Source organism: Eptesicus fuscus, chromosome 5, assembly GCF_027574615.1.
Source record: "Eptesicus fuscus isolate TK198812 chromosome 5, DD_ASM_mEF_20220401, whole genome shotgun sequence".
Classification (NCBI taxonomy): domain Eukaryota; kingdom Metazoa; phylum Chordata; class Mammalia; order Chiroptera; family Vespertilionidae; genus Eptesicus; species Eptesicus fuscus.
Genome location: NC_072477.1, coordinates 43,825,253 through 43,967,998, shown reverse-complemented (window position 1 = coordinate 43,967,998; position 142,746 = coordinate 43,825,253). Strand labels below are relative to the sequence as shown.

The 142,746-nt window shown below is 49.6% G+C and overlaps 1 protein-coding gene across 9 annotated transcripts; it reads left to right on the top strand.

Annotated features, from left to right (window-relative positions):
- Positions 1–28,827: 28,827 nt before the first annotated feature.
- Positions 28,828–109,788, top strand: SMAD6 (SMAD family member 6). 9 transcript variants are annotated; one of them, XM_054716108.1, is made up of 7 exons: positions 28,828–30,799; positions 38,705–38,761; positions 40,460–40,551; positions 42,394–42,471; positions 42,604–42,728; positions 43,583–43,786; positions 47,054–47,236. In XM_054716108.1, the coding sequence occupies exons 1-7, from the start codon at positions 29,986–29,988 to the stop codon at positions 47,061–47,063; spliced, it is 1,380 nt and encodes a 459-aa protein (XP_054572083.1). In that variant the 5' UTR covers positions 28,828–29,985; the 3' UTR covers positions 47,064–47,236. The 9 variants fall into 9 exon arrangements, with proteins under 9 accessions (XP_054572083.1, XP_054572082.1, XP_054572081.1 ...); XM_054716107.1 differs by lacking the exons at positions 43,583–43,786; positions 47,054–47,236 and adding an exon at positions 108,828–109,277 and having other exon boundaries at positions 28,841–30,799; XM_054716106.1 differs by lacking the exons at positions 43,583–43,786; positions 47,054–47,236 and adding an exon at positions 108,828–109,440 and having other exon boundaries at positions 28,842–30,799; positions 42,604–42,667.
- Positions 109,789–142,746: the final 32,958 nt, after the last annotated feature.

Genomic DNA, 142,746 nt, shown 5'->3' with positions numbered 1-142,746 from the left:
GGATAATGCATTATATCAAGTGGAGTTTATCCTGGGAATGAATGTAATTCATTGTATTAACAGACTAAAAGTTAATAACCATATAATCATTTCAGTAAGTGCAGAAAAAGCATTTGACAAAATCCAACATTCATGCCTGATAAAAACTCTCAATAAGTAGGAATAGAAGGGAACTTAGCCTTATTAAGGGTGACTATGGAAAGTCACAGCTACCACCTTAATGATGAAAGACTAAATGCTTTCTCCCTAACATCAGGAACAGAACAGGGCTACCCACTCTATTTCTATTCAACATTGTACTATAGGTTCTAGCTAGTGCCGTCAGGCAAGAAAAAGAAATAAAAAGCGTCCATATTGGAAAGGAAAAATGGAGTCAGCTGCAGCTGGACTACAGGCTTTTCTGGGCCTCTGGGGAGAGTGGCAGTGTGTGTGTGTGTGTGTGTGTGTGTGTGTGTGTGTGTGTGCGCGCGCGCGTGCACGCATGCAAGTGCATGTGCACATATATGTGCCTGTAGTGTTATGTTGGTGCCATGGCACCTTGCTTCTTTGAAATATCCCTTAAGATTATGGGGTGGAAAGATGTACTTCCAAGATTTACAGACATGACCCATGCAATTCCCCACAGTTTCTCTCTTAGGTCTCAGACTTTTTCTTAAAAATTCAAATGGCTTTTACACTTTACTTGTGCTATTTCAGTAAAAAAGGAATATTTTAGGTAACTTATGCTCAACAAGTCTTTAAAGTGGGGTAATGTTTAATGTTTATCTGAATTCCAGGTTCCTGGCCACCTGGATAATGCAAATTCTTCACTGTGAGAAGCAAGACCTTGAGAATGAGCACACGATTCAGAGCGTGTGCATGTAAGTAAGCTTCACGCGAGATGTTCCTCATTTCTCTGAGCCTCGCTTTCCCACACTTCAAAACAGGAATGAGAATCTCTTCTCGGCTAGCTGCTCAGGATTAGTGAGATTGATCACAGGTGAAATGCTCTTAGGGGCCACTCTTCTCTTGCAAAGTGGTCGACTGCAAGTCCTTAGCCAGCCCCCTTATGTTCTCTTCCTTGCAGGTCGTGAGGGCCTTCTCTGAGGGAGGCCTGTGCCTTCTCCCTGCCCCAACCCTGGAGACCTTGAGGGAATTGGGGCCGTATGTCCCGCTGAGCAAGTCTTTTGGGCTGCTCCAATGGTTTCACAGAAATTTAGGGCTGCAGAGGATTGAGGAACACGCTGAGAAACATCTGTGTAATAGAATCATCCCCTCCCCCCAGATGTCCACATCCTAATCCCCAGAACCTGCAAATTTGTTGGTTTACATGGAATTGGAGAATTAAGATTGCAGCTGACCTTAGGTGGGAAGATTATTCTCAATTATTTGGATGGGGCCAGTGTAATCACATGAGTCCTTAAAAGTGGAAGAGGGAGGCAGAGAGAGATGACGAGGGAAGCTGAGTCAGTGTGGTGCAATGTGAGCAGGACTGGATCCGTGTTGCTGGCTTTGAGTTGGAGGAAGAGCCCAGGAGCCCAGGAACGCAGGAGCCTCTAGAGCAGTGATTCTCAACCTTCCTAATGCTGCGACCCTTTAATACAGTTCCTCATGTTGTGGTGACCCCCAGCCATAAAATTATTTTCATTGCTCCTTCCTAACTAATTTTGCTACTGTTATGAATTGTAATGTAAATATCTGTGTTTTCCGATGGTCTTAGGCGACCCTGCTAGGGTCTTATTGACCCTGTAGAAGCCCCAGTAGATTCAGGGGGACAACTCCTCCGTGTCTGGCCCTGAGGCACCACAGGCCTCTGTATAACCAGGAATATATGCTGGCCAGTCCATGAGGAGGCCAGAGCTTGATCCTGGCTTCAGCCCCACCTAGGGTCCCAGTGGGGAGCAGCCCTACCAGCTGCTGCATGGGAAAGAGCACTGACTTTGAAGTCTGGAGGGCCTGAATCCAAATCCTGGATTTGCCCTTTACTAGGTTTATGACTGTGGACAAAACTCTTAACCTTTCTCTGCTTCAGTCTCCTAATCTGTAAAATGGGGACAGTGGTAGGTACACACCTCACAAGGCTGTTAGAAAGATTAAAAGTGTTCATGTGAAATGCTTAAAAGAGTGCATGACATAAATGCTGAAGAATGTGTTATAACTAATATACTTTGTATTAATATGACCATGGCATGGTTGCTGTCTTTAGAGGGTGAACATCTAGAGGGTGGTGACACACTTAGATGGGCTAACAAGCACAGGGATGGGATGGGGAGCAAAAAGCAGGAGGGAAGAATCCTTTCTCTTGGGCTTGGGGGTTCAGGAAAGTATAGAGATCTAGCGAGGCTTGAGCTGAGTTGCACCAGCTCACCTCCACATTCCTGTTCCTTTAGTCAGTCATTCAACAAATGTTTATTGAGTCCCTACTGTTTGGCAGGCCCTGTTCTGGGAGCTAGGGACAAGATTGAGTCCTGTCTTCACAGAGGCTAAAATCTGATGGACAACTCAGATAATAAAGATCAACAAAGAAATTCAAAATGTCAGGGGGACACAAATGCTCTGATGAAAACTACAGAGGGTGCCCTGGCTGGTGTGGCTCGCTCAGTTGGTTGGGCATTGTCTTGTGTACCAAGAGGTTGCTGGTTCAATTCCCGGTCAAGGGCACATACCTGTGTTGCAGGTTGTGGGCTTGATCCCCGGTTGAGGGCGTGCAAGAGCCAGCCAATTGATGTTTAGCCCAATTGATGTGTTCTCTCTCTTTCTCTGTCTTTCCCTCTCTCTCTAAAAATCAATGAACTATTTTTTAAAAAAAACCAAACCACAGAGGGTAAGGGGTAGTATGCATAGGGAGGGACTTTAATGCTGGATGGTGAAGGATGGGGTAAGACATTCAGAGAGTAAGAGTTGAATCCCAGCTCTGCTGGTATTGTGAGGCCTTCTCTCTATGCCTCAGCTTGCTCATCAGCACAATAGGGATAATAATAGTATCTACGTAAACGGCTGTGAAGAGGATTACATGAGTATCTGTGAAGTGCTTAGACAGTGCCTGGCACATTAGTAAGGGCTAGCAATGTTTGCTGTTTCTACTTTTCTAGCAAAGGAAATAGCAGGGCTGTGAGGCGGGAAAGAGCATGGAGATCAGGAGTAAACATGGGGAGTGTGGCAAGGGATGGAGCTAGGAAGGCAAGGATATGGATGAGTTGAGGCAGCTTCTTGCCCCCACTGCATGGCCAGACCTCATCCAGGTTCGTTAGCCCCCTCCACTGCTCGGAAGCTTTGGATGGCCCTGCCAGTGGCTCAGTGGTTGAGTGTCAACCTATGAACCAGGAGGTCACAGTTTGATCCCTGGTCAGGGCATATGCCCAGATTTCAGGCTTGATCCCTGGTGTGGGGCATGCTGGAGGCAGCAGATCAATTAGTCTCTTTTATCATTGATGTTTCTATCTCTCTCTCCATCTCTCTTCCTCTGTGAAATATATAGCTTTGGATGACAGGAGAAGGGCTAGGGCTTGATTCTATGACAGTACGGAGCCATGTATGATATTTTGGACACAAGAAAGATGACAGTTGTGCTTTAGGCTAGAATCGGGGAAATTACAGATTACAGCGGTGGTTCTCAAATTTGAGCATGCATCATAATCACTTGGAGGGCTGGTTAAACCAGATTGCTGGACGCTGCCTCCAGAGTTCCTAAGAATTTGCATTTCTGACAAGTTTTCAGGGGATCCTGCTAGCGCTGGTCTGTGTATTGGGAAACCACTGGAAGCTTTGCTAGAGGACAAGAGTAGGGGTGGGTAGACATCTCCCTAGGACTTCCAGGCACTAGCAGTGGAGAGAACTCCTCGCCCCACCTCTTGTAGGTCTCCCACAGTTTTCAAAGAACAGGACAGCGAGATCAGGCACAGCTCAAGGACAGCTGACCCCACCCCACCACAGGTCCCGCCTCCCCATACTGTGTTGGTTTCAGCTGAGTCACGCGTGTGTGGCCACCAGCCTGGCTCTGTTGGTCTGGCTGAGTCAGGCTGCGGCTGCCGACATAGTGGCTGAGGACAGCTGGGAATGGAGACAGGGAGAGGATCGAGAGGGCAGAAGGATGCAGCCGGTTGGGGAAGGAGCACTGAACCAGGAGCCTGCCAACCAGGCTTTCCTGGGTCCTAATCTTGAAGGGCTGTTTGGCCTAAGGCAGTGGTCGGCAAACTCATTAGTCAACAGAGCCAAATATCAACAGTACAGAGATTGAAATTTCTTTTGAGAGCCAAATTTTTTAAACTTAAACTTCTTCTAACGCCACTTCTTCAAAATAGACTCACCCAGGCCGTGGTATTTTGTGGAAGAGCCACACTCAAGGGGCCAAAGAGCCACATGTGGCTCGCTAGCCGCAGTTTGCCGACCACGGGCCTAAGGGAACTTGCTGAAACTCTCAGGGCTTCATTCATTCAATGAAAACAGACTGTAGTCGTGGCTGTGCCAGGTGTGGGGGATGTGGTAGTGAACAGAACCCAAGTGGCAGTACAAGTCCTGAATCACAGCCTTCCATCCTACAGACTGGGTGACCTTGGGCAAGACACTGAACTTCTCTGTACTTCGGTGTCCTCACCTATAATTTGGAAGTAAAACACCTGCCTCACAGGGTTGTGAGATTTAAATGAATGCATACTTCTGAAGTCCTAGGAAGAGTGCCTATTAAGCACTATTATTAAGTGCATAATAAGCGTCGGTATTAGCTGTTATCATTGTTATCTTCACCCTCTTGGAGCTTATATTCACAGACATATCTTATTTAAAATTTCATTTCCATTATGAACTGACATAAAAAAATATAAACACTGTGTCTCCATCACCCTATTTAAGAAATCTTATATAATAAAACCTAATACGCAAATCGACCAAATGGCGGAACAACCAGTCACTATGATGCACACTGACCTACAGGGAGCAGATACTCAATGCAGGAGCTGCCCCCAGCCCGCAGGCCCCAAATGGTGGCAGCGGCGGGGCGGGGGGGGGGGGGGGAAGGGGGGGGCGGGTGGCACAGCCGGTGAGCGGGTGGTGCCAAGCCAGCCAAGGTGGGTGCCAGCGGCCACCCCTCCACCCCCCGCCCCGATTGCCCTGCCGGTCGCCCCACAGATTGGCCCTGATCACTGGCCAGGCCTAAGGACCCTTTAAAATGCTATAATGCTAGTAAGTATTATAAATACATTTCTCGCTGCTTGACTCTAGTCAAGCCTTGATACATGCCCTGGGAACCTCTAGAACAATGGTTCTCAACCTTCCTAATGCCGCGACCCTTTAATACAGTTCCTCATGTTGTGGTGACCCCCAACCATAAAATTATTTTCGTTGCTACTTCATAACTGTAATTTTGCTACTGTTATGAATCGTAATGTAAATATCTGTGTTTTCCGATGATCTTAGGCGACCCTGCTAGCGGTTCTCACAGGTTGAGAACCCCACAGTTTGAGAACCGCTGCTGTAGAGCCTAAGACCATCGGAAAACACAGATATTTACATTACGATTCATAACAGTAGCAAAATTACAGTTATGAAGTAGCAACAAAAATAATTTTATGGTTGGGGGTCACCACAACATGAGGAACTGTATTAAAGGGTCACGGCATTAGGAAGGTTGAGAACCACTGCTCTAGAATCTCCTGCCTCCAACTCATTCTCTACTGGGCTCACAGTCTGTGAGAGATCCAGATAAACACAAACTGGATCCTGCCATAACCCTGCTTGAAAATCTCCACCTATAAGATACCCCCCACCCCCCATGACATCCCAGCCCTTCACTTCTGACCCCCATTGACTCTTCCTGTTTGGTCTCTGCCACCCAAGACCAAAGTTCCCCTTAACATTTCTTAAGCATCCCTGGCTTTTTACATATGTCATCCCCTCTGCCTGGGCTCCTGTGTATTTCTTGTTCTCTCTTCTTCACTCACTCCAGGAACCACCCTTGGGTTCCCCAGGCTCCCTGAGCACTGTCCCAGTGGTGTGTGTTTGTGTGTCCTCCCCTAGACGGCCAGCTCCTGACAGCAGGCCCATGGCTGACGCATTTTCATCTGCTCCTAGGGAAGGAAAGGCTGGCACTACTACCACACAGTCGCAGCTGAGTGTGCTTGGGGCACTGTGCTGGGTGTGGTGGGGTAGTCATCCAGTGACTCCAACACCGTCCTTTTCAAGGGGAGCTCACAGTTCATTAGCTGTAAAACACATATGTGTTGGGGAAGAACACAAAGGTCATTAAATGTGTTTCTCACCTTAAAGACACTCCAGCCCAGTGTGACTTCCTCCACAGTGCCCAGCCTCCCCCTTGCAAGCCCTTCCCTGCCCCTGGCCCTGCTCCTGCCCCCTTCTCCTTTTCCTCACGAGGACTGAATCTTCCCCAGGGACTATGATGTGGGACATGCAGTGACCATGTCATGGCTCCAAGAGGCTTGTGGTTTTGGGGAAACCAAGTGGATGCCAAGCCTGGCTCCAGTCAGCCTAGCCTCTAGGAGCAAAGGGGAGGTGTTTCCAGAGTCAGGGCTCCCAGCCTATTTTCTTCCTGTCAGATGTATATGCCAGGCAGATTCTCTTCACAGAGAGCGAGGAGCCCAAGTCTCCATTTAAGTAAATTGGAATAAACTGTGTGCTCAGATTCCAGGGAGACAGCTGGGTGCCTAGGGCAGGGGTCAGAGTCGGGAAAGAGGGACACTTTGAATTTTGTATATGTTCACATCTGACCTACATTTTTTAAAAATGAAAACATATACTGGATGGTAATCAAAAGAATTGGGTTCCAGTATTGCAAATACCAATTACCAGCCTGCTCACCTTGGTCTCTCGAGCCTCACTTTAATAACCACCCAGTTCTTAAGCTCAAAGAGTAGGCACAAGGGAGACCTTTGTAAACTAGACAGGCTGGGCGCACTTAATTATTATTTACTCTTCATTCAGTTCATCTCAGTAGACAATAACTGAGGCCTCTCTATTGGCCACAGTGTGTGGGTCTCTGTGCAAGTGTGGGTGTGTATGTCTGGGCATGTGGGTCTGGGTGTGTGAGTGTCTGGACATGTCAGGGAGGGGTATGGGGTGACTATGAAGCTGACCATCGTAGGGTCCTTGCTCCAAGGAGCTCCTGATATAGCAGGACAGGTAGCCAAGTAAACAACTTCCTCTTTCTCACTCTTGAATTCTGCTAAGGGACACATAAAGGAATGAAAACCGTGGCTGCACAGAGGAGCGAACATGAATTTAAAGAGGGGCCTTTGCATTGGCTGTTTCCTCGGCTTGGAATGCTCTTCCCTCAGGATCCCCAAGACCCACCCCCTTGCCTCTTTCAGCTGTTTGAACAAATGTCACCTCTCAAGCGGGCCTACTTGGCCACCCCATAATAATAAATAGCAGCTCTATCCACAGTCCCCAAGCCCATCCCAGCTTTAATTTTAGCCCAAACTCTTATTTTCAATCATAGCATTTACCTATAATAAAACTAAATTAAAATGCTATATATTTCGCTCATTTGTTTTGTCTGTTTTTCTCATTTCCTTCATTAGAATGAAAGTTCCATGAGGGAAGGGACCATGCTTGCAGTGTTTACTGCTATGTCCCAGCACCTAAACAATACCTGGCACAGAGTATACACTCAGTTAAGTATTGGTAAATATGGAGGTGGTAGGGTAGGTGTTCAGGGGCGGATGGCAGCAAGGCCATGGCCACGCCGGGGAGGTAGCCAGAGGGCCGCGGCTGCAGCGTGGACGCAAGGCGCACTCTGTGATGTGGTATCTGAAGGCGATGTGGAGGCAGTAACACGTCACTGGGCACAGGGAGGAAGACGTGGCCTAGAGAAAACCTCAGACGTTTTGGGGGCTGTTCTACGTGAAATTCCAGCTCAGTGCCCATCCTTTCCCACTGGTACTCTGAGAAGCAGAGCCTGTTGATATGGGGGAGGGAGAGTCAGGGGCCTCATTGCTTTGTTGGATTAAGTGATGGTAGACCCATTCATCAGATCTGGAGGTCCCTTGGCTAGGAGAGAGTGTCTACTGTGTGTGTGTGTGTGTGTGTGTGTGTGTGTGTGTGTGTGTGTGTCTATTGCACGCACATATTTAGAAGGGAGGAGGCAGCAGAAGTCCCTTTGATGATAGGCTGAGTAGAGATGTTGTGTGAGTCTAAGAGGACAGATAGCAAGATCCAGGAACAGAGCACTCTCAGGACCAGGGGCCAGAGAAGAGGTGGAGCAGGCACTGAGGCCTGTCTGGGAAGGGCCTCGAAGACCAGTCCAACGAGTCAGCATAGAATCCTGGGGGCCTTGGGGAGCACACCAAGATCTGGAGCTGAGAATAGGGGGTGGCAAAGCCAAGAAGCTATATTCAGGAAGACTTGCCATTCAGGGGTCTTTGCCAGTGTGAGCTGCCCAAAGGGGAGGAGGAGGCATGCTCTCTGAGTCTTGTAGACAGAGGAGGGGGACAGAATGGCCATTTCACTAATTTTTTTCCCCACTCATAATTAATTCATTCACTTTATTAAGCACTTAATGTGTGCTGGACTCTGTGCTGGGATCTGGGGATGCCATGAGGAGTTAGTCCTGAACTTTGACCCCATGCAAGGGAAAGGGTACCCTAGGAGAGATGTGACAGCTTCAGGGACCCTGCAGTTGTGCCCAGCTGAGAGACCAGAGAGGGTTCCCTGGAAGAGGAGGCATATGAGCTGGGCACTGAGTGATGGCCAGGGGTTTGAAAGTCAGCTAATCAGGAGGGGAAGATTTACTCAGGAGCTCCTAACTAGGGATTTTTAATTCACCTAGCAACTCTCAGAGAAGGTAGTGAAGGCAATGGTGGTGACATTTTACATATAAGGAAATAAAGATCTTGGGACCAAGCCCAGAGAGGATAAGTGCCCAGCCCCAGGTCACCAGCTTAAAAACAGCAGAGTTGGGACTGGAGCCCAGGGCTGTTGGACTCCCAAGCAAGTGCTCATCCTGCAGGCTCACAGTGGCCTCTGGTTATTCTGAGTTCCATTCACTGCTGTTTACTAGGGTGCTGTGAAGGAGCTGTTAGCCAATGTTTAACCCCCAGGATCTTAATCTGCCCTGCCAGACCCCTGAGATGATCCAGGACATGGACCAGTGACCCAGCCCAGGCTCCATGGTGGTTGGCTGAGGGCAGGCAGTGGCCAAGGTAGAAAAGGATGCATCAGACTTTGAGTCTGAGGGCTGGGGGCTGGTCTCAGCTGTGTTATGTCCTGGCTGTGCAGCCTTGGGCAAAGCATTTCATCTCTCTGTGCCCTTCAGTTTCCTCCTCAATCAAATGTGAACACTGTGCACACCACTATTCCCCACCTCCAGTCAGTTGAGAAACTGAGGACATAATGGGCTTGTCCCTCCCAAAAAACAAATAAACAAACAAACAAACAAAAACAAAAACACACAAAGTTAGCTGTTATTATTTTAAGGGACTGGGTCAGCTGTGCCACTAAAATAACGACAAGGATGTCACTACCCTGCACCTACTGCAAGCTAACCATCACTGAGCCCTTGCCAGGCCCAATGTAAAGTGCTTTATGTGCACCCATTCGTTGAAGGGAGGACGATCATCCATATGTACGGTCTGTAAAGATGATGATGATAAGATATCTTGCAAAGCAATGTAACTAAAGGATTCACAAGTCTTTGAGAGCAACTGGGAGCTTTGCAGACTGTGTGCCCTGGCCCCTTGGCACAAATCTGGGCCTTTGCTTCTTTCAGTGGAGTGGCCAACATCCTCAGCACAGGCAGCCAGCCCCCACCGCAGCCCCCAGCCCCTGGATGAGGTGTTTAGGCTCCAAGCCAGGCCAGCCCCAGATTCCTATTCCGGAGCAGCTCTGCTGCAGCCCCAGGAGGGCAGCCAACAAGGGGCCCAGCAGCTTATCGCTCCACAGAGACTCTCCAGCGGGCAGACTGTCTCCGCTGCTGCTGAGCCGAGCTGATAAAGAGGACAGACCCTTGTGTTTACTGTGGCTGGGAGAGTGGGGCCTCCTGGGGGCGGCCCCAGCTCCTCTGGGAACAAACTGTCTGTTTGCTGAGATACCATCGCATTCCTGCAGCCAGGGCCACCCCAGGATGGATGGGGCGGGGGTGGGTGTGGAGATGGGAGAGGAGGAGGAACTATGACAGCTGCTGGCCCTCTGTTTCCCTGGGGCCCACACTGAAAAGGCCTGCACTGGATCCTCCAAGGAGTCTATGGTTTTTAGGCCTGGTTGTCAAGCACTTCATAACGGTCATTAATAGCCAACATGGGCACTTCACTCTAGAGTTTACAAAGCCTTTTCTCAACATTTATCTTTTTTGCTCTCCTAGATAACCTCCCATTTAGGTAGTCTGGGTTAATGTAGTTTCACAGGAGAGAGATGCCAAGAAGGCTGGAGCAGAGGCCTAATGACATAGCCAGACTTTGGGGCAGAGACCCTGAATGATCTTCAGCTGACCAGACCAACCCACAATAATAGCAAACACTTATAGAGTACTTATGTGTAGCAATCACTGTCGAAAACATGTTAAAAATATTAGCTAATTTAAAAAAATATTTTTTAAAATTTATTTCAGAGAGGAAAGGAGAGGGAGAGAGAGATAGAAACATCAATGATGAGAGAGAATCATTGACCGGCTACCTCCCACACACCCCACACTGGGGATCTAGCCCACAACCTCGGCATGTACCCTGACCAGGAATTGAACCATGACCTCCTGGTTCATAGGTTGACACTCAACCACTGAGCCACACCAGCCTGGCATATATATTAGCTCATTTAATCTTCACAGCATCCCTTCTGAGTTAGGTGCTATTATTATACCCATTTTACAGATGAAAAAATTGAGACAAACACGGATTAAGTAACTTGCCTAACTCACATAGGCAGAAAATGGGAGGGCTTGGATTTGAACCCTAGCAGTAAGACTTCAGAAGCTCCATTTGAACTAGTGTGCTACATTGCCAGCTTAAAGTTAGGTACTAATGTAAATATTTCTACCCTGCTTACAACTGCAGAGGCAGCCTAGCAAAGGGAAAGGCTGGCTTTGGAATTTGACTTGGGTTCAACTCCCAGGACTGATGCTAATGAGCGCTGAGGCTGAACCTCATCTTTCTGAGCCTCAGTTTCCTCCTCTAGAAAGAATAGCATCTGCTTTAGAAGTAGGTGTGAGAGATGTATGTGAAGGGTGTGGCACACAGTAGATTTCCATTAACAAATTACTATTCATACTTTTTCAGCTGACTTGGGGAGGTGGCCTGCCCAAAATTGAGATTTCAGAAGAGTATTTCTTAAAGGGGAGGCCCAATCACTTAGCTCTGGGAACACAGGGGAGGGGTGACATCTAGTTGAAGGGATGAGATGACTTCATAGGAGGCAGCATGAGCAAGTGCTTGGGACTTTGGCTTCAGAGTTGGGCAGACTTGAGTTCAAATTCCAAAACCCAGTACTTATTTGCTGGGTGGCCTTGGGAGATTGCTTAACCACTTTGAGTCTGCAAAATGAGAACGCTAATAGAACCTTCTCATAGGGTTGTGAAGAATAGATGAGATCATTTCGGGAAAGGAACACTAGGCACACTGACAGGCACATAGTGAGTGCTCAGCAAATGCTGCTGCCATTATTATTCACTAGGGGCTCAATGCACGAATTCGTGCACCTTGAAAGGAACTTTGGGCCATGAGGCTGTGGTGGGCTCAGGGGTGGGTCTCAGCCCATCCTCTGCTCCCCTGCCTGGCCCCTCCCACTGTGGCCCCCAGTCCCCTGTCTGCTGGCAGCCTCCACTCCCGCGGCCGCCACTCCCATGTGCTGATGATGCCAGCCCCGCTGGCGCAGAGCAATTGGGGCCGGCACCAGCAGCAGGTGCGAGTGCCGGGAGGGACTGTGGCGCGTGGGAGCAAAGAATTTTCAGTAACCACCAGAGGCTTGCCCCAATGACAGCAACCAGCACCCTGCCTTGGTCTGGCACCCCGCTTACCTGCTCCACCATCCCATCGCGGCCAATGCCCACCATGTTCTGCAAGTGCCCCCTGGTGATCAGCACACATCATAGTGACCAGTTGTTTGGTTGTTCGGTTGTTCCGCCATTCGGTCTATCTGCATATTAGCCTTTTATTATATAGGATGGTGGTGGGGGTGTGAGTGTGATAGACAGAATAATGACCCTCCCCCAAGATGTCCATGTCCTAGTTCCTGGAACCTGTAGTTATGTTAGATTACTGGGAATTAAGGTTGCTAATCAGTCGACCTTGAGATGGGAGATTATCCTGGATTATCTGGGTGGCCCAAACTAATCATAAGGGTCCTTAAGTTTATAAGTGGAAGAAGGAGGCTGAGAGAGTCAGTCAGAGTGATGAGAGAGAAGGACTCTACCAGCCATTCCTGACGTTGAAGATGGATGAAGGGGCCATAAGTCGAGGCTTACAGGCTGCCTCTAAAAGCTGGAAAAGGCAAGGAAACGGCTTCTCCTTAGAGCCTCCAGGACGGTATGCAGCCCTGCCAGTGCTCTCACTTTAGCCCAGTGACACCCATTTTGGACTTCAGACTTTCAGAACTATAAGGTAATACAATTTGAATTGTTTCAAGCCATGAAATTTGTGGTAATTGTGACAGCAACAAAAGGAAAACTAAGTGTAGTAATTTGTTATAGCAGCAAAAAAGGATGTGAGTTGGTCCTTGAAGACTGGCAAGATAACAGGCAGAGATGGGGCCAGAACACACAGGAAGCAGGAACTGTGTACCCAAAGGTCCTTAGGCTAGACAGCACAAGGCATTTGGGGGGACCAGTGGGAAACACTGTGGGTCTTTGCAAACAATGGACATGATTCTCCACCCTTTCCAGTATCTTCTTTACAAGGTAACTGGGCAGCTCTTCGGATTAAGGGATGGAATCTATTTCCCCATCCCTTGAATCTGCATTTGGCCCTATAGCTTGCTTTTGCCAACCATATGCAAGTTCTGAGCCTGGGCCTCAAGAGGCATTGCACAATTGTACACTCACCAATGCTCTTCTTAGAACCCTGCTGCCAGTGTAGGACCAAGCCCAGGTGTGACAGGCAGCCTCTAAAATGGCCCCAATGATCCTCACCTTCTGGGATTAATATCCTATGTAATCCTCTCCCGATGAGTGTTGGCTTGGACCTAGTGCCTTGCTTCTAACGAATAGAATACAACAAAAGACACGAAGTTATGAAAAGACTTTGTGATTCTCTCTCTCTCTCTCTCTCTTCTCTCTCTCTCTCTCTCTCTCTCTCTCTCTCTCTCTCTCTCTCTCTCCCTGGCAACCTTTGAGGAACTCCAATTGCCATGCTGTGAGTGGCCTATGGAGAGGCCCATGTGGCATAGAGATGATGTCTCTGGTCCACAGCCAGTGAGCACCTGAGACCTGCCAAAAGCCACACGAGTGATCTTTAGAAGCAGATCCTCCCCCATCTGAGCCTTGAGATGACTGAAGCCTAGTCAATTCCTTGACTGTGCCATGTGAGAGGCTCTGACCCAAAGATACCCAACTAAATGGCACTTGGATACCTGACCCACAGAAACTGAGAAAATAAGTTTGTTGTTTTTAGCTCTGTAATTTGTTACACAGCAATAAATAACCAATACATCACCAGACTAGTCTGCCAGATGATTAGTGACATGTGACCCGTCTTTCACCCAGCCAACAGTCAGACGACCACCAGACATGTGAGGCCATCCTAGACCACCCAACCCCAGTTAACCTGTTAGCTGCTTGTAGACATGTGAGTGAGCCAAGTCAAGGTCTGCTGAGACTGGTTCAGATCAGCAGAACTTTTGGCTGACCTTAGACTTGTTAGCAATAAATACTATGTTGTTGTTTTAAGCTACTGAGACTTGGGGTGATATTTTTAACCCAGAAATAGCTGATATAACCTGCATAGCCAGAGGGTTTTATGTGCAGTACAAAGTGAGCCTGGGTAGCAGGGTAGGGGCCTGAATGTGGAGGGCTTTGATGTCAGATTAAGGCATTAATTTGCTGGCAATAGGAGGAGGTACTTGAGCAGGAGACTAAGATCATGATCAGAGCTGTGGTTAAGGATTTTCCTGTGGCAGCATGGAGGCAGCATGGCATGACTCAGAGGCAGGGCAATCATTTCGGAGGTTGCTGTCATGAGGCAGATAAGCAGAGATGAAGTCCTAGACTTGGGTACAGGGTGAGGAATGGAATAGAGAGAGTAGAGGTGGAATCAATGGAACTTGTTCTGGATTGAGTTGAGGGCAGGGCAGTGGGAACGTGGAAGCTGACACCCAAGTTTTGATCCTGAGAGGCTGAATGGTTGGTGATGCTGTTGACAGAGATGGGGAAGTCAGCATGTGGGGAGGGGGAGTAGAGAGATGCATGGTATTTGGGACAGACTGAGGGTTAAGTGCTAAAGGGACCTTCTGGAAAGAGGCCCAGTAGACAGTGATTCAAGACTGCAAAGGGACCTTTATCCCCAGCCTGGTATATCAGTCAGGTCTGGGGAAGGGTAGAGAATAGCACATTCAGACGGGGCAATTGAGAAGGGTGGATAAAGGACTACTTACAAAGGTGCACGAAGAGTTTGGGCATTTCAGGAGGGGCGGTGGAGTAGCTTGAGGCTAGCAGTGGTGGGGAACTATTACCCCATAGGTCTGAGGAGGCCCCAAAGGAGGGAGCAGGAACCAGAACCAAGAGAGGGTATGGTATGGAGAGTCTGGCTGCCATACAGGAACTCTGGCCTACAGCAGTAAATGCAGATAATCCATGGCAACCCAGCAAGGAGGACACAGGGAAATCAATACCCTGACTGCTCCCTCTTTCTGTTCTGGGCACACTTTCTGATCTCCCCATTGGCTGAGTCCAACCTGAAGTTAGAGAGCAAGGTGACCTATTGCTGCAGGTACACGACAGCCTCACAGGACACAGAGAGGGTGGAGAAGGGCAGGGATGAACAGATGACAACTAGCCCCTAACAAATGACATTTCCTTAGCTTAAGTCAATCAGTGACCCTGTTCTGGTAAGTGAGATTTGAGAGCACATCTGCTAGGGAGTTTCTGAGCAACGGTTCTTTACTCTTAGGAAGTAGACAGCAGGAACGGTCTTCTTATTGTGTTTGATTTGATGCCTGAAACTGAAGCAGCTATTTTGCACCTGTGAGGAAAACTAGCCTAAGGCAACACCAACCCGCTGAGGATGGATAAGCAAAGAGACGGAACAAACTGGTCCTTAAGGACTTTGTGGAACTTTTCCAAGAACCTGTCCTACCTATAAGTTATTTATTTATTTATTTATTTTAAAAAATACATTTTATTGATTTTTTACAGAGAGGAAGGGAGAGGGAGAGAGTTAGAAACATCAATGAGAGAGAAACATAGATCAGCTGCCTCTTGCACAACCCCTACTGGGGATGTGCCCGCAACCAAGGTACATGCCCTTGACTGGAATCGAACTGGGGACCCTTCAGTCCGCAGGCCGACGCTCTATCCACTGAGCCAAACCGGTTAGGGCTATAAGTTATTTTTTTAGTGAAGTAATAAATGTTCTTATTTTTGAACCACTTTGAGTTAGACTACTTGTAGCCCACAGCTTCCTAATGGGCACAACTGCCATCCACCATCTCCAAGCCCATGGGCGAGCATTCTTGGTTCCCACAGACTCCCACTGACCAAGCCCTCCTGCTGACCATGAGCTTGAATAGACTGTATCAAATTCAGTGCAGAGTTTTAAATGCTTTTCTGATCTGTGATGAAAGAATCAAAAATGGGAGATGGACCCTCTGCTAGGCTGCCCTATAGCCAGAGATGGCTTCTGGTGGTGGCACTGACCACAGTAAAGAGACTTCCATGGAGGCAGGTGGTATAAAGTAGTTGTAGGGCACAGGCCTGCTGCCTGCCAACTGTGTGACTTGGGGCGAGTTAGTTAATCTCTCTGAACCTTGGTTTTCTTACTGGAGGAGGTAAGGGTTGAATTATGTAAAAGAAACAAACCCTGATGCAAATCCTAGTCCTGAGAGGCTGCCCTCAAAGGATTTCATCCTTCTCTCCTTTTTCCTTTCTCCTGCTGGGTTGGATGTGAGGGAGGTTAGGAAGGGTCCAATGGGATATCAGAAAGAGAAACAATCTAATCAGAAGAAGGGCATGAGCTCCCAGATAGCAGTGATTTGACTTAACTCATACAAGGGCCCTCCATGGGTTTGATGTATGAATGTATGAATGAAAGAAAGAATGAGTAAGAGGGCTAGAAACATGGAGAAATTTTACCCCAGAGAAAAAAGGCTGAAGGAAGGCTTTGTAAAATTCCACTGATCAATATTCAGGGTGCAGATGGCAGGCCTGTCAGGACAGGCTAGGTAATGTGGTAACAGACATCCTCAAGGCTCATGGCTTTACATTCGTCTTTATTTCTTGTTTAGACACTAGTTGGTGGGTTATCAGGGTGCTCTGTTCTTCACAATCACTCAAAGATCTAGATGAAGGAACCGCCATGTTTACAGGCTTCCATAATAACAGCAGCAGGGAAAAGAGTATGTTGCAAACCCAACACTGTTTCTTAAATCACCTGCCCAGGAGTGCTTCACATCACTTCTGCTCATATTTCATTGACCAAAGCAAGTCACATGGCCACGCTTGAGTTGCGGGGGGTGGGGGTGGGGGTGTAGAAAAGTACATAGAATCCTACTATGTTCCCAGTAGGACTGGCCGCTTGTCAACAGTCCTAATAACTGCCATCGATGGAATAGGCCAGACAGGCGCTTGGGCTGGGTGTGCGTCAGATGTGGTTTGTTTGGCCTGTTCAGTATTTTAAATCTTTTTATAAGGTTTCCGACATTTATGACATTAGGTATGTCACCAGCAAATCTGTATAAAAAGTTGGATAATCTGGTGATAGTGAGCCCAGTTGTATTAATTAAGATCAAGTTGAGCAGATGATAACAGAAAAACACCAAATACTAGTAACAGTAGCTTAAATAAAATAGATGCTTCTTTTTTATATAAAAGGATCCAGGAGATAAATAGGCAGTCCAGGCCTAGGGTGGTAGATTAAAAAAGATCATCAGGGGCACCCTGGCCAGTGTTGCTCGGTGGTTAGAACATCAGCCTGAGGACTGAGGGGTCTCAGGTTTGATTCCTAGTCAAGGGCACATACTTGGGTTGCAGGTTCAATTCTGGCCCCAGTCAGGGCGCATGTGGGAGGTAACCAATGGGTGTATGTCTCTCACATTGAAGTTTCTCTCCCTCTCTCTCTCTCTCTCTCTCTCTCTCCCCTCTCCTCCCTCTCTACCTCCCTCCTTCCCTCCCTTTCTCCCTTCCACTCTCTTTGAAAAGCAATGGGAAAAATAGCCTCAGGTGAGGATTAGCAAAAACAAACAAACGAAATTTGCCCAGCTGAAAATATATCATCATTCTGCTATTAAAGAGGAAGGGGGAGAACTGAGGTTGCCATAGGCACTTAACAGTCTCTGTAGTCCTGATTGTCTGGAGTGAAGTAACAGGTGCCTTGCTTACATTGGGCCTGAGTTCACCAACTTGCCACAGACCCCACCACTCCCTAATGCCTCTTCAGCACTCAGTGTCAGTAACTATTTACCATTGGGTTTGTGCTGGCTTTTTAATTTCTCAGTGAAATTAAAAAGAGGAAAAAAACTTGTATACCTATGTCTCCATTAAAAATCAAAAGAACAAAAGATATACCAAGAGAGTCATGTGTTTTAAGAAAAATGAGAGTGGAAGTATACTTATTTGGGGAAGAGAAAAATATTCCTAGCTGTATATCATGCAAACAAGATATTGAAAAAAAAAATGCACCTTAACACACCATTATGAAACAGCTTTACTCATCACTCTGGCCTGGCAGGTGTTTTACTAGTTGTGCAGCTCCCTGGGAAGACAGTGGGCCTCAGATTTCCCTGGTTCGGCACAGCTCAACCCTCTTCCTAGGAAAACAGTCTCATTTTGTCCAACCTCTCTTACCCCTCATTTGGAATGATCTTGCCTTTCTTTGTATTCAGGGCTTTTTTTTTTGAGCAAGTTCAAAACCGTCTCTCAAAGTTCAAGATCATTATAACAGGCAAAAATGCAGTGAAATAGCACACCACTGTCAGTTAATTACTAAAAATCCTTTAATAGCTGACATTATTATAAATTATATACCCATTATGACAGGGACAATTGGGCTCTGTTTTTCTTGCCCTGCATTGGAACCCCAAACAATGCCGTCTTGTTGGGGAGAATGACCTGGATGCACTTGGAACCAAGTGGGGAGTTTACATGGGCTACCTATGCTGACCACAGCAGCCTGCGGGCTGGGGACACCCTGTTCCTGGGTGGGAGTGAGGTAGTGGCCTGACGAGGCTTCAGAAGCAACCTTCTCTCCATCCCCCCTGCCTCCCCACTGCCATGTCTACAAGAGTCTCTTCCCCCTGGGCCTCCCAACTCTCTCCGCCCTGTTCTCTGCTCCTTTCCCTGTCTAGGCCCAGCTCAAAGAGCCCCTCTTCCAGGCAGCCTCCATTGATTCTCCTTCAAGTTCCAGACACATGGTAGGTTGGTTCTCTTTTGTTTCGTTTTCATTCTTTTTTTTTTAATCCTCACCTGAGGATATTTTTCCATTGATTTTTAGAGACAGTGGAAGTGAGATGGAAAGACAGAGAGAAATATTGATGTGAGAGAAACACATTGATTGGTTGTCTCCTGCATGAGCCCCCACCAGGGCTGAGCTGGGGAGGAGCCTGCAACCGAGGTACATGCCCTTGACCAGAATCAAACCCGGGATGCTTAGGTCTGCAGGCCGATGCTCTACCAACTGAACCAAACTGGTTAGGGCTGTTTTCATTTGTTTTTGAATCAGATACCTAAAGTATACGTTTTAAGTGTAAACCTTGATGACTATTGACTTATGTGTATGCTAGAGGCCTGGTGCATGAAAATTGTGCACTTGGAGGGGTTTCTCAGCCTGGCCTGTGCCCTCTTGCAGTTCAGGAGCCCTTAGGGCATGTCCGACTGCCGGCTTAGGCACTGCTGCGGAGGCGGAAAAGGCTCCCGCCACTGCTGCTGCACTCGCCAGTTGTGAGCCTGGCTTCTGGCTGAGCAGCACTCCCCCTATGGGAGCACAAGGACCACCAGGGGGCAGCTCCTTGATTGATCATCTGTCCCCTGGTGGTCAGTGCGTGTCATAGCGACCAGCCATTCCACGGTTCGGTCGATTTGCATATTAGCCTTTTATTATATAGGATTGCATAATCGCCCTTCCTAACCAAGACGTAAAACATGGGTCCTCTCTTAACTCAAATATGTTCCTGTGCATAAGAATCTCTGGTTTAGTGGGTCTGGGATAGCCCAGGAGGACAGATTAACTGCATCAGGATCTTTAGGCTGAGGGGCCTGCAGCCCACCCTTGCTGGGGTAGGTCCTGTATCTTCTTCGTTATTGCCCCCTTAGGTGAGGGTATAACCCTTAGAGGCTATCTGGTCCCTTTATCTCAGGATCCAGTAAGGTTCTGGGCACCCACAGGGTTGGATCCAAGCTGGTACAGTTTGAAGCTGTGCAATTTAGGAGGCTATTTTTAAGAAAAAGAATACTCTTTTGGGTGCAGAGCCTTGGACAGACCCCTCTACAAGTGACATTTGCCCTTTTTCCAATCCACCCCTGGCAACCATTGAGAGTTTGTGGTCTTAGATGTTGTCAGGGTGAGAAGTTGTCTGATGGACAAGACAGGTTATTCTCCAGCTCACCCCTCCATCCATAGGAATAGCCATGGGGATGTTTAGCCTTGCCCATATTAGGATCACTTGGGGGAACTTAAAAAAACAATATACCGGCCCATAGCAGATATTCTGACTTATAATTGGTCTTGACTGAGGATTGAGTTTTAGTACTTTTCAAGCTCCTAGGAGATTCTAACATAGTCAAGGCCAGTGGTCGGCAAACCGCAGCTCTTTGGCCCCTTGAGTGTGGCTCTTCCATAAAATACCACGTGCGGGCGCGCACATACAGTGTGATTGAAACTTCGTGGCCCATGCGCAGAAGTCGGTTTTCGGCCTGGGCAAGTCTATTTTGAAGAAGTGGCGTTAGAACACTCAAGGGGCCAAGGAGCCACATGTGGCTCTCGAGCCTCGGTTTGCCCACCACTGGTCAAGGCCAAGAACCCCTGAGCAGTGTCCTGACTCTTAACCTTTATCTGCTCCGCACTGACACCAAGAGAAGCCTGGTGACTGTACCTTCCACCACCACCACCTTCCTTCCCCTCTCCTTCTGAGGGGAGGACTCCTGGCTGTGGTCAGTGTCATCAACACCAGCCACATCCCTGGCCCACCTCCAGGTGCTTCCTCCATCCTGGGGACAAATTAGGGATTTGTTAAGCACCTTACGTTATTTCTAATCCTCACTGCAACACTGCATTTCAGCAGGGAGGAAACAGCTTGGGAAGCCTTGTGATTGCCTTCAGAGCCCCAGTGGGAATTGCTGGAGCCGGATAAAGCCCTCGTGTATTTCCCTGGCCAGGCTGCTCCTATTTATTGAACACCAGCCAGGCCCAGGTCACAGGCCCAAGGCATAGGCCAGGGCAGACTTATCCATTAGACACAGCAGACACAGTAGTACCTAGGGCTCATGATAATTCTAGGGGGCCTATGAAATGTTTCAATTTTGTTTGAAACCAGAAGAAAACAACAACAACAAATAATAACAAGAAACTCAGCCTGGGTTACGTTGATCTTTATGCCAATACACTTGTAAAAAAATATATGTATTTCTTAATGGAAGAGGGACCCATGTAGCCAAAACTGCCTAAAGCCCATGGAAGTCATGGTGCAGCCCTGCACGCAGTCATGGGTTCTGGAAGGCCCTTCCCAGAGCATGGCTAGTGCTAGTGGGGATTAAGGCAAGAAATGTTTATCACATACCTCTGTACGCCTCGCTCTGGGAAGTAAACAAGAGCGTAAAGCCTGCCTTGGTCTGGCTCGGAAGAGAAGATATACACACAGGAAGCCAAGAACAAGACAAGGCAGGATGCACTCTCCAACTGTCGTCAGTTCTTCCATCTCTTCTTGTTTTTGTCATTTCATTTGTCACTTAGGTCCTAGTTCCAGGTGATTGAACTGTTTCATGTATGTAATTATTCAGTCAACTAGTCTTTTGCTGATTTATTCCTTTATTCAACAAATGTTGACTATTTTAAGAATATATTTTTTATTTTTAAACTTGATTTCTTTTGAATGGCTAGTTCAGCCGATGGTGCAAACTTCAGAATGTACTGAAGAGTACACATCAAGAAGGCTGGAGGCAGAGGGAGAAGTGGAGGCTTCTTTTTGCTAAGCCTTTGGTCCTGTTTGGACTTTGTATAAGGTGCAAGTATTACCTACTTAATAGAATGATTAAAACAAACAGTCAAGCAAACAAAAAACCCTAACTATGGGCTGAACGGTTAATCTCCCTCTGATCTGGCTTCCAGCAACCTGGTCCCACCCCAACAGACAATTATCTTTCCCAGTTTCCAGTGTATCTTTACAAAGACATTTTATGCAATTGCAAGCATATATGCTTTGTAAAAAAATTACACAAATTGTAGCATACTATATACATTGTTGTTAGCCACTTAGTATTCTGATCTTTTGATACTGAGGGCTGCCTCATTCTCAATAGCTGGATGATCTAACATAATCTATTTAACTAGGTCCTCTATTGATAAAGGTGGTTTCTAGTTTCTTTCCTTTTATTATAAAGTAACATTCTGGAGCATAACTCCCACTCTTTAAGATGTGCATTATTTAACGGTATAAAGACACGATGTCACTCCTGTGTAAGCACATCTGTATGGTGTATGTATTTATTAAGTGGAATTGCAGCATCAACAGGTGTGGGTGTTGCTGCAGGGACAGGAACTTCCTGTCCCTGGCACAACTTCTATAGGGAGACCAATTTGGCCCTATTTATCAAATATTAAAATCTCTCTCCCCACACAATTTCCAGAGTCCCTCCTGGGTGCTAGGCCAGGGGTTCAGACATGAGGAGCACTCAGGCTGTGCTCTAGTGGCTCTCAGAGGCAGACTCATCATTTCCAGCCCTGGGAAGGAGAGATGTATAAATGCCAGGACAGTGCAAGGAAGACAGACTTGGGCCTGCCCTTGGGAAGAGAGAGAAAAAAAATGTTTCTTAGAGGAAAAGAAGGAAGGGCATTCCAGGTGAATGGACCAGCATGTGCGAAAGCGGAAAAGCCGGGTTCCCTGCACTAAATAACTTTGGCCAGTAGCAAGTGCCCCATAGAAACATAACCAAGCACCAAGATGAGCCACATCCCTGGGCATCATCTCTTAAATGAGAGGTCCTGTATTACCCTGAGGTGGAGGGGAGTGAGCCTCTTCCAGGGCAGGGGAATGGGGAGTGGTCAGGTCAGGTCTGGGGTTGTGGTCTGATGCTACCTACTCACAGCAACAGTGGCATTCTTTAGAAGTCTCCCATTTCTGTCCAAAACTCATAGGAACTTTGCATTCTATTCCCTAATATATCTGGGTTAGCTTTAATATTACAAATGAAACATATTATAAATATAATATACAAATAAATTTCCCAACATCTTTGGGTAAAATTAGTTCTCTAGAAAAATCCTTTGACTTCAAGAGCCACCCCCGGACCCCACCCAGATTGAGAAGGATGCAGGTAATTCAATTTCACTGTAGCAAATCCACAGCTCTCACCTTGACCTTTGTGCTACTGCTTCCAGCCCTCTCAACAACAAGGAGGCTCTCTATTTATCTGATCATTGGGTGTTGTCCTCTCCTGTGGCATCACAGCAGAATGACAACAGCAGCTTTAAATGCTTTACATTTTGATCTCAATCAATACTTGCAAAGACCCTATGAGGTAGGTACTGTTATTATTAAGCCTATTTTACAGATAGGGAAACTGAAACTCAGAAAGGATATGTAAAGTGACCAAGGCTACTGTGTAAGGGGCAGAGCCAGGATGAGGACCTAGACAGTCTGACCCCAGAGCCTGTCCTCTTACCTCCTGCACTACCTGCACTGCTCAGCTGGGGGCGAGAAGCCTTAAGTACTGCGATAAGGGGCAAGGAGGCCTGGGAGTCAGCAAACCTCTGCTCAATTTGCTGCTCCCTCCAATTGACCCTGTGATCTTGGACAAGCCATTCTCCTTTCCTGGTCCTAGAATCTACCCAGGCTCCTCCTTTCTGCCCCATTGTGCCCTGCACTCCTGAAAGGTTACATAGATAGTAGAGGGTTAAGTGCAGCCCAGGAGGTGTGACCAGTAGCAATTGGGAGGGAAGTTTCTGTTGGTTCCCTTACCTAGCCCACTTTCCTTCTCCAGGTCACGTCCCACAATGAGCTGCTGAGTCCTACAGTGTGTCAGAACTTTACTCATCTAACTCCCACCTTGGTCAAACAGGCACATTTTATAGATGAGGAAACTGAGTCTCCTACATATTAAGTAGTTTCCAGGGTTAGTTTAGTGGCTTAAACTGGTAATTAATGATGGACTGCATTTCATATAACCAATAATAGCTACCATTTATTGAGCACTTATTAGATGCCAGACACTGTGCTAAGCATTTTAATCTTCAAAACAACGTCCCAATATTATTATTACCAGTTAAGTCTCAGGCTCCAACTCTGTAATCTACAACATGGGAATAATAATAGTGCACTATTGGGGATTATTGTAGGAGGTGAAGGAAGTTGCCCAAGTCCATAAAGCTAAGAGGTGGCTAAGCAGGATTTGAACACAGGTCTGTTGGGTTTAACAAAGTAATGGTTTAGAACCATTCCTCTGTATTGCCCAAGCACAGGCTCTGTGGAGTGGCAATAGTGAACCAGAAGTCCATTCAGAGAGGCTATGGTAATGGTAATTCTCTCTGAGGGAAAGTAGTAAAAAGTCAAAAAATAAACAAGCCTAAAAGTGGGTGAGATTAGGGATTGGTTAAACCAGTATTCCCAACATTTCATGTATCCTGGTGGTTCCTAGGATAATTTCAGGTGATGCAAAGATAAACATATTTTATATATTTATTTTAAAGTGGTAAGTATAACTAGCACATTTGTGACTTAATGGAGATCACTGCTTACGATAAGGTTAAATACATGTGGTGAGTTGATTTTAAAAATTAAGTGAATAAGCATCAATAACATGTGCATACTGTTCAGATGTTCTCTCACACTCTCGGATATGTAACAGCAAATCATGCTGGTTCTATCTTCAAATACGTTCACTTCTCCCCATCCCAGTAGGGCCTCCCGTGGACCACAGCAACAGCCTCCTTCCTACTCCACTGGCCCTCTGCGGCCTATTCTTCACACGACCACTAGAGGGAGCCAATTAAAACAAAGAGGAATCATGCCCCAGGCCAGGAACCTTCAGGGGCTCCCCAGCCCACTCAAAGGACAAGCCAAAGACCCAACAATGTCCAGTATGAACCTACTATCTGCCCTCCAGTATTTCTTCCATCTCATCACATCTTTGTTAGTTTTGGAACATGCTGGGCATGCTCCCACTTCAGGATCCTTGCTGTTCTCTGCCTGGAACATTCTCCAGATAGCATCATAGTGATTCGCCCATCACTGTCAAGACCTTGCTCAAATGTCACCTTCTCAGGGAAGCATTCCCCGCCCACTTTCCCTGAACCACACATACCCTCTCCTAACATTCCTCTCTCCCCCTCTCTGCTTTATTTTCGACCTTTGCACCTTGACCTTCCAAAATACTTTATACCTGATTACTTTGTTTATGGTCTGTCTGACCTCCTACTAGACCCCCTGGAGCTCAGGGATTTTTGTGTTTGCTTACTGCAGGATTCCTAGCACCTAGAACACAGCCTGTCATACAATAGGAGCTCAATAAGTGTTTGCTGAGTGAATGAACATAAAGTTCCATTCATGCACATATGCATTTTTCAAGAGAGAGAGTGAGAGGGTCCATAGCATTCACCAAAGTCTCAGAAGGGTAGTCTTACCACCCAAGGGTCTCCCAACTCCCCCATTTTGGGCCATGTTGGCCAAGTAGATTTACCTTCCAAAGGGGTCAACTTAGTCAGTTGGGGCTATAGTTATTTCCCACAAGAATTAGTGAGTCGGGCCCTTGTTTATTCACCAGTCTCCTGTAAAGTGGGTTAGGATGAATCAGTCTCCCTGCCCATCCATTTGACTGTAGTGAGAAGTGGCCCCGACTCCCTCTGTGATAGCTCAGTTCATAACCGTGGCCCCTAGAGCCTGCCTCTTCCCACCAAGAAGTAAGTTCTGCCTTGTAATTTTCTGTGTCATGCCTTTTATCTTTCCAGCTAAAGTGGAAACTTCCCAAGGGCAAAGAACCACATTTTCTTTTCTAGGAACAGGCAATAAGAAGATGTACACTTACCTCAAGTAGCCCTGGGTTCAAGTACCAACTCTGCCAACTATTGGCTGTGTGACCAGAGATGAATTCCTTAACCTCTCTGTTTCCTTCTCTAAAAAATCTGACCTAGTAAGAATAACTTCTTCATTATGTTGATGGGGGCACTTGATGAGATAGTGCATGTAAGTGTTTGGTACAGGATGATAATGAGCATGGAGCTTGGTGAAGTGAGGGATTTCAATTCAACCACGCAACAAATACTTACTGAGTGCCCACTATGTGACAGGCACTGTGCTAGTGACTGGGGTGGGGGGAACAGGTCAGGTGCTGTCTTATGTGAGTTCGCTTCTTTGAGGGTACAGACAGAATGGCATCAAATGGCCTGCTTCTGACTCTACTTCCTCAGTGAGCTGTGGGCGGCCTGTGCCTGAGAGTTTCAGCAGCTCTCGGAGCTTGCTTTCTAGAAGCAGAGGAGAATGACAAGGAGTTGTATGGTTCTGAATGGTGAGAAGCACTGTAAAGGGGAAGCACAGGATGCTTTGCGGGGGGGAGGCGGGGGGAGGGAGAGAGAACTGGAATGGGGGAAGGGTGCGGATTTGAATCTGAGGGGTTAGAGTTACTTCTTTGTGATTTACTTTGTTAGTGACTTGCTACAGGCACCTGAGGAGCAGCAGCTGGGACCCCACTTTCCACCTCTCCTACACCCCCAGGGAATTGGAGCTGGTTCTCTAGGAGGGTGCTGTTAGGCTGTAGGTCAGAGGCCCTGCCCTTCTGGGCCCCTGCTGCACACACCCTCTAGTGGTCATAATGCAGCCTGTGCTAGGCTGGATGGGCCCTGGGAATCCAAGGACCTTCGACTGACCTACTCTTCCCTCCCTGATGCTATCTCCCCTCAGAAGCGTCTTCCTGTAAGGCTGTCCTAATTTTGGTAACCACCTCCAGCATGATTCCTGTTCTCATTTCACAGAGGAGTACCCCAAGGATTCAGAGCTGAGATAGGTGAGGTAGGCTCAGTACTGAAGTTAGGCCTGGATGACTCTGGGTTCAGCACTCTTCAGGCTCATCCAGCTGGCACCTCCCCTCCCCCAATACCACATCTCTGGGTGAGCAAGAGCTGAAGCCATACTTGATCCGAGTTACTGCCCAGGGAAGAAGGCTGCTCTCCCAGGAAGGCCACTGCTTCAGACTCCACCTGACATCCCTCAGAGCAGTCCCTCAGGAACCCTGCAAAAAGGGATGCTATAGTATCTCAGGGAGCTATGGGGACAGAGGGGAAGGAGCCACAGTTCACAGATTTGAGCATTTGTGGAAGCTGGTCACCCACCTCCGGCCTGCTGTCCCATTTCCTTTGCTTCTCATTACACACACACATACCCTTTCCTCCAAACTGGCTGGGTTCAAATTACGCCTCTGCCACTAACTACAGGCTTGGGCAAGTTACTTAATGCCTTTGCGCCTCAGTGTTCTTATCTGAAAACTGGTGGTAACAATTATACTTACCTCCAAAGTTGTGTTGTATGGAGTCGGGGGCCTTACCCTATAACAGTGATTCAGCGGGCCCAGTGGATCACATTTGAAAAATCACTGCCCCAAAGCATGTGCTCTGACCTACATACCACTTCCTAGCTGTTGGGGGTGAGCATCCATACTAGTTTATTATGCCCCTCTGGTTTTATCATTTTAGCACTCTCAACACTATTTTCATTTCAACAGCAAATTGAAAGGGCAAGTTCCTGTGCCTCAGTTTCCTCATCTGTAAAATAGAGATAATAGTACCTAATCAGGGTTGTTGTGAGAATTAAATGACTAAAATCTTTGTAATGCTTCCAACATTGCCTTGCCCATAGTAATGACTCTATACAATGAGCTATTATTATTGTAATCAACAGCCAAAATAGCAAGTACCCTGATAAGAAAAATACTTTACATTACATTGAATTTCTCCTTGTATTTTAAGATGCATCAATTTCCCCGAGGACCGGAAGTGACTTAAAGGGGCTTCTGGGGTGCGCCCCCCCCCCCCCGCCATTACCTTGTCTTCTGGGTACTGGTTACACAGGTATTGTGTTCACTTGTGAAAAATTCATCCTGCTAATCACTTGCTATTTGTGTACTTAAAATGCACTATCTCCTAGGATCTATATGTGTCTGAACAACGCAAGGCAGTCTTCATTCCCATTTCACAAACAAGAAATTAAGGCCAAGACAACTATTTTGATTTGGCCAAAGCAGTAGGGGATGAGGGTGGGGGAGCCTCTCAGCCCCGTGCTCCATTCGGGAGAGCAACTGCCTCTACCAGGGAGCGCGGTGCGAAAAGTACCTGGCTCCAGGTAAAGCTCGCCAAATGGTTCTGAGCCCTTTCTGCAAATCCCCCTTTTGCCCCAGTGTACACAGGCGCCGGGTCGGGTGCTCGCACCGACGCATACTCGCAGGGCCAGCTCTACGCGTGGGCACCCGGAAGGGGAACCCCCAAGCGGGAGCCCCGAAGGCGCCCAGCCCCGGGCCAATGGGAGTAGCGGAATTTCTTTCATTCAGTGAGGGGCCGGCCTCCGGCTCCTGCCCGGAAAGGGGCGGGGCGCCGTACCGGGGGCGGGGCCGCCGTGCTCCGGAGAGAGGGCGGTGCCCGTCCCGCGGTCGGGCCAATCGGCGCCGCGCCCGGAGGGGGAGGGGGGACCAGGCCTTTTTTCCCTCCGCGCGGGACCAATCCGGACTTTACAAGCTTGAACTTTTGCCACCCACGGACGAGCGAGCGCGCCCGAGGAGGTACCCCGCCGCGCCGGCTCCAGGGCCTGGAGCGGCCTTAACCCTTCCCGCGCCGGGCCCGCAGACGCCACCGCGCCCCCAAGCTCGTCCCTGACCCTGCAGGACCCCGTCCCCAAGGCCGTCCCCATTTCAGTGGTGAAATGTCGCTGGAGAAAGCACGACCTCTACCCACACCCCTCTCCGGGGTGCAGAGAGTAAACTGGGGAAGGGGGAGGAGGAAGCATCAGCCCTGAGGGGGCCCGGGAGCGCTGGCTCCGAGGGAGGGCTGTGGCGACCGAGAGGAGCTCGGCCGACGGAGACGCTCCCTCCTCTACCCCACCCTCAGCAACTCCTTACCTCGGGCCCCGGCATGCGAAGCGTCCCACGGCACCCCGTTTGGCCCAGTAGAGCGACCCCTGACTTTGCTCAGGGGATGTGGAGACCTCGGCCATCACGGAAGATCCCACTACCCCACCAAACCAGCACCCCCTGTTCCTAAGAGACGCAAGCCAATAAGGCTCACACGCACACCCATTTTTATTAGCATTCCCTGTGATGGAGTTTGCATCAACTCTAACGTGCAATGTGTGTTTGTAAATTTGTGCCCCAGCCAGAGATAGGCAAAGCGCCCCGTTTGCGTCCGAGACTCAGTGGGTTCGTGGAGCCCTCGCGCCACCCGCCCGTGGTTTGTGTAACCGTGTGTTGGGTGTGTGCGCGCGCGTGTGCTCGCTCGCATCCGTGCCCGCGGCGCAACGCGAGCCCGAGAGCGGGCGGTGGGGGCAGTCAGGCCCGGGGCGGGGGTGCCGGGGCGAGCACGGGGCGGGGGCCGGGGTTCGGCCCGCCCCGGGAGCCGGCCCCTCGGAGCCGCGGGCCCTGCAATGGGACGTGTTCTCCTTTAAGAGTTAAGAAACTTGAAACCTTGTTTGCGCAACAATCAGCGCCGCGGAGCCGCCAAAGTGTCTAGACTGGCATATGATGGGAGGCAGCCAATGACTCCGCGGCGCTCCTCCGGGGGCCCTCAGTGTGCGTTTGAGGAGAACAAAAAAGAGAGAGAGCCGAGCGGGGGAGCGAGCGAGGGAGCCGAGCCGAGAGAAAGAGCCGCCGGGCGCTGCCTCGCTGGACTTCGCTGGGACCGCGGGGCCACCGGGAGGCACTTTTTGTGGAGGGGGGAGGGGGAGCGACCTCTGCAGCCGCGGCGCCCGGGGCGTCCGAGCGCCGTGTGGGGTGGGCTGCGACCTCTGCCTCGGTGGATTGCATTTTTAATTAAGGATTCCCAGCAGCTCTTTGGGATTTTTACAGTTTCCACTCATGTGTTGACACTCGCGTTTGGGAGAAACTCTTAAGTGCATCTAGCGCCTGGGACCTGAGACGGAGTTGGCCTTTCGTGCATGCAATTCCAGGGATTTTGGGTTTGTTTGGGGTTTCTTTTTCTTCCATTTTTTTTCTTTTTGCAGGGAGTAAGACGAAAACAGAGAGTTTCAACAAGCCTGCCTTTCGGATCCTGCAGGAAAAGCCCATGTAGTTAAGCGCTTGGGTTTTACAGGCAGGGCTTCCCAGGCACATTTGGGGGGTTCGGCGCGAGCGCTTTGTGCTCATGGACCAGCCGCGCAACTTTTGAAGGCTCGCCGGCCCATGCGGGGACTTTTTGGCGGCGCGCCGCCTGCGGTCCCCCTCAAGCGCCGGGGCTGGAGTTGCTGAGCAACCCGGCCACCGGGGTCCATGTAGCCGCTGGCCGGGCGCAGACTTCGGCTCGGCGTGCGCGTGTTCCTCGCCGGCCCACCCCGGCGAGCTCCCTCATGTTGCAGCCCTGCGGCGCCCCTTCGACGACAGGCTGTGCGCGGTCTGCACGGCGCCCGGCGGCGGTGCTTCATGTGGGGCTGCGGCCCGCGCAGCCGGCGCCTCGCTGAGGGAACGGACCCGCGGTAACCGGAGACCGCCTCCCTCCCACCCCCGGCGCCAAAGGATATCGTATGTTCAGGTCCAAACGCTCGGGGCTGGTGCGGCGACTTTGGCGAAGTCGTGTGGTCCCCGACCGGGAGGAAGGCGGCGGCAGCGGCGGCGGCGGCGACGAGGATGGGAGCTTGGGCAGCCAAGCTGAGCCGGCCCCGCGGGCACGAGAAGGCGGAGGCTGCGGCCGCTCGGAAGTCCGCCCGGTAGCCCCGCGGCGGCCCCGGGACGCGGTGGGACAGCGAGGCGCCCAGGGCGCGGTGAGGCGCCGGCGCGCGGGGGGCCCCCCGAGGCCCATGTCGGAGCCGGGGGCCGGCGCTGGCGGTTTCCCGCTGGACGTGGCGGAACCGGGAGGCCCGGGCTGGCTGCCCGAAAGTGACTGTGAGACGGTGACTTGCTGTCTCTTCTCGGAGCGGGACGCTGCGGGCGCGCCCCGGGACGCCAGCGACCCCCTGGCCGGGGCGGCCCTGGAGCCGGTGGGCGGCGGGCGGAGTCGCGAAGCCCGCTCCCGGCTGCTGCTGTTGGAGCAGGAACTCAAGACGGTCACGTACTCGCTCCTGAAGCGGCTCAAGGAGCGCTCGCTGGACACGCTGCTGGAGGCGGTGGAGTCCCGCGGTGGCGTGCCGGGCGGCTGCGTGCTGGTGCCGCGCGCCGACCTCCGCCTGGGCGGCCAGCCTGCGCCACCGCAGCTGCTGCTCGGCCGCCTCTTCCGCTGGCCTGACCTGCAGCACGCTGTGGAGCTGAAGCCCCTGTGCGGCTGCCACAGCTTCGCTGCCGCCGCCGACGGCCCCACGGTGTGCTGCAATCCCTACCACTTCAGCCGGCTCTGCGGGCCAGGTGAGCGCGCTGCACCGGGCGAGGGACGGGCTTGGGCTCGGGGTCCCCCTCCGGTCCCCTTCCGTGGCCTTTTTATATCGGACACCTCGGGTGGGCAGAGCTGCGGTGCTCCCGTGGGTGCCCCTGGGTGGTGGGAGCTTCAGTGGAGGCGCCTCACCCTGGTCCTGCCGGGGAGGGGATCTGGGCACACACATCAAATGGCAGCTTCATCAAGGCACCAGCAAACTTAGAAAGGGTCACGGTGGAGTTTTCTTTATGTAGCTTCAGGCTCCAACTTTACAGGGAGAAGGTAGGCCCTAGGAGAAGCCAAAGATTGCGATGGGGCCCCTCATTTACCCCCAGTTTGTGCTCAGGCTGAAGCATTTGTGTGCATACGCCTATACCTAAGTTGTACTTTCTTACAACCAAGTGCAAGTATATGTTGTGAAATTGGGTGTAGACAATTCGTGACTTGAGTCAAAGTGTTTGTAAATTGTCCCATTTGTTCCTTTGTATACTTTGGAGCAAAGCTTTTTCAGGGTAACCCCTCGCAAAGTGGATACCGCCCTCTTGACTTGATTGCTCCCAGCACCCCTTGGGTGTTAAATGTGAGGGCCCTCCATCATCATCATTCTCATTTCTGTGTCCAGCTTTTGTGTCCAGTGGAGGGTCCTGTGGGCATTGATGAGCAGGTGAAGCCAGGTATTTTATGACATCTGAGGAGTGCTCCCTGTCTTTGTCCTCTTCCTGGGACTTCCCGCACTCACATGCCATCCCCAGCCCAGCTCACCTGAGGATGCCCTGGGTGCTTTAGCAGAGGTGAGGACAGGTGGAAGTTCTTAGCAGGTCAGAAGCTTGCAGGAACACACATTTTAACCTGTAGCATCTTTGAGGTGTATGCATTTTAGGTGGCTTTGGAGGTTCTGCAGGGGTGTGCCTATCAAAAAGTTAATAGGCTGTTGGGTGTTGGAGGGCTCTGAGTTTCTCCAGTCTGGTCCCTCTGGAGCCAGTGAGCACCCAGCCTGAGGGTCCATAGAGGGTCAGATCACAGGTCTCCTGACTCCCAATGTGAAAGGGGGGGGTGGGCCTATGAGTGTGCCTGGGGGTAGTGGCTGGAGGGGAAAGGAAGGTGCCTTGGTGGCTTACTGAAGGGGGTTGTGGAGAAAGGCAGCACTGACCTGGCTGCCCTGCTGCCCACATGGGTTGTCATTCCAGGCCTGATTGAGGAGCTTTGACTGTCCCTGACCTGTGGCCCACGGCATTCTGTGCCCCTTGTTCCTCTTTCTCACAGCATCCCCTGGAAGTGGCTTCCTCCCTTCTGCTAGCCTCTCTCCTCTCTGCCTCTGGGAAGGGGTCCCTCTCTGGTCATTATTGTTTAGTGGGAGATAACTGGTGGGCCCACTCTGCTATTTTAGAAAGTCCTGGCAGGTATTTTCTCTCTCACCATGGCAGTCTGCCATCACATATTTGTTGAGCACTTATTCTGTGCCAGGCACCGTGCTGGATGCAGTAGCAGAGAGAGTGGAAATATGAGTAGGATCCCTGCCCTCAAGAAATACAGTCTTCCAGGGGAGTTGGGGTGGAGATGGGGGAAGAAGGGCCAGGTCAGGGGTGTGAACTCTCAGAGCACTATGGGGTGTGTATGTAACAGGGTCACCTCCAGGAGCTCCATAGTCCTGACCTGGAGCAGGCCTTGGAGAGTGGGTAAGGGGAGGTGGGCATTGAGTAGGAGGAGAGGGGCAATTGAGAGTCAAGATGCCAGCCAGGCAAGCTCAGGTGTGTGGGTGGGAAGGTGGGGAGGGAAAAAGCTGGAGACAACAGAGAGGACCCTCCCTTACCAAGGATGATGGGTGGGTTGTCCCTACTCCTTGTCTGAGAAGTCATCTTGGGTGTATTCGAGTTTGGTGGACTTGGGCAGGTACACGTTGAGGGACAAACTGCAGTGGGATGGTGCTTAACCACAGACTTGGTTCTAGGCTCGGCTTGGCCAGTAACAGGACTTGACCTTGTATGAGTAACCTACCCTTCTCGTCCCTACTCGTCAGTGGGGGTGGCTCCAGGAATATTCTCCACATCTAATTCTAGACTAAGCACTGGCATTTGACTCTCTTCCTGCTCCCAGAAGGAGGCACTATTGCAGGGGCTATGTCTATTCTTTCTCTTCCCCAACCCAAGGGGCTCCCCCTTTTAAGTCTTCCTGGGGGCTTTTGGGAGGACTGATGGTCTTGGAAGAGTTTCAGGTGGACCCTGTTGCTTCATTCCCCTGCCTAATGGCATGGGCCGTGGAGTCTGGGACTGAGAACTGGGGAACCCTTTGCTGCCCACCCCACCCCCACCAGCTGGCCGCCAGCCTGGCTCCCAGAGCTGGGCGGGTGCATAGCTGGAGCTCAGTCGTGCGAGTCCTGATAAGGAGACTGCTCCTTCCAGGGCTCTGGGGAAGAGGGCTGGGGCACTGGGGCAGACAGACAGCTAGAGAGTACACCGGAACACCCAGCAGGCCAACGGAGGGGCACCCACCTGGTGCCAGTCACGTCAGTGCCCCCTAATCCAAACAGGGATCCCCAGTGACAGGAAGTCCCTTTCTGGGCAGTGCAGACCCTTGCTGCTCAGAGCAAACCTTGTTCCATCCAGAACTTGCTTTGGCGCATTGGGGCCAGTTCTCTTTGGGTGTCTTCCCATCTGTAAAGTGGTAAGGGTAGACAGAAGCCCTGAGGTCTGATGGGCAACACTGGCCTACCTCCCCTGCCCTGCCCTGCCCTGCCCTGGCTTGTCTCAGAAAGGGGGTTCCCTCTGCCCAGCTCTGGTGCTTCTCCATCCCCCGTGGGAGTCAATCCCTAGCACTCCCTCCCTCTTGTGTGTCTTTTGTGTGTCTTTCTGTCCAGGGAAAAGCCAGTTCACTGAGCTTGGTGCCTATGTGGACGGAAATGTGGAGAAATACTTTAATCACAGTTCCAACCTGTGTTTATAGAGCTCCTTTCTCCTGCAAGTATCCATTAACTTTGGAATAAATCTCCTGCTCTTTGCTTCACCACTTTTTTTTTTCTGTAATTATATTCAGTAAATTACTATTATCCAAATTGCGCCAGGGAAAGAGACAGAGCGAGAGAGAGAACTTCTAAACGACTGTAGGAGGCCGCCTAGGAAAACACAGGGTTCCCAGGCCAGGACTATAGGAATTAGAATGGGCTAGAAAGTTTTCCTTTTATTTGGCCTGGCATTATCCCTTTGAAATGAGATCAATTTCAAGTTGGGCTTCCAAGCCCCCGCCCCACCCCTCTGGCCTGCCCGCCCTGCTCCTTGGAGCTCCTCCTTGGAGGTGAGGAAGGGGTGATAATGTGCAGTTTGCCTCTTGCTGGCGCCAGCCGGCCGAGCTGTTTATCTGGCTGCCGGGGGAATCTGGGCAATTAGGCTCCGCCGGCCTTAAAGTGCCAGGAGCTCCCTTTTTGTGTCTCCCACCCTGGGGCTTGGGGTTGAGCCTAAGGCTTCTGGGGGAGGAGAGGACCAGCCCCGGGAGACTACCTCCCCGTCCTCGGCCACCACTTGGTAAGGTGGAAGCTGGGAGGCTCAGGGAGGTCTATGGAGCCTTTCCTAAGCTAGAGGCTGAGCTGCAAGGATGGGGGTGGAAAGTAGTGCCCCAAACGGAAACTTGACCAGCCACTGAGAGAGGCTGTGAACTCTTCCGGCTTTAGAATTAGATAGATACCAAAAGGCCAGGTATCCTCTGGGGACTAACCCAGAGGCAGTCTGTGCTGAGCTGAATTGAGCATTAGTCTTCTGGTACTTTCGGCCCCTGGCTGACTGCTCTCTCACTTCTGGAGGAAGTTGGAGGAGATTCCTGAAGTTGATACCTGAGGCTAGATGTCTGAGGGAACTGCAGTTTCTGATCTTTCTGCCTCTCTTTCTCCTCCCTCTCATTTTCTCTCTTTCCCATTTTCTCCCTCCTTCCTCCGTGTTCATTTCTTTCATATGGGTCTGCAGGACTCTAAAAGTTACTATTTTTAAATAACACGACTTTTGCAAGCATTAAGCTTCTAAGAAGGGAGTGAACAGAGGGTCTGAGGGCAGCTCACACCTTTCTTATCTAACCTTTTGTTTTATATATCAAGTGTTTGACCCGAGTGCCCACCTTGCTCACCTGATTTAATGTCCTGGAGCTCCATTCTCCCAGATCCATGGGGCCTGGATATATGGAAGTGGAGGTGCCAGTTAAAGGTTACCCAGGCCTGGCGGGTGTGGCTCAGTGGTTCATTCCTATGAACCAGGAGGTCACAGTTTGATTCCCAGTCAGGGCACATTACAGGGTTTCGGGCTCCATCCCCCCCAGTAGGGGGCGTGAAGGAGGCACCTGATCAATGATTCCCTCTCGTCAGTGATGTTTTTCTCTCTCCCTTCCTCTCTGAAATAAATAAAAAAATATATTTTTTGAAAAGGTTACCCAGTATTGTTCATAGCATTATTCATAATAGCCCAAAAGTGCAAACAGCCCAAATGTCCATTAGCTGATGAATGGATGAACCGAATATGATATAGCCAATGGAATGTCATACAATGGAATATCATTCAGCTGTAAAAAAAGAATGATATGCTACAACATGAATGAACCTTAAACACATAATCCTAAGTGAAAGAAGCCAAGACACAAAAGGTCATACATTTGTGTGAAATGGCCAGAATAGGCAAAACCCCTAAAGAGAGGAAGTAGATTATTTTGATTGCCTGGCATTTGGAGTTTGGGGGTGATGAAAATGTTCTATAATTAGGTAGTGGTGTTGGTCTCACAACTCTGAGTATATTAAAAATCACTAACTTGTATACTTCAAAAGAGTGAACCTTAAGAGTATGGATGATAATTCAATTTTTCAAGAAAAGGTAACTTGATACTGGTCCCCAACTGGCCTCCCCTTTTGTTTAATTGAAAGAGTAACTTGGACTTTTCTATGTGGCCTTGGGCTGGTCCTTTATCTTGCTGGATCTCAGTTGCCCCATCATTTAAAAGAAGTTGAGTTGGGTGAACTCCAAGAAGTTGAGTAAGGCAAACCTCTGACATTCTGATTCCTCCTGCTGGGGGTGAAGTCTATAGGCCTTCGTACTTTTTCACTTGCCTCGTATAGAAGTGAGTAACTAGCTTCCAGGCCCTACAGTGGTTACAGTTCTGTGCAAACTGCTTTGCTGGTGCAAATGGGGGCCTGGGAAAGTCTTTCCTGGGAGTTTTGCAGTTCCCTGCTAGCTGGTGTGTCTGACATTTCAGGTTTGTAGATGCTTTCTGTCTCACTCATGTCATTAGAACCCTGCCAGCTCAGGTGTGGCCATGGGTGGCAGGTGTCTCCTGCAAGAGACACTGAGGTTGGTGACGGACAGTGGCTTGACTCACCACTGTCCACTTCTGCCCAGTTTCACTTTTGGGGACATCTCTGGGGGGCAGCTGTACAGAGCCTCCCACCTTGTGTGGCCTGGGCCTCGGCCTTTCAGATTTTTGCCAAAGGAACCCTAACACGGTAATTGCAGTCCTTCTGATAAGTTAGTGGGGTAGTGTGGAAAGGGCCTGAGGCTGGGGGTCAGTAGACCTGGCTTTTGGCTCTGGCTCTGCAACCATCTCCCTATCTGGCCCTGAGGGAGTCACTTCCACTGTCCAGGCCCCAGCCTGCTGTCCAGTGGGAGCACCGGCCTCATGTCTCCTTCCCCGTGGAACTCTAGCCCTACCTGTGTTTTGACTCTTGTCCTGAGAGGCTGGCTCTCACTTAGGTCTGGTCTCTAGCCCCTCCAAGTCCTGAGGACCAGTAGATGAGGTGACTCCTACTGAAGGCAAATAACTCCCCTCCTTGAGTCCTGGTTGGGGTCTCCCATGACCACTTTGGCCCTTAAGTCCTCTTTATCCACACCTTTGTCCACTGATGCCCCCAACTTGACCATTATCCTCATAACTGTTGTCTTAGTCCACAGACGCTTACTGAGCACTTTGTCTGCAGATGATGCGACTTAGCTGGGATGAAGTGGTGGAAGATGGGGTGCCTTTTGATTACCTGTCTCGTTGGGGTGTAAAGCAGAGTCAGCCTGGGCTCAAATCTTAGTTTTACCATGATTGGCTGGGGGACACTGGGCAAGTCAGTCTTCTCCTCTGTAAAATGGGAATATTGACCATTTTGTCTCTGAGAAAGGATAAAATAAAAATAAGTGCCTGATGAGCAACTCTGTACCTCAGGTCCAAGAGAATAAAATACAATAAATGAAATTGAAAATGCCTGGCATGGAGGCACAGGGTAGGCTTTCAGCAAACATTTGCTTCTCTCCCAGTAGCTACTCCATGATTCACTTCTCCTTCTCCCTGAATACTGTCCACAAAAGATTCCCTGTTTCTAGACCTCAGAGCCTTCACTTTGTTGAAATAATTTCTGGCTGGAAAAGCCAGGGTGGGGAAGAGCTGAAGCTGCATAGGGTGTATGGAGCAAAACAAATGCTCCTACAGCTAATTGTGCCTTATTATAATTACGAAAAACACTTATTACCCCTTGTGTCATTACTGATACCTGCCTAATAATAGTTATTACCACTTTACTACCACTGAGAGTTTGTTTTAGTTTGCGATTTGATGGTGTTTAGTTTCATTTAGGGAAAATGAAGGGTCATTTCATTCATGCAAATTGTTACTTAGTTTAGCAAATTGTTACTTCCCCTAAAGCAAAAGGCTAAGGAATTCTTCTGAAGACAAAGTATATGTTTTTAAGGAGGAGTATTTTAGGCAAATGAAAGGAAACCAAAAGAAAAATACCGTAGACAATAAGGAATCACACAGGGCCTGAGCTGGAAGGCAGTGGAGAGCTCGTGTCCCACCCCTTTGCTAAGTGGGGGGACTGAGGCCGAGGGCTGGCAGTGACTGGGTTAAGGTCTCACATCTGGGTAACTGAATTTGGCTTCTCGGGTCCCATCCAGCCTTGCCCTCCTTGCCGCAAAGAATGCTACTTTAATGCAGCTTGTTGGGAAACGAGCTTCTCTGTCTGAGTCTCTGCACTCAGACTCAATTCTGATGAGAGTTGCCAAATTTAGCAAATAAAATTACAGAATGCCAATTAAGTTTGAATTTCAGGTAAACAACACATACCTTTTTAGTATAAGTATGTCCCAAATATTGTGAGGGACATACTTATACCAGAAGCTATGCCACGGAAATCCAAAAGTCAAATTTACCTGAGCATCTGGTATTTTATCACGCAGCCCTGGCTCTGGCTTTTCCCTGCACCTGTGTTTCTCATTACAATAATAACAGTTAAGTGTTTGTGGAGGTATTTTTCTATAGTACCAAGAGTTGTGCTAAGCGTTTTATATACATTATCTTCTTTCACCCACCTGGAAAACCTGGGAGGTCCATATGATTATTGTCACCGTTTTATTTATTTTTATTCTTAAGAAATGTTTTCTTATTGGTTGATTTTCTTTTCTTTCTTTCTTTTTTTTTAGAGAGAGAGAAAGGGAGAGGGAGAGAGAAACATCAGTTGGCTGCCTCTTGCATGCCTCCTAATGGGGATCAATCCTGCGATCCTGCAACCCGGGCATGTGCCCTGACTGGGAAATGAACCAGCAACCTTTTGGTGCACAGGACCATGCCTAACTAACTGAGCCACACTGGCCAGGGCTAGTGTCACCATTTTAGAGCCGAGGAAACAGGCTCAGAGAAGTGAAGTAACCTGCCCAAGGTCGCACAGCCAAAGGTGGCAGAGCAGGGATTGACCCCAGGTCTGGACCCTATGCCTGGGCCTTACTGCTGAGCAGTGATGTTCCAGTGGATTTGGGCAGCAGAGGTGATGGAGAAAAGGAGGGTTTCCTGTGAGCTGGGTTTATTACAGGAGGGAATCAATAATCAAAAGCTTGTAGAAGAATCCCCAGTGTGACCTCTCCCACCCTGGCAGTGACATGCTGTCTCCTGTCTTCCAGAATCACCACCACCCCCCTACTCTCGGCTGTCTCCTCGCGACGAGTACAAGCCACTGGGTAAGTGTGTCCTCCTTCTGACCCTGGGGGAGGTGTGTCCGTCCCGGGTGCCCCTTCATTCCAGTGCCCAGCCTCCGAGCCCAAGGGCTGGAGTGGGGGGGAAAGCTGGCCTGGCTGCTTCTGAAATGGGGTGAAGTATTACAAACACACCCTCAGTGGGGCCGAAGCAGACAGCCTCTCCAGTGGGCTATTTACATCTTGAAATTCCTCCGCTCATCATTAACCTCTCTGTGACCTTTAAAAATGGGCCTGTGGGAGATGAATGGGTTTGGACTTAAGCATCTCATTGGAGGTGGGGTGGTATTTGTCTCTTTTCCTTTCTCTCCCTCCCCCAGTCTTAGATTATTCTCCTTTAGTGTGTATTAATTGTTACTATGACAAATAGGTTGAGCAAGAAGTCCCTGTTGAGAGGAGCTGTAGGTTTTTCAAACCCTTTTGAAGCCAAAAAGTTTACCTGGGCAGGAACAACAGTTTGAAACGTTTAAGAAAGCATTTGCATTGGTACATAAAGCCCCTGGCACGGTGGTCACGTCCTTTTAGACAGGTCCCACTCAGAGGTAGAATGTGTTCTCTGCAAACCTTGGGGCGAGATGAGCAGCTCGTCTCCTGTGTAAATGTGTGTGGTTTTAAAAGGGGAGATGGCTTGTTTCCTGGCCCTGCTGTTTCCTCCAGTGGAGAATGCTCGTGGTGCGGTGAGTTAATTTGGCCTTAGCAGCACCAGGAGAGCAGCTTTGTGACCCAGACGGTTCCCGTGGGACTTGGTTAGGCTTTAAAAGTCAGATGGCGTGGCAGTGATGCTAACACATTCCACCAAGTGACCACAAAAAGTGTGTTTTGTTTTGTTTTCGGTAAAGGCTCTTCTCAATAGCGTGTGTCAGCATTATCTGGGAGGTCCCTTCTAAGTGTCGTCGGCTCTCAGGCATCCAGCCCCGTTTTCCTTGAGGCCCTCCTGTGGAGTCACAAGTGCCCACCAGGTCCCTCCAGGAGCGTGACCTCCTCTGTCCAGGAGGACGGAGGGTGTCCCATGATGGTGTGTGAGTCAGAGGCTTAGCGATAGCAAGTTCCTCATTGTTTTTCTTGACAGATGGTCATCCCATGGATGGAGCAGCTTTATTTAGTTTTCTGGGGAACTGGAAAGGTCATCTGGTTGGACTCTGTCACTTCATAGATGGGGAAATAAAGTGAAGGATAGGGAGGGCCCCCCAGCTAACGAGCATCAACCCAGCGCCGCCCCCTTTTCAGCTCACCGGTTCCCCCTTCTTCCCTCACAGGCTTGTCTCAGCATTTCCTAAGTTAACATAATTGCACGAGTCACTTAGAAGGTCCCTAGTTTCATTAGAGAAAAAAACACACCCTCAAATGTTCTTAGTAAAGTAGTAAACTCAGTTTGAATGTCAAGGATCATTGCCCTGAGGGATTGTGGGTTAGCCTGGGATGAAGGACACCACTTAGCCCTGCAGAGTGACCATTTGGAAGTCAACAGGTGTCCTCGTTATTTTACGAATGGGACAACTGAGGCCTAGAGAGAGGAAGTGACACTTGCTGGTGGTCATATAGCTCAGGGGTCTGCAAACGACAGCTCACCATCTGTTTTTGTATGGCTTGCGAGCTAAGCATGGTTTTTACTTTCTTAGATGGTTAAAAAAATCAAAAGAAGAATAACATTTCATGACATGTGAAAATTGTATGAAATTCCAGTTTCAGTGTTTGTAATAAAGTTCTTCTGGAGCACAGCCACACTCACCCGTTTCCACATCGTCTGCGGCTGCCTCCACACTGCAGTGGCAGAGGTGAATAGTTGCAGCAGAGATTGTATGCCTTGCAGGTCTGAAAATACATACTATTGGGCCCTTTGTAGAAAAAGTTGGTGACCCCTGATTTTGCTAAGAGTAGAGGTGTGACTTGAATCTGGGGGTTCCGACTTCTGGCGGGGTCTGTCCTTGGGGCTGGAGCCGTGATGGAGATGGGGAGCGTTCTTTTTCTACAACAGCCCGAAGACACTTCAGACTTCTAGGGCCTCACTTAGAAGCACCAGATGTGAGGGTTTGCAGAGTGCATTATGGGGACTTACTAGCTGCAAAAGGTAGAAACTGCCTGTTGTTGTCACTCCTGGGAACCTCACAAAGCTGTCTGTGTTAGTTCCGCAGGGTTCACTGAGAAATGGGGTTCAGCCTGTGATAATGAGACTCGGGGTGCTGCACACTTTGGGAACATTAAGTATTAAAAGGAACAATCTTTTAAGAAGATCCCACTGAGGCATTGAGGTTATTTTTTTTTTTAAAGAGATTTTTCCATCTGTCCTTATTTTCCTCCAAATACATTTTACCAGCAGATAACTTTTTCATGCCCTGATAAATAGTTCGAGTTATTTTTTGTATTATTTTCTTTTCCTTGCATTGTTGCTTTTTCATAAACAAAAAGTCAGTTCACTTCTAAGCCTCTGTGATCACATGATTCCAAAAACAAAATAAAACTCAGAACACCCAGTCAGCATCTGGCAAGTGGGAAATAAAAAAAAAAAAAAAAAAGAGGCCAAATTGGTTAATGTTTCATCTTCCCGCTCTCCCAAGCCATGTGGTAAAAGGAAAAAAAATAATCCTGCAGGATCGAATGGAATCCTAGCTAGCGAGGGCCTAGGCCCTAGGCTAACCGTTTGTCCTTAGGAATCCCTAGCTTGGGTGCCTCTCTTGAGCCAGGTGGGACCAGCTGAACCAGACCTGGGTTGTGCTGGGTGAGATGATGAAAGTGCTGCAGACCTCACAGGACATGCCTCTTCCGACTCCTGGACAGGCCTGTCCCTTAACAGGGACCAATACCCCATCACTGGTAGCAGGAGGCACAGGCCCAGGAAAAAAATTTTCCAAGTCTGCCTGCCCCAAAAGGCATTGGCTTATTAAGCTAGCAGCTCAGTGTTCAAAAAAGTGCAAAAGATTTTCCTTTTCCCATCTAACGGCACTGCAGACAGGGGAAAACAAATAATGCACGCCATATGAAGTACTTAAAACTACTCACACAAAAATGAACACCTTAAAGAAAACACAGTCCAGGCATTGAAAGTCGCTCTGTGAGCAGGCTGGAATGTTAGGGAGTGGAGGAGGGGAGAGGAAAAAAACTTAATCTGGGAGCAAATGTTTGAGCCCTTAATTAGAGGGGTGTAAGCGGGACAGAGGGGGATGGCTGGTAACTTGTTAAAACAGTTTCCCCAGCTCCAGCGAGAGGAAGGAAGGAAGGAAGGAAGGAAGCAAGAAGGAACAACTTCAAGAATTTTAATGGTTGTAATTAAGTATAGCAACTATGAATTGTTTAGGGGCTTAATTTAACCGTACCCAGGGAGGCTCCAAGTTGCTACATGCTCAGTCCCTACAACTTGGGTTATTTCTGTGGTCAGAGCAGTTGCAACTTTTTCAGGTGCCAGGGCTGCAGTAGTCGGCATTTTCCAGGAGAATTCCAGGGCTGGCTCGCCTGGTCTCATACAAGTATGGGACAGGGTTACAGAGTGGCATCAGTGGGGAGGGACACCCTGCCCTTTGCAAGCACTTGTGTGCACACACGTGCACACAGATGCAGGAGAAAGCCGAAACGGCAGGCACACCCCAGAGCCAACTAAGTTTTCTTTCTCTTTCCTCCCGTAGATCTATCTGATTCCACATTGTCTTACACTGAAACGGAGGCCACCAACTCCCTCATCACTGCTCCGGGTGAATTCTCAGGTTGGCATTTTTTTCTTTGCACGCTGCCGTTGTGTTGAACTTGACAGAGGGGGACAGATGGGAGCGGTGCTGGATGGAGGCCCTTTTGATATTCCCACTCCTTTTCTTTCCCCCTTTCCTCCCAACCCTTAGATGGGAAGACTGCCCATCTCTTCATCACTGGTGTTCTTGGGGTTAAGAATGAGACCTAAAGATGGTAACCTAAAATGTCTGTCGATCCACGTTTTGCCCAATTGTCTCTACCTTGTCTTGTGGAAGTGAGTAAAGCCCAGTACAGCTCTTCATCTCTCATTTTAGCAAGGGATCTTGTTCTCCCAGCTGCTGTGAGGCAGCAAATGGATGTGTTTGTATACATTTCTCTTCATGGGTTTCTCCTTCCATCCCCACTCTGGGGAAGGAGCTATGTGAAGTGTCAGAAGAGGGGGAAATGGAGTGGGTGGAACAAGCTTTCAGGAGGGTCTGGTAAGGAGGGTGTTTGCCAGAGGCCAGTGGTTTCCCTGTCCTTCCTTGAGCAGTGGATGCTGGGCTCGTTTGCAGAGAGAACACTAGTTTGGAGCTCCCACCCCTTGCAATTAAGAGTTGGCCATAGCGACATTCCAAGAATGTCTGAATCAAGCTTTCCATGAGAAATAAGACGGTGGTGGTGACTTGGGGGCATAGAGGGCCAGGAGGGACTTGGGTGCCAAGGTCTGTGGGACCCTTTGGGAAAATGGCAGGTGGTGCGCTATGAGGACAGCTGGGCCTTGTGGCCTGGCCCTATGCTCCATGAGGTGACAGCCCCCCAGGCTGGAGCTGCATGGCTGGATCTTGGCTTGAGGGCTTCTGTCTGCATCTGAGCTGTCTTTCCTCTACCCCACGCCCAAGTCATAATAGCAACCACAGTGACCAGAGCTATTAAGTGTTTACTTTGGGCCATGGCCTGTACTTGGGCCCTTTACCTGTATCATCTCAGAATAGCAGTAAAGGAACTTGGCCAGGGGCACCTAATAGCAGAACCATTTGTCACTGTGCTCCTAACCACTGTTCTGTCTTGTCTCCCCCCTCCCGTGTCCCCCCCCCCCCCACACACACTTTTCTGCATGTACCTCTGATAAACTGAATTTACACAAAGTTCTGCCTGTCATTCTTGCCGCATTCTCCCCATGACTCTACACGAAGCTGGCTGCCTGGCCACTTCCCATCTGCAGACCCTAACCCTATCTATTCTCTGTTCTGTCACAACCATGGGAGATCACAAGACTACATCTGTTTCAAGGATAAAGAAACTAGAAGCTGGAGCAGGAAGTGACTTGTGGAGGGTCACATGGCCCAGCTGGTACTGGGGACTAGGTCTTCTGGATCTTACTTGCCTTTTGGTTCTGGTGGTCCCTCTAATGGGGTCACTTTGTTTTCTTCTCTGCCTTTTGGCCCTATTTGGTTATACTGCCTTTTCCTGAAAGACCTAACCCGATGAACACAAGGGGTAAACATTTTGGATGTTAGGGAGTGGAGGAGGGGGGAGAGATAAATCCATCTTTTTTCCTCTGTGACTGTGGGGATGAAAGCTACATATAATTCTGAAGATGAGGATTAAAAGTATGTCTGAATGCATGCTTCTGTGTCCCTGACAATCTTCAGAGTGTGTTTAATTTAGTGGATCACATTAGCATTGGTTGGATGGATAGGTAATTTTTTGACTTCCCCCTACCCTCTATCATTAATGGTGGAAACTCCATTGTGTGAAAATGTGTTACAGTTTATGGTGTATTCATAGTCATAGTCTCTTTTAAAAAAATATTTTGTTTGATTTCAGAAAGTAAGGGAGAGGGAGAGAGAGATAGAAACATCAATAAGAATCATTAATCGGCTGCCTCCTGCAGGCCTCCTACTGGGGATCAGGCCCGCAACTCCGGCATGTGTTCTGACAGGAATCAAACCGTGATCTCTTGGTTCAGAGGTCAGTGCTCCACCACTGAACCAATGTGGCCGAACAGTCATAGTCTCTTGATTTCTGTCTTCTCAGAGTGGGCCTGGTGTGTGGCTTAGGCAGGAAGGAGCAGACTCCATAGCACCTGTTCGAGGCCCCTCACCCATCTGGTTTCCAGGAGAGAGCGCCTCTGGAGGCTGGGGGGTCTTTGGAGACCCTGGGGCCATTGTGTTTGGCTGCCTTTGGGGTCCAGTGGGTCCCTGTTAGTTATCCCAGAGCAGTTTTTGGTCCTGGCCACTGAGAAGGCCCCTGCTGCTCTCTCCTGTGGGCCAGGACTTCATGGTTCTCATGAGAAAATTTGGCATCCAGTGGCTTTGTAATTCTAAGGGGTGATGGAATTGGGGAGGAAGTTTGTGATATCTGATGGGGGAATGATTAAATGGGGTCTGATTGTGGTCATCCAGGCCCCTTCCAGGGACCACATGCGTTTCCTCCTGCTCCAGGGTTTCACTTCACTCTTCAGCTTTTCCAGTTTACTTGTGCTGTGAGAGTCTGAGGACTAATGGCCTGGCACTGCCCCGCCTCCAGGGAGCTCACAGACTTGGGGCTGTGGTGGCTGTCACACTGAAGGACAGGCTCAGGTCGGGAAAAGGCCCAGAGCTGTGCTGGTCTCTGGATGATGAAGGCAGGCGTCATCCTGCAAAGATGGAATGCAGGGTTGTGCCCAAGGACAGGGTGGGAGGCGAGGTGGGAAAGGTGAGGGGAAGAATGTGGGCCAGGGCCAGGGACAAGGTGTCTGATATTCAAGGACAGATAATACTGCTGTTGGTGACAACTGTTGACATTTATTGACACTCACTACTTAGCACTTTGCTAAGTGCTGATCATTCTTCATCTCTTTGACTCTGTCACAACTCAGATTTGATTCTCCCTATTTTATAGGTGAGGAAACTGAGGCTCATTGTTGGGCCAGCTGCCCAAATTCACAAATTTGTAAGTGGTAGATGTGGGATGGGAGCCTGAGCAGTGACTGCCCAGCTCTCCCATCCTGAGGGCCCTGCCTAGCATTCTACAGCAAGGGTTCCCATCCCCTACTGGGAGTCACACCGGGGTGGGGGGAGGGGGGGCAATATAGAGTGATCAAAGGAGCCTGGGGGCAGCCAGTCCCAATTTAAGTACCAAGGATAGGGGTGAGGAGCTGGCTAGAGGCCGGGACTCTCTGTGCTCTTCAATGTCACCACCAGGCAAACCTTGCAGACCACCCAGAGAGCTGCCTCCGTCCTCTCAGCTGCCCAGCCCACTCTGTCTCCCTTTGTCCTGAGAGCCTGCCCCTTCTCAGTGCCTTGGGATGGGTGTCCTGCTGGAGTGGGGTGTTTGCAGCCCCACGATGGAGCTGCCCTTGTTTGCCTTGCACAATGACCATCCCAGCGCCTGGCTTGGGGCTGTCTATTTTTATCCAGTCCAAGGCCTCCGCTTCACTTTCCCGTCCTGTTGTTGAGGCCACTTTAGAAGGAATGGTGGGAATTTTGAGGCTCAGTCACAGCCAGGCAGGCAGGAACGCATCAGTGGGGGGTGGGCAGGGCAGGGGTGGCAGACCGGAGACCGTCTTGTTTTAGCTCTCTGCTGAATGGTTGACACGATATTCTCATCTCATATCTACATCACCTCCAGATTTAAATCCTAGAGCCTTGACACTCTGGGTTCCTTGCCTAACTCAGGGCCTGGGGCGCTTTCCCCCTAACTGTCTAATGTCTCCTCCAGCCATCTTCCTCTCTGCAAAATCTCCACCCCTTTCCTGTTTCCTTGATTTTAGTTTAGTTCCGGGAGGAAAAGCAAGATTAGCTAGTTAAATTCATACTAAGGTATAAGTGGCTGGTAGGCAACCCTTCTTAGCAATGTAAAGGCAGAATATGCCGTGATTCAATGAATTACAGGATGAAGGGCCATGTGGGAATGGCCATTCTGAGGAGGAGGGCTGAGGGAAGAAGGCAGGTTCTCTCAGCTCTTCAGTGCTCTAGGTTAGAAAAACAGAAAGAGCAGAACACAAGGAGCTTTGTGCTCTGTGAGACAAGGAGCAGCCAGGCCAGGCTGGGTGCTGGGTGCTGAGTGAATGAGTTCTGGGTCCTTTAATGAGAGGCTGAGTAGTGGGGCTGCTTTAGAAGCTAGACCTGCCTGACTCCATGGAGGTGGTGCAGGCTTCTTCAGGATCCAGTGACTTATCGCTGGTATCTTGTTCTAGTGCCTATTGGGTGACAGTTCCGGGGCTTTATTAAGCACCCACTGTATGCCAGCCATGTTGTAAGCTGCCTGTCATGCGACTGGGCTGTCCCTTTTGCTGACCTAGGATGTGTGTACTGGATCTCAGTCCTTGCAGCATACTGGTTTCTTTAGAGCTGCACCAGCAAGGGCAAGCCCCTCATTTTAAAGAGAAGGCCTGGGGAAGAAAGAAACACGTGGAGAGTGGGGTCTCAGCTGTATTTCCTCCACCAGTCAGACTGTAAGTTCCTTGAGGGCACAGATCCTTCTCTAGGATTCTTATATTTTGTAGGTTGGGAACAGAGGCTCAGAGAGGTTAGGAGAGTGGCTGAGGGCCACACAGCAAGCATAAGCAAGCAGAGCCAGTTTACAACCTAGGTGACTCCATGCTGCCCACCCACCTGCCACCTTTCCTCCCAGTGGTCCCTAAACAGGTACCTTTTGGAGTCGATGCTGTCTGATGTTCATCTTTAGTGCCTACAGGAGCTGGGAGAGGAGTGCTGAGCAGTATTGTCTCCTGCTGTTTCCTGATTCTACGGCCCAAGCATGCTCCCCTCAGATGCCCTCATCTAACAGGTCCTTGAGCTCTTCGTTCTCCAAAATGCTCAGTTCAGTTCAGTCAGTGTGTGCTGAGCCTCCATAGCAAGGTGGACTGAAGAGCATGGACTGTGCACCAGAGGGCCCTGGGTTCAAGTCCCAGCTGTGCCTTTTCCTGTTGTAGGACTTTGGGGCAGCCAGGCCCTGTGCTTAGGTCTGGGGGCACAGAGATACAAATTATGTCATCTCTGCCCTCAAGGTACTCACAGACAGGTAAAGACAAACAATAGTAATGAGAAGTAGTGTAGAAACGGTCCAGAGGAAGAAGGGATTAGTGATTGACTTGGTGTGGTGGGGAGGTAGTCCAGGAAGACTCCCTGGAAGAGATGACATCGAAGTTGGTTTTTACAGGATGAATAGGAGTCTACCAAAGAGACAAGGTTTGGGTGTGGGAGATGTTCCAGGTCCAAGAAATAGCACGTGCAAAGGCCTGGAGGTGTGAAGACAAGCCTGATGTTGAGAAGCCCAAGGATGTCAGATGGGCTGCAAAGCAAAGCATCAGGTGTTGATGGGAGACAAGGCAAGGGGAGGCCAGGGCCTGGGTAAATCTGTTAAAAACTGTAATACCCAGAATGCACAGGTAAGTGTCCAGCTTGGTGAATATTTACAGACTGATCACACCCTGGACAACATTGCTGTGCATGACCATGCTCAATCCTGACACGTGAGAGTGCTCATTGCCTATGGGCCTAGGGCTGCTGCATGTCCAGTGAGTGGGCAGGGGGTAAAGTTTTAGCTAAAAAGAGGGTTTTGTTTGGTTTTGGAGGGCAAGAGGATGTTTTTCCTGGAGTTTGGGCCATCTGGTGTCCTGACACAATTAGATAGGAACCTAGATTAGTCCCCCTGGGTTAAGAGCTGACCCTTGGGTATGGCCCATACCCACTCACTCTACCCAAGTCAGGCTCCGGTCTAGAGGTGGTGGACCCTGAGCTCCTGGGCCAGGACCAGCTTGCAGCTTCCAATTCAGAAATGGCCTCAGACTCCTTGCCTTCTCTTGGTGTGGGGGTGGGGGAGAAGGAGCATTTGGAACTTGCATCAAGCCTCTGCCTTGCGTTTTTTAGCTTTGACCAACCAAAGGAAAAAAGAGCCTTCGTCCCTCCTTAAGACCTCCTGATATTTCACAAAGGGACCCATTCTTCCTGGGCCGGTTGTGTAAAGTTGGAGTAGAGGTGGTGAGGGGTGAAGGGCAGGAGTGACAAAGGTGACTTCAGCAGTCCTGGGAGGAACAGGTAGTGGTGGAGGGGTTCTGGGCAGCCTGGTTGGCCATGAAGCATACGGGGTTTACCACAAAGCTAGAGTGGGTTCCAGGCTTGGCTTTGCCTGTTCCCCTGCTGTGATCTCAGGTAAGCTCCTCACTCTCTAATCTCAGTTTGCTCAACTCTATGTGGGGGCCATTGGGTCACTGATCTCAGGGGCTCCTTGATGCTCATGTGTTCTAGGCAGAGGGTACCAGGTCCTGAGCCCTGAGGGGTTGTGTGGAGAATTGGGGCTTCTGGCCTACAGCATCTTAGCTTGTCGTCATTGTTCCAAAGCAAAACTAATGTCTGGGACAAGACCATGTGGAGGGAGGGGAGGATTGGTGTCCTGGATTTCCCCCTTTTCTAAAACACTAAAGCTTAGGAAATGGAGTGGGGGTACCCTGGACCGATGAAGAATCCAAGGCCCAGAGAGGGAGACGGACTTGCCAGAGGTCACCAGTTTCACATCCTCTGGATCTCTGACAGAGACCCCAGGGCTGGTATGTTTCCTGACTGTAGGCTTTGGGGTGACAGGTCCATGTATTGAACATTTGTTAAGAACCTACTGTATGCCAGTATCAGGTGATACAAAGTGAAGAACGCCTGGACCTTACCCTGGAGGAGCTGATGATGGTCTAGAAGGGGAAGTAGACAGCAAGCAAAGAATCGTGAGTGATTGTGTTAAATGCCGTGGAACTGTGGGCATGGTTTAGCATCAGCACAGAAATTAGAGCAGGAGACTCTGTTGGGGTGGGAATGGCAAGAAGACAACAGGGTATAGACAGCCTGTCAGATAGAAGGAACAGCTTATGCAGAAGCAGGGCGGTGTGCGGTATCACCATGTGTTCTTAGTTAGTTTGTGGCTAGAAAGTTAATGTGTGTGAGATGGGAGAACAGGAAAAGGTGAATCCAGAGAGCGTATCTTGAACTGGTTGGAATGGGCTGGATGAGAGGGACTGGTCCCTGGGGCCAGGGAGACTTTGGGATGTACTTGGTCCTGCAGGGCCTTGGACCTTGTCAGGCATCCAGCATAGGGCCTACTGCCTAGACAGAGGTCACTGTGGAATAAATAAATGACTTTTTGCCTGGGACAAAGGATCCTGCTCATAGGGTGGTTGCTGAGAGATCCAGAGAGAGAGAACATATAAAGACAGAAAGATCATAGCACATATTAAAGAATCATAACTAACACAGCTCTGAGCCAGATACTCTCTAAGTGCGTGTTGTGCACGCATTCATTCATGGAATCCTCCACACAGCTCTTATGAAGTAGTTACTTTTTTTTAAAAGATTTTAAAAATTGATTTTTAGAGAGGAAGGCAGAGAGAGAGAGAGAGAGAGAGAGAGAGAGAGAGAGAGAGAGACACCATCGGCTGCCTCTTGCATGCCCCTTGCCAGGGATGGAGCCAACAACCCAGGCATGTACCCTGACTGGGAATCGAACTGGCAACACCTTGGTGCCCAGGATGATGCCCAACCAACTGAGCCACACCAGCCAGAACTGAAGTAACCACTTTTATTAGCCATGTTAGAGGAGAAGTAATTGAGGCCCAGAGAAGTTAAATAACTTGCCCAAGATCACCCAGCTAGAAATCAGTAGGACTAGCATTAGAACCTAGTTAGTCTGGCCCCTGTTGGGTTCCCTAGTGTCTGGCATGGTGCCCTCTATGTCCCCTGCAAGATGTAGGACTCACACAGTTCTGGCTCCTTGGGGGCTTCTGTGTCCCTGGTTACCCCAGATTCAGTATGTACACTTGTCACCAGGCCCCACAGCAGCTCTGTTCATAGGACGGTTGCTGGATGAATAAATGAATCACTCGTGAGATGGTGGGTGGGTGGGCTTCTGAGAGGGAGCTGTTGGGCTGAGGGGGAGCCTGTTCCTGTCCAGGGCTGCTCGACTCTGAGTTGGAGGCAGATGGCCCCTACACTTTGGGCGGCCTGCATCACGGGGGGAACCGGCAGGTTTTCTCAGGAGACCTGAAATTCCAGAAAATGCACTTGGTTGCATCCAGCCTAATCACAACCATCTGTCTGCCAGGCCCCATGGCTCGCCCTCCTCCTGTCTCTGCTGGCACGCTTTCCCGGGCGTCTGTAACAATCGGGAGCTGCGCTTGAAAGTTTCCTTGTCGGGGTAGAGCGGCTGTTGCCAAGAGCTTCTTCTTTGATGCAAAAAATATATCCCGAAGGTACTTTGTCAGATGTTTTTATATTAAACATTCTCCCTCCGTGGTCCTTGGCCGCCAAGGGAAGCAGAGATGCATGACTTTTCCAGTTGCCCTTGTGGAAAGAATTCCTGGTGTCCACAGGCCTTCCCTCACACACCCCCAAAAGTCAGGGCCTGGCACCCCCAGCCAGAGTGAGTCAGGCCTTGGGGGCTGGCACTTCTGCAAAGCAGGGGCTGCCGTGGCCTGAGGGACGGATGCTACCCTCACCCTGGGGTAGAGTAGGTCTCAGGTCTGGAGCAGACACCCAAGCCACCATCTCAGACTGTAAAGTGAATCACTGCAGAGAGGAGAGGGTAGCTCAGAGATAGGAGCCCGGAAGCCATCCCGATCTCCCTGAGTGCCCAGGGTTGTGCCAGCACTGGGCAGAGCTGGGAGAGGTGGGAGCTGTCACACAGTCACGTGGCCTGAAATCAGGAGGGATTGGGCCAGGGGTCTCTGTGGCTCCTCAGCAGCCCTGGGAAGCAGCTAAGGGGAGGGGCTTTGCTAGCCAGATGTGATCCGTGGGGTATGTTGGGAGAGGGATGGAGGCAGAGTACAGCTGTTCTGGCTCACACTCCGGTTTCAGCCTTTTGGGCTGAATGGGGTGAAATGGGGCATCCAGCAGGCACCTTTGTAGACAGGCTGTCCGCATCAGCCATCAGGGTGTGTGAGCCCCAGGAAGTCCCCAACTGTCTCCCCTTCTGCCTGTCTTTACTCACCCCCTCAGCCCTCTGCCCACTGCTTCATGTCGGGCACGGAGAGCCTACCTTTCTCAGCCTCTGTGCCGGGGCCCAGCCTTCCACTCAGTGACTGTGTGGTTTTCTGCCGACCACGTGTCAGCTCTGGCCCTTAGATTTTAGGTCCCTCCCAGGCCTGCCCGCAGGGTCACAGGAGAAGGGGGAACACTGTTGCCAAAACAAGGACTCCAGATTGCTCTCCGAGGGCAGATGTTGGGAATGGGGCCGGGGATGCTTGACTCTGAGGGCAGGGCCAGGGTCTTCCCCACGTGGCGCCCAGCTCCGGGCCTGGTGTGCAGGGGATGTTGGGGTTGTGTTTGTGATTCGTAGAGAGGCCGCGGCTTCTCCACACCCTTGACTCTCAGCTCATGTTGTCAGTCTCAGGCTCCCGGAGACCCTGGTTTTTCAAGGTGGAGGAGCCCTATCTCCAGAGCCTCTGCTGCTGTTTGACCCGAGAGAGGAGCTGAGGTGGGTAGAGAGGGCGCAGGTGTGAGGGACACGGACTCAGTCTCCTCCTACCAGGCTGCTCAGCTGTGTCTTAACTGCCAGCCCCCTTCCTCACAGGGCAAAGGCTGGAGAGAACCCCAGGAGCTTCCTCTTAAGTCTCAAGGAGTGACACACCTGGGGGCCAGGAGACCCAGGTTCCAGGCCTGATCACGTCTTTTTGGTGATCTCAAGTTGTTCCCACGCAGCTCCTCCATCTGTAAATGGGCCAATCAGTCTCACTCATTTATCCTCAGCCCTCTTTGCACAGAGTCCCGTGCAGACTTTTTAAATGGCTGAGACCCCATTCCAGAAGTGGTTGGGGAAGACTGGGATTCAGGATTTTAAAAATTTCCCCAAGTGATTCTAATATGCAGTCAAGGCTGAAAACACAGGTCTGAATAGACCTAGAACCTGGGACCTAGAGCATCCAGCCATCTTCCCCTCAAGGCAGGAGCCTTTTCTGTATCCGGGCCCCAGCCTGTACTTTGTCATTTCTGGGTACAGGCACACGTGGCATCTTAGAGCAGCCTGCTTTGTGAGCTGCCTGGCTCTGGTCCCTTCTGCTGTGATGTGTGTTCTGGGGTTTAGCGGTATGTGAGCACCAGTGAGGTCACGTCGGACTGTCCCTCTGAGGGTCACCAGGTCCCTACATGTTTGATTCTTGCCACAACCTGGTGTTGTACTTGCAGTTTTCAGGTGAGAAAGCTCAGCCTGGAGGGTGGTAAAAGTGATTTTCAAAGACACTCGGTGGAAGGTGAGCGTGTGGAGATGTGGTTTTTGTCTTCGCAGGAAGGAGGGTTCTCTGTGATTGCTCTCGGAAGCTTGGCCAGCCCCACCTGAGCTCTTATGCCCTCCTTGTTATCTTGACACCTCCCTTGGGTCTCAATAGCTTTACTAAGAATTAAATGAGCCACTCAGCTCTGTCCAGACCTGCTTCTAGACCTTGGAGTAGTAGGGTGTGTAGTAAAAGGTACAGATGACAGGGGGATGCTGGGGATTCAAGACTCAGGGGTGAAAAGCCCAGGCTTTGGGGCCAGACAGACCTGTGGTCTAATTCACACAGCCTCCATTTTGCAGCCTCACTTCACCCCACTTCTGACAAGTGGGCTGGGCAACACCTCACAGGTGCTTTGGAGATCCCGTAAGTACCGTAGATAGCACAGTGCCTGGCACACACCCAGTTTTCAGTAGGTGGTAATTAAGTGAATTGGTAACCAAGTATTAGCATGAGGAAGAGAATGGCATGAAGGAGAAGATATGTTGGAATCTAATGTAACCCTAGAGCAGTGGTTGGCAAACTGCGGCTCGCGAGCCACATGTGGCTCTTTGGCCCCTTGAGTGTGTGTGGCTCTTCCATAAAATACTGCATGCAGGTGTGCACGTACAGTGCGATTGAAACTTCGTGGCCCATGCGCAGAAGTCGGTTTTCGGCTCTCAAAAGAAATTTCAGTCGTTGTACTGTTGATATTTCGCTCTGTTGACTAATGAGTTTGCCGACCACTGCCCTAGAGAGAGGCAGGTGAATGCTGTTTCCAAAGTGAAAAGTGTGGGCTGGGAGCAGAGCTAGAACTGAAGGAGGAGGGTTTAACCAGGCTGAGAGGGAAGGGCACCCCAGGCCCGGGGAACTGCTGGGCAAAGGCAAGGTGATGCGAAATGGTTGTTCTAGGAAGGGGAGTGATCCTGGCAGGGCCGTAAGAAGGGAGGCCTAGAGGGAGGGCCTTGAATGCCACGTCAGGAAGGACTGGACTTTCCTCTGTGGTGGGCCACAGCTACATGCCCCAGAAGTCCTTTTGATTGATAGGTAGATTGACTGCAGCCTTATAGAGAATAGGTTTGTATGAGCCCAGAGTGTAGAGTTCTGTTTGCTTAATGTAAACTTTTTATTGATTACAATAAGCATGTCAAACTCGCTGGCTGCGGGCCGCATGCGGCCCACAACAAATATTTTTGCGGTCCAGCCAATATAACAGTATGTAAGAAACGTTTTAATAAAAAATTCGTAACATAATTTTTACAATGTCCTGTTGCAAACCACCACAGGCCCCTTGCTCAGGCCGCCCCACGCCCCAAGGGAACCCCACCCTGATCCGGGACACCCTTCCGGGCAAACCAGCTGGCCCCCACCCCTGTACCAGGCCTCTATCCTATCTAATAAAAGAGTACTATGCAGATTGATCATCACTGCAACACACAATATAGCTGCCCCCATGTGGTCAAAGATCCTGCCCCCATGTGGACACAAGATGGCCAGCAGGAGAGGGCAGTTGGGAGGCACCCGGCCTGCAAGGGAGGGCAGTTGAGAAGGACCAGGCCTGCAAGGGAGGGCAGTTGGAGGTGATCAACCCTGCAGGGGAGGGCAGTTAGGGGTGACCAGGCCATCAGAGGAGGGAAGTTGGGGGCAAACAGGCTGGCAGCAGAGTCGTTAGGGAGTGATCAGGCTGGCAGGCAGAAGTGGTTAGGGGCAATCAGGAAGGCAGGCAGGTGAGCAGTTGGGAGCCAGCAGTCCTGGATTGTGAGAGGGATGTCCGACTGCCCGTTACCGGCAGTGGGACATCCCTCGAGGGGTCCCAGATTGGTACAGGCTGGGCTGAGGGTATTAATAATGAACTACAACGTTCGCTAGTGACTGATCACTATAATGGTGTTGCATTCATTTCCCTCCACTATTTCTCTCCACTAATACTAGCAGTGAATATTTTAGCAGCCGATTGCCACGTCATTAGTCTTGTACTGACTTGTTTGGTGTGCGTAACAGGAAATATTTTGCTTTCAGAGAACAAGAAAAAGAGGTTTATTTGCATTACACTTATTAATTTGTGCAGTTATTCAGTGTCTGGTAAGTTAATGTTCAAGAAAAAATATTAATTTTTATTAAAATATCCTACTATTTTATGTGAACTATTACTCATTTATTTCAGCTCTTTGTTTTCAGCATGTCTCTATCGAAATAAACCTACGTTTCTATGAAAATTGAAGCTTTTGTTTTTTGCGGCCCACATAAACTTAACCCTTGTTTATTTGGCCCGTGTCAGCCGTTGAGTTTGACATGGTTGATGTACAATATGCAGAAAGCACAAACATCACAAGTGAACAGTGTTTTCAGACCAAATGTATTTGTGTAACTACTGCCCAGACCAAGAAACAGAACACTGTGTCGGAAGCCCCCTCTCAGGATCCCTTCCAGTCACTCCCCAACACCCGCCCACCACCCTCCCTGGGCAACTAAGCTCTATTCTGACCTGGAACACCATGGATGAATTTTCCTGTCTTTGAACCTGGGACAAATGGAAGTATACACTGTGTTCTTATTTTTTCTTTTATTTGTGATATAATTGACATAACGTATTAATTTCAGGTGTACAACATCATGATTTGATACCTTATATATTGCAAAATGATTACAATAATAAGTTAACTGCCATCACTACACAGTTACAATTTTTTTCTTGTGATAAGATCTCTCAGGATCTACTCTTAACAACTTTTGTATATACACGTGGTCGGCAAACTGCGGCTCGAGAGCCACATGCGGCTCTTTGGCCCCTTGAGTGTGGCTCTTCCACAAAATACCATGGCCTGGGTGAGTCTATTTTGAAGAAGTGGCGTTAGAAGAAGTTTAAGTTTAAAAAATTTGACTCTCAAAAGAAATTTCAATCGTTGTACTGTTGATATTTGGCTCTGTTGACTAATGAGTTTGCCGACCACTGGTATATGCCATACATCTGTGTTAACTGTAGTCACTGTGCTGTCAATTACAACCCCGGAACTTACTTACCTTATCCTGGCAATTTGTACCTTTTGACCACCTCACACACACACCATTCCCTACCCCACCTCTGGCAACACCAATCGTCTGTGCTCTTTTGTATGTTTGCAAAGCCCCTCCGTAGTGTTGGGACACCTGTGATGGCTCATTCATTGCTGGATAATATTCTCTGGGCACAGACCTCGGTTCTCCTACTCTAATGTATGCATTTCACTACTAAAGGGCACTTGGGTGGTGTCCATTTTCTGGTTCTATCCATGATGTTACCATAACTATTCCTGGGCAGGCCTTTCTGTGGACATAAGGACACACTTCTCTTGGGCGTATACTTGGGACTGGATGCTCTAGGCTCCCCATTAATCGTGTGGTCAGCTTTATTCCATGCTGGACCGTTGTCCAAAGCCACAGTGTTCCGTCAGGAACACTTCTAGGGGCGCTTTGGTTCATTCCACCCATTTTACCGAGACCTTGAGAGGGGCAGTGCCTGTCCTTGGCCCCACAGCTCCCAATGGCAGAGCTCAGTCTAGACCTGGGGTTTCCACGCTCAGTGTCCAGAGCCTCTGCCCACATGGAGGTGGTGCCTAGTGCGCCACTCTGAGCAATTCTGGTCCTGGACTCCGCCTCCGCCCTTCACCCCGAGGCAGGATTTTAGCTCCATATCCTCTTGGAAGGCCCTGGGCAGTGCACTCTGGAAAAAACAAAAAGGAGAAAAGAGTGAAAGGAAACCAAACATTAGAAAAGAAGCGTGTTTCCAATAAGCTGGGCCTTTCACCGGGAGCCAAAACATGACTTTCCTGGGCCCCGGGAGCAGCCGGTCGGGTTTGCTTCTCTGGGTGTACGTCTTGCTGGGTGTTGGGTCGGGACTCGCCTCTTGCATCATCCCCAGGACACACAGACAGGCATTGTCTTTTGGGGCTTTGGATCCCTGGACTTTGGGGTGGCTCAGCCCAGGGGGGACCTCTGACAACAAGCTGCCTAGGCCCTCAGGAGGGAGCAGTGTGTGAGTTACTGTAAGAGATTTTCCTCGCTTGCCCACCCCCTTCCTTTCTTGGGTGCTTTGATGGGTTTGAGGTGTTTATAGGCTTGATTCACAACGGAGTTACCAGGGTTTTCCACGGAAATAACTTATTAAAGGGGCCGTGCACACAGCGACATTGAAGTCTGGGGAGGGGTGCGCATCAAAGGCAGCCGGCGGCCCAGCCAGGCAGCGGTTCACTGGACTGGCACTCCAGACGAGGCCAGGAGGGGCAGGGAGGGGGCGGCCGGGGCTGCAGGAAAAACACTTGGGCTTAAGAAAACACTCCCCAGACAAACCCAAATTCAGATCCATGGGAAAAAAGGGGGGAAAGTGAAAGCCCAGCATCCCGGGCCAGCCCTCTGCTGGAGCCTCCTGTCCAGATGTGGGGACACATGTGGGTGCCTGGCTAACGCATGGCGCCTGACTTCGTGCTGTCATGCCTAGCCCTTCCCTTGGCCCTGGGCTGTTCCTTGGGAGGAAATGCTAAGGCAGTGGGCTGCCTACTGCCTTTTGCCAGGGATGGGTGGGGAGAAGTTAGGGGTAGAAGGGTTTTCTGATGTCCTGCCTTCCTGATAGCTCCTCTCCTTTGATTTAATTACACCTGATTTGTCCTTTGGAGATAATTAAAAGCCTTCATTTTCCAGGAAGCTGTCAGGAATTGCATAGTCCACAGTGGCTTCTCTCTTTTCTGAACTTGCAGTACTTTTCATCTCTGTACCCCTCCCTTGCAGTGAGTTAACTGCATTGAGTTTATCCGCTGCCCCAACCAGACGGAACGAGTGCCTTCTGGTCAGGGCCTGGGCCCGCCTATGCCCCTCAGGGAAACTGCTGTCCCTGGTGCCTGGCATCGCCCACCCTGTGCAGGAAAACATGGATTGGAACCTGCAACTCAGTCCAGGCTGTTTCACAGTAATAATGGCAATAGCAGTAAAAGAAGTAATAATAATGGCTAAAATTTGAGAGCAAAACTTGTGGCGGACACTGTGTTTCTTATTCGTTAAGCCCATTCAGTCCCAATGAGGTAGGTTATGTTAATTACACACATTTTTCGTTTTTCGGATGAGAAAACTGAGTCTTAGAGAGGAGTAATTTGCCCAGGGGCACCAAGCTGATAAGTGGCAAAGGTGGGGTTGACTCCAGAACTTGTGTCCTTGGACAAGTCGCTCTGCCTGTTTGGGCCTGAATCACCCTCACATTCTATCAGTGAGCCTGCAGGCTGGCTGGAGAAACAAGACAAGTCCTCATGAGGCTGCATAAGGTTTGTTTGGTTTAGTTTACTAAGATACAGTCTACATACAGTAACACTTTTTGAAAGTGCATCATTTTGTCAATTTTGGTAGTTGTGTTACCATTATCATAATCAAGATACAGAGCATTTCCATTGCCCCGGAAAGTTCCTTGGTGCCCCTTTATGGTCAGCCCTTACCCCAACCTTTAGCTCCTGGTAACTGCCATCTGATTTCCATCTTGATGGTTTTGCCTTTTCTTGAATATCCTACAAGTGTAATCATACAGCAAGTAACTTTATTTTTTTTCAAATAGATGTTTATTGATTTCAGAGAGGAAAGGAGAGGGAGAGAGAGAGAGAAATACCAATGATGAGAAAGAATCATTGATTGGCTGCTTCCTGCATGCCACACACTGGGGATGGAGCCCACAACCTGGATATGTGCCCTGACCAGGAATCAAACCATGACCTCCAGGTTCATAGGTCGACGCTCAACCACTGAGCCATACCGGCTGGGCAGCAAGTAACTTTTATTATGCCCTTAAAAAAAAACAAAAAACTCAGAATAATAATTTGAGATTTATCCATGTTGCTTGGATGAACGTTTAGGTTATTTCCAGTGTTTTTGGTTATAACCATTTGTGTTTAGGTTTTTGAGTGAACCTAAGTTTTGAATCACGGAGTAAATACCCAGGAGTAGGATTGCTGGGTATATGGTTAAAGGTGTGCTTAACTTCATAAAAAACAGCCCAATGGTTTTCCAAAGCGATTGTACCATTTTGCAATCTCATCCGCAGTGTGTGAGAGTTCCAGTTACTCCATATTCTCACCAGCATTTTTTAAAAATATATTTTTTTTATTGTTTATAGTATTACAGATATCTCCCATCCTCCCTCCCCCATTACTCTCCTTACCAGCATTTGATAGGGCCAGTTTATTTTTATTTGGGTTATTGTAATAGATATGTAGTGGTATTTCATTGTGGTTTTAATTCACATTTTCCTAATGACTAATGAGGTTGAACATCTTTTCTGATACTTATTTGCCAGCTGTACTGTACATCTTTGGTGAAGTGTCTGTTTAGATCTTAGCACATTTTTTATATTGGGTTGCTTTCTTATTGAATTTTGAAAGTTCTTTACATATTCTGTCTATCAGTCCTTTAAAAGATGTATTTTATAACGATTTTCTCCCAGTCCATGGTTTGTCTTTCCATTTTCGTAATGGAGACTTTTGAAGAACAGAAGTTTTTAAATTTTCTGAAGACCAATTTATTAGGTGTTTCTTTTCATGCTTTTTGTGTTGTATGAAGAACATTGCCAAACCTAGGGTCACAAAGATTTTCTCCTAGAAATTTTATAGGTTTAGGTTTTACATTAAGGCTTATATAATTTTTGTATATGAGATAAGGAGGTCCAATTGTTCTAGTACCATTTGTTGAAAAGACAACTCTTTTGAGTTATGTTAGCCTCTTTGTCAAAAATTAATTGATCATTTGTGTTCTCTTTCTGGATTATATTCTGTTTTATTGTCTATGTGTCCATCCTTTTACCAATACTGCACTATCTTGCTTACTGCAGCTTCACTCCATTAGCGTGAGTCCTCTTTTTCAAAGTTGTTTTGGTTATTTTAGGCATTTTCATTTCCATATTCATTTTAGATTCAGCTGTGGATTTATACAAAAAAGCCTGCTGGGATTTTGATTGGGTTTGCATTGAATCTATAGATGAGTTTGGGCAGAATTGGCATCTTGACAATATTGAGTTTTCCAATCAATGAATATGGCACAGGCTCTATACATTTAGGTCTTTGATTTCTCTCATCAGAGAATACAGATCTTGCACACTGTTGCTACATTTATACCAGTGTAGTTCATGCTTCTTGGTACTAGTGTACGTTGGAATACATACTGTAGTTATTTACTAGAATATAGACATACACTTAATTTTTATATATTGACTTTGGGTGCATAGGATTTATTTTATTTTATTTTTGTATGCATGGGATTTTAATGGCACTGATGCTTTGCATTGGGTGCCATGTTTCAGGGGAAGAGTTACAAAATGGAGAATTTTTTCTCCTTGACTCTCAGAAACATCACTTCTGCCTCCTGCCGTTCCCTAAGATAGTCAAGTGTGAATTTATCCTACTGAGTCAGATGTGACATCTTGGGTGAGTTGCTTAAGGCTTTGGGTGTCAGTTTCCTGTCTGTACAATGGAAGGCAGTGGAGAGAAGTGGATCAGATGACCTGGTGGTGAGGTCCCTTCCAGCTCTGAGCTTGATGTTCACCTAAACTCCAGGCTGGGGGATTTAGAAGAGAGCTGAGTCCGTCTTAGGGAACCCTCTCATTTCACAGAACTGAGAGTGTACAACACTGGCCTGGGCTTGCACAGCAGCTGATGGGTGTACAGGACCCCTGATTTGGACGGGGAAAGACAGCACAGCATGGTGCGTGGGAGGTGACACCACTGCCACAGCCAGGAGGGAGGTGGGGAGAAGGAGAGAGGCTGGAGAGGCGGCCATCCGTGCCTGCTGCTGCCAGAAGGCGGCTGGGAGCTGTGACCCTCAGGAGGGGCCAGTTCACGTTTGGCTGTTTTCAAAGTACAAGAGCCCTGTGCTCGGGTTTTGGCTGACCTCACCCCAAGTGTGGAGTTTAAAGGCCTTTGTAACTCTTTGGTTTGGAACAGGGTCTGGGCATGGCTAGGGGAAAACACTGGAAGCCATGAGTGCTCATTCCCATTGCTCTGCCTCTGCGAGGGGGAAGCAGCCTCCTTTCCCCCTAGTCACTGCAGGTGACCCAGGAGCCTGAGGAGTATGACCAGGGAGGCGAGGGGAGGGAGGGGAAGAGCTGTCTTGGCCATAGAGGCCCCTGTGGCCGTTACTTAATAGAGCCAGGAGCAGCTCTTGGCATTTAGTGCTCATTAACTTTGGTTTTCTGGCACCTCTGCACCTCTATGAGTTATCACCCCATTTTACAGATTAAGAAACTGAGACTCAGAGGTTTCACTTATTTACTAGAGTCACAGAGGTAGCAAGTGAAGGAACTAAAAAGCGGGTGTGGATGGGGAAGAATTACTCATAAGCACAGGGTTTCCGATGAACTAGGTCAGTGGTCGGCAAACTGCGTCTCGCAAGCCACATGTGGCTCTTTGGCCCCTTGAGTGTGGCTCTTCCACAGAATACCACGGCCTGGGCGAGTCTATTTTGAAGAAGTGGCGTTAGAAGAAGTTTAAGTTTAAAAAATTTGGCTCTCAAAAGAAATTTCAATCGTTGTACTGTTGATATTTGGCTCTGTTGACTAATGAGTTTGCCGGCCACTGAACTAGGTAGTGGGGAGGTCTGCACAGCATTGTGAGTGTACTTAATGCCACTGAACTGTACACTTCAAAATGGCTATTTTTATATTATGTGTATTTCATTATAATCATATAACAAGTTGGTGTGCCCTTTTCCTCAATCTGTGGTACGTCCTGCCATAGCAGGCTCTTTGGCATGGAGAGTGTGGGCCCTTGCAGCTATGCCTCCAGGTTGGTGGGACTGTCCAGGGTCCAGGCAGAAGGGCGGGCAGGGCCTTTGGCCAGTGGATAGCCATGGCTGGGTTGGCCTTCCCACATCATCCCCCTCTTTAAGAATAGAGAGAAACTTAGACCCTGGCAAGCATCCCCAAGAGGATGCTGGGACATGGCCCGAGAGCTCTTGACCCACACAAAAGAGGTGGGACCTGGGGTGACCAGGGCCTGCTGGCCACCAAAGCCATGCCATAGTCCGGGGCTTGGCTGGAGCCAGAGTGGATGGCCTTGTGCCCGCCTGGTTGGCCTCTGGTCCCTGTTCCTTGGCATTGATGGGAGCTGTGACTCTTTCCCCCACAAGAGCCTTCTCCTTTGGGAGGAAAAATCGGGGAAGGAAGTCAAAACCTAACTAACTGCCCATATTTTTTTAGAGATGTGTAATGAAGGATGTAGGGGGAAATGATATGAGGTACGTACTTCAGCCAAACAAACAGGCAAATAACTACATACAGGGGGCTAAGTGAAGCAATCCGTGTAATTGTTAAATGAGTGAACTTTAATTAGGTTGAGTTCTTAAAAGCAGAGTCTGAGGTACAGATTTGGATGTGTGTGATTTATTGGGGCGGGGGGCGGGGGGATGTTTGCAGGAGAAGCCAGTGAGGGAAGCAGGATGGGGCAGCAAGCATTTGGTCTCAGCTGGAGTCCAGCCTCAGCCTGATCCACAGGGAGCTCTGGGGCGGGAACTGCACCACAGAGTTGGTCACACCTTGAGGCAAGGGGGGTCAGCCTTTTGTTCCCATGTTGGTGGTGGTGGTGGGGGGGCTATAATCACCTGACCCAGGACAATTCTCCCATAAAGGGCATCTGTGAACCAGTGGCAGCCTAACCTGGTAGCTGGGGCTAAAGGGGACCTGGGTGGGGCATGTAACAGCATCCACTACATGGATTTATATAGGAGTTTATTTTTACTATTAATTTTTGGTATATACTTAAAATTTTCCATAATGAAAAATAAAATCTTGCCCAGCCTGCATGGCTCAGTGGTTGAGCATTGACCTATGAACCAGAAGGTCACGGTTCGATTCCTGGTCAGGGCACATGCCAGGGTTGTAGGCTTGATCCCCAGTGTGAGGCATGCAGGAGGCAGCTAATCAATGATTCTCTCTCATCATTGATGTTTCTATCTCTTTCCTTCTCCCTGCATCTCTGAAATCAGTAAAAATATATTAATATATATGTGTGTGTGTGAGTGTGTGTGTGTATATGTGTATTTATATATGTATATATATATGTTGTTGTTTTTTTAAAGAAAGAAAAAGAAAATCTTTACTGAAACGAGGTTCTGAGAAGGAAGGAAGGGAAAGGTAACTTCCACCCACTGAGTGTTGGCTTTATGCCAAACAGCTCACTGCTTTCTCTCACCTGGGTTATTTTCCCGCGACAGATGGGGAAGTTGAGACTCAGAGAAGTTAAGTAATCAGCCCTAAGTCTAGGGTTGCCAGATTTAGCAAATAAAAATACAGGATTCCAGTTATATTTGAAATTCAGATAAACAACAACAAATTTAAGTATGTCCCATGCAGCATTTGGGATATACATTAAAAAGTTTTTCACTGTTTATCTGAAATTCAGATTTTAACTGGGCATCTTGTATTTTACCTGACAGTCCTACCTAAGGCACTTAATTGTAAGTGGTGGAGAATCAAGATTCATAGACACTAAAGCTTCTGTTTTTCAACCCTAATGGGTACAGCGCTAACCAGAGGTTTTGGAGGTAGTTCTTGCCAGGGCCTCATTAAGGTGCTGCCTGAAAGCAGAGTCCATCAGAATCATCTGGGCAGCTTTGAAAATTACTGATGCCTGAGCACCCCGACTGATGAAATTGGAGGCTCTGTTGGACACCCGCCTCCTCCCCTCAGTAGTTTTTTAAAGCTCCGCAGGTGAATCTAACATGCAACTAGGGCCAAGAATCACTGGCTCAGACTACCAGGTCTCATTGTTCACGCATGTGGGAAGGAGTCCACCAAGACCAAGAGCAAACCTCTGGTACCTGGAAAGTACGCAGAGCCCCCGCCCTGGCTTGGGCCCAGGAATGTGCTAGGAGAAGCAGGGGAGCCCTTTTGTCACCCTCTCCAATTCAGCATCCTCCCATGGCAGGAGCAAGTTCAGCCTGGCACCAGGTCCTGTCTCACACTGCCAACACGCTAGGCTCTCTTCTGGAGGTCCAGCTCCTGTCTCCTCCTCACTGAGCCTGCTCTGACCCTCAATCGGAGCTGTCCTCTCTGCCCTCCACTGACTGATGGTGTAAACTCTGCAATAGCGGTTCATTCCTCAGCAGGAATGAGTGAGGGGCCTGCTGGCCCCCTGCATTGCTACCTTGGTCCTTCTCCATGTCGGAAAGTGGTGCCTGGCATGGGGAGGCACTTGGAAAATGGGAATTGAGTTGGAGAAAAAGGGAAGGATTTTGTGAGAATGGGATCCCATCTTTCCTCCTTACCCTCTTGTCTCCAGTAGAGTTCCCCATTCCTGCTGCTCCTCTTCTGGGCTGGCATCTACGTTTGTTTGCCTGGAGCCTAGGCCCTGTGCAGCCCAAAGGTAAACAGGTTTATAATGGCTTGAGGGGAGAAAAAAGCGGTGAGCCAGGATGTTGTGCAGTGCCAGCTCTGGGCCTGGGTAGGTGGAAAAAGGCCCCTGTGGCAAACCCGGAGCCAGCCTGGGCTGATTCTCCGCTTCCCAGAACTCCACCGGATAAACACGGAAGTGAGGAGCGAAGCCTCCCGCCTTTTGAAAGGAACCATGGCCCAGAAGGAGGCCAAGGGGCTGGGGAAGAGGAGAGGGGGAGACTGGGTACTTGTTCTTTGGGTATTAAAAGAATTGCTTTTTAAAAATATTGTGATAAAATTTACCACTTTAACCTAAGTGTACAGCTCATTGGCATCAAGTACATTCACATTGTTGTGCAACCATCACCACCATCCATTCATAGAACTGTCTTCATCTTGCAAAAGGAGAATGGGTTTTTTTGTTTGTTTTGTTTTGTTTTAAAGGAGAATGGTTTTTTAACGCCTCGTATTAACTTCTGTTGAAAATATACAATGAGAGGCTACTTTACACTGGCTGGGGACACATAAATAAAACAGACCCTGCCCTTAGGGGCTCTCATTCTTGTGGGACAGATTGGACCAAGGAGCCAGGGAAAGTTGGACACGAGTGAATGTGGAGGGCCCAGGTGGATGTGTGCAGTGGAGGGGACTTAGCAGAACTGGATAATAGTGATGGCACACACGGGCCACTTTTGTAAATCTGTCTGTTCATGTCACTCCCGTGAAAATAGTGCGTGAAACAGGTGTCACAGTGATCCAGGAGGTTCAGAAAATAGAGAAAAGGGCTCATTCCATACTGACGGCCATGCTCAGTTTTCTCTCTGTCCTTCAGGATCTTGTCTCCGTCGTATTTTCACGTTGTCTCCATGCAGTGGCATAGAGGATAACATTTTCCTTTCTGCCCTTCTCACCTAACATCTTACTGGAACCACTTTTCCATGCTCCACCCCCAGGCTTCCCAGTGTTCACAAACAGCTCTGCTTTGTCTAGGGAGCCTTCCTACCACTAATCCTCTCCAAGGGGGGTGGGTGTGGGAGTGCTGGCTACACTGGGGGCCAGACAACAGGTTCAGCTGGATGCGCCAAAATGGTGAAGTAGGCCAGACACTTCGGCAGCTTGTGGGCACCTCCGTTTTTGAGCAAGGTCATGGACGGTGGATGCTGGGAATATTTTCGTACATTCACAGGCATCCCTCTCTTGGTCCTGTATCACCTATGGGGAGTTAGGGCTCTCATCTGGCTGCAGATAGGACTCAGGTGTGGATTGTTCAACCCAGCAGCCTTCCAGTCACGGGAAGTGGCCAGTGAACATGTGGCCCGTGTGTCCATCATCCCGAGGCCTCAGATTGCCACTCCTAGGGCCTCCTGGAGAGAGCCTTACCCAGGCTGTCTGTCTCCCAGTGCAGGTCCCTCATTCTCTGCACAGCTGGGAGGGCAGGCCAGCTGGGAGCTGCTTGGGGATGCAGGTGTGCAGAGCTTAGGACCCTTGGAGAGAGAGGGGGCTCCACCAGTGGCATCATTTTGGTTAGTGTGAAATACACCTACCTATTTGCCTTTGTTTCTCAAAGAAGCATCTGGCTCATTATGGGAAATTTGGAAAGCATAGAAAAGTGCAGAGAGATGCAAGGAGGAAATTCCCATAATCCTACCATCTAGAGAGAACCACTGTTAACATTTTGGCTTACTCTGTTTAAATTTTTTTATTTCTGTTAAAAAAATACAATTTTGTATCCTGCCTTTCCCCCTCAGCATTACATAAATATTTCCCCATGTCATTAACACTCTTCGTAAACATTGTTTTTGATGGCTTCGTTCTAGTCCGGCCTATGGATTGACCAGGGCTGACTTACTAGCTCGTCAGTTGGACACCTGGCTTCCCAGGTGGGAAGATGAACCTAGGCCGGGAGGAGGGCTCTGCCCCAGGGCCGGCAGTGACTCTGGCTCCTTCGGTCCTCCCTGACCACTCCTCTGGGCTGTGTTGCTTCCTGCCCGGGCCTGGCCCAGGGAGGTGGACACCCGCCGTGGGTGGCGTTAACCACTCCCTCCTTTCAGCTTTGGCAGCCCTGGGCATGAATAGGATGGCTCCTCCGGGAAGCCTTCTCTGGTCACTCCAGCTTGGGGTGGCAAGTGGGTATTTGCTCTCCTCTCTGAACTCCCACTAAGGAGGAGCCTTCACACATGCTGCCTAGATTGTGTGTGCTTACAGGGCGGGCATCGTCCCTGCTATGTTGGGCCTCTTTTTCTTGCTTGCTTCGTAGAGTCCTGGCTTTAGAGGAAGGCCTTGCCCTTCACTCGCTGTGCGACTGGGCAAGTTCCTTGAACTCTCCGAGTCTTGGTTTCTGTAAAGGCGAGTGATAAAGATGTCCTGTTTGCCAGTTTGTTGTGTAAATGAAAAGAGATAACATATGCCAAGTGCCTTGTAGTGTCCAGGGACATGGTGGGTGCTTGATAAGTGGTGGGGGTTATTCTTAGTGGCAACAGTGAGATTGTACTGCCCTGTCATCTCCCCTTTCACCCATAGAAGTGAACAGCCCAGTGGGGAAAAGTTAACCTGAACCACGTACAGTTGACTCAGCTACAGTTGAATGAACTGTCTTTGCTCCCTTTTCTTCTGCCCACACTTTGGTTGGGGAAACTGAGGCCACCCTGAAGTTCCGCCTACACTCCGTGACTCTTGGCAGATCCCTTGAGGGTGGCGTAGGAAACTTGTCTTTGGAGATTCAGGAACACACTGGATACATCAGTTGGTGAGCCAAGGAAATTAGCAGTAACGAGCTCATTTCGATAGCAATGAGCTGAGTCTCCCTCCAGCTGCCAGACATTTACGAGGCTGGCTGGGTGCCGGCGGCCGGAGGCCTCCAATGGCCCTCATCCCTCTGCCTTCCGGCTGGAAATAATTCGTATTTAAAAAATAACAATAATAAAAAAATCTCCATCTCCTTTGCCTTCTGGTTCCTCAGGTCCCAGGTGGCGCGATGGTGGATGTCTTTGCCCTGTGCAGGACAGTCTGACAGAAAGGGGTCCCCTCCCCATCTCATCTGCTAGAAGGTCAGTCCACACCACCCCATGCTGGCCGAGGGGCTTTGCCTCACAGGCACTCTCTTAGGGAAGGATTACTAGAATTTCATTAGGATCCTGCAGGAGCTTTGGGTCCTTTTCCTGCTCTGGACCTCAGTTTTCCCATCTGCAAAATGGGGATGTGTAACTTTCAGGTCCAGTACTGTGGGAAACCAGGATCCAGGGTTGAGGGTTTCCAGGCCTGGACAGGATCCATGTATTAAGTGCAGATGCTCAGTCCCCTGAATCAGAATCTTCAGGGCAGGGCCTAGCAGAGTACGTTTTGAGGGCAATTTTAAAATTGAAGTAAAATTCACATAACATAGAATTCGCCATTTTTAAGTGAATAGTTTGGTGCTTTTTGGTGTATTCTCAGTGGTATGCACCCATCACTGCTATGGAATTCCAGAAGGATTCTTCTTCTTCTTCTTCTTCTTCTTCTTCTTCTTCTTCTTTTCTTCTTCTTCTTCTTCTTCTTCTTCTTCTTCTTCTTTCTTCTTTCTTCTTCTTCTCTTCTTCTAGAATTAAGGGAGAGTTTAGATTTTAGGATTTGTTTGTTTTGAATTTTAATTGTTTTTAAAAATTTATTTCAGAGAGGAAGGGAGAGGGGAGAGAGAGATAGAAACATCAGTGATGAGAGAGAATCATTGATCGGCTGCCTCCTGCACACTCCCTACTGGGGATCAAGCCCACAACCTGGGCATGTGCCTTTGACCGGAATCAAACCTGGGACCCTTCTGTCTACAGGCTAACGCTCTACCCACTGAGCCAAACAGGCTAGGGCAGGAATGTACATTTTGAACAAGTGCCCCAAGAGATTCCAATGCCGCCTGTCCCTCTGGGGACCTCTGTAAGAGTGTCCTGAGGCATGGACGGTGGGGCGGACCTGTACCAGGCGAGGCTGCTCGCTGCTTGGGTTCCCTGCTGGGAGAATCAGTAGAGGTCTCAGATCTCTGTGAATTGAGATGAGGGGTCTCTGAGAGAGGAGGGGGCCAGATTCTAAGAGAGGTGGTCCTGTTTCCCCACAACTTTCCAGGGGAGCAGAGGCTCTCTCCCATCCTTGTGCAGTGCACCCCACATCCTGCTATCCAGTTAGCCTGGGATTCTGAGGGCAGCTTGAGCAGCTTTGGGCTCACAGCCAGGACACACACACAGTGATGACCCTGGGGCTCCTCACCCCCCAGGGACGCCCTTCTCCGCTTTCTCAGCCTACCCCGAAGGGTGTCAGTGTCCTCTGTGGCCCTGATCAAGCGCCCCTTCTCTGGGCATTAAGGGTGAAGTCCTTGTAATCCCACCTACGTCACACCCTTCGAGAGTTCCCCTCCAAGCCACTTGGGGCACCTGGAAACTTTACCCCCTAGCAGAAAGGTCATTGTGAGGGCCCCAGAATTGAACCGGGGGGCGGGGGGGCAGGAGAGAAGTTACTGTAGTTCCCACTGTAGTAATTGTCAATAAAGGGGCAAGTTCTCTCGGGGGTTTCCTCAGTTCCCTGAAGATGGTTTAGGAGGCAGGCCCCTCCCCCCGGGTGTCTCCAGGCCGTGAGACCCTGCACAGGGTTCTGCAGCGCTGATGTTTGTGGTCTTGGGGCCCCATGGGTTGTGCAGCCAGCCCTTGGACAGTAATTGGCAGCCACAGGAATGGCACCCGGCCATAGGGCTCTTGCTGGTTGACCCTTCCCCCAGGGAAGGGGTGGCTGGCTGGCTCTCTGCCCTCTCCTGATGCAGCTCTTGGCTCTCAGGGTCACCATTGGTATTTCTGACCCTGGCCACAGTCGGTATCCCTTATTTATGAAGCCCTGTGGGTCAGAGGACATGGCCTTTGCTTTGGACTGCCCACTGGGATCCCCGGCCTGAGATCTGGCTTCGCTTCTGGGCTTGGGTGCTTTTACTGAGTTCTTGCCTGAAGCCTTAGTCCTGGAAGTCTTTTCCTTGGATTCTCCCACCTGGAGGTCTGGCATTTCAGAGGGGCTGCCCCTCCACGGTCAGCATGTGGTGGGCCACACGCTAGCTGTGTGGCCTTTTCCTCTTGGGGCCTCAGTTCCCAAACCAGGTCATAACTGGTACTTCCATAAGTCACCCCTGATCTGGATGTGGTCGCTGCCCAGGGAAGGCAGAGTGAATGGATGGATGCACCTACTAGCCAGAGACCCTACAGTGCCTTATTCCCATGTGATTTTGAGGGTCCCCTGCAGTTTGCAGTGAGAATGTAGCAGCTGAGAGTTTGCTTTTAGAAGGGTTGGTGGCTCTGTGGTGGGGCAGTTTTCTCCCAGGGTTCTACTGAGCCATTACCACTCGGTTGACTTGGGGTGGCTGGTGTTGGGGGTGGATGCTGACTAGAGACCTCTGGGCTGGCATGGAGTCAGTTTCTGCATCCGTAAAATGGGTATCTACCTGAAGAGGCTTCTGTGACTGAAATGAGATGATGTACACTAACACCTGTCTTTCTAGCTGTCAAACTCACTATGTCCTCATCATACAGATGAGTAAAGGAGGTTCCCAAAGACATTAAAAGGCTTGTTTAATACCGCCAGTTAGTGAAGGAGTAAAGACCCACCCCAATAGCATTTCTTCTTTCTTTTTTTAAAAAGTAATACATGATTAATGCAGAACATTTAGAAAACAAGAAAAGCACAAAAGAAAAACAAATTACCCTTAACTCTTCCACCCTGAAAGAAAATCATTTTTATTTTTTAGTTAGCTTAGAATATTAATTTTCTTGTCATCCTCTTTCTTAACAAAAAAAGTGGGAAGTAGAAATCAGCTATTTGCATATATACTACTAGAGGCCCATTGCACGAACAGATTCGTGCAATAGGCCTTTCTTCCCTTGGCTTCCAGCACCAGGTTTCCTCCGGCACCCGGGACCCAGGCCTTCGCTTGGGCCAGAGTCTGCCTTCTTTGTCTTTGCTGCAGACTCCGGAGTCTGCAGTCTTGTCTTCGCTGCGGCACTCTACTCCTGTAGATCCCTTTGCGCGTGCGCGCGCGTGTGTGTGGGGGGGGGGGGTGTGGGGGGGTGTGTGTGGGGGGGGATCCCTCCGCCTCATAGCAGGCACCCTGCCCCACCTGGCCACTCCGCACCTAGAGCATCTGGACAGCCACCATCTTTGGCCTTCTAATTTGCATACTCACTCTGATTGGCTGTGGGCATAGCGAAGGTACTGTCAATTTACATGTTTGTCTATTATTAGGTAAGATAGTATTGCCAAATGAGAAGAAGGGCATTATTAAAAGTACATACATGCAACCGTTTGTAGCTCCCTTTCTTTCTCTTAGCAATATTGAGAACATTTCCTCAACAAATATTCTCTGATTTTTAATGGCTTCTTAGTTACGCCATCTCACGGATGTGCCATATTTACTTACCAACCCCCCAGGGGCCTAGACATTTAGGTTTTAACAGTCACAAACGCTTGTGCTTTCTTGGTGAGCATCCTCACACATACATCTCCTCGTGCATCATTGGTTACTTCTTAGGATAAATTCCTAGAAGTGGGACTGCTAGGTCAAAGGCCATGCACACTAAGGTCAGAGTGCCCTCCGGAAAAGCTGTATCCGTTTTCTCTCCCAGCAGCCGAGCAGGAGAGGGCCCGGATCTCGTAACTAACAACCCTTGGCTATTTCCAAACCACGAGCCCAGAAAGAGTTGAAAAAAAAATAAAAAAATAAAAACCACCGTGCTGGGAGCGACTTCCTGCCAGAGGAAGGGAGGCATTTGGTAAATAGTCCACTCCCAGTTTCTGAGTGGATGCTCTTCGGCCTGCCTCGGGTCAGGCCATGTGGGAACATGCAGGAGAGCCGAGACTTCACCGCTTCCCAGCCTCCTTGGACGGGGAAGATGCTGGACACCTGAAAGGCAACGAGTGTGAGCCCAGGACCTGCGAGTTCAGGCTGTGGGCAGGGCCACGCGGCTTCAGCCACCTCTGTCCCTGGCATCTGGTTCAGTGCTCTTTCAGTGCTCGGGGGACCAGAAGCGTGGTGAATATTGTTGAATAACAAAAAGCGGCTTGTTACCAGTGGAAGTCTACATGAGCGCTTTGAAGTAGGGCCTGAGTCTTGTTCACAGCTGGCTGCACCCTGAGCCTAGAACAGCGTCCCTTTTCCATAAATACTGGCTAAGGGCATGAATGCTCTGTGGGACAAATGACTCCAAGGAAGTGATGAAGGAGTGGTCCAGATCACCCAAGAAAACGGGATGAGTCTTTTTGCTGTTTGTACATCCTCCACCCTTCTTGTTGATGCTGGAGTGCACTGGACAGGGAGTCTGGGTGTCAGTTTCATCCCCCTGTTCTTGTGTGACCGGGGTAGTTGCCTCACTATCTGAGCCTCATTTTTCTTAAGGGACTAGATTTTGTTCTCAGGGCCCCCTTCTGGCTCTCAGGCCAAGAATCTGGATACCTCTGGTCAGGAGGGTGTCAGTTGGCAAGACTCTGGCCCCACACATCCAGCAAGATGGGGGCTCCCCCAGGTGACCTCTGGGCCAAGGACAGCCGCTTCCCAGCCAGATCCCTGCCACTGCTTCTCATCCCACCCCTCAGCAGGGCTGGTGTCATGTCCCTGGGGAGGGGATATGGAAATAAGGTGATCCAGCTTTTCCCCAGCAGTGACCCTCTGTTTTGAATAAGATTGTGGATTGTTTATTTGAGAGGAGAGGCCCCAGCCAAACATCCTGCTTTCAAAATCTGAGCTCCAGTCTCAGTCCCTCCACCCCACCCCCTACCCAGGAGGCCCTTCTTTTGCAGCCCCTAGCCTGGCACGCCTCTACCCCTCATCTTGACTCCCCCACCCCACCTACTTCCTGGGCCTGACAATAAAACAGCTCTTGATGGCTCCCTTCTCCCTTCTGTTCTGTTCCCCTCCACTTGGTTCCTTAAACTTCCCCTCTGCTGAGGTAAAGAGTAGGGCTTCCCACTCCAGGAGGGCACTTTTACTTGGTCAGAACACTTTCCCATCTTGGACTTGTATCCTCAAGATCTGAGTGCTGAGTCCATTTTGTTGGTGAGGACGCTGAGCACCAGAAAAGGGCAGCTCCTTGCTCAGGGTGCCTGGCACAGAGCAGCCTAGCATAGGAAAGCTGGGGCTCCAGCCAAGCCTCCACCGCCAGCTTGCTGTGTGACCTTGGACAAGTCCCATCCCCTCTCTGGGCCTCAGCTTGCTCAGCCACAGAGTGGGTGGGTGGTGGATGACCTCTCAAGTTCCTTTCCTCCTTGCTTGTCTCTCTCTAGGTGAGTATCCCGTGGCATCAGGTGAGGAGGCCCCTTGCAGTGCCTCCAGGGCCCTGCGGCACCCCCACCCCCTCCCTTGCGCCCCACTTCCCGCAGCCAGTTTGGAGCCAGAGACAAAGGCCTGCTCTGGGAGGAAGGTGCGGCCAGCAGGGATGTGTGCTGGTGCCTGGCTGGCGGGCCCTGATAAGAAGCCGTGGCTCCCTGTGAATCAGCTGGAGGTGTTGGGGGCAGGGGGCAGATAGAGCTGGCTGGCACTGGTCTCACCAGCCTGGGCCCGCCCCCTTCAGGGGCCTCCCCAACTCTGTCATACAGGTGAGAGAGAAGGTTGCATGACAAATGCTGGACTTGCAGAGAGAAAGGGAGCTGCAGCTGTGCAGCTTTGGTGACTCCTGCACTATTATGTGCGTGCAAGCCTGGGGGTTTTCTGGCCGCAACAAACCTGGGACCGCCTACCAGGCACACGGCCCCGGGGCTCTCCTGGCCATGGGACAATGTGTGGATGGGACGTGTGTAGTTTCTGGAAGTTAAAGGTCTCCCTTCCCAGCAAGCCAGCTTTGTTGCACATCCTCAAGGACCCTGACTTCAGCTTATTGTTCCTGCTGCTGACACCGAGGCTCCCGGTTCCTCTCTGGATTTGCACTGGGGTGGGAGGGGGAGTTCCTGGTATTGGCAGTGGAGGGGGGGGGGTGGTGGCTGGGGACTGGGATCTGTGCATACTTGCTTACAAAAAGTTATTGGCTCATTCAGGGAAAATGTCATTTTGGGACACCCTCTTGCTATGTGGGATGCTCAGACAGTGACTGCCACTTCTGGCTCTTGCTGATTTCATGCTCTTGTTGGGTATGATAATTAAACTGCTCAGGTTCAATTTGACAGTAGCTGACAGGTAATGCAGAGAGGGCTGGTTTCTGGCTTCTGATGTGAATGGTTATGATGATCCCTTAGTGAACCTAGGAAGTCCGCCCAGTGTAGATTGACAGGACATTCTAATCAGCATTAATGTGAAGAACTGAGTACCCCAGAGTTGGGGTTGGGGGTGGGTTCCTGGAATCTGAAGATACTGGCTCTGAGGGTTAATCTTGTTCCAAAGCATAAATAAGGGAAGGGTACATTTAAGCTACTTTCTGAGAGAGACTGTGCATTTGGGCATTTAATATGTCAGTTATTGGCATGACAATACCAATACACAAAATTCTTTCTGACCTGACTTTCAGTTTACAAAGAACAATCCAGTTGATCTTCCATAAGAGGGCCCAGCCAGGAAGACAGAAATTCTTAGCTCCAGTTGGCAAGTGGGAAGACTGAGGCTTGGCTGAGGTTGCCTGCCTTGCCGAGGTCATGAGACATTGGGGTGTGGATGGGCCTTGGGACTCTGGCTGCAGAGGCCTGGCCCTTGCTGCCACATCGGCCCTTCCCTTGAGAGCCTCATCTACTCCTGCTAATAAGCCTGTTCTTGACTTGGGCCCCCTGGTCAGCTCCTCAGCTGCCCCAGGCAGGACCCAGCCAAACAGTCCCAATTGGTCTTTGAAGATCTGTGGCCCAATCTGCTGGGTGTTCCCTGGGGGGTTGAGGGGCTTCATGGTCAGGGACTTCATAGAGATGCTGTTGACAGAGCCCACCGGCCATCGGCACCTCCTGTCTGCCCACCAGCATTGCTGCTTCCCCTGAGCAATGTTCATGGTGGTTGTTAATTCAGGTCAGCCTTCCTCTGCCACCGTGGTTTTTCCCTTAGTCACATGCACTTATTAAAAGTTGAAAAGTGAGCAGTGTTCACTTTTAAGATAGAGGTTGAGCAAAACACCCGACCTTAGAATGCAGGGCAAAAGTGGGTGACTTGGGGATCCATGGGCATTGGGAGTTTTTTGGAGCGACCACTTTTGATCCAACCACTGTTTCCTTACTGCAGCCATCTGTCCTGTGTAGGAACCATTAACTCACCCTTCTCTCCCCTGCAGAGATGGCCTAAAAGTCTTGAAAGTCATCTGGGTCCTCCTCCCCTTTGCCCTAGCATTATTTGGGGGTCACACATAGCTACCCCCATATCCTAACTTGCTCCATTGCAGCCAGACCCCTCCCTGAATGATGGATCCTGCCTAGACTCCATAAATCACCCTAAGAGCACATTCCGTGGGGGATTTGTAAAATAATCAAAATATTTTGGGGAAAAGACCTTAAGATTACTTATGGCTATTAGTGCAATCCATATATTTTGGCACCAAACATGGCTTAATTGAAAAAATGTGTGTGCTTGGTGATTTCTTTCTCCCTCCCCCCCCCCCCTTTTTTTTTTATAAGGAGTAGGCCCAGAGAGAAGAGTGGTTAGGAAAAAAGCAGGGAGTAATTAAATATCAAAAGGGTTTGTGTGGAGGAGCTGTTTACAGAATTGTGGAAAATATAATGCTAAATGGAAAGTAAGCCCTGCCTATATAGGCCGGGATTATTAATAGAACAGAGTTACCACGTACATAATGAACCTTTTAAGAGACCTGGGACAACTTTCCCCGTTGCAAAACAAGTTTCCTTCGAATAGCACCATTCACGCTGCTAAGGGCATTGGGTTACAACAATAAATAAAAATGAACAGTGCCCTGAGAAATTCAAGGAATGCACAAATGTTTCAGTGATTTAGTATGAGAAAACACTACTTAAACATTTAATTGAATCGCATACTTTCATCTTTAAAACGTGAGCTTTTGAACTGCCACCTGAAGCGTTCTCTTCGCTTCATTAGATGGCAGGGCTCCTGGGGGGAGGGGGCAAACCGCGGCCCCTCCCCGGGTTTTTCCCCTTCCCTGCTGTGCCCTAACTCACTCTTACCGGAGATGTCAGGAAAAGGCAGTTGGACGAGAGTTTCCTTGTAAAGCTATCTGGAGAGGCCTGTATGCGGTGTGCTTTTCCAAACGCTGTGTTTGCCAGGATATGGTGTTAGCTTTGGAACCCTGGGTTAGTCACCACCCCTCCCTGAGACTCAGTTTCTCCCAAGGGGCTTGGATGAGAGCCTTGGGAGAACTTTGTCACAACACACACACATGCTTGGTGCCCAGTCTGATTCAGCAGGTTCTCTGGGTGCCAAGGTTGTGCCTTCCTGGTTAAAGATTACTGGAGTAGCTGCTCTTCCGGGTCTAGGAATCCAGAGGGTAGGGACACAGTGGCCATTGGGCACCTCCTGGGGCTGGGCCATGTGCTGGGGGGCGGGGGGGTCCCCTAGCTGTGGGTTACCTCATTGAATCCTCTAGGACCTAGGGACTTGGCAGTTGTGAGTTCGGGAGGTGGGCTGGACCGATACCTGCTGAAGGGCGCCTTCACACCGTGTCCTAGCGTTGGGTCTGTGTGTGTGGGCAGCGGAGCTGGTGAGGCCTGCTGACAGATTGGGTTTGGCATCTGTGAGAAAGAGAAGATCATGGGTCTGCAGCCATTCTCAAACTTGGCCAGGTGCTGTTCTTCGAGGTTAATGTGTACACATGGGAAGCAACACAGGCACTCCCTCCAAGGTTCACCACAGCCAGGACTCCAGGTCTTTCCTTAAAAATTAACCAGTGGCCCTTTATGGATTGCCTGCTGTGAGCCGCTGTGGGAGACACAGGGGCCTCTCAACCCTGCCCTCGAGGGGCCTGTAATCTGTTTTCACACATAAGACAGAAGAGCTGTGTAACTTTGGGCAGTCATTTCTCAGTAAGAATCATGACCTTTTTATCTAGATGCCTAGGAAAAACCCCTGGTACCTAATACCTCCTTTTTTCTGAGTATACTCATGAACTGTTCTATGTTTCCTCTTCCAGCCAGACTGGGGGCTCCTCAGGACAGGATGAGTGTTCCATGTGGCCAGTGAGTCCTCAGTGAATGAGGCATCTTAAGTTTATTTTGCTCCATTTGCGGGCACCTCCTGGGAGCCAGCCTGTGCCCAGGGCAGGGGAGGAGACCCAGCCCCGGCTCTGTGGCACCCCCTGTCTCTAGGAGCTTGGGCTGGGGACCAGCTACTGTAAGCTACGATTTGTTTGGTGCCAAGGCAAGGTGTTCTTAGTCTGGGTGTTCCTAGAAGCAGACCCTGAGACAAAAAGTTGGATGCACAGTTTATTGGGACAGGGGGTTGACTCAGGAAACAGCAGGGGGAGCGTAGGGAAGGGAAGGAGTGGGAGACCAGTGCAGGGAGCATTAGGAAGCCAGTTACCTCTGGGGGCACTTGGAGCTAAAGCCTGCTGGGAACTTTGGGAAACAATGTAATTCACCTCAGCATGGTCCCATCTGAGAGGTGAGGGAGCTGGGGTGTTAATTCACCACTCCTGGGCATTTATTCCTGGCCCTTCCTGGCTCTCAGGGCATGTCCTCAGACAAAAGCAGGTGTTGGTATTTGAAAGCTGGGTCATGCTCTGAATTGGTGAGGGCTGAGTGCCCTCCATATGCCTGGCCCCTACTGGCCTAGCGATCCCAGCCACTGGCCTCCCAGAGCAGTAGTTTCTTCTAAGCAAAGAGAGCCTGACAAGCCCCTGCCCTTTGCAGAACAAGCGTGAGACAGGCCCTGTGTTGGAGGTTCTCTGGGGGGAAATGCTTTGCCAGTTGCTGAGTTCTGTTCTGGGGGTGGTCAGAGGATGATGGTGGTGACCACAGCTCTGCACTTTGCTCTAGGATCAGACGTCAGGGCCTGTAGGTAGTCTGTGGCCTTGAGGAAGCCACCGAACCTACCTTGCTGGCTTATTGTGACCCTGAAATTAAATGATAGTTCACCTGGTACCTGGCACATAGATGCTCAAGGGATGGCTACTCCCACTCCCATCCCTTACAAGCTGATCACACATACGGTACCCTTCCACAGGCCTCCCGACATGCCATGTGTGTCCCTGCCTCTTTCACAATAGGAAACTGAGGCCCATAGAGCTAAGACCAAGACTAGGGTCTCCTGAGTCCCCGGGCGACATTGCTTTCCTGACAGGACAGGTGTGTGTCAAAGGTCAAAGCAGATTGCAGAGCCTGCCCGGGGTGGGGTGCACCAGCCATGCTCTCTGGCTGTGGCACTCACCCGCCTGGAGCAGGTTGTCGCATCAAGATGTTTAGACTCGTCAGAACTGGAGGTGCTGACCTGTGTCCTCCGCATTCTCAGTGCTGGGCATGGGTATCAGTGCTTGTGGGGCTCTGGCCGTCAGCCACTCAAACCTTTGTTTTGTTGAGAAGAGGAAACAGTCCCAGAGACACCAGTGACTTCCTCAGGTCACATAGTGACTTTTTTTTTAAGTTTTATTTATTGATTTGAGAGAGGAAGAGAGAGATTTGTTGTTCCACTTACTTTATGCATTTATTGGTTGATTCTTGTATGTGCTCTGACCGGGGATCAAACCTGCCACCTTTGGTGTATTGGGATGACGGCCAGGGCACACAGTGATTTATTGACAACCAGAGCCGCAGCCGGGCCCCTCACGGCCAGCTTGCTTTTCTTCCTTCTCCTTCCATAGGAGGCTGCTGTGTAGAATACATTTTATTATAGTTGCTTATAAACATAATAAAAACCCCTTATGTTTAATGGTTCCTTTTTATAAAAGCAGTTTACAACCCAGTTTTCACTTGGTTCTAGGAAAACCTTGGAAGGAATAGCAGTGTCACCCATTTTCAAGGTGGACTAACTGAGGCCCGGGAAGTTTGCCTGGGCCTTGGGATTTCCAGAGCAGTGATCTCTTCTGCCCTCCAAGGGACTCTAGTGGGTCTGTTAAGGGTACCTCTGGCTTGCTGGTCACTACGAGAAGTCACATCCCCTCTCTGCTCTGAGTTCTTTCATTAGGGTAGATGGTCTCAGGTCACTCCACCAGTCAAGCCTCTTTTCTCAGAATGCTTGCAGTTTAATGGAAGTAGACGCTTAGTGAAAAATTACATTTTCAGAAATCTATACTAACTGAGCTGAACAGATTGCTGTGGGATCACAGCAGAAATTGCCTAGGTAAGTGTGGGAAGGCTTCATGGAGGAGGTGACGTTTACCACTGAATAGGGACACTCAAAGGAGAAGATGCAGGGGGGTGACAGTAGCATTTGCCAAACACATACCATGTACACTGTGCTTTACGTATGTTGTTTATTGAGTTCTTACAACAGACAGGCCCAGAGGGTTGTGTAATTATTGCCATTTGGCAGGTGAGGTCGTTGTGCCTTAGGGAAGGGAGATGGCTTCTTTGGATTGGGTTTCAAAGCCCCTTGTCTTCCCTCCACCTTCTGCAGCCTCCCATACCCCTGTCACAAAGGCCCCAAGGCCTGAGCAGATCTTCCCAGTACTTTTAGGATCTGAGAACTGCAAAAGGTGATGAGGCTGAGCAGTCCCATAAGAGGGTGTGCACAGGGTGGGAGTGGGCGATCTCAGTGCCAACAGCCTTGTCTCCCGCCGCCCCCCCCCCCCCCCGCCCCGCCAGCCTGCCTTAGTCATCCCTGCTACGGGATCTGGGTAGAGTTGGGCCTTCAGTGAGTTGGGCGTCTTTAAGGATTCCCAGAGGCTCCTTGATCCCAGAACCTCAGCATTGCCCCTCTGGCACCATCTCGCCACCTCTCCCCTCCTCCTGCCTTAGCTTCCTTGGGAGGCCTCTGACACATGCACCAAGGTCAAGCAGGTGTGGCCAGGGTAGTCTCAGCGTGCTTGCTCCTCTCCCAAATCCCTGGGTGGCCTTTTTTCAGGGTCCTGCTTCATGGACTTGAGATACCAGGGGTCACTCAGCTCAAGATTTCATTCTACAGATAGGGTAATGAAGCTCCGAGAAGGGAAGTGACTTGCTCAAAGTCACATGGGACTGGACCAGAACTCTTGTTGATCCCTGGCTAGGAGTGACCATGTGGACCTGCTAGCCCTCTGCCATTATAGGATGGTTAACGGGATCCAGTACTTACTCCCTGCCTTGTACAAAGCGGGTCCTCCCACCCCAAAGATCCTCATAAACTTGAGGAGGAATTTATAAAAAACACTAAAAGCCCAGTGCACAAAATTCGTGCATGGTGGGAGGGGGTGGGTCCCCTCAGCCCAGCCTGCACCCTCTCCAATCTGGGACCCCTCGGGGGATGTCCAACTGCCAGTTTAGGCCCAATCCCGGGGATCGAGCCTAAACCAGCAGTCGGACATCTCTCTCACAATCTGGGACCGCTGGCTCCTAACTGCTCACCTGCTTGCCTGCCTGATTGCCCCTAACTGCCTCTGCCTGCTGGCCTGATTGCCCCTAACTGCCCCCCCTGCTGGCCTGGTCACCCCCAACTACCCCCCCCCCCCCCCCCACACACACACACTGGACTGGTTGCCCCTAACTGTCCCCCCTGCTGGCCTGGTCGCCCCATGCAGCCTGCTGTTCAGTCATTGCTATGATGGTGTCCTGGATAATTTGCATATTCCTCTATTATTAGTATAGATTATTAGTATAGATGTTTTTCTTTTTCTGCAAGGGCTTCATTGCTATTTTGGAGATTTGTGGGGAAGGGAAGGAGCCTCATTTGGGTGATGCTGAGGCTTCATTTCCTGACCCAGCTTCCAGGCACTGCCTGCCTTTACCATCAGAGGCCCTGAAAGGCAGCATTTGGAGGGGGAAGGAGTTGGGAGCTCAAGCTCTGGGTCAAATGCCAGCCCTGCCATACTCACCACCGGTGGTCATGGTCTCATTTGTCCTGCTCTGTAAAAGTGGGGATAATGGTAGTCCTACCTCAGGGGAACGAGTTATGACATTCAGTAAATGTTTCATAAATGGGTGATGCTGTTGTCTGGTCCTCAGAGACAAGGGGGCACTTCTCATCCCTCCTTTTCTCTGACTGTTCTCCTGGCACCCTCAGCCGCCACCACTCCTACTAAGTGGGCTGGCCGCTGGCTTGTGCTCTCATTAAAGGCAGGGGTTGAGTTCAAACTCTTACAGAAAGGTCAGCGTTGGCTAGGCTGCAGGTGACACTGCCTGGGAGTGGGCAGGCTCTTGTTGGGCTGCAGAAAGGCTTGGCTGTGGTTTGTAGTTTGCAGAGATCACACCCACTTCTCCCTGACCCCCTTCTGCTTATACACCAACACACACAGTTCACCCACATGCCTCTTGTGCTATACGACTGGTGGTGCTTGGTAGGAGCTCAATAATGCATGTGCCCATTTTATTTTCTATCCCTCTGCAGTGATGTTACCAGATGGGTGCCCTCTATGCTGGGCATTGTAGTGTGGTGCAGAGTACGTGCCTACTAGCTGTTCAACACAGAGTTGGGCACTTTACAAAGAGTGTCTTTCATAATCCTTGTAACATTAGGCGTGTCAGGAGAGTACAGTATAGTTCGTTATAATCCCCATTTTACAGGTGGGTTCACTGAGGCTCAGAGAAAAGGCACATATCAATTTAAGGAAACAGTTCAGGGCTTAGAAGTCCATTTAAGACAATAGTGTAAGGGACAAGATGAGTCCTTATGGCTCCCTACAAAAGTAGCACAGGGAACAGGGGCCCGGGGGAGGGATGGCTCTGTGGTTTTGGGGCACAGGGAGTTTTACCTCATCAAGGAAGTATGGCTTCATTTGGGGCTAGGGATAGGCTGCTTTATTCTTGTCCCTAGTCCCCCTTCTGCCACTTGCTTGCTGTGTGACCTTAGGCAAGCCCCTTTCCCTCTCTGGGCCTATAAGGACTGTACATTTACTCAGTTCATCTGTGGATTTTAGCAGCAGATCAGTTGTGTACAGAAAGGAGCTCTCTTTATTAGTTTCAGCACAGTCCTCACTCTTCAAAAGCTCCTTAGGGGTGTGGGGATCATGGCCCAGCTCTAAGGGTCACCTTCTGTTATGCAGTCACCACCAGGCTAGGAATCTGACAGACATTCCTGTTTGCTCACTACCTGGAGGAACCAGGTAGACCCCAACTGCCCTGAAACCAACAAACCATGATTACTCCCTGTATCTGGGCCTCAGTTCCCCTTTTGGAGGAGAGGAGAGGAGAGGAGAGGAGAGGAGACAACTTGGATCTGTGGTTTTCAAACTCTTGTCAGGTGCTGCTACAAAGCATGAGGGATGGGGTAGCTGCTGAACTTTTCCTTATTTTATTTTTAAATTGTTTTTTATTGATTTCAGAGAGGAAGCGAGAGGGAGAGAGAGATAGAAACATCAATGAAGAGAGAGAATTATTGATTGACTGCCTCCTGCATGCCCCGCATCCCCGGGCATGTGCCCTGATCAGGAATCGAACTGGGACCTCCTGGTCCATAGGTCGGTGCTCAACCATTGAGCCACGTCAGCCGGGCTGCTTTTCCCTATTTTAGATCCTGGGGCTAACGGTAAGATTCTGTGTGGGGGAGAAAGGGGGGTGGGTATTCCACCTGCTAACTAAGAGAACAAATTTCAAGAACCAAGTTAATGATCCATGAGGACATTATTATGCTAAGGTCATCCTTGGATGACCCTGAAGGGAACCTCAGAGGGGAAAGATGGCGTGCTGGGTAGAGGATGAGAGGCAGGATTCTAAGTGGTAAAGGCCGTGTCCGCAGTAACTTACCAGCCCGTGAAGTTCCCACTGCAGCCATCTGATTACCTGCAGTCATGGTCCTACCTGGGCTCCAGGTGGAAGAGCCCACACAGCGCCTCCCTGGGCTTTGCGGGTGCTCTGTGTTTTGCAAGGTGCTCACAGATGATTTCCCAGCACTGCCTGGGCAGGGATGCTCTGTTATCACCCCATTTTAAGGATGAGGAACTGAGGCTCGGGAAGGAGGAGACCTGCCGGAAGTGAGGGCCTAAGGGAGTGGCCATGCAGTGGGGATGGTGAGGTTAGGGGAAGGGGGGGTTGGGAGTAATCTCCCACATCCCTGGGCAGGACTGGGCTTGGCTCCTACCACAGAATGGGGTTTCAAGCGAGGGGGACCCATAGTGGGGTTAAACAGAAAGGTCTACTGGAGGAAGGAAAAGATTCCCAGAGTTCTGTGCTTCAAGCCATTTTGGTAAAAAAAAAACTAATTAGAGGTGACAATGGTGACTTTGTCTGTGTGCTCACTTTTTCCTCCCTTTTCCCCACACCTCCCCCTTCTTTCTGTCCCTCATTTGTTATATCCATGGGAAAACTAGGTAACGTTATAATTACTGAAAATATTGTGGGTCTGTGGAAGCTAGGGGGAGGGGCGTGCCCAGAAGTGCAGGAGGCCCTTTTAAAAAAAAAAAATTTTTTTTTTAGGTTTTATTTTTTTCCTTTCGTTTGGAAACGGAGCTCTTTGCAGTCATGCTGTCACAGTTAAAATAGGGTTTAAATTACAGGCCAGCCCGTGGCTTTTCCCCTTTCTTTCAGAATTTTTGCCAACTTGCAATTTACTTAATGAAATCCTGCTATTCCGTTTAACGGGGATATTTTTTGCAGATGTTGATTTAACTTAGCTTTGCAAAATATGTGAACTGTACCGTTTCTTTTCCTATTTTTAACGGTTTCAGGATTTTAGTTCAGCAACTCCACCGGCTCTGCCATGCCAACAGCGGTGTTTACTCCCATCCCTTGAAAATATTTGTTTTCCATTGCTCTGTCTGCCCTCCCCTCCATCCCACATACCCTCAAGGAGGAGAGGTCCCATGTACTTTAGAATCTTCCAGTGGAGACTTAGTCAGGTTTAGTAATGGGTGGAATTGGGCTGACGGAGCTGGAAGGGACACCAGAGTTTCTTACAGTCTAACCCCCTTGTTTTGGAAATGGAGGGTCAGAGTGGGAAAGTCACTTGCCTAAGTCACACAGCAAATTAGGAACAGAGTGAGTGAATTATGGTATATAAGCTGGGTCCTCTGGACCGAAGTGAACGCTGTGGGTATTCTTGCTATTTCTTCTCCCTATGAAGAGACCTTTCTCCTCTGCCCAGGGAGCTTTGAGTTTGACCCTCATGTTGGGAGGGAAGTTCTGCTTTATGTCTACCTGAGGCAGCTATGGCATCGTGGAAACCCCTGACCCCCACGGAGAGTCATGAAACTAGCTTCTGTGACCTGGGTAAATTGTGTGATCTCCCTGAGCCTCAGTTTCCCCACTTGTAAAGCATAGGTGATAGTGTCGTCCTTGCCTGTTGTAAGGATCTAATAATGGAGAGGGTGGTGTCAGAAGGGCTGGTATGAAGCATAGCACGTGTCCAGGGAATGCCTTTGTAAAAACCTCGCAAACTGCCAACTCTGACACCCAGGGTGGCACAGGAGAGGAGAGAGGATCTGGTGCCCCTGACCCATGTCAGACATAGCAGGAAATGCCCTTTCCCTTTTGGTTAGGGACCCACCTCCTCCAGCCACCCTTTCCTTAACGAGGAGTCACCCGGAACAACAGGGACTGGAGTCAGGAAAGAGGGGACAAATTGTTTAGCTTAGCGGGGCAAAGGCCCAGAGATGGCAGGAGACATGCCAGGGTAGAGCCTGAACCCAGGGCCTCACTCCTCATGGCTGCTGAGGGGGATCCAACCCCTCAGGATGGGTCTGACCCTAACTCCCAGGCTGGGGGCTGGTTCATCTTAATTCGGGCCCCTCTCAGGCCTCATCCCCAGTCTCTTGGAGGTCTTGCCTGGCCCCGACATAACTGGAAAAGGCTAAAGGAAATTCTGGAGGTGGGGCCTGCAGGGAGAGCGGGGCAGCCTCTCTGTGTTGGAGGGCGCCCTGGCTGGGCTTGCCCCGAGCACTGCATTCCGCACACACACCCTGGATGCCGGAATGTCCGCCGAGCTGTGAAGGAAGTGCTGGCAGGACAACAGAGCCTCTGGTGGAACGCGATGGGCCTGGGCACTGGGGATTAGGTCTCTGTAAACGTGGAGCTGGCCTGGCTGGGGCCAGGAAGGGGGGGCAGCTGCCTGGGCGCGCTTGGTGACCTCAGGGAGCAGTTTCCCGTGGCCAGAGGGGCTGGTTTCTGGTTAGTCTGAGAAGGTCGGGGACACTCCTTGAAGCAAACTCCATGTTATATAAACTCTATTTATATAAAGTTGTTGTCTTTGTGTGTGTCTGCGGGTGGAGGTGGTGGGAAGGAAAGTGTGACTGGAACTTTCTTGACTGAAGAATTCGTCATACAGATCCTTGTATATTCTTGGCTCTTGGTTCCTTAAAACTCTCCTTTTTATTATTGAATATAAAGTAGTATGACTTTGTACAAGTAATATAGTTATATTCTCTTTCTATAGAATGCAAGATGTGCTGATAAAGCAAAAGCCTCTTTTTCTTACCCATCAGTACAGTTAACTATTCTAAAACTCAACAGGATGAAAGACCAACAAAAGCATGGTAGATTTAAAAATATATATGGCAAGTCCAGACACTGGTGACAATAAATGTGACAAAAGCTCTCAGGCTGTGTTTCTATAAATCCAGCTACATGCTGGATTTCCAGAAGAGAGACACCTAAACAAAATTATATAGACAGTTGAAACTAAAGAGAATGGAGGAAGGGGAGGTATACCAGTCAGTGCTAAACAAAAGCAAGCAAGTGCAGTAATATTAATAGGAGCTAAAATAATTCCAGCATTATTAATGCAAAATAGCATTAAAAAGAACAAAGAGGCACATTTTATATAGATTAAGGTTGTCAGGCTTTTCTATAAAGGGCCAGGTAGTAAACATTTGAGGCTTTACAGGCTGTACAGTCTCTGTCCAAACTGCTCAATGCTGCCATTGTGGCATCCACAGACAACACATAAAAAAATGAGCTTGACTATTCCAATAAAACTTTATTTACAAGAACAAGTGGTGGGCCAAATTTGGCTTTTGCTGACTCCTGGCATAGATCAAAGCTAAAATGTTCAGGAAGATATAATAATCAAGGATTTTCATATACCTAACAACATAGCTTTGAAATATCTAAATCAAAGACGAATAGAAATAAAAAGAGAACTTTAGAAACCCCCAGAAGAATGGGTCTTTATAACACAGTGCTTTCAAAAGTTGACAGATCAGTAGATAGAATTAAGAACACTGTAAACTTGTTGGTAGGTGTGTATTTATAGATTCTTGTCCCACTGTACTATGTGAGGTCTTTGATCACCTTTTGAGTAATTTTTGTTTTTTAACTAGAGTAGTCTATCTCTAAATGGGCTTGACAAATAAAGATAAGGGCAAAACAAAATAAAATTCTGCTTTCTCAAGATTGCTGTGGCTATTTGGGGTCTTTTTTGGTTCCATACAAACTTTTGGAGTAGATCTGTAAAATATGCCATTGGTATTTTAATAGGGATTGCATTGAATCTATAGATTGCTTTGGGTAGTAGGGACATTTTGATGATAATTCTAGCAATCCATGAACACTGAATATTCTCCCATTTGTTTATATCTTCCTCTATCTCTTTTTTTCAATGTCCTGTAGTTTTCTGAGTACAGGTCTTTTACCTCCTTGGTTAAGTTTATTCCTAAGTATCTTATTTTTATTTTTGCAATGGTAAACGGGATTGTTTTTTCAATTTCTCTTTCTAAGAGGTCATTATTGGTGTATAAAAATGCCATCTATTTCTGGATGTTAATTTTGTATCCTGCTACTTTGCCAAATTCACTTATTAAATCTAGTAGTTTTTTGGTGGAGTCTTTAAGGGTTTTCTCTGTACAATATCATGTCATCTGTGAATAATGACAGTTTTACTTCTCCTTTCCAATTTGGATGCCTTTTATTCTTTTCTGATCACTGTGGCTAGGACTTGCAGTATTTTCTTGAATAAGAGTGGTGAAAGCCGATATCCCTGTCTTGTTCCTGTTTTTAGCAAAACAAAAATATGTATCTTGAGTGTTGGGTGCTTTGCACTGTCCTGGAGTTCCCACTTATAAGATTCACTTGTCTTTTAGTGTTAATCACACCCAATTGTAGGCAGGACCATTATCCTTAATGAGCTAATGGTCAGTTGGAATGTGCACCCATGAAACAATGTAGTACTGATTGGGCCCTGACCCTTTTTGCCCAGCACCTTTCCATGGCTCCCCGTGCATACTACACAGCACAAGTGCTCAGACCCAGTCAGATAGCCAAGGTCTTTTTTTTTTTTTAATATATTTTATTGATTTTCCACAGAGAGGAAGGGAGAGGGATAGAGAGCTAGAAACATCAATGAGAGAAACATCGACCAGCTGCCTCCTGCACACCCCCCACCAGGGATGTGCCCGCAACCAATGTACATGCCCTTGACCGGAATCGAACCTGGGACCTTTCAGTCCACAGACCAACGCTCTATCCACTGAGCCAAACCGGTTTCGGCGTGATAGCCAAGGTCTTGCATTGTCTGGCCCTATTCACCCTCTGTAGACTCTTCTTTCTCCATGAGCACTTCCGTGTTCTATAGTCTGGCCGCAGCACTCTGTTTTCTCCTTGTCTTCTCCTGCCCCTGTGCCTTTGCCCAGGCGGTTCTGGGACCATCACTTTCTCTCCCCATCTCTTCCACGCCCTCTGCAATGGCACTCGCATGTCCTCCCCAGGTCGGTTTGGTAGCCTGCCTTTCCTTGTCTCGCTGCTCCTTACTGATAATGCTCTTTTGCAGTTGTGTTCTTTCTTCCCCTGGGCTTGGAGCTCTGAGGGCAGAGGTGTGTGTCTGGCACCCAGGAGAGCAGTGCTGTGTGCAGCATAAGCTCTAGGCAGTGCCTGTGGAAGGAAGGCAGCATCTGTGGGGAGCTGCCCTGCCTGCTGCAGAAAGGTCGAACTGAATGTTTGAGAGCCCCAGTACCACCCTCTTCACCAGTGGGTGACCTTGGATTGGTCAGGAGGCTTCAGTTTTCTTCCTCATCTGTAAAATGGGACAATCGTTGGGATGATCAGTTATTAAGTTATGTAGTATCTGGTCACTGGGGTGTAAAAAAAAAAAGTAATTAAATAACATCTACCTCCTAGGGTTGTTGCGGGAACTAGATGTACCTAGTAAATGGTGAGCTTGCAGGACATGTCAGCTATTATTAGCAGGGTAGACCCCGTCCAACGATTCTTTGTTATGGGTGCTTTTGATCCCATTCCACAGACGGAGAACCTGAGGCCCAGAGTGGCTAAGGCCATTCTTCTCACACACACAGCTAGAAAGTGGCAAAGTTGGGATTTGAACTGAGGTCCTTGATTCCAAATCTCATGGAGAGGTGCACACTGTCCCAAAGGCCTGTCCTCGAACACACCCAGACACACTGAGGCAGGGCCACCCGTGGTGGCTCCAGAGTGTCGCTTTCCCTGCTGGTCTCCTGGCCTGGCGCTGCGACCGCCACGTCTGTCTCATTCTAGGAAGTCGGTTTGGTTTGGTCTCCTTCCTGCCCCTGTCATTCCTCCCTCGAGGAAGCCAACTCTCTCGCTAACATGCCAGGCTGTTGAACCCTCCACTTGTGGGATGGTGACATATCAGAACCAGAAAAGGGGCCTCTTAAATCTTGTTAAAAACAGAGATTCCTGGGCTCCACCCAGGACCATGAATCAGAATCTCCAGGGGTGGGTCCTGGGAATCTGGACTCAAGGGCCTAAAGTAGGGGAATGGGAATCACTGGCTTTTTTAACCCTTCTCTCTTTCTGTTAAAGAAGCCCAGCCTGGGGGAGGCCCAGTGAGTCTGGGGAACTGAGAAGTCCTCTGTGGACTCTCACCTGGGCTGCTCCTTCCCAGCATTATCCCCGCCTCTCCCTCCCCACCCCCAGCCTCGGATCTCTAGAAACCCTGTACAATGGACGTGGTTGCGAATGGGTGTGCAGAGACCTTCTGGAAATGCAGGCTCTGCTTGCAGACTTCCTGTGTCTTACAATGTTATCTTCAAAATAGGAAACTTTGCCCCATTTTTGCAACGCACATCCTTTGCCTGAGAGTCTGTGGTGGTGCTGGCCAGCTGGGGCGGGTCACTTCTCAGGCAGAGGCGGGGAGTTGTTCCGACAGCGATGGAGGAAGGACTCTCTCCCTGCTACCCACAAGAACCAACAAACAGGCTCTTTTGCAAAAATAATTCCTGTTGGTCAGACTCATCAGCATTACTTGTTCCTTGAGCCCAGTGGTATCAAGGACCAAGTCATTCCTCAAGAGATAGGAGCCCTAGTTGTGTGGCCTGGCCCAAGTGATTTCTGCTCCCTGAGCCTTAGTTTCCCTTTCTGTAAAGAGAGGAGGTTGGGCTGAATGATCTTTAGCTCTGACTTTTAGCAATTCCCCAAGAATCCTTTAGATTCCCCTAAGTTTCTTTTGGAAATAAACATGATGTTGCTGTTAGTTCCACAACACCCTATAATTTTCAGTTTCTACCAATCCAAGAGTGGCATGCCTCTCTCACCCTCAACTCTAAGATATTCACATGACCCACGGGGGTGGTGGGTGGATTCCCCAGGTGACAGAGTCTGTTTTGAATGGGAGTAGGGAAATGACCCTCAGAACTCACAGGGAGTGGGGCTTTCCACAGGCTTGCAGTTAGCTACAGGCCCAGGCTAGTGCCCACTTCCTGTAGGCCAGCTACAAAGAAGATTTATGCTGTTTCTTTTATTCCCCTCAGACTGGAAATCTCAGGGAGGGCGATTTTTGTTTGGGGGGAGAAAATATATGTGTATAGCCCACCAAATAATTTGGAACTGACCAGAAGGAATGATGGTTAAAAAAACAAGACTCTCTTTGATTTCCTTTGACATCTCTGTTCGTTTCTGTTGACTTCAGCCTCTGGCACTTCACTCGCCAGAGGATTAAATTCCTCCAGGAAGCCTATGGGCACGTGGGGGCTGGAGCCATGCCAGGGAGACCCAGAGCCGCCAGTCTCCCCGGGGTGCCTCTGTCCTGGCGCTACCCCGAAGCCCGCCAGCACAAGGACCCCTGAGGAAGGCAGAGCCCCTCCAAGTGGCACTGACCTTGGGCAGGGAGTCAGGCCCAGCCTCTGGGCCAGAAGATAATTCTCCCTCCAAAACCTTCCATCCCCTGGTTTTGGAGGTGCTTAGCACACAGTAGGCATTTAGTGAGCATGAGAGAGGTGCCTCCTAAACAAATGTTCTTCTTGCATCTCAGTGGCACTTCTGTTGGCTGGACCCCAAACCCACAATGAGTGGTTCTTGAAAACATCCTACCCACTCTTTCCCCTCAGGGAATTCGCTCCCAGGGTTTCAGGGCGGAGCTCCCTGTGTTCAAGGCCTGGGCAGGGCAGTTCTTGTGGCTGGGTCAGAGCAGTCAGGAGGGGGCGCTTCGGAAAGGTAGAGATGGTCAGATTGTGACGTGAATGACCTGCTAGGCTGTGGTTCTTGGTGGGTCTTTATAAATGAGTGAGTCAGTGTGCCCGTTTTATAGTAAAAGCCATGAGGAGGGAGAGGGTTGAACCAAGTGGATGCTCAGATTCTTATGAACAGAAAAGATCCTTTTGATCAAACTGTGGGTCAACTACAAAACCCATGGTGTATGTGGCAGAACATCCATCTGGTGGCAGGATGCATGATGTGACAAGCCCCAGCCTCAGTGTTTTAAATAAATAAATACACACACACACACGTATACACACACACATACATATACATTTACATATACATATATGTATATTTATTTATTATTGATTTCAGAGAGGAAGGGAGAGGGAGAGAGAGAAACATCAATGATGAGAGAGAATCATTGATCAGCTGCCCCCTACTGGGGATTGAGCCTGCAACCCAGGCATGTGCCCTGACCTCCAGGTTAATGGGTCAATGCTCAACCACTGAGCCATGCCAGCTGGGCCTCAGTGCTTTTGTTGGTCTTAACTGATAGCAGTTTTTGAAGCCCAAAGGAGTTGGTAGGGGAGGGAGGAAGAGGATCTGCTAGGACACCTGGCTTCCCGGCCTCACAAGATGAGTCTTCCCCCAGGGACACAAGCCTGGGGAGCACTTGGAGGCTGCTTCTGTCACCCAGTGGATCATGGTAATACAGAAGATGTCTGAAATGCCCACGAATTAGAAGGTGGCGGGTGAATAATCTTCTGACTCCCTGCCCAAGGTCAGTGCCACTTGGAGAGGCTCTGCCTTCCTCAGGGGTCCTTGTGCTGGCGGGCTTCGGGGTAGCGCCGGGACAAAGGCACCCCGGGGAGACTGGCGGCTCTGGGTCTCCCTGGCATGGCTCCAGCCCCCACGTGCCCCAAGACTCAGGCGGTTGCTCCTGCCTCGGTGGCCTTGGGGACCTGCCCAGCCGGAACCTGCCATTCCCCCATCAGTACCGCCTCCCCAACTTGGCAGGGCCTTCTCCTGGAGCAGCCCTCGGTATTTCCAGCTTGGCCCACTGCCCACCTCTGGGGCCTTGCAGTCTGTCCCTCGCAGGCCAGGACCAACACACCCTCTCAGCTTGATGGTTGGCTTCCCCACTTGCCTGGGGCCTCTTCCTGCCACCCCACACTCCCCAAGCTTGTCTGTGGGCCTCTCACCTTGCCTGCTCCTCCGAAAGCATTATTGACCCCCTGGAGTTGTAAGTGTGGCTTTCTCCGTGGGAGAAAACATGGGGCCTGGCGAATCTGTACATCACCAAGGAGGCCGTAAACGTCCCTGGTTCATCTACTGCAGTTGACGCCCGAGGGGCCTCTCGCTTGGAGATGCCCCAGTTGGCTGGGTGCCCTGGACAAATGCCCTAGGAAACGCTGCTTCTTTAAGGTGGGTTTAGAGATAACTGGGTGGCATGTTGGTGTGCTGGAACAGCCAAGGGCTACCAGTCTTTCCTGGGCAGCCACCGCAGGGCCTGGAGGTCCCGGGGACACTGGAGGTTCAGCCATCCAGGCGGCTTCCTTTCCAGATACACTGAAAGGGACCCTGACAACTCGGCGACTCCTCACCAATTCAGGGGAATTGGGTGGATGATTGGGAAGAAGACTGTCTCATAAACCACGTTTTGGGATTTTCAAATACTGTAAACTATGATGCTAACTGTTAGAGGTCATTCGGAGATCTGCTGTAGTGAACAGATAAGAGCAATTTGTAATTGGTTTGCCCATTGTTTATACAGTGCTAGTAGGATAAACAGTTCTCCTGAGCCTTGTTTATATTTTGCATTTGTTTATCAAAACTTTTTTTTAACTTGAACCCAGCTGCTTTCGGAATTATTACGGTCTGGATTTATGAGTCCTAATTAATGGTACTTTATTATATGTGTACAATAATTTATCTTGGCAGTATGAGTGCTTTATCCAAAAGCCTCAGTGCTTCCCGGCCCCTGTGGCTCAGTGGTTGAGCGTCAACCTATGAACGGTTCAAATCCCAGTCAGGGTACATGCCGGGTTGTGTGCTCGATCCCTAGTAAGGGGCGTACAGGTAACATCATTGATGTTTCTGTCTGTCCCTCTCCCTTCCTCTCTGACATGAATAAAAAATATATTTAAAAGATAAAAACAAGAGTGTCAATGTTATATGAAGACTTGGGGGACAAGTTATTTGTCTTACCAGATCAAAAGTAGACCTGTTGCAGGGTAGATAAAGCATGAGATTTGTAAGGTCTTTCCTGGACTGTTAACCTAAGAGTTTGAGTCCCTGGGCTTGACTGGCTCAGTGGACACTCCAGGTGAGGTTTACGTACGGTAAGGGTGTGTATGGATCCGGTGGGGGATACTTGATGGCAATTTCCAGTAACAAACTTTTATCCTTTTTTATGACCTGATATATTCCTTCTATCATTTTTGTCCTACACTGGGTTATATCTTACCTTTGACATTCATCCAGCTAGCACTGACATCAACCTTTTAGCATTACTTCTAATTAAGAATTAAAGATACTACTTATTACCCCATGTTAGCCAAGGGTTCAGCACTGATGTTAGGAAAATTGTGCTCTGATTTCATGAGTGTGGTCCCAGGATAGTGAGCTGGCGGGGCGGGGGGTGAGGGGGAGGCGGGTGGCGCTACCTTTCACACCATGGCGGGTCACCTAGTTCTGTTGGTCCCAAATTTCTTGTGGGTGTTTGTCCATGCAAAGGCCTCCCAGAGACTTGACCCGGACATAGAGGGGCTCACACGTCCATCCTTCTCCTTACCACCCCTGAAGACACCTCAACAACTTTAATAACCTGAACTCAACCGTAGCCTCGCTTGCCCTCTGCTCACCAACTGCCTGTCATTTTCTTCACCCAGTGAGGATAGTGAGCCATGAAGTTCGAGACAGGAGCTCCCCCAGCCTGGCCTCTGGATTTGCCTCTTAGCTTTGTTTTAAATCTTGGTGTCTCCCTTTGTGGCTAGTGAGAAGTATCAGGGGGGAGGGTGTACCAGGTACCCCCTTCCTACTTCCTACACACACACACACACACACACACACACACACACACACACTCATGCAGGTCAGGGGAATGGATCCCCATATCACTGACTTCCAGAAACAGGCATGTTGTGGTTTTATGATGATAATGGCACACATGTTGGATTGGCCCTGTGGGATGGATTTGGGAAAGGAGGCTTCTGGGTATTTGGATTTTCTGCTGTTATTTTAAACTGGTTTTAAGTGTCCTTTATTATAGCTATGGCCACAAGATAGGGCTGGGATGTTGTGAGATGTTTGATGTAACTGAAAGGGCCTGGCCTGTGAGTTCCCCACTGAGGAGGAAGTGGTTAGGTGGCCAGGAATGCAACCTGTGCCTCCCAGATTAATTAATAATTGAGAGCTGGCCCCCAGCCAGGCGGAGCTGGGAGAGATACAGTGAACAAAGAGTGGTTAACTACAGTGGGGGAAGGAAAAGTTTGACTTTGCCTGTGGCTAAAAGGGAAATTCACAATGGCCATGATTTATGGGCTGAATTACTTGGGATCCTCCTTAGTGGCCCCAACTTGGGCCTGTGCTCCAGGAATGCAGACCGGGGGCCTGTAGGGCCATTTGTGCTTGCTGGGAAGGGAGGAGGAAAGGGTGGGGGGCAGCATGGCAGGCGCCAGCCTCCGTGGAGGAGGTGCGAGTCACACCCGTGGGAGAGGGGTTGTACTGCCTGCCTGCTGTGACTAGGTATAGGCTGGCAGTTTAGTGCCTCCCCGACACACTTTGCAAGGAGGAATGGAAGGAAGAGTGGCTATGGAGTCTGGCTGCTCTGGGTTCACATTCCTCCTAATTGGCTGTGTGTCCTTGGACAAGGGGCTTAATCTCCCTGCACCTTCATGTCCTCCTTTGTAAGATTGTATCTGCCTTTTAGGATTGTCCTTGGGGTTAAATGTATGGATAGTTGGTGCTCAATAGCAGCTGGATTCCCATAGGATAACTGGAAAGGGCACCTGCAACAACTCTATAAACAGGATCCTTACTTAGCAAATCTCTGCTAATGTTTGCTGGCCCATGCACACCAGGTGTATGCTGCTTTGTAAGTAGACCCGAGACTTTTCAACCCTGTCAGGAAAGGTATTAACTGGACTTGGGGTTGAGGCATGGGGCTCAGGTCTGTGTCTCTCTGCTAGCCTGAGGGACTTGATGGACTGACTGGCTGGCTCCCTTTCTCCTCTGCACCTCCCTCCTCAGATCAAGCAGGCTATCCCTTTTCAGGCATCTTGGAACTTGGGCAAGGATGGCCTGAGCAGCTTTAGCTGCTTCAACTCTGCACAGTAGCACAGCCACAAACAGGAGACGGGGTCACCGAGGGTCACAGGGGTGAGCTTCTGCCAAGCCCGTGGGTCATTTTGCAACACTTTTGCATGGAACATTTAAACTTTATGTCACTGCATTCTTTACAGCAAATATTAGTATTTAATTGTGGTTTAATGATCTCTCCAGTCAATATTAGCTTTCTGGTTATTATAAAGTACTCCTGTGTGTTCCAGAAATACACAAGAATGATCTAGGCAACCCTCACTTTCAGAAAATCCCATGTGGAGCAGTCTGCATTCACTGGCGTGGAATATGTACTTTTGTGTTATAAAAGGATATTTTAAAGGAAATGATTTAACGCAAGGTTTATTTTAAAATTGAATTTCTTTACCTCTGGGACTTTAATTTGGGGTTGTTTATCCCAAAGTGCATCTTTAATGTAAATAAGGCAGGTGTATTTTGACTTGCAAAGGTCACAGGATACTGTCTTGTTGGTAAGTAACAACAGGCTAGTGTTAGATGAGGCGTATTTTTGAGAGCTTTGCAAACAAGAAAGCCAGCCCCCCACACTCTTCTTTGGCTTTTCCATTCAGAGACATGCTCCCTGTTCCCTTCACCCTCAGAGACATAGCAAAACAGAGAAATGAAATCCACCCCCATTGCCAGAGGAGATGACTGTAGGCTTTAAGTGATTTTTTTTTTTTTTGAGTCGCTGAAACAAACCTGGCATGTAGTGAGCTCATCTTGTATTCCATAGGCCAGGCTGCATCATGAGGACCAGCAAAGTAGGGACTTTTGCTTCTCCCTCCCTGCCTCAGTGTCCTGGCCTCTGAGCATCAGAGGTGTCATCTGTGGAATGGGAACAGTACTGCTGCTGCGCCTTTTTCAAACACAGGGAAAACCTGAGGACTTCCCATTGTTAAGAGCACCCTTGTCAGGGGGCACAGCCACCGGTCTCAGGGGAGGAGGGGCGGAGGTGAAAGCTCCCAGGTGGGTGGGGTGGAGATACACCCTCCCGATGACAGCATCATTGAGAATATCACAGAGGAGATTCAGACCCAGGGACTGGGGAAGGCTTTTCAAACGAGGTGACATTGGGGTCTTGTCGGTTGAGTAAGCTCTGAAAACACTGGGGAACAGGGGAGGAAGCTCATATTCCTTGAGTGCTGGTTACTGTTTTGGGCCCTTTACTAATCCCCACCATCCCTCTGAGTGAAGTATGAAGTGAGAGGAAACCAGTGCTGCGCAGGGCCTGCTGAGCAGGTAGGCAACACATGCCTCGCTCAGGCCGGTGCTCAGAGGGGCCTCCCCTCAATTTAATGCTCCGCTTTCACCATTGAAATTCTGGATGATTTTTAAACAAAGAGCCCTGTTGCACTTCCCCCTCTAACCCGCGCCCCCCCCCCCCCCCCAGCCCCCGCCCGCATTCAGAGATGCAGTTGCCTGCCCGTAGTAACAGAGCTGTGAAGATTTGCACCAGTTCACCTCTCTGCTGCCTTTGGTCTTGGGGAACCTTACAGATCCAGGGACAGTGGGATGGACAAAAGACACGCAGAGTGGGGTGTTAAAGGCACAGAGAGCTGAGGGACCCTGGTAGCAGGAGATGACGAGGCCAGGGATTTGTGGGGGCCTCACCTGGTCATCCACTGGGATGTTTGTGTCCTACTGTGGAGGGTTCCTGTCCCTTAGAATTGAGACTGGCTGGCTGATGGAGGGCAATTTTGAGGTACTTTGCTTTTATGGCTCTATATTGGGTCCAAGTAGAAGTCTGAGGCAGGAGGTTTGCTAATGAAACTCAAATTGTATTGGGGAAATAAAAGAAAAATTGAAGTGTCCCAAATTGTCCTAACTCTGGGAGAACCTGCAGGGTAGGAATGTTCCTTGAAGCACAACACTGCTATCTGCCACCGACCTGCATCCATCCCTGCCCCTCGTGCCGGGGCTGTCGCCATCTGAACCCCCAAAGGGCCAGTTTTGTTCTCTGTGGTCTTGGAGTTAGCAAGGAAGTCAAAGTTGGATTGAATCAGTGAACTTTGGCACTTAAAGCCTAAGATGAAAACCCAGACTCAGCTAAGCACCCAGAAGACCAGCCAGGGGCCTGGTTTGTGTGTGAATTCAGGAATTCAGCCATCAGCAGTGCAGACACCCAGGCAAGGAAGATCTGGAGCCCCTTCCCTTCTCACGATTGCCGCTTCTTTCCTGGGGACCAAGGTCCTCAGCTTTATCAACTTCTCTTTCCCAGCCCAATATGAAAAGCCAGGTTTTCCCAACCCCTGGGGCCAGAGGGTCTCTGGGTAGGAAAACAAGCAAACACACTGAGTCTGACTTTCTGATAAAACAAAAGAGGACTTGGAATGGGAGCAAAGTTCAGTGAAGCCTTTTGTTGCTGAAACTGGTTCTAAAAATGTGGGCTGATTTCATAAGCTGTTTATCACTGTCTCTTCCCTCAGACACTTGTCACCATCCTTCCCTCCCAGCGCACAGGAACCAGAATTCTCCCACCTGCCTGCCAGAGATCGGAGGGGGTTCCTGCCCTCACCAGTGCTTCTGGTGTGGAGTCTGATCCATCGGCTGTGATGGGGGCGGTCAGTCCTTTGGCAGCCTCAGTGTGGCTCTCAGAAGCCGTAGCTGCCTGCAGTGTTAAGAAGGATGCACTGAGCCCTGCCGATGTGGCTCAGTGGTTGAGCATCGACCTATAAACCAGGAGGTCATGGTTCCATTCCCAGTCAGGGCACATGCCCAGGTTGTAGGCTCGATCCCCAGTAGGGGGTGTGCAGGAGACAGCCAATCAATGATTCTCTCTCATCCTTGATGTTTCTATCTCTCGCACCCTTTCTGAAAGATATATGTAATGAAAAGAAGGACGCACCAAGGCCTAGGCAGAAAAGCCACTGGTCCCTGGGCCCAGGGAAGCTGGGACAATCTTGCCAGGGCTCCAGAGCGAGATGGATGCTGATGGAAGAGGGGCCCCAGGTTTTTTCCTCCTGCAGGTCTGCCTATTAGGGCCTGGGCTAACGCTTGTTTTATGTCAGGTTGCAGGATGAGTTCATCTTTTCAGGATTTGTTTGAATACGGCACAAGATAAAAGAATGGGAACCTTACCACCTTGGCCCAGGCTGCCACTTTGTTCCATTGGAGATAGGGGGCCGTGCAGGCTGGGGTCAGAGCGCCAAGGCTGAGAACAAGGCCTTCCAGCAGGGCTTGCAGGCTCCCTCTAGAGAAGGCCAGTTACAGCCCATCTGGGTAGCCACTGACTGTCCTTCTATCTGTATCCCTCCTAAGCCCCTCCGGGCCAGGGACTCTGAGGACTCCCCAAAATAGCAGAGGGAGCCGATGAGGCAGCACAAAGGGGACAGGGTGGGCTCAGAGTCAGGCCAGCCAGTCGGATTCCCATGCTGCATTGCTGCTGGCCTCTGCCTTGGGGTCTGTCATAATGGGCTTGGGGAGTTCGGAAGGGAGAACTGATGAAGAGCACAGAGCACCCAGCAACCTCCCACCCTCCAGTGACTCAGCCAAGATCTTCATTCATTATTGTAGCACAGGATTTGTTTGGATACTGCTTGTGTTTTGGAGGGGTGATGGGAGCGTGGAGTGTATAGGAGAAACTGAAAAACCAAAAAAGTGTATGTGTTTGCAGGTCTGTGTAGGGGCCATAGAACGTGGGTAGTGAGTGTGGGTAGTGGCCACACCCAAGGACCCCTTTTATTGTCCAGTCTTTATGGAGCCTCCATGTGCCGGCGTGGAGTGGACATAGCTGTGTTATTATAGCACAGCCCCTGTGCTCTTACCCTGCAGTCCTCTGGGGTTTTGCAGACCACAGGTTGCACCCATGGGAGTAATGCAAAGGCCCCTGTCTCTAAACCTAGATAAACATGAGTTCAAATCCCAGCTTTGCAACTTCCTAGCTGAGGACTGTGGACGTGGAACGTGACTTTCAGGCCTCAGCTCCTTCATCTTAAAATGGGAAATGACTGAGAAGATGAGTAGTATGTCGTGATGGTACATTTAAAACTATACAAGCTGAATCAATCTAGTAAATAATTTACACAAATAATATATAGAGGTAGGTGTACAGTGGTAATATTAGTAAAAATAATAGTAGCTGTTACTTATGGAGTGCTTTTTTTTGAACCAGGCATTATTAGACACACTTAAAGTAAGCACTGATTGCACCCCCATTTTACAGATTAGTACACTGAGGCCCCAGGGGTGAAGTCACTTGCCCAAGATTTCACAGCTGGTGAGTGGCAGAGCTGAGCTTTATATGCAGGCAGTTTGGCTCCTGGGCCCACATTAACCCAGCCCTGTGCAGGAGATAACCGATGGTCCTAGCCATGTGGCTCATTTCTGCTGTGACCTTGGGAAATCACTTTAGCTCTTTGGGCCTCCGTTTTTGCATTTGCAATGAATTTTGGCCACATGGACTACACCATTTTTGGCCTTCCTCCTCTCCTCTGCTCACTGACATTCTCCTTTTGCATTTCTGTTTACTCTCTGTCTTGGGGGTAAACCCCGCCACCAGCAAATTTGCGGCTGGTTGACTGTCTGGTAAGCACAGTCCTTGGCCTCAGGTGACCAGCGGCTGGAAGAGCCCCCAAGGTGGACCCTGTGTAGGCGGCAGTGGTGGCCAGACCGCCCGTGATGTAATGACCGATTAGGAACTTCCTCTTGGAAGCCTGGCTTCCTCTAGGAGCCAAAGGTGCTGGCTCTGAGGTGGGGGTTGGGGGTGGGCGGCGGGAGCAAATAAGAGGAAACTCCTGTCAGCTGGGCCCTGCTTTTGGAAAGAGTTCAGCAGAGAGGCTTGGTCTGAGCTGTTGACCATTAACGGGGCCTGTGTACATTCCTTCTCTGCTTTTACTGCCGGAGCCCAGTGAATGAAGGGCTGATCGCCCCCTCCCTTAACAACAACAAAAAAAGAACCTCTAATTAATGCTGCATCTTTGGACTCACTGCAAAACCTGAAGCCATTTCTGCAGCTTAAAATGACAAAAGAAGGTTAAGTGGAAATTCCTTTTTTCCCCCCTTAAGTTTGATAACAAAAACTACTTATCTAATGGGCAAACAAGGCTTTTAAAGGGGTGTTAGGTTAACCAGATGCAGGGCCACGTAATTATTCCCAGGCCTAGGAGCCATGGATGAAAAAGCTGCCGGTCGGACTGGAACTTGAAGCCACAGGCATGACGGGACAGGAGAAAGGCGTTTTCCAGGGGGACTGGAGGCCCCAGCCTGGCTTGTGAAAAGGGGATTGGAAAAGCCAGCCCTGGGTTGCTCTCAGGCTCTGCCACCAACTTGCTGGATGATCCAAGGGAAGTCACTAACCTCTGAGTTTCTGTCTCTGAATCTCCCTTCCCGGCTCTCAGTGGGGTCTGGGTCTGTTCTGCCCTTGCTTCCTGCTCATTGAGGTGTGGCTGGGCCGACCTTTTCCATCCAGACCTGGGAGGGGCAGGGAGGCTACTGTGGCCCAAGTGGGGTATGAAGCAGCGGCAAAGGCTGTGAACATAGAGGAGCATGGGGTGAGGTGGACGGCCAGGACCCTGGAGACCAAGAGGACTCTGGCTGGCCTCCTGCAAATGCTCTGAGCCTTTATGGCTAGCTCCCTTAGAGTCTAAGGGATCAAAAACAATCTCGGCACGTCTTAGGTTCCCTTCACAGGATGGCGGAGGCCAAGGCGGTCTGGCCAAATGGAAAGGGGGGAATCAAGAGGAAAACAAGCTGCATCGCGTGTGCTCAAGCTTTTGGAGCGTGCAGCCCACGGGGGAGCACACAGGAACGTTCCTGCCCTTTGTTTTGACAGAAAACTGCTGATTCGAAGAAGCTAAAGGCTTTTCTTGGGATTTCAGCTCTCCCCGCCTCCCCCAGACTGCACTTAGCCCCCTTGGTGCCTCAGCACCCCCACAAAATTACATGTTGGGCTCAAAGCACCCGCCCTGGGCAGAGCGGCCAAGAGGAAGGAATGCCAACCATTGGAGGGGCTGGCTCCAGATTAGGGGAGCGGGCCTATTGTGAGCCTGTCTCCTCCAGCCCACCACAGCCATCCGCCTCCCTCTGGTGGCAGGAATGTGGGCACCACCAGGAAGCTGAGCCACCCCTGCCCGGCCTGGAAACACAGGGCTGTCCCCCGGGCGACCACAGAGCCCTGCTGAGCTGCTCCCAGACTGGAGCTGGCCTGGGCAGAACTATTTTACTTTTTTAATTTTAATTCTTTCATGGCCTCATACCTACAGTGAAATCCACAGCTCTTAGGTGTATAGGTCATGATTTTTTACAATGTGTATACCTGAGTTTCCTTGTACCAATCAGGATATCAAACATTTCCATCACCCCACCCACTCATGCTCCTTCCCAGTCATCCCTACTCCACAGAGGTAATCCCTGTACTGATTTCTATGACTATAGGTTAGTTTTGTCTATTTGAGAATTTCATATACATGGAAACAAATAGCACTTCTGTGGGCTGTTGGCAACCTAGGCTTCTGATATGCATTGTTATATGTTTCAGTAGTTTGTTCCTTTTTATTGGTTAGTCACATCCTATTGTATGGATGTACCTTGTTCTTTGTGGGGGTTTTTATTTTATTTCACTGTTTTGTTTTCTTTTTAACTTTTCTTTTGCAATTACAGTTTATATTCAATATTATTTTGTATTGGTTTCAGGTGTACAGCATAGTGGTTAGACAATCATATACTTTACAAAGTGGTCCCCTGATGTTTCAAGTACTCACCTGGCACCATACATAGTTATTACAATACTAGAGGCCCTGTGCACGGATTCGTGCATGTAGCGGGGGTGTCGGGGGGAGGTCCTTCAGCCTGGCCTGCACCCTCCTGCAATCCAGGACCCCTCAGGGGATGTCCAACTGCCAGTTTAGGCCTGATCCCCGAATTGGCAGTCCGACATCCCCCAAGGGATGTAGCAGTGTGTCAAGCTGCAGGTGGCCAGGGAGGAACCCGAGCCGGGGCCAGGCGCCACACTGCTCGTGCTCATCTTGGCCTGCTACCACCTCTCAGTAGCGCTGCTGCGGAGTCGGGAAAGGCTCCTTGCCGCCGCAGCTGTGCTCGCCAGCCGTGAGCCTGGCTTCTGGCTGAGCAGTGCCCTCCCCCCCCCCCCCCCCCCCCCCGTGAGAGTGCACTGACTACCAGGGGGCAGCTCCTGCATTGAGCGTCTGCCTCCTGGTGGTCAGTGCATGTCATAGCGACTGGTCAACCGGTCGTTGCAGTCGTTCGGTTGTAATGGTCGCTTAGGCTTTTATGTATATAGATTATTGACTATATTCTCTATGCTGTACTTTACATCCCCGTGACTATTTTGTAAATACCAATTTGTACTTCTTAATCCATTTACCTTTTTACCCAGCCCCCCAACCCCACTCCCCTCTGATAGCCATCAGTCTGATCTCTGTATGAGTCTGTTTCTATTGTATTTGTTATTCTGTTCTTTAGATTCCACGTATAAGTGAAATCATATGGCATTTGTCTTTCTCTGTCTGATTCATTTCACTTAGCATAATACCCTCTAGGTCCATTCATGCTGTCACAGATGGTAAGATTTATTTATGTTTTTTAATCCTCACTCGAAGACATGCTTAGAGAGAGGAAGGGAGGGAGAGAGAGAAACATTGATGTGAGAGAGAAACAATTGTTTGCCTTCTGTACCTGCCCCAATCAGGGATTGAACCCGCAATTTAGGTATGTGCCCTGTCCAGGACTTGACCGGCATCCTTTCCTTCTGTGCACAGGACAACACTCAACCAACTGGCAAGGCAAATTTCATTCTTTATGACCAATACTGCGTTGTATATATGTACCACAACTTTTTTATCCACTTGTCTGTTGATTGGGTTGTTTACATATCTTGGCTATCCTATCTAATAAAGAGGGAATATGCTAATTGACTGCCCTGCCCTCAAAGATGGCAGAGCCCACAGCCAATAAGGAGGGAATATGCTAATTGACTGTCATGCCCTCAAAGATGGTGGCACCCAGTCCCCTCAGCCCCGCCTCGAGCCTGCCTCCGGAGTCCCTCAGTCCCCTCAGCCCCCCAGCCACCCAGAGCCGGCCCGGGGCACAGGCAAGCCTTGGATGGCAGCTGCGCAGCCGACGCCCAAGGCGTAGGCAAGCCTCCTCAGATGGCAACTGCCCAGCCACCCAGGGCCGGCCGAGGCTTGTGCTGCCAGCAGTGGCAGCAGCAGAGATGTGATGGGGCATCGCCTTCCCCTGATCGCAGGGTCACCTCCCACCCCTGAGGGCTCCCGGACTGTGAGAGGGGGCAGGCCCGGCTGAGGGACCCCACCTCTAGTGCATGAATTTTCATGCACCGGGCCTCTAGTTATAAATAATGCTGCAGTGAACATAAGGGTGCATATATTCTTCTGAATTGGTGTTTCGGGTTTCTTCAGATTTATATCCAGAAATGGAAACGCTGGGTCATATGGCAGTTCCATATTTAATTTTTTGAGGAAACTCCATACTGTTTTCCACAGTGGCTGCACCAGTCTGCATTCCCACCAACAGTGCACAATGGTTCCCTTTTCTCCACATCCTCACCAGTGCTGCTTGTGTGTTGATTTATTGATGATAGCCATTTTGACAGGTGTGAGGTAATATCTCATTGTGGTTTTAATTTGCATTTCTTTGATGATTAGTGACATTGAGTGTCTTGTCATATCTATTGTCCATCTGTATGTCCTCTTTGGAGTAGTGTCTATTCAGGTCCTCTGCCTATTTTTTAATTGGATTGGTCCTTTTTGTTCGTTTGTTTTTGTTGTTGTATTGGAGTTGTATGAGTTCTTTATAAGTTTTGGATATTAACCCATTATCAGATGTATCATTGGCGAATATGTTCTTCCATTCGGTAGACTATCTTTTCATGTTCATGGTTTCCTTTGCTGTGCAAAAACTTTTTAATTTGATGTAGTCTGTTTGCTTATTTTTTCTTTTGTTTCCCTGCCTGAGGAGGTAATATCAGAAAAAAATATTGCCAAGAGAAATGTCAGCGATTTTACTGCCTCTGTTTTCTTCTAGGCATTTTATAGTTTTGAGTGGTACATTTTAAGTCTTTAATCCAATTTGAATTTATTCCTGAATATGGTGTAAGAAGGTAATCTAGTTTGTTTGTTTGTTTGTTTTGTTCAATTTTCCTAACACCATTGATTGATTAGACTGTCTTTACCCCATGATATGTTCTTGCCTCCTTTGTCATATATTAATTGACCATATACTATATTGGCATGGGTTTATTTCTGGGCTCTGTTTTGTTTCTTTGAGCTATGTGTTTGTTTTTATGCCAGGGATGTACTTTACCTTTGTTTATTCATTATCTTAGTCCATTTGAGCTGCTATAACAAAATACCATAGACTGGGTGGCTTAAGTAACACATTTATTTCTCACAGTTCTGGAGGCTAGGCAGTCCAAGGTCAAGGTGCCAGCAGATTTGGTGTATAGTAGGGGCCCATTTCTAGGTCATAGATGGCTGCTTCTTGTTGCTCCTCACATTCTGAAGGGTTAGAGAGCTCTCTGCATGTCTTCTATAAGGGCACTAATCCCATTCACGACCCTCATGACCTCCTAAAGGCCCCACCTTTCCAAATGCCATCACACTGGGGTTAGGATTTCAACATGTGAATTTGAAGGGGACATAAATGTTCAGTCTGTAGCATCCATTCTTCTGTTGGACATCTGGGCAGTTTTCCAAGATTGGGTGATTATGAGTAGAGTTGCTGTGAACATTCACTAAATCACAGAAATTTAGAGCTGACTGTTTCGGTGGGAAGACTGAGGCCAGGAGAAGGTGGTCACCTTCCTGATCAGAGCCAGGAGGCAGGACACCTGACTGCAGGACTCCTGGCAGATGAGCACCAGACTGCGCCTCTCCTCTCCTCCTCCCCCGGGAACCGTCCCAGCCAGGACCCAGAGTCTGGCTGGGAATTAGGCCAGGCCCCGAGCAGGGGTAGTGAGCAGGAGTTTCGGTCAGAGCTCGGTCATCTTTGATGTTGTTCACTCGAGTCTGACTCCCCAGCATTTATTTGCAATTAAGGAGCTGGTTCCTAATTAGGCTGATGGCTAGACCGCAGCCTTGGAGCCATGAGGAGAAAGAGATCTGCAAGAGACTGTCCTCCTGCACCCTGAGTGGCAGCTCAGGCTGCAGATGGGAGGTGTGGTGTGGTGTGGTGTGGTGGGTGGAATGGGGCTTTGCATCAATTTGGGGGCGCCTGCCCTCTCACTCACAGACAGCGTGCCAGCTTCTGTCAGACACTGCAGGAGATATGAATACACACATGTATGTATGTATGTGTGTGTGCAGTGAAATAGTGCCACAGCAGTACACCTTTGTTCTAGACATTTAGTTACTCATCGCTTCATTATTTTGCTTCTGAATACCCAGGCTGGGAGCTAAACCTTAACAGTTTGCAAAGGGCATTGCTGTCCACGGTCCTATTGTAACCTCCCATGGTGGTGACTGTGGGTGGGTCATGACTCCCAACCCCCCTAGGGATCCCTGGTCTCTGAAGAGTCAGGCCAGTGCTGGGACCAATTTACAGCCAGCTGCTTCTTTCTGCACCCAATTGATCTGCTGCCGGGAGTTTCCAGAAAACCCAAAGATAGACTGTGTAAGTGAGGCACTCAATTATGGATAAACCTATTTCCAAATGGGGAGATTGAGGCTTGTCCACAGCCACACATGTAGTCAGTGGTGAGAGCCTTAGTTTAGGTCTGCCTCAGTTCGGCCTATCGCAATTCTGAAACCTTTAGATCATGTGACAAGCATTAGCTTAGAATTCTGGGCTTTCAAGTTCTGGTCCCCGTTCTGCCACACCCTACTGTATGTCCTTAGGTGAGTCACCCTGCACCCAGGGGCGCCATCAATGGGCACAAGGACATTGGACTCAGTCAGTGGTTCACACAGGCTAGTTTTAGGACTAAGTTTTCATTGGTCCATGATGAAAGAAATAAGAAAATTTCTTACAATCTAAATGCAGTGATTTTCAACCCTTTTCATCTCATGGCGCACATAAATCAATTACTAAAATACTGCGGCACACCAAAAATATACATATATACCCAATATACCCCAAATAGGTATAATTTTGATTGACTTACAAAAAAAATAATAGTAGTAATTACCTGCCCTTTTTGCTCCAAAGTGACTTTTTTTAAAAATCAGGTGCCTCTACTTGTATATAAAGATTTCTAGTACCAAGAATTAACCAATCAGATGCACCCTTATTATGCAATGTGATCAATAATATGCAACTCTATTATATGACCTATATGGTTCAAGACAGGGCATTCACACCGAATGGCTATTGTTGTGTTGGCTATTATCATTTTGTTTATTTGACAATCTAAAGGAAAAGAAGTCAGTGCCCCCTGACTAAATAGTCAGGTATTGCATGTTTTAAAAATTCTTGTAGCACATCGGTTGAAAATTGCTGATCTAAATGTATTAACTTTAAAATTTCTGATTTTTTTAGCGTCAAATTATACTTCTGTAATTTTGTTAGTGTTAAGTTACACTTTTTAAAAACATATATATTTTTCATTGATTTCAGAGAGAAAGGGAGAGGGGAGACAGATAGAAAACCAATGATGAGAGAGAATCATTGACCCGTTGCCTCCTGCACACCCCACACTGGGAATCAAGCCCGCAACCCCGGAATGTGCCTGACTGGGAATCGAACCATGACCTCCCCATGCTGGCCGGGCAAATTACACTTTCTTTTGTGCTAGTGATAGTAGATGGTCTCAGAGATTTTTAATGTCATGACAAAATAAAACAGTGGTAACCCTGTAACATTCCCTACCTCTGTTACAGTGTATTGGTTTGTGAAAGCCCAAAGTATTGGGGCTCCCTGGTAAGATGCTGTCACAGGGTCCTCAAGCTCTGGAGCCCCGAGTCCCCAAGAGCTGGATGGGGATGGGGATTTCCCCAGAACATGGTGCTGGCTCACCTGTTGGCTTGTTCTCAGATCAGACCTGCAACTTAAGTCCTTGCCCACCATCCCCTTCGGCCCGGGCCATGGGCCCCACCTGCTGAGCAGGATTCCGATGGGGGTAGAAGGGGTGAGGATGGGGGTGAGGACAGTGTGCCGACATTTGAGATGTATTTTTTTTTTTTCCCTTTTAGTGGCTCCGAGAGCACAGTAGGGATACATGCAGCCTTGGGACAGACACAGAGAGAACTGAGACCCACCCCTTCCCATTGGAGAGTCTAGCCTATCCGGGGGCAGTGACACCTGCTCAGGTCAAGGGAGGGGCTGAGCCTGTCATTGCACAGAAGGGAGGGGTCAGAGAGGGCTTTTCTGAGGCCTCAGTCCATCTCCTGGAATTTGGAAGACTTGGCCAGGAGCCCAAGCCTGATGAGGTGTCACCTAGTCTGCTCAACCAGAGTGCAGGAGGTGAGACCTGGCCTAGGCAGTGTCCCTGAGCCAGAGAGCTGGGGCAGGGGCAGGTTGGGCCCTAGGGCAGCTCTGTGAGGTTTGTCCCCAAGCACATTTCACCATCCCTGTGAGGGGCACTGGGGTAAAGCCACGAACACAGGTCTTGATTTGGGTGGGGGGGGCGCGTTTAACAGATGATCAGGGGGCATTTGGCTTGGCTGGTGGGAGGAGGGGACAGAAAGTCCCATCTGGCCTTGGATTGAAAGCCTTATGGGAGATGGGAGAGAGGAAGTACCCCACCCCCACCCCAGTCCCATTATCCTCACCCTAACTCCCCACACTCTGACTGTGAACCTGCTTCTTTCTCTTGTACAGTGGAGCAGCTACACCCTGGGGCAGAGGTGGCTTTTTCTGAGCCTTATCTGTGAAAGGGGGATAGCAGTAATCCCTCACTTGGTGACACTGCAGTGAGTCCTTTGGGAGTGAAGGACCTTTGTTTGGGGGGTAGGGCGGAGTGACTCATAGGCTTGTGGGTAAGCACCTCTAGGACACATAGACCATGAGAATAGCCATGGTTACAGATAGGGACACTGAGGCTTAGGGAAAGGGAGGGACTTGTTCAGTGTGCATGGGATTTAGGGGGGAGTCTGCCCAGAGTATGGAGAAGCACTCCCTTCCAGAGTATGGCCTGGAACTGATGCTGGCTACAGAACTCAATAGTGTGTGCCCTCGACCTGTTAGGGCACCTCCCTGGGCCTCGGCTTCTGTGCCTGTGAAATGGGGCGATAACAGAGGTGAACCAGGGCTGTTGTGCAGAAGGCGCCTAGCTCATGGAAGGCACGCCGGGGTTCCTGTTGCCTGTCCTATTGCCCAGAGTTCTCTAGGCATAGCTTCTTTGCTTCTCCACCTCTCTCTGCCGAGAGCACTATAATAACTCTCTGTGCTTGGTGAGAAGGTCAGTGCTGGAGTTGGATGGCCAGGCTGGGATGGTGCTTGGGAACTCCCAACCAGTGCCAGGTGGGCGGGTGGGCGGGTGGGTGGGTGGATGGAGAGGGGCAAAGGCTTGGGTGTTCCTGGCTGCCCACCTGCTGGGACTGACCTCGTGCCCACAGCTCGGTCATCCACCATGGGATAGAGTTGTCTGTCCACTGGCTAAGGGGCAGGCCAGTGAGGGCAGGGAGCAGGGCCTCTCTCCCCACGTGACCATCAGCTGGAACCATGAGGGCCCTGGACGGAGGATGCGGGGTGAAGGAGGCTTCCTCAGGAGCTGGCCTGGGGCCTATGGCTGGGACCTGAAGCCAGTCGTAGGATGAGGGGCGCGCCCTTGGGGGCTGTGCCCAGCCCAAGGCCACAGCACAGCTGGCAGCTTATGGGAGGCCCCTCGGCAGACAGTTTCCTGCCAGGTAGCCAGGTGGGCTTCCTCGCACGTACGAGGAGGTGTCGGGGGGCCTGTCACCCTGCTGCTCTGGGGCTTGTGGGTAGGGCCTGAGCTGACTGTCAGAGCTGACCTCACTCAGGCTCCTCAGTGAAGTTGTTAGCCGCGTTTTTTCTCTCAGGTTTAGCTGGACTTTGGTCAGTTTCTCTTGGAGAATAGGAGCCATAGAGCGCCTCTGCTGTGTTCTCATCAGGCCTCCAACAGAATTCTCCCTCTGAGCGAAAGCCCCAGCCAGGGCCCGTGTGGGAACATGTCACCTGATTAGGCAGTCATGGGTGCCCACCTGCTCCTCAGAGCTGTGAGCTCAAAGGAAAGAGCAGATGTTAAAGGGCTTGTGAATCTGAGAAGCTGCCCACACAGGAGAGCAGCGAGCATGGGGCTGTGCTTCAAGGCAGACTCCAGCGTGTGTGTGTGTGGTCTGGTCTCAGAAAACTTAAATTCACCTAGACACACGGAGATGCCCCAGGCTGGAGGGAGAAAGGATGCCAGTCCTCCAGGGCACCCCTTTGTTGTCTGTGGGGAAACTCTGAAGCCCTTGAGGCGTGATTTTCTTTAGCATTTTGGAGACCTTCACCTTCTCAGTCTCAGAGATGGCTGCAGTTCTGGTGAAAACCTGCAGTTTCTGCCAGAGAGCCAACTCGAGTGGCAGGATGTAGCGGGCATTGGGGGAACTGGGCACACTGCCCAAGGGCCAGGCTGGGAGCAGTCGGGCAGTTATGATTCTGGGCTAGGAGGGACCCTGGGGGCCAACTCACCCACCCTACCTTCTCTGCCTGAGCCCCCCTGAGTGGTGATTATGCCCCCTAATACTTAACCCTGCTCTGTTCAGGTGGAGGCTTGGACTGACGAGGTTCAAATCCTGGCCATGCCACTCACTACCTGTGTGGCCGTGGACAGGCTGCTGGTGCCTGCAGCCTTGGATCCTTCTGTAAAAGGAGGAGAACATGGCCTCCTCATAGAGTGACTGGAGGACTCAGTGAAGTCAGTGCACACTGCAGGCGCTCAAGGTCCCGTTCCTCCTTTGGGTGCATGGCTGTTTTTCCAGCTCTTGCCAGCTTGAGAAATTTTATGGCCAGGAGTTGGGTGTGGTTCATTTTTGTGTTTCCACAACACCAGGCACACAGTAGGTGCCTTGCCTTCTCTGTACATTCATAACCTCGTGTGTGTGTGTGTGTGTGTTGGGGGGTGCCCTCCTGTGTGTTAAATTTCCGAGGACAGCCTGGCGCACAGTATGTGCTGACGTCTGTGTTGACTGCTAGAAACACCACCCAACCCCCACCGTCCAGGCAGGAGTGCCACCTCTGCACCCGCTTCCCCAGCCTGAATAACTGACATCCTGTGCCCTGTGCTTGCCCCGCAGACGCCAGCATGTCTCCGGATGCCACCAAGCCGAGCCACTGGTGCAGCGTGGCATACTGGGAGCACCGAACGCGTGTGGGCCGCCTCTACGCGGTGTACGACCAGGCCGTCAGCATCTTCTACGACCTACCTCAGGGCAGCGGCTTCTGCCTGGGCCAGCTCAACCTGGAACAGCGCAGCGAGTCGGTGCGACGGACACGCAGCAAGATCGGCTTCGGCATCCTGCTCAGCAAGGAGCCCGACGGCGTGTGGGCCTACAACCGAGGCGAGCACCCCATCTTCGTCAACTCCCCGACGCTGGATGCGCCCGGCGGCCGCGCCCTCGTCGTGCGCAAGGTGCCACCTGGCTATTCCATCAAGGTGTTCGACTTTGAGCGCTCTGGCCTGCTCCAGCACGGGCCCGAGCCCGACGCCGCCGACGGCCCCTACGATCCCAACAGCGTCCGCATCAGCTTCGCCAAGGGCTGGGGGCCCTGCTACTCCCGGCAGTTCATCACCTCCTGCCCCTGCTGGCTGGAGATCCTGCTCAACAACCACAGATAGCGGCAGCGGCGAGGCGGGCCGCATCTGCCCACCGCCAGGAGGGCCAGTGCCAGAGACACAGCCCCCACGGACGAAACCCCCCAAATATCATCTACCTAGATTTAATATAAAGTTTTATATATTATATGGAAATATATATTATACTTGTAATTATGGAGTCATTTTTACAATGTAATTATTTATGTATGGTGCAATGTGTGTATATGGACAAAACAAGGAAGACGCACTTTGGCTTATAATTCTTTCAATACAGATATATTTTCTTTCTTTTCCTCCTCCCTCTTCTTTTTTTTAAAAAGAAAATGATACAGCAGAGCTAGGTGGAAAAGCCTGGGTTTGGTGTATGGTTTTTGAAATATTAATGCCCAGACAAAATGCTAATACCAGTCACTCATTGATAATAAAGTATTCGCATTATAGGTTTTTTTTTTAAAACTGTCTTCTTTTTAACAAAGAGGGACATGCATGGTGTTAGTGGGTTTCTGACCCATCAGACATCCTGAACTTTGACCGATTCCTTTACCAGATAAAGAGTAGAGGGAATAAACTAAAAAGGGAGGAAGGGCCTGTTTACTCTTAAGACCACAGGAGTTCTTTTCCTTCTTACCCATGGCTGTGGTGTGTCCACAGGATGGGGAGGAGGAGGGAAAGTGGGGAGTATTTGGGCCCCATCCCAGACTGATGATGGAGGCTCCTGCTCTGGCCTAGAGGAACTTCCAGGCCGATGGTGGAGACTCAGGCCCACGCCTCCCGTCTCTGAGCATGCACAAGCTAGAACCCTACTTCTCACTCTGGGGAGAAGCAGGTGGTGGGCTTTAGGCTCACTTACCACCTCGTAGGGCCTCCCCAAGCCGCCCTCCACCCACCTCTGAGTAGCTCAGCATCTGCCCATCTGGGGCTACATTCATGAGGTTTGCAAAGGCTGGTGGTTTCTTTTTACTCCATAACAGGGAAGAGTTGAGGTTCTGGAAGGGTAATGGCTCACTCACGAGGCAGATCTGGGTTAGAAGTTGCATCTCACTATAGGACCAGAGCCATGTTACATCAGTTTTCTCTGATGATGAAAATTCAGAAAGGAAAGCCTCCTTGGCCAATAAGAAGGGGAGTGTTACATTGTACAGTATATCTTTCTTGGTGAGTTACACAGCATAGTAAATGCTCTGAGAAGTCCTGTGGCTTCTCTATTGCTGCATAATAAATTATCCTAAAACTTTGCAGCTTGAAAGTTTATTATCTCATACAGTCTCTGCTTTAGGAATGTGGGAGCAGCTTAGCTGGGTGATTCTGGTTCAGGGTTTCATGAGGTGGTAGTAATCTGAGGTTTAGTGGGGGCTGCAGGACCCATTTCCAAGCTTATTCCTGGGCTGTTGGCTGGAGGCCTCAGTGCCTCACCATGGAAGCCTCTCCATCTGGCCACTCATGAAATGGCTTCCCCCAGAGCACATGACCCAAAGCTGTCACCTCTTACAACCGTATCTCGGAAGTGACAATCCATCACTCCTGCATATTCTGCTGATCACACCAACCATTCTTGCTAACGTGGAAGAGACTACACAAGAGTGTGAATGCCAGGAGGTGGGGATCATAGCCACTGTGTCCAAAGAAATGTATCATTTCACTTGGTTTCTTGAAGTGATTTGCCAGTAGACTCCCCACCCGTTACTCCTGTCCCCATACGAAGGCGCAGGAGTACCTGTGGGCTGGTTGGTTACTGCTGACAGCTGGCATGCCAGGGCACCTCACTGAACCCTGCCCTGAAGATGCTCACCCGGGATGCCTGCCTCACTGGAGTACCCTTGGTGTGGGGTCCATGGAGGCACCTCGGGCTCAAACAGCAGGATCCCCAGGCAAGACTGAATAAGGAGCCAGATCCGTGGGAGTGCTGAGGAAAGGGAGGGGGGAGGGGAGCGCCTCCCAGGAAGACTCGGTACTTCAGGCAAGTTGACAGGCCAGGAGTGGCAGAGGGGCAGGAGCAAAGGGGCAATACCACAGGAGTAGCAGAAACCAGGAGGCATCCATTGTGTAGATGAGGCAGGAGAGGGGAGTCTCAGACACTCGTGCCTGCATTCAAATTCCAGCTCTGCCATTTACAGGGTGACTTCAGAGACTTCGTCAGGTGCCTCCGTGTTCAGAGAATAAAATTATTCCCACCTGAGGAGTAGGTGTGACCTGGAAGAATTAAGCACATCACATGGTACCTGGTTCATCATCAGTGCCTATCATCTGTCACCAATACAGGGCCCCGGCTGGGAGGGAGGCTGGGGGCCCACCAATGCTAAGATGAGAATAGTTGGTATTCAGGAGGCAGGTGGGCTGGTTTCTGAGTGGGCCAGTGAGCTGATGGGAGCTAAACTAAAGGGATTTCCCAGAGGAGGGCCAGGCTGCAGGCAGGAATGGGTCACCTGAGCCCTGCGCCCTTTCTGGCTCCCCAAAGTACGGTGCCCATTAATGCCAGGCTCCTGACAGAGACTCCTTACCCTTAGAGGAAGCAGCCAGTCACACCACAATGCCTGGGCATGGAAGTGATAATTCCCCTTCATCCAAGAACAAGAAGGACAGAGCTTAACACTCCCATTGTATAGACGAGGAAGCTGAGGCCTGAAGGGGGCAAGTGCTTATCTGAAGCCGGGTGATCATGGATGCTGGGATGTGACCAGGTCCCCTGCTTCCCGCCACAGGGCCTACTTCATGCAGACCAGGTGGTGACATCCCTTCCCCATCTCCCAGGTTCTCAGAGGTGCCCACCAGGCAGAGGACATGGTTTCCTTCTAGAGTGAAGCCTCGTGGACCACAGTTTATCATGGGAAACTGTCCCGGTTTCCCTGGCGGCCCAGACTCCTTTCACTCCTGCACTCGGCCACCCTTGGGCGTGGCCCTCCTGGGAGGCGCAACTCCCCCTGCTGTTCTGCACCTCCCAGGCCTTGGTCCTCGAGCACTGAGCAGAGCTGGGCTGTGCTACTTGGGGATGGGCTAGGAGTCACTGAATTTTTTTCTCTTTTTCAAGTCAATAACTAACGGTTTGTGAGCCCTTCCTATGTGCTAAGGGTCTTTATAAATCTACTCTTCACAAGAACCTCTGTGCAGTGTTCTCCGTTATTCCCCCTTTTCAGATGGAGAAACTGATGCTCACCTGTGCTGACATTTGGGCTCCTCCTAGGTGCTAGCTGTGATGGGCTCTGCTGGAGTGGCCTGTCCCTTGGGGACAGTCTGTGCTGCAGGGCTAAACTCGGAGGACCCAGAGCCATCGACCTCACAGCTATTTTGCCCCCCAGACCTGCCCTGCTTTGAGGCAGAGGACCTCCCTGGGGTCCTTGGGTGGCCTCAAGTGTCAGGGAGAGGCCCTGTGGCTGCCTTTCTTCGTGGGGGTCTGAGAATCCAACTCCAGCCCCTCAGTTTACAGATGGGGAAACCAAGTCCCAGACAGGAGAGGCTGAGCTACGGTCACACGTGGTGGCAGCACCTGCCTTCCTTCTCCCTCGCCCAGGCTTGGGGCCCCTGGTAGCTGTGGTTTCCCCCAGCCCACCCACATGTCTGGTGACTCGGGCTCCGAAGGAGACACCTTCTAAGCAAGGCCTGGTCCCTGCAGGCTCTGGGAAGCAGTGTGGGTGGGGCTTACTGCCCCCAAACACACACTCAGGCCTAGAGTGGGGGTGGGGGTGGGGAGGCAGGATATTCTGCAACTGACTTTGTCTTTGGAGAAGGGTTAGTCCATCACCTCCTCCTCTCCATTGCACAGTGCACCCCCATCTCCAGCCCCGCCCCCCACCTTAGTCTCCTGGGGTGGGGTGTGGGAGTGGAGGGATTAATCTAGGAGTGGGAGAAGCATAGCTGGGAGAGGGGACTCTGCAGATCTGTGTTTATGCCTCATGTGAGAAAACTGTAGGCCCAGAGAGGGGCTGTGAGTAACCCAAGGTCACACAGCAAGTTTAGGGCAGAGCTGAACCCAAAGCTTAGCTCTCGGGATTTCTGGTCTGGGTGCTTCCTCTGTCTGGATGCCTTCGGTGCTCTGGAGGAAATGCACATACATCTCTTCACTTCTCCCGTCCCGGAAGCTCCAACCCCCACACACATTTCAGGGTGCTTAAAAGTTCTAGGCACCTCTGGCTGCAGCTGCCTGATTAATCCTGACTTTGCCACTCACCAGCTATGTGATCTTAGGCACGCGACTTAACCGCTCCGTGCAGCAGTTTCCTCATCGGAATACTAAGAAGAGCATCTACCTCCTGAGGTTCTTGGGAAGGTTAAATGAATCGCGCATGTTACGCACTCAGAACTGGCACGTGTGCAGCGTTCAGGAGTGCTCACTGTGTGGGGGCCTGAAAGGCAGCTCAGGGAGGTGAGAAAAGCTGGTGAATTTGGGCAATTGCCTTACCTGTGAAATCCTCCGTGTCCTCGGGGGGAAAGTAGGGTCGTGATCCACTGGCATGTCCCCAGTCTGTGACAACAGGGCCGCCACCCCCCCCCCCGCCCCGCCCCCGGCCCGGTCCCCCCAACAGCTGCTGTGGCTTCTTCTTAACTGGGCCTCCTGCCCCTCCTGCCTCCTCCAAGTCACTCTCCTCCACCCCAAGTGGTGGTCTGCACTCAAATCCGACAGTGTGCCTCTTCGGTGTGACCATGACCTCTCCGACGACTCTCTGTACCCTCAGGATAAGGAACTACCTCTTAGAGTGGCCCTAATGGAATCTGACCCTGCCCCAGCTCTACCTGCCAACCCCCTTCAAACACCACACTCCAGACTTCTCTGTCTCTCAGTCTGTCTCCCTGTCTCTCTCTCTCCCAGGTCCTTGTCCAAGCTGCCCCTACTCCAGATCATGCCCCAGCCCGCCCAGTCCAAGCCCTGACCACACCACTGCCCCTTTCTCTTCCCAGGGAGTCTCCTGGAAGCCAGCGATGTCTCACGTACCATTTGCCCCCGTGGTCCTTGGCCCCTGCGTGTTTGTGGAATGAAAGGGTCATGGATGTCATGGATGTGGGTGTGTATTTTATAAGTGCTAAAGGACTAAGCAGGCATCCACGGTGTGTGTGTGTGTGTGTGTGTGTTTATTAGTATCTGTGTCTCCATGACAACCCCCAGCTGGCCTCTCCTTACAGGCCCTAAGAACCCTCACCCTCTCCCCTATCCTCAGGCCCAGGGCTCTGGGGGCTCATCTTCTGCAGCCTTATTCTACCCTCTCAAGAGTGTGGTAGCAAGAATTCCTGGTTGGGGGTGGTGTCCCTTTGATAATTTAGAACACAGAGTCAGAGAACATCCACACTGGGAAAGGTTCTTAGAGTGCATCTACTTCCATTACTCACAGAACTAAGGCCCAGAGAGGGCAGGGTGCTAACCAGCGTCACACAGCAAGGCAGTGGCAGATGGGAGCCAAACCCATGACTTGGGGCTCCTTCCAGAGCTGGCCTCTCAGCAAAGCTGCAAAGTCTTCTGTGAAACCAGCAGTGACCCGAGCAAAGCAGTTGAGAGGCAATTAGGGCAGAGGTGCAGGTGACTGTGTGTTTTGTTTTGTTTTGATTGTGGTAAAATACATCCTATATAATAAAGAGCTAATATGCTAATTAGACCAAACAGCAGAATGAACGTCCGGACAACCTTCCAGATGACCGCCTGGACGACCTTCCGGACGAAGCCAGGGCTGCGAGGGCTGAGTCCCTTGCACGAATTTCGTGCATCGGGCCTCTAGTATAACATAAAATTAACTGGTTTAACCATTTTTAAGTTACAGGTTAATGGCATTAGGTACATTAGCTTTGTTGTACAACCATCACCACCATCCATCTCTAGAACCTTTTCATCTTCCTTATGCTTTTTTATGTTATTGTGATAAAATATACACAACATAAAATTAGCCATTTTAACCATTTTTAAGTGTACAGTTCTGTGGTACTGAGTACATTCCCATTGTGTTCCATGTGCTATACATACATACACTAGAGGCCCAATGCATGAAATTCGTACAAGGGCCTTGGCCCTGGCCCCCGTCTGCTGCCACAGCTGGGGGCCTCTGCCACGGCCCCTGCCCACTGCAGCTTTGTCTGGAAGGACGTCTGGAAGGACATCCGGTCTAATTAGCATATTATGCTTTTATTATATATATATATTTATATATATATATATTTTATATTTTATATATATTTTTTATATATATATTATTATATATATATTATATATATATATTTCAGAGAGGAAGGGAGAGGGAGAGAGAGATAGAAACATCAACAATGAGAGAGAATCATTGATCAGCTGCCTTTAGCATGCCGCACACTGGGGTTTGAGCCTGCAACCGGGCATATGCCCTGACTGGGAATCAAACCTTGACTTTCTGGTTCATAGGCTTATGCTCAGCCACAAGCCACGCCAGCCCAGCTTCCCTGTGCTTTTCAGTAAAGGCAAATGAAGAGAGAGTTTTAAAGTTTGTCACCCTGGGATTTTGAGGCCTTTGCAGACTTCCAGCAGCCCTGATCGCCCAGAGGAAGCTGTGTGTCATTTTGGCCTGCTGGGGTTGGCAGAGGGTGCTGGGGAAGGGGTGTCCAGTCCAGGCTGACCATCACTAGGGACACAGGCTGGAACAGCCCTGCAGCCTTGCTGACTGTTGTAAAAGTGTAGATAAAATGCCCATAGTTTCTGAACATGAGACTGGGACGGAGGCCATGGGCTGAGCCCAAGAGAGAGGTGGTTTTTAATGTGACTTCCTTGGACTCCCTGGAGCATCATGGGAGACCTGAATGACCTGGGGGAGCCCCCTCCTCCTCTGGGCTTCTATTTCCCCTCAAAAATAAAATAGCTAAACCAGATGGTTAGATGGTGCCTTCTGGGAGAGCCTAAGGGCTCTGGAGAGGCCCCGCCCCTCCCCCAAAAGTCTGTTCCAAGAGTGGCAGCTAGAGTGCACTTTCATATTGGACCTGCTGAGAGAAGCTGGGATAATCATTAGAAATATAACTCTTTGTTTAGCAAAAATAATAGCAGTTATTTATTGGGGAACTTGTGTACAGTAGTCCCTCTTAGTCACAGTGTCACTGTGCTTTCTTACCTGTGGTCAGCCATGGTCCAGAAATATCAAACAGAAAATTCCAGAGTGAACAATGCATACGTTTAAAGGCAAGCTGTGCTGAGTGGTGCTGCAATCTCGCGCCTCCCGCTCTGTCCTGCACGCGGCTTGAATCACCCGTCCGTCCTGAGTCTCCGGCTCTGCTCTACGCTGCCCGCATCGTGGTGATCAGATTGACCGCAGCAGTATCACAGAGCTTGTGTTCAAGTAGCCCTTATTTTACTTAATAATAGCCCCGAAGTGCAAGGTAGTGACGTTGGCAGTTTGGACGCCAAAGGGAGGTCGAAAGTGCTTGTTCCGTGTTGTCAGAAGGTCACTAGTAGCCCATGTTAGGTCGTTAGGTTGCAATGCTGCGTCATTCACCTCACTGCATCTCATCACCTGGGCATTGTATCACCTTACATCATCACAACAAGGGTGAGTACAGTACGATAAGTTATTGGGAGAGAGAGAGAGAGACCACATTCACATAACTCTTATTATAACATATTGTTATAACTGTTCAATATTTTTACTAGTTATTGTTGTTAATCTCTTACTGTGCCTAATTTATAAATTAAACTTGATCATAGGTATGTATGTATAGGTAAAAAATATAATATATATAGGGTTCCGACCTATCTACAGGCATCCACTGAGGGTCTTACAACAGATCCTCTATTGATAAGGGGGGACTACTATACTAGGCACTTTGTATCATCTCATTTAATCCTTACCCTGCTTTATAGATGAGGCTCAGAGAAGTTAAGCAAGTTGCCCGAGGTCACACAGCACCTAAGTATCGGAATGAGAATTCTACCCAGATCTCTCTGGTTCCTGAGCTGGTGTTCCTACTTCCCATCCTGCACTTCTGAACTTGACTTTGATGGCTGCTGAGCACATAAGCTTTGGAGGCTATGCCCTCAGCTAAGTGACCCTGGGCAAGTTATTTAAGGCGTCTGAGCCTCAGTTTCCTCATTTGTTAAAATGGGCATAAAAATAAGGTGGTTAGGAACATTAAATTAAATGAGTTTATATTTGTGAAGCAGTTTGAACAGGGCCTGGCTAGTAGAAACATCTAGCATCTGTTCAATTTAAAATATGTTGTCAACAGCTTTATTTTATTTTATTTTGGTCAGTTTTGTTTGAACAAGCAAATTAATTGGAAATTTAAAAAATACAAGTTTTGCTTTTTATTTCTTACCAGTGGCCTGGTGCATGAAATTCATGCACATTAAAAGGGAATTAATTAGAGCAAATATTTTAATATTGCTATTTGCCCTTTCTCTATAATAGAATTGTCAGAGATCAAAGAAAATTAGTAAAATGTATATGAAAATCTCCCTCCTATCAGAGTCTGGGATGTGCTGCGGGACCCAGAGTCAAGTCCCTGTCCACCTGTGTGCGCCTCAAAATCACATGAGACCCAGACCCGGCTGGCCCCACCCCCGTCAAGCCCCGCTGGGGGGGTGGGGGGGCGCAGCCTCAGGTCCCCCGGCCCCGGCGTGAGGGCATGATGACCATTTGCATATTAGCTCTTTATTATGTAGGATAATTGAGTAATGGACACAATGAAGCTTTAGGGATGCCTAGAAAACACACACACAAACATACATACAGGCAAGTCCAAGATGCACTTTCCTTAACATCTTCACAACAACAAAAAAACCTATTCATGAGTTTTTGTAGAGGAGAGAAAAAAATCTCTTCCAGTGTTGGCCGATTCCTTAAGTTGTATGAAATGGGCGGCATTTTGATGTTTTCTAAGGATTGTAGTAGAAGCAGACCCTTTGAAAATGGCTGCACCACCCACCCCTGCTCCTTCTTTCCTTTCCTGCTCTACCTATGGAACTAGGATGGTTGCTATTAATGGTCATGATGACAGTTATTTAGACTCTTTAAGAATCCCCTGCTTTGTGCTGCCCCAAATATAATGTCAATGAACATCAAAACCACCTCAGAAAGCACACACAACCAAAAACACATTAGATCTCCAGAAAGTCGAGTGGCACCTGGTCTGCCTTGGTGACAGGCCTTGGCTGGCTCCTGGGCCCTCTTTACTCGGGGGATCTGAAGTGGGGGTGGGGAGCTGAGGTCAGCTGACCCCTGGGGTCACTTGGCTCACCTGGGCCCAGAGCCAGGATCCCTGCACACACCCTAGCCGGCCGTGCTGAGGGGAGCTCTTGCCACAGCTTGAGCCACATGGGGTTTAAAGTGAGAAATTGTCGGTCCACATGTTTGGGATCCTGTTATGAGTCAGATTCTGGAGATTCCCAGGGTGCTCCTCAAGGGTGGAGGGCTCTGGCTGGTCTGGCCCTAGCGCCAGTGGATGATGTCATCAGAGTCTTCTGTGGTAATTTCTAGGCCTTAAGGGGTGGGCTCCCAAGTGACTATGAGAAGCCAAAGCCTTTTGAGCTGAGTCTGTTCTTGAATTTGCTGTGATTGGGGAAAGAGGAGATACAGGGGAGCTAAAGTCCACAGAGCCACTGAAAACCAACTTGGTACAGAGAGATTTCCCCACCTCTTCCATCAACCTTATGCCTGGGGTGCTGCTAACGAGGATGAAGGGGTCAGCTCTGGAGAGAAGTGCGAGCCCGTGGACATAGGTTTGAATCCTGCCTCCACCACTTTCCACAATGTATGAACTGGTGCATGTTATGTGTTTCCTCTGGGCCTTGGTGTTCTCATCTGTAAAATGGGGATGGTGTCCTCTACCATGGAGGGACCAAATGAGAAAGATTGTAGTGTTGGGAGACAATTCACCAAGCGTACCGGTGTCACCCGTCTCTCATGCTGCTGGCTGTGCCATGAGTGAGAGAAGTCTGTTGTCTCGGTCCCAGGAGTCTGTGTCTCCTGCCAGCTTCCAGGGAACAGGGCAGGCTAGCTTGTTATCTTGCCATTGGGTGAGATCTCAGATCCTTCACAGTTCTTGACAGCTTTGGGGATGCAGATGAAATGCTGACAGAGACATGGCTTTCTGGAAGAGGAATGATGAGGACCTCACGGCCCAAATAATGACATTTTGAGGGACGTCCATGGAAATCGGTAGCAAATATGTTGACCAAAGCGTATGACCAAGTAAATGGGCAGTAAATGGCTCTCTTGTCTCTTCATGAGGAGGAGTTGGGGAGGTGGCTGCAGGCTGAGTGCTGGGAAGCAGGTTCAAAGACAGCTGCCCACATGGTACCCTGGTTGTGGCCAACTCACCTCTTGGTGGGAGGACTTCCGCACCCATGGAGAGGCCAGCCTCAGTTCCTCACCTGCAGCAAACTCGCACGAGGATCTGCCCTGGGTGGGCAGAGATGCTGCTGTTTTTCAGACAGCGGTTACCAAGATGGACACCCACACTGAGCGGGATTGGAGGGAAGTTGACGACGGCTCTGGGCAGACACCTGAGGGGTCACTACACCTTTGGCAGGCTCACTTGGAGACAAGAGGGAGGGGCGTGCCCTTAAGGAAGGATGATGGCTCAGGTCCTCCGGCAGTTTGTCATGCCAGCTTTAGATCCGTTGGAGGTGGCAGTAAAAGGACTGCGAGTCCTGGCAGCTGTAAGGGACTTTGATCTTCTTGGGGAAATTTCCCTGAGACAACCGCCCCGAGGAAAACATAGGTGAAGAATGGACTAGTATTGGGGCTCTTTCTGCTCCAGCTTGGGTTTGTCCTGACGGTGTCCACTCGGCCGCTGTGCCTCTTCCCCCTCGGTGTCAGTTCTGCAGAACCAAAAACGGGCATGGCCACTTTTCCGAGTGGACAGAAGTCAGGGCTGTTCTCACAGCTCTCGCCAGCACCACCCTCGATGCAGCTTGTTATATTTGTACCGTCCCTTGGGTATCGCCAATGACTTGGCTGCTGTGTCTGCGACTTGGAAAACAGGCTGGCTCCCTGAAAACACCCCTCTATAGGGTCACAACCTGTGGGAATGAGTTGATTGAACTGCGCCGGTCACTCCTATGGGTGCCCATTGTAGGCGTTTATTCTCTCCTGAGACCAACTGGCATGCCCTCCCCCATTGCTGCCTGGACCTGTCATCCGAGCAGATGTAGCCATACCCGTACCCTGAGAGACCTGCCCAAGTAAAGGACGCCCTGTTTCCACACCGCTGTGACTCCTGCCGAAAGCTGACCTGGCTGTCTCACAGAGGCACGGGCCCTGCCTGCTTAAAGCAGATGGACTGCTTTGGAACGCTGACCCCCCTGCGGCCGTGGGTGGGGGCCTCTCTGCTGGTGACACATTTTCAGGTTATGGTGTGGCTGTCCAGTCTGTTCAGCGTATTCCAGCCACAACACTGTGGCCCTGGAAACTAACCTGGGTCGTGTTTTCAGCTTCCTGGATCACGTGCAGGCTGATCATGGCGTGCTGTTTATCGCAGCCCATCCACGGTGTTTGACCGCCTTCCCTGCTCCCTGCCATCTGCCCTGGGCCACCTCCTGTGTGGATGTCACGAGCGGGATGAGAGAGGTGGGGTTTATATAGACCCACTTTGAAAATTAGAGGTTCCTCCCTTACCGTTCCGGAGCATTCCCTGAATGGCTAGCCTCATTCATGCCAACTATGCTTGCTAGTCTGGTCAAAGGAGGATTCAAACTGAATTCTGGTTACATTAAAAAAAAAAAAAAAAAGTCCTATCACTCTGGTGCCCAGTCCTTCTGGGAGAAAGCTCTGTATATAAGTGGGGTTGACTGGGGAAAGGGTGAAGTTATAGCCACTGGAACGGAACACACTGCTTCTGTGGCCGTTTAGGAAGAGTAACAACCCAGCAGCCGGGGAGGGAACACCTTAGATGTCAGGGCCTTCCTCACAGGGGACAGCGCCCGGCAGCCTCCCAGGTGGTGCGAGTGCCTCGCATTTAGCTGACTGCTGGCTTAGTCATCCCCGGCCAGACAGCTCTGACCATGACTTGGTTGCCATTTCCCTTAACCTTCCCCCAAACCGAGAAGTTATGAGAAATAGCACGAGGTGACCCCAATTCCTGCACTTCCCATGCAAAATACCTGTCAGCAGCCTTTTGGACGTCTACCCCAGCCCACGCCCGTTGCTCACGCCCCCTTTGGGGCTGACCAGCGCCGCCTGAACGGCAGCGTTGACAAACGGGGCGGATTGGGCTGAGTGGTTTTTGGGGGTAGTCCCTCCAAAGACCAAGTCACTTGTTACCAACAGTAGATCGCTAATACGCCATCAGGTCTCTCGTCGCACGTCACAGCAATGCTTTAGTGTTAGTGGGATGATGCCTGCTTTACAGATGGGAAGCAAAAAGTTCAGAGAAGTCAAGCGTTTGCCCAAGGTCACACAGGCAAGTGGTGGTACTGAGTTGCAACCAGTTTGCCTGACTCTTGTTCCACCTCACTATCTTTCCCGCACCCAAGGTGCTGGGTTCTTCCACGTACCTCACAGACCCGGTCCGCAGCATTTCACGCCTTTTCGCCTCTGTCGTGGCTCTGGACAGGTGGCTGGGAGGCTTAGAAGTTTGAGGGAGCATGAAGCAGCCAGTGGGCTCACCACCGCCTTCTCCCCATATGTGGGGTCTTGGTTTCTTCATCTGTGAAATGGATCTGAGACCTGCTCAACAGACTCATTGCAAGGAACAAATGAACCCAGGAGCGGGAAAGGGCTGTGGAAAACTGGAGGTCCTGCTGTGAACAGTGATGAGATCTGAGACGTGGCCCAGGACAGTGGTCGGCAAACTCATTAGTCAACAGAGCCAAATATCAATAGTACAACGATTGAAATTTCTTTTGAGAGCCGAAAACCGACTTCTGCGCATGGGCCACGAAGTTTCAATCGCACTGTATGTGCGCGCCCACACGTGGTATTTTGAGGAAGAGCCACACCCAAGGGGCCAAAGAGCCACATGTGGCTCGCGAGCCGCAGTTTGCCAACCACTGGCCCAGGAGGAGAGAATAGAGGCTGGATGGAGGGCCTGGGCTGGAAAGAAAGTACGTGGAAAGGGCCAGTCGGACACAGAGCCTTGTTCAGGGCTCCCTTATGCGTTGTCAGTGGCAAAGTTGCCTGCCTTACTGTGTCTGAAATCCTGGACATTCCTTTGGGTTAAGCAGTGCCTTTTCTAGACACTCATCCTCACCCGGCCGGTGTGGCTCAGTGTTTGAGCGCCGACCTATGAACCAAGAGGTCACGGTTCAATTCCTGGTCAGGGCACATGCCCAGGTTGTAGGCTCGATCCCCAGTAGGGGATGTGCAGGAGGCAGCCGATCAATGATTCTCTCTCATCATTGATGTTTCTCTCTCTCTTTCCCTCTCCCTTCCTCTCTGAAAGAAATAAAAGTATAATTTATTTTATTTTATTACAGAAAGAATGGGAGGGAGGGGGAAAGACAGAGAGAGAGAGAGAGAGAGAGACAGAAAGAGAGAGAGAGACACATTGATGTGAGAGAGACACATCAGTTGGTTGCCTCTGGCACTGGCTCCAACCAGGGCCAGGATGGCACCTGCAGCCCAGGTGCATGCCCTTGACCAGCATCAAACCCAGGACCCTTCAGTCTGTGGGCTGACACTCTACCCACTGAGCCAAACTGGCTAGAGCTAAAATTATATTTAAAAAAATAAATAAAATACTCATCCTCTTTAGAGCGGTATTGTACGGTACATATACCGTGCCCCTCTCACGTGCCGGGAGCCTTCCATACATCATCTGATGGAATACTCACACTGGACACTCACACTCACCCTTGGGGTCCCACTTGGTAGACAGGGAAGCATGAGGCTCAGAGGAGCTCAGTGATTTGCCTCAGGTCTCCTGGGAGAGAAGGGGCAGAACCGGAGTTTTGACTGAGATGGCTCTTATTTCAGGGCCTGCTTGCCTTTGGACGCCTCGGTGTTTTTATACCTTTCGCTTTTACCCCAGAGAAGCCAAGCATGCTGAAGCTGGGGCCTTTCTAAGGGGGCTTCCTGGCCCAGGAACCCGCCCCCTCAATGGGTGGAATCCCAAAGTGACAAAGATGGAGCTCCTTTAAGGAGAGGCTTGCAGACGAAGGGCAGCCCCAGACCACCATGGCGCTGGGAACATCATGGTCTTTCTGTGACGTTACCACGGCTGCTCCGCCGCCTGCCCCCGGAGAGCTCCTTCTGTTCTCTCGAAGCTGCGGCCAGACGGACCTTCCTAAAAGGCAGCCCTGGCCGCGCCATTCTCCTGGCTAAGCCACCGGTTGGCTGCCCATTGCCGTCCAAGCCCCTTAGGGGACATGTGAGGCCCTCCTTAGCCTGCAGCCCTCATGCGCCCTCGGCCGAGCCAGCAATGTTCCCTCACCGGGCCCAGCTTACTGTGGCTCCACAGAGTCCTTGCTTAGGCTGTGTCCTCTTCCTAGATGCCCTTCACCCACTCCATTGCTTAATCGTCAGACTCCTTCTTGTTCATTTAAAGTAGTGATCCTTGTGAGCACTTACTGTATTTGTTAGGAGATGTATGCATGTGGCACAGAATGGCACGGACTAGCCATTGTCTCCTCCCAGGCAGGTCCCAGCCACACAGACCTCCTTGGGCTCCCTGTGTGTTGGGTGCTTTTGTGTCTTTTAATATGTTCACTTCTGAAGGCTCTGGCTCACCTGTCCTTTCCGCTGGGACCCACCCCCTAACGGCTGCTCTCTCCCCTGGCCCGGATCACCTGCCCACTGAGTCTCACACACCAGATGCCTCTCCAGTGGGAACGCTGGGCACACGGACTGTGATTGTCTGTTGACCGGCCCGTCTTCTGTTGTGTTGGTTTCCGTGTCCCCAGCGGGAGACAGCGGGCCCCGATACAAGGTGGAGATAAGTTAAAGGTACCGCTGGAGGACTGGGGTGTCTTCGGGTGGTGACGGCACAGCCGAATGTCACGTCCCCTTGGAGGGAATATCTGCTTAATGAGTGGTGCTGGGGGAACCGAGGAGATGGTGGGTGGGGTGGGGAGAGAAGAGCTACGTCTTCACCTCACACTATAGAGCAGAATAAATCCCGGATGGATGAGCCTGAAAATGGGAAAACAATGAAATGACTAGAATGAAATGTTCATGGTGTCGCCCTCTGGATGGGAAGGGCCTAAGCACAGCAGTAATGAAAGAAAGCATCAAGGACAAGCTGTATGTATTTGTATACTTAAAAGTGGAAACTGCTGTACATCAAAACATCCCATAAATAGAATCATATAAAACAAATATGTAAAGAGCACATGAAATAAAAAAAATTCTGAAAACCTCAATAGAAAAAATAAAGGGGACAGCGGACATGAAAATTACTAACAGGAAAGTGTAAGTGTGTAAGTACATGAAAACATGTTTAACCTCATTGGAAAACAAAAGACTCAATTAACATAGTGAGATGTTATTTCTCACTTATTACTTTGGACAAACTATTAAAAAAATAAAAGAGTGTAGCCTAATGGGGCCGAGATAAAGTGAGAGGAACAAGACTGTGTTCTCCGGTGCTGATGGCTCTGTAGACAAGGCGGCTTTTAGGAAGTCTGTTTCTCAGTGTGAATCAAAAGCCTCAACAATGCTTATGCTCGCCTGGCTGGTGTGGCTCAGTGGTTGAGCATCGACCTGGGAACCAAAAGGTCACCCATTAGATTCCTGGTCAGGGCACATGCCCCAATTGTGGGCCCAATCCCCAATGGGGGGCGTGCAGGAGGCAGCTAGCTGATCCATGTTTCTATCTCTCTATCCCTCCCCCTTCCTCTCTTAAAAACCAATAAGAACATTTTTAAAAAGGCGTATGCCCTTTGTTCCAGCAATTCTGCCTCTGGGGATATTTCCTGAGAAATATTCTTTTTTTTTTTTAATAACAGCAAAATTCAGAAACAGTCTAAGCATCCAATAATGGGAAATTACAGAAATGATGGCATATCTGTGTGATAAAATACTATGCACCTTTAAAAATCATGTTTAATTATTAATAATTGTGCCTTGGAGGATGGGAGACGGTATCAAGGTGCAACTGTTCTTTTTCGTTTTTCCGCTTTCTATTTTCCTGGACTATTCGCCTTACCATAAGCATGTATTATTTTTATAAAGAAAACGATCTTGCTTTAGAATATTTTAAATTGCAGGTTTCCCCCACTCTCTGAAAGTAGAGCGTTCCTATGAAACCTCCCACAAGCCAAAATGGCATACAGCAAAGAAGCAGTCACCACTGATTTAAATGAAAATGTTTTGAGTGTTCCCAGGCCCAAAATCCAAGGCTCGCACAATGTCTTAATTTTGTTCACCGTGATCAAAACACTTAATTACATCCTTACGAGCTCATTTAGGCTTCTCAGATACCTTAGGACACATCTCGCCAGCGGAGGCACAAATCAATAAAGCCCAGATGCTCACAGACCCAGTTCAAAGCTGTCTGTCTTGATGCTGAGACGCTGTGTGGTCCAGGGAGGGAGCTTGGCGGGGCCACGCTCGCTGCTCTGGACGCTTCTGCTTCTATCACAGCTGCTGCAGAACCAACCTGACCACGATTTTTGCCTTTTCTTGTGTTTTGTTTTTTTTTTGTAAAAGTAAAAATCCTCTTCGGATTTCTTTTGGTTAGCAAAAACAGGTAGTAATGTCTGTCATAATAAAAGTGGCATAAAGCAAACTTTTGAAAAGCAGGGGGATACCTGCATATGGAAAAGTTATCATGATGCTGGGTGGAATAAAAGCAGATAATAAACCTACATATACATACTATAGTACTTCATTTACATGTATGTAGGTCATGAGTAAACACTGGATTCAGCCCTTGTACATATAAAGTGCTGAATATATATATTCATCTCTATATTATAATAGTAATGCATATATATATGTATGTAAAATGTAACCAGTCAATGTATCTGGGGACACGGTGGAGTTAGGGATGCTTTTCACATTTAAAAAAAACTTTCCCACATTTTTCAAATTTTCTACAACCAGTATGTAATATCTTTATTACACTAAGTTTATTATAAATTATAGTTAAAAACACACACAGATTCTCCACAGTAAATGTTGAACCAAAAGGGATTTGGTGTTAAAGCTCAATTAAACTTTTATAACTGCCAGCATTCAGATTAATTGAAGTTTGTCTGTATTAAGGGACACTAAATGAATCCTCACATTTGTATCATTTAATAGTGCACTTCCACACTGGGCTGCCTCCTTCACCCTCTGCAGCACCCCTGTAAGGTAAGAGATAAGGGAACTCAACAAGGCATGATGGGAAAAGTATACTCACACATACACTTGCACACACACCTGGCACACACACCTGCTATGACCTTGGGCAAGTCACAGTGTTTAAGGGCTTCAGCCTCATATTTCGATGACCAGGACACAGCACGGCTTCCCAAGGGGCTTCCCGGCCTCCCCAGGGCTTGGTAGGCACAGGTGGGAGTTGGCAGGGCAGGAGGAGAGGAGAGGAGAGGAGAGGAGAGGAGAGGAGAGGAGAGGAGAGGAGAGGAGAGGAGAGGAGCACGCCCACAGTCCTCAGAGGGGATGGGGTGCGTCTCATCTCTCACGTGGCTTTCAGAGAAGGCCTCCTGGCTGCTGTCCCTGGAAGACCCCATAATGACTAGTGAGGCTCCTGCTGCTTCTGCTGCCCACAGAACCGCCCTTCTCATTCCCAAAGTGGGTCTGGCAAAGAGGTTACCTTTTCTTGGAAGAACAAAAGAGAAAACCATGTTCTACAGATGCTTCCAGGCTAACTGCTTTCTGTGCTTTCCGTCATTGACTCATGTGTGACTTGTTTCTGGGGTGCTCAGGATGCAGAGGGCTCTCTGAGCCCCGGTGCAGAATTCCCCCAGTTCATAGAGAGATTAAGAAACCCTTGGGGGGAGCAGGAACAGCACAAGCAAGATTATGGGGCAGCACTGCACTGGACATGTTGGTCATATACATTGGAGGCCAAGCCATAGAAGAGATTTAGAAAGAGAATAACAACAATACTAAATAACAACTATCATTTATTGAGCACCTATTATATGCCATCTCTTATTTCATCTAATTATCCCATCACCCCTGTGAACTAGATAATGTTATATCCATTTTATAGGTGTTGAAACTGAGGTTCAGAGAGGTGAAATAACCTGTTCGGATACTTGGCAAGAGATAAATGGCAGAGTTGGAATTCAAATAGCAGGGATGGTTCTCCCTCCCAAACTAATATCCAGACCTTACCCAGCATATGATATTCTAGCGGGAGGTTTTAAAATGAATGGATTGAATGAGTACCTACTGAATGCCAAACCCTGGCTCTGGTGATCTGTATATGGTATCTCATTTAATTTTCAGAACAGCCTTTGTGGGGCATGTGTAATTATTCTCATTGTACAAATGAGAAAAATGGAGGCTCAGAGGTTTGTCCAAGATCACACTGAGACAAATAAAGGCCTTTTGAGGGACGCACTAATGGGGAGAATGAATCTGGAGTAACCTGGACCCAGGATCAGGGCCCCAGAGCCAGAAAGGACTAGGGAAGGGGTGGAGTGACTGGGTGGATACTGTCTGCACCCACGGGAGGCAGCAGAGTATCCAGGGGTAGCTATGATTTCAGACAAGCCACCAACCCAACCTCAATTTCCTCATCTGAAAAATGGGGCCACCAATACCTACTGTGCAGGGTGGTCATAAGGACTAAATGGGATGATGCCCATGGCATTCTCAGAGCATTCCTAAGGGATGCCTGACAAATGCGAGGTCCCTCTCCTCCTACCCACGCTTCCTTTCCTACTGGTCTCCGTTCGTCAGTCCGCACTCCGGGGGCGTTTGTAGAACCAGCCTGGCATTCTACCCTGGCTCTCCCTGGCCTAGCGCCCGTGTGTCACAGGGTTTATAGGACGAGAGTCAGCTGAGCTGCTCCCTGACTAGGTGACCTTGTGAGCTCACCTACCTTCTCTGGGCCTCAGCTGGACTGCCTGAGTGGGCGGGGAGCAGGGGGTGCCAATTGGACCATCTCCGGGGCTTCCCCATACCCACGTGAGCTCCTCCCCCAGCTCTCTCTTAGCCTGCACCACCTTCCTCCTGAGCCTGCCCACAGAGGCCGGGGGCTCATGCCGCTGCCCACTGCCCAGGCACTGCCCCTGAAGGCTTCTCCGGAGGGTCCCTCCCACCACGATTCAGGTGACAGACCCATCCTTCTTTCTCCTACACCCCCTGCTAGAGGCCCTCCCACTCCGGCAGGGGACAGGAAAGTGACTCAACCCCCACAATCCCCTCCTCAAACTCACACACTCACAGTCTTGCTTTTGAAAAAGGGTGGTTTTCATTTCTTTCTTTCTTTTTTCCTTCAGGCACTCTTACTTATCTGCCCCTGGGCTGTCTCGTCCATGGGCCTCTGTGGTCTGGGCCAGGAGTCTGTGGTCTGGGCCAGGAGGGTCCCACCATCAAGGCAGGTTGTGTGGCCCTACTATGTGTGGTGGGAAAGAGGGCGACCTCTGGAGGCCCTAGCTGGCCCCCTATTATATTGGCTTCTATTAAATTGAAACACATAGCACATCTATTACACAATAAACCACAGCTATTTCATGGATCAAATTAAGTTTTATTTGGGCAAATTACAACCTTTCCTACAGTCGTGCCTTTGTGAGGCCATTCCTTTTTAATAAAAGCAAGCATTTCTGGGGCTGGCCTTCCTGGACCAAAGCTCCGTGGTGGGTTGGGGGCTCAGGCCAAGGCTGGCAAGAGGATGGAAGAATGCGTGCAAGTGTGTGAGTGTGATTGTGTGTGAGATGGGAATTTTGGGGGCCCTTCTTGGGAATGGGTTTGTCCACTTTCTCCTCCTGACGTTGCCATGGAAGTCTGCGGAGAAGTTCTCATTAAACAAGAAAAAAGCATCAGCTACAGCAGCAGGAAAGCATTTCCCGGAATCCGGGAGGAAGTGTGAGTCACCAGCCTGCTAAGTGAGCTCTGCGTGGACACTGTGGCCCCAAGCCCAGGAGGCCTGGAGCCCCGGGCCCGCCGGCAGGACTGCGCCAGGCCTGCCCGCATAGACATGCCTGCTGCCCAGGCTGACGCAGGCTCCAGGAATGCAAACAAAGCTGGGCGGAGGGGCCTTCTGAGGGCTGGGGCACCGGGCCAGGCAGGAGGGAGCCAGCCTGGAGAAGAGGCTTGCGGAGGGGCCTCGGCCAGGCAGGCCCCTCTCTGGTGTCCGTGGAACCTGGGTGCTGGGAAGGCCCCGACCTCTCGGTGTGACCTGGCCTAGCACTGCCAGTTCTGGCCTGGCCTCGAGGCTCCTCCCCGTGGGGCAGAGGCAAGAGTTCCCTGGACCAGAGGTGCTCAGAATCAGTCCCTGGACCAGCGGTGTCAGCATCAGCTGGGACCTGGTCAGAGATGCAGATTCTCAGGCCCCGACCCCAGACCTACTAAACCAGAAACTCTGGGGGTAGAGTCCAGAGATCTGTGTTTTAACAAGCCCTCCAGGCCAAGTGGATGCACACTGTACTTAAAGATCTGTAAGTTGCCGAAACCGGTTTGGCTCAGTGGATAGAGCGTCAGCCTGCGAACTGAAGGGTCCCAGGTTCGATTCCGGTCAGGGGCATGTACCTTGGTTGCGGGCACATCCCCAGTAGGGGGTATGCAGGAGGCAGCTGGTCGATGTTTCTCTCTCATCGATGTTTCTAACTCTCTATCCCTCACTGTAATAAATCAATAAAATATATTTAAAAAAAAAAAAAGATCTGTAAGTCAGCTTCCAATTCACATCTGCGGGTTATTCATTCAGAAAACTAGGAGGTAATGCTTACCGGGTGCCGGGTGCTGGGCTATCTGCTTTACACGTGCTGAGCCACTGAGTCCTCACGTCCACCCTGAGGTCAGGTTCTGTGATAATTTCTCCACTTTACAGGTGACCTAAGTGCTATGTTTTGGCCAGAAGCCAGCTTTCTTGGACCTTGGAGGTGATGGGAGATGCTGGGCCCAACTGATAGAGTTGGCCCATGCTGGTTAACTGGTTTTGTAGCTGACCTTTCCCTGGGTAGCTTTTCTTCAATGCTCTTCAGAGGCAGCCCTGCCCCCTGAGAGGCGGCGGCAGGGAAAACTCTGCCTCTGGAAGTGGGAGTACAGAGGCAGTCAGGCAGGTGGAGTGAGAGGAAGAAGAAGAGAACAAGCTGGGCTAAGAGACCCAGGGTCCTCTAGAGCCGTGGTCGGCAAACCGCGGCTCGCGAGCCACATGCGGCTCTTTGGCCCCTTGAGTGTGGCTCTTCCACAAAAGACCAATGCCTGGGCGAGTCTATTTTGAAGAAGTGGCATTAGAAGAAGTTTAAGTTTAAAAAATTTGGCTCTCAAAAGAAATTTCAATCGTTGTACTGTTGATATTTGGGTCTGTTGACTAATGAGTTTGCTGACCACTGCTCTAGAGCAAGCATGTCCAACTCGAAGGCTGACACGGGCCAAATAAACAAGGTTTAAGTTTATGCGGGCCGCAAAAAAACAAAAGCTCCAATTTTCACAGAAACGTAGGTTTATTTCGATAGAGACATGCTGAATACAAAGGGCTGAAATAAATGAGTAATCCTTAACATAAAAATAATAGAACATTTTAATAAAAATTAATATTTTTTCTTGAACATGAACTTACCAGACACTGAATAACTGCACAAATTAATAAACGTAACACAAATAAACCTATTTTTCTTGTTCTCCGAAAGCGACATATTTCCTGTTGCGCGCACCAAACAAGTCAGTACAAGACTAATGACATGGCAATCGGCTGCTAAAATATTCGCTGCTAGTATTAGTGGAGAGAAATGGTGCACCTGTGCGTAAGGCACGTAAGGGAAATGAATGCAACACGATTACAGTAATCAGTCATTAGTGAACATTGTAGTTCGTTATTAATAATTATGTATAACAGGATATTGTAAAAATTAAGTTATGAATTTTTTATTAAAACGTTTCTTACACACCGTTACATTGGCTGGGCCGCAAAAATATTCATTGTGGGCTGCGAGTTTGACATGTTTGCTGTAGAATCTTGTTCCTCCAAACGTGATCCCTGGACCAGCAGCATCCACATTACCCAGGAGCCTATTAGAAATTCAGGATCTCGGGCCCCACCCAGGCCACCTGAGTCTGAATCTGCATTTTAACAGGATCATGTGCACTTTCAGGTTCGAGAAGCATGGGCTGGGGCACATAAGTACGCATATCCCCGAGTCTCTTCTTGCCTCAGAGAGGGAAGGGTCATGGGATCTGGGATCTGCATCAGCCGCAGCCCAGCATCCTTTGGGCTGGGGCTCCCATGTCAGCACAAGCATCCCTTCAGTACACTCTGGAGCCCAAGGGCACTGGAGTGAGCCTTCAGCCCTTAAAACTCAGAGCCAAGCTAGCATAGCGGGAGGGACTCTCCCTTCGCCAGGTCTGCTCTCCCCCAGATCAAGGGTCTTTACTTCCTATATTCTCTTCCTAGAAGGTGGGCTCTGGGCGCAAACTCAGGCTCTGCCATTTAGACTGACTGGTTCTTGTTATAACCTTCTGGGTGCCTCGATTTTCCTTTCCTTTCAATAGGGTAACAATATTTCCTAGATCACGCATTTTGGGGGCTGATTAAATTAGTGAACACACATAAAGTACTGAAAACAGTGTTTGGCACATAACTCCATTAACATTAGCTACCTGCTTTCGGCCTTCCTGCTCGCCCTCTTCTGGTGGCCCTTGGGCTGAGGCAGGCTAGAGAAAGTTAGTCCTGACCTGTGAAGAGTTGGTGCTACGGCGGGCTGCTGAGTTGGATTCCGTAGGCGACAGGGGCTTCTGTGGGGGGAAGAAGAAATGATCCCTGTACGATGTCATTGCATTTTCCTCCTCTCCACACTTGTGCCTGGAAAGTAGTGTTATTTCCTGAGCTTACAGATGAGGGCTGAGGTTCCAGAAGTGCAATGACCAGCCTAAGGACACAGCTATTTAAGGGTAGAGCTAGTGTGTGGTGGGCTGCCTGGGCAACCTCCGCTCAGTCCCATACCCACTTCACACGACCCCATGCTTTTGCCTCCATTACAGCCAAGCCCTGCCCCCAAGGAGATCGGGGATATAGAAGGCCGGAGCTGGCAGAGGCATGGAGGTGGGGAGGGGGACTCCTCAGGACATGCTCATGGCTCTTTCCTCAGGGCCTCCGTCTCCTTTGGCTGATGCTTCCTTCTTGCAGGTGGCCGGGCAGGTCTGCTGAGTGGACCTGGAGGGATTTAGCTGCTCCTGGCCTTGCCCCTTCAGCAAAGTTTGCCCATCCCTCTGTCCTGCGACTAGAAAGCAGGCCTTGGGAAGATGTGTGACCACCCGGCAAAGGAGGACTCTGGTTTCGACGCTGGTGCGTGAAGGTCTGGGAAGTTGTCATTCCACACGAACCACAGGAAAAAACTGAACAAGCGGAAAGTCAACACCTTTTCTTAGATCCATCAGAGAATTCACGTCACAGGTACAGTTCCACTCTGAAATCTGGAGAAATGGGTGAAGACAGAGAATCATAGCTAAGATCAACTTACCTGCAGCAGAAGCCTCCAGAGCCAGTAACCATTAGAAACACCTAAATGATCATTTTGAAAACTACGTCACTGAGGGATGGTTGGCATACAGAAAAGCTGTACATACTTAATGTTTACAACTTGGTGAGGTTGCAGGTGAGCAAAGACCTGTGCAATCTATGCCATAAACTGAGCGTGGGCTAGCTTGAAAGTTAAACGTTTCTGGGGGCCCATCTCAAACCTCCCATACTGTCATGGGTTTTATCCCCAGGAACCCCACCAGGTGCACATGGCAAAGATCAGGGAAGAACCCTCTGTGTTGGGTAGGAAGAGAGGAAAAATAAACGTTTTGAAATATGCCCAGTGCTTTCTCCATAACAAAGGCCTACCCTTCAGGAGAAACTACTTTGCCAGAGCCTTGTCTGACCTGGGGTAGGGCAATTAGGCAACTCCAGCCTCTTAGGCTTCCTGCCTCATTTAAGGGAAGGGAAAAAAGGGTTAAGGCAGGCTTCTGAAGGTCACAGCCCAGGGACTCAGGTCCACTAAAACCCTGAGATTTAGTGATGAGGGTAGAGGGCTTCTTCCCCGCCACCCTCCGCCCCATCTTACCACCACCAGCAGGTCCTCAGTATAATGGCGGTGAATTACAAGTAACAGAGCTGCCAGGCACAGACTCCTTTTAAGAAGGAGTTCTTAGGGAAACCCAAAGATAACAAGGGAGGAAAACAAACAATTCTAGGAAACTGAAGCCTCTGGCACCTATCGTTAACAGCAAGCCTTACGCACAGCCCAGCTCCTAGTAAAATTAATATGAAATCTCACATTAGAAGCCTAATTACCTCAGTTCCCATAATTCAATATGTCATGTCTGCCTTTCAACAGAAAATTCTTGCCAAAAGGCAAGAAAAAGCAGCCTGAAGAGAGAAAGCAATCATTAGAACCAGACTCAGATCTCACAAAGATTTTTTTTCTGAAATTAAACAAGCAATTTAAAATAACTATGATTAATATTTCAGTGGGAAAAAAATATATAACATGCAAAAACACCTGGGCCATATAAGCAGAGAGATGGGAACTCTAAGAAAAAAATCAAAAGGAAATGTGAAAAATCAAAAACACCCTACCAAAATGAAGAATGCCTTTGATGGGCTCATCGGTAGACTGGATATGGCCAAGGAGAGAATCAGTGAGCATAAAGAAATATCAATAGAAACTTCCCAAATGGAAATGCAAAGAGAAAAGAAAAAAGAAAAAGTGACAGGATATACAAGAAGTGTGGGACAATTATAAAAAGTATAACACACGTGCAATGGGAATATCAGAGGAAGAAGAAAGAAAAAGAAACCAAAGAAATAATGGCTGGGAGTTTTCCAAAATCAATGACAGACATCAAACCATAGATCTAGGAATCTTATAGAATACTGAACAGGATAAATACAAAAATACCTATACTTAAGCATATCATGTTCAAACTGCAGGAAAGCAAAGACAAAATTTTGAAAGGAGCCAGAGGAAAAATACATTTTACCCACAGAGCAACAAGAATAAGAATTATAACAAACTTCTCATCTGAAACCATGCAATGAAGAGTGAAAATTTTAAAGTATTGAAATTAAAGTACCTATCAACCTAGAATTCTGTGTCCAGAAAAATTATATTTAAAAGTGAAAGAGAAATAAAGACTTTCTCAGACAAACAAAAATTGAGAAAATTTGTCACTCATAGGCCTGTCTCCCAAGAAATGTTGAAAGGAGTTCTTTGGAGAGAAAGACAATGATGTAGGTCAGAAACTTGGAAGTACGTAAAGTAAGGCTGAGTATCAAAGAAGGAATAATAAAGATAAAATAAAACCTTTTATTTTTTATTCTTAGTTGATCTAAAAGGTAACTGTTTGTTTAAAGTAATAGCAAAAATATAATAAAAAAAGTATTGGGTGATTCTAGCATGTGGGTAAGTGAAAGGAATATCAGCATTGTTATAAGGGATAGGAAGGAGGAATTGGGACTATTCTGCTATAAGGCACCACAATATGACATAGTGTTGAAAATGGACATAGATCAGTTGTAGATGTATACTGAAAAGTTCAGGGCAACAACTAAAATTTTTTTAAAAGAAATTTAATTGTTATAACTAAGAGAGGGGAGAAAATAATATAAAACCAGGTAAGGCAGAAAAAGTGCAACATATAAAAATAGTTACAAACATGGTAGATATTAATCAAACTATATTAGTAATCACCTTAAATGTGAATTATGTACATACACCAATTAAAAAATAGACTATGGCCCTAGCTGGTTTGGCTCAGTGGATAGAGCGTTGGCCTGCAAACGGAAGGGTCCCGGGTTCGATTCCAGTCAAGGGCACATGCCCGGGTTGCAGGCTCGATTCCCAGTAGGGGGCGTGTGGGAGGCAGCCAATCCGTGATTCTCTGTCATCATTGATGTTTCTGTCTCTCTCCCTCTTCCTCTCTGAAATCAATTAGATAAATAAATAAATAAATAACAGACTATCTAATCTAATAATAGACAAATATGCAAATTGACCGCACCTTCGCTACACCTAAACCACGCCCACCAGCCAAGCCACGCCCACCAACCAATCAGGATGAGTATGCAAATTGCCCCAACAAAGATGGCGGCTAATTTGCATATCAAGACAGTGTCGAAAGAAGCCAAGAGCTGCAAAGGGGAGTAAAGCTTCGAAGAAGCAAGCAAGCCAGGGGGGCGGGGGGAGGAGAAGGGAGGAGTGAAGTCAGGGCCGTAGGCGAAGGGAAATGAAGGCGGGCTGGAGGAGAAGGCGGGGCCGGCGGCAAGGGTGGGGCGGAGGCGGGGCCGGGGCTGAAGGGAAACGCTGGCGGGCTGGAGGAGAAGGCAGGGCCGGCGGCAAGGGCGGAGCGGAGGCGGGGCCGGGGCCGAAGGGAAACGCAGGCGGGCTGGAGGAGAAGGCGGGGCCGGCGGCAAGGGCGGGGCGGAGGCGGGGCCGGGGGCGAAGGGAAACGTGGGCGGGCTGGAGGAGAAGGCGAGGCGGGCGGCAAGGGAGGAACGGAGGCGGGGTAGAGTGCAGCAGGAAATCCCATTGCAGGAATTTTCCTGCAACGGGAAAGCTAGTTAGAGAAATAAAAAACAAGACTCAACTATCTGTTGTCTATAAGAAGCCGACTTTAAAAATAAAGATACAGATAAATTAAAGGGATGGCGAAAGATAAACCATACTAACACTAATCAGGAAGCTGGAGTAGCTACACTAATTTCACAAAAAGCAGAGTTCAAAACAGGCAAATTATGAGGGATGAAGTGGGGCATTACATAATGACAAAGGGATGCAGTTTCTAAGAAGTGATAACGATCCTTAACGTGTATGCACCTAACGAGAGAGCAGCAACGCCCGTGAGGCCAAACACCGATAGAACTGCAAGGAGAAGTGGACAAAACCACTATTTGGAGACTTCAACACCCTTCTTCCTACCCGTAACGGACAGATCCATCAGGCAGAAAATCAGTAAGAATGTGGTTGAACGAAACAGCACCATCAATCAACTGGATCTAATTGATAGAGTACATCACCCAACAACGGGAAAATGCACGTTTCTTCTCAAGTTCACATGGAACATTCGCCAAGATTGACCACATACCGGGCCATATAAACCACCTTAACAAATTGGAAAGAACAGGAGAATACAAAGTATGCTCTCAGGTCACAAAGAAATAAAACTAGAAATCAGTAACAGAAAGGTAGCAGGTCTGTTGGTCTGTTGCAAAGTGAAAAAATAAATATACTAAATGTGTGTGTGTGTGTGTGTGTGTACAGTTCTGTGTGTAGGCATGCATGTGTGTGTGTGTGCATGTTTGATTATAATATGATGGTAGGAGTATTGGCAATTCACTTTCCCAGTTTTCTCAAAATTTCTAATTTTGTTCAGAAGCATAATGTAAAAGTAAAGAATACATAGTCAAAGGTTTAGAGAATTAATGTTAGGCGGGGTCACCTGCCCTGGGCACCTCCTCGTGGTGGAGCAGGGAGTCCACATCACTCTGTACTCCCGATAAGCAAGCTGTGCAATGTCAGTGCTTCCCCTTGGTCTCCGTTCTGTGCGTTCATGAGTTTGGAGACATTTACATTTGTCTTTCCTCCCTCCCTCCCTCCCTCCCTCCCTCCCTCCCTCCCTCCCTCCCTCATTCTCTCTTTTTCTTTCTTCCTCGCACTCCTTTCTTTTTGGGGTGTGCTCGGAGAAGTGGCAATAGACTCGGTTCTTAAAATATCCCCCCTTCTTTCTTGTTTATATAATACTCTCCTGTGAAGGCTTCTAGGGGCCGAAGAACAAGCACACAAACAAAACCAGATCGTGACCGTTCTGCTGCCTGCCCCTCGCCAAGCTGGGCCCAGGTGGAGCCCCAAGCAAAGGTCTGCGGGGCATAGGAAGCAGGGCCAGCACAGCCCAGGAGGGGTCCCCCGCACGCCCTGGCTCAGGCTCAGAAGAGGACAGTAGCCAGATTCCCCCCAACCCAGCACAGGGTCCGTGTTCAGAGAGGGGAGGCCCCGTGCCCTCCTCTGTGAGATGGCACTGTTGTGAGCGACCACCGGGATGACACAGGGGCTCGGTGGGAGGAGGACCAGGCTCGGGCCGGAGCGCCTCAGTGTGGGCGGAGCCCAATGTGGGAAGATGGGCCTGGGGTGGGAGGAAGCCTTTGCAGGTTAACAAGCGTGTGTTTTGAGAAACCCTCTTTCCGTTTTTGGCTTGGGAAGCCGTGCCGTCTGTGAATCATTTCTTCTTGCAGTGTTGGTGTTTTCCCTACCTCATCTCCAAGTCATGTGACCCCCTAGTGCCGGTTTCTGCTTCCTCCTGGGCTGGCGGCCAGCAGCTGCCCGTCTGTGCCATCTTGAGGCCGCATGACAGACAGACAAGGAGGCTGCGGGCAGTGTCCCCCTCCTGAGAGAAGGCCCTGCCCTGGGCTTGCCAGGGTTTCAGCATCTGGCACGGGGCAGTGGAAAGAACTCTTGATGGGCGTCAGAAGCCCCGAATGCCTCACGGCCCTGCCACGGAACTGCCTGTGGCACCTCACTTCAGCGTCCACCCTAAGAACGTGAGGCCTGAATGTCTCAGAGGGCCTTCTCCACCTTGTGGAGGGCTGGGACCGTGGAGGCAGGCTACCAGGAGGCTGAGCCCTCTCCTGCAGGGTCCTCCCTGGAGGTTCCCCATCCAGCCCTGCTCCCCGACATGGTTCAAGGCGGTGGCAGCTACTGGGTAACGCGGACCAGATGCAGCCCTTTCCCCAGACGTGCTCAGCGGCCTTCCCCCGCCGAGGCCTTGGGGATATTTGAAACTCCATGGAGCTTGGCTTCAGAGCCCGAGTGGAAACCACAGCTCCATTACGTGAGCACACATGATCTCCCTGGGAGGAGAGAGGCCACTGGCCTCAGAAAACGAGAGGCCAGTCGGAGGCCCTGCTCTGTGGGGAACACTTTGCCTCCCCTCTCAGAGCCCAGGGAGGGCAAGTCCAGTGTGATCTGCCAGAATGGAGGCTTAACCCCGGGCCCTGGGCTCCCTGATACCAGAGGATGGGAGCAAAGGCCAGGCCTTCGGAGAGGAGACCTGAGCCCCCTGGGAGAGCTGGGCTTCCACCAGGAGCCATTCTCCCTTTCTCCTAACGTGGCCACGTGTGTTGAAAGCGTTATGTCTGCCAGACAAATCCTCGAAGAAGGAAACTCCCATTGAAGGGGCACTACCACCTGTCCTTCTCCCGCCCTCGGGCAGTCCACACCACGAGGTTCACACCGATGAGTGAGGAGTGACCCCAGAGTCACTGCCAGTTTAAGACACCCCAGCTTCTATCACTGCCTCGGTGGGTAACTTGGGGACAATCATTTAATATCTCCAGCCTCAGATTTAAGGAGCCTGCCAGGGAGGCGGGGAGGCGGTGCTGCTAAAGATATGCCTGGGAAGGGCCAGGACAAGGCTCAGAGCAAGTCAGGGTAACTTCCAAAGGAACTTCATTAAATCGTCATTCCCATCTATAATAATAAAAGCGTAATATGCAAATCGACCGAACGGCTAAACAGCGGAACAACTGTCCAGACGTCCTTCTGGACAACCTTCCGGATGAAGCTGGGTCTGTAGCAGCAGGATTGAGGCAGCTGTGAGGGAGGGATCGAGGGAGGGATTGAGGCAGCTGCGGCGGCTGCAAAGGCCTACTTCTTGCATGAATTTCGTGCATCGGGCCTCTAGTTTCTAAATAATCCAAGTCCTAAGTAAGAACTGCCCATCAGCACTGTGGTTGGCAACCCTCTCCCCCTAAATCCCCCTGAGATACCCCTGGGGATGGCTAGTCAGCCAGCTTCATGAGTATGCACTTTGGGCTTAAGTGATGGCCTGGGGTGGGCACTTTGAAAGCTGCTGACATGACCTTTTTTTTAGACTGAGGTAACACTGGTTTATAACATTACTAGAGGCCCGGTGCATGAATTCATGCACGGGTAGGGTCCCTAGGCCTGGCCGGGGATCAGGGCCTATCAGGTTCCCTGCCTCCCATCCTCCCTGCCTTCTCCTTCCCTCACTCCCTCAGCACCCCGCTGCCACCACTGGTCGCCCACCATGTTCCACGCCACCCCCTGGTGGTCAGCGCACGTCACAGTGAGCAATTGAACTCCTGGTCTCCCAGTCAAACTCCTGAGGGACGGTTTACATATTAGCCTTTTATCATATGGGATATAAGTTTCAGGTGTACACCATTATAATTCCACATCTACATACACTGCATTGTGCTTACCACAACAGTCCAATTTCTATTCATCACCACACAATTGACCCCCTTTACCATTTTGCCCTCTCTCGACACCACTCCATTTCTGGTCACCACCAATCTGTTGGTTACATCTGTGAGTTGGTTTTTGTTTTGTTTTTAGATTCCACACATGAGTAAGATCATATGGTATTTGTCTTTCTCCATCTGACTTATTCCACTAAGCATAATACCCTCAAGGTCTGTACACATTGTCCCAAATGGCAAGATTTTATCTTTTTTATGTCTGAGTAGTATTCCATTGTGTATATGTGCCACATCTTCTTACATAGAAATAGAATCACTGGACCATATGGTAGTTCAGTTCTTAATTTTGTGAGGAACCTCCATAATATTTTCCATAATGACTATACCAATTTACATTTTTCCACCAATAAGGAACAAAGTTTCCCTTTTCTCCACATCCTCTTCAACACTTATTATTTCATGGTTTTTTAAAATGGCCATTCTAACAGGTGTGAGGCAATAACTCATTGTGGCTTTGACTTGCATTTCCCTAATGATTATGATGTTGAGCATCTTTTCATGTGCCTGTTGCCCATCTGTATGTCCGCTTTAGAAAAATGTCTGTTCAGATTCTCTGCCAATTTTTTAATCCAATAATGTTTTTGTTGTTGTTGTTAAGTTGCATGAGTTCTTTATATATTTTGGATATTAACCCCTTATTAGACACATAATTTGAAAATATATTTTCTCATTCAGTGGGTTGCCTTTTACCTAGTTGTTTATTTATTTTTTACTCATCCAAGGATAAACATGTTTATTGTTGAGAGAGATAGAGGGGGAGAGAGAGGGGTGGAAGGGAGCGAGAGAGAAATTGCCTCCCATGTGTGCCTTGACAGGGAATCGAACCCACAATCTTATGGTGTATGGGATGATACTTGAATCAACTGAGCCACCCGGCCACGGTGCCTTTTTGTTTTAATGGTTTCCTTTGCTATGCAGAAGCTTTTTAGTTTGTTGTAATTTCATTTGTTTATTTTTGCTTTTGTTTCCACTGTCATTGGAGTCAAATCCACAAAAACATTGTTAAGACCAATGTCAAGGAGCTTTCTGCTTATGTATTTTATAGTCAGACTCCTGGGATTTAAGTTTCAGCTCTGCCAATTTCTAGCTGTGTGACTTTGGGCAACTTACTTAACCTCTCTGTGCATCAATGTCCTAATTTGTAAAAAGAAGTCAATGCTGTGCCCATCTCATAGAGTTTCTGTAAGGATTAACTGAGTTGATATATACAAACTCTTAAAATAGTGCCTGACTCATTATAGGCTCTCAGTAAATATTATCTATTGCTCTAATCCTCCTCCTCTTCCTCTACCACTATTATTACTATGTCCCAGGGGTTCCAAGCTGGATATTTCAGTATTCTTGACCTGAAGGAGTTCATAGTCTCACAAACTAGAGGTATGGCTGACATCTAAATAGGTAAGGTATAATTTAGAGGGATCAAAATAAGAATAAGTATGGTCAAAAATAAAATAAGAACGATTAAGTCTGGGAACGGTGTATTTTGCCTGGACATTAGGAAGGCTTCCTGGGAGAGGTGACAGTCGAACTGGGTTCTAAGACTGACAAGGAGTGTGCTGGCTTTTTCGGTTAGGTTTACAGGTGACTCTGAGTAAAAGCAACAACCAGCATCCTCACAAAACCAAAAGCATAAACTCACAAATAACAGTAGCTTAAACAAGATGGAAGCTTATTTCTGACTCAAGCAGAAATCTGGTGGCGGAGGCTCAGGGCTCACAGGGTGCTCCTCAGTGACAGGCCTCCAGGTTCCTTCTGTCTTGTTGCTCCGAGAGATCTTGAGGCCCGGCCTCCATCCCACACGTCTTCCTGGTTCGAGGAAGTCGCCAGAGCTCCAGCAACCCGATGCCTCTAAGGGAACTCCTGAAAGTTGCACAAAGTACCAATAAGCCACTGTCAAGACTTTGTCCACGGCAAAGGAGACTGAGAAACATAGTTACTATTTTGGGTGGCCATGTGACCAGCTAGCCAAGAATTGGGAGGATTTGAGGAACAGACACTGAAAGTCGTAACTGGCCACGTTGGCACACTCAGGACAGGTGACAGGAAAGGTGTTCCCCTAGAGCAGTGGTCGGCAAACTCATTAGTCAACAGAGAGCCAAATATCAACAGTACAACGACTGAAATTTCTTTTGAGAGCCAAATTTTTTAAACTTAAATTATATAGGTAGGTACATTGTTATTAACTTAATTAGGGTACTCCTAAGCTGGCCTTTGCTAAAAACTTAAGGGGCCAAAGAGCCAGGTGTGGCTCGCGAGCCGCAGTTTGCCGACCACTGCCTGTGTACCTGAGGCATTTGAAGTGGCCAGTTCTGTCCCCACGCAGCCTTCAAGGATCTCCACTCTTCTCTCCGGAGGTTCATCGTGGCTTCTCCTGTGGACTTACCTTTGGTCTAGCCTCTCGCCAGGTGGACATGCCCCATTCCCAGCTCTCCTGCTGCTCTGGAGGCTCCCTCCTGCCCTGGGCTCTCCCGGGAGAAACTGGGATGCTGGGCAGCTCCCTGTCCTCATAGCTGGTGAGTCCTCAAGGAGCTGGTGGTCACTGAGGAGATGGGGGGCTGAGTGGAGGGCCCACAGAAAAGAGCCAGAGCTCTCACCAGGCTTCTGACCTCGGTCTGGACAGCTGGGGCAGGGGTCTGAAGGGGCCCCCCGGGCCAGGGGAATGCTGGAAGCAAAAGTCAGGAGACGGGGCTCTGAGGGGGCCCTTGAGAAGAGCTGTCCTGTCCGTTCTGGGGGCCTGAGGCCTGACGGGACCCGACGCTTCAGGGAGGAGGGCCCACGTGCATGTAACAGATCACATCGTTCAGATAAGCTGGTTACGGCGGGCTGGGACGGCGTTGTCAGTGGTGGTGGAAAGGTCAGGGACCCACAGGAGATGGGATGTGGGAGTGGGCAGGCCCCACGCTGAGCCCCCACTCTGGGTTTGGAAGCAAAAAGCAGGAGAGTCACTGCGGCAGTTCTGCTCTGGATATGCCGGGCGACTTGCAGGTTCCGTCTCCCCAGGCGTACAGTGTAGTCTGCTTCTCAAAGGGCATACGAGGGTCCGGGATGATGGCTGGGAAAGGCCTTTGCCAGATCGGGTGCTGTGCACACATGCTCGTTACTGTGGAGACCCTAACAGAAAGGCCTCCCACAGGTGACATCTC

Excerpts from the sequence above, each read along its gene's own strand:
- SMAD6 (XM_054716104.1), top strand. The coding sequence starts at position 29,986 with ATGTTCAGGTCCAAACGCTCGGGGCTGGTGCGGCGACTTTGGCGAAGT. Across the intron at positions 30,800-38,704 it reads CAGCCGGCTCTGCGGGCCAG|AATCACCACCACCCCCCTAC; the intron begins GTGAGCGCGCTG and ends CCTGTCTTCCAG. Across the intron at positions 38,762-40,459 it reads CGACGAGTACAAGCCACTGG|TTTCAGTGTTTGTAATAAAG; the intron begins GTAAGTGTGTCC and ends ATGAAATTCCAG.